This window comes from Prunus dulcis, chromosome 4 (genome assembly GCF_902201215.1).
Source record: "Prunus dulcis chromosome 4, ALMONDv2, whole genome shotgun sequence".
Taxonomy (NCBI): Eukaryota; Viridiplantae; Streptophyta; class Magnoliopsida; order Rosales; family Rosaceae; genus Prunus; species Prunus dulcis.
The window spans coordinates 16582390-16706486 of record NC_047653.1 but is presented as its reverse complement, the minus strand read 5'-3'; the positions used below and the strand labels follow the sequence as shown (position 1 = coordinate 16706486).

At 38.3% G+C, this 124097-nt stretch overlaps 14 protein-coding genes and 1 long non-coding RNA gene across 31 annotated transcripts in view; 3 read left to right on the top strand and 12 right to left on the bottom strand.

Moving 5' to 3' along the window:
- Nucleotides 1-9462: 9462 nt before the first annotated feature.
- Nucleotides 9463-23566, bottom strand: LOC117625830. 2 transcript variants are annotated; one of them, XR_004585447.1, is made up of 5 exons: nucleotides 23298-23566; nucleotides 23053-23224; nucleotides 22864-22980; nucleotides 22557-22774; nucleotides 9463-9897 (listed from the first exon to the last, which is right to left on the bottom strand). XR_004585447.1 is itself a non-coding variant. In XM_034357399.1 (2 exons), the coding sequence occupies exon 2, from the start codon at nucleotides 22616-22618 to the stop codon at nucleotides 22127-22129; it is 492 nt and encodes a 163-aa protein (XP_034213290.1). In that variant the 5' UTR covers nucleotides 22619-22774; nucleotides 22864-23001; the 3' UTR covers nucleotides 22006-22126. The 2 variants fall into 2 exon arrangements, 1 of the variants encoding a protein (XP_034213290.1); XM_034357399.1 differs by lacking the exons at nucleotides 9463-9897; nucleotides 23053-23224; nucleotides 23298-23566 and having other exon boundaries at nucleotides 22006-22774; nucleotides 22864-23001.
- On the top strand, nucleotides 12553-14234 carry LOC117625831. 2 transcript variants are annotated; one of them, XR_004585448.1, is made up of 3 exons: nucleotides 12553-12637; nucleotides 12853-12915; nucleotides 14134-14234. It is a non-coding gene; the product is annotated as an uncharacterized LOC117625831 (long non-coding RNA). The 2 variants fall into 2 exon arrangements; XR_004585449.1 differs by having other exon boundaries at nucleotides 12821-12915.
- A 298-nt stretch (nucleotides 23567-23864) lies between the features above and the next one.
- Nucleotides 23865-25554, bottom strand: LOC117626438. 4 transcript variants are annotated; one of them, XM_034358131.1, is made up of 5 exons: nucleotides 24740-25554; nucleotides 24527-24646; nucleotides 24326-24442; nucleotides 24140-24220; nucleotides 23865-24062 (listed from the first exon to the last, which is right to left on the bottom strand). In XM_034358131.1, the coding sequence occupies exons 2-5, from the start codon at nucleotides 24642-24644 to the stop codon at nucleotides 23905-23907; spliced, it is 474 nt and encodes a 157-aa protein (XP_034214022.1). In that variant the 5' UTR covers nucleotides 24645-24646; nucleotides 24740-25554; the 3' UTR covers nucleotides 23865-23904. The 4 variants fall into 4 exon arrangements, with proteins under 4 accessions (XP_034214022.1, XP_034214023.1, XP_034214026.1 ...); XM_034358132.1 differs by having other exon boundaries at nucleotides 24527-25554; XM_034358135.1 differs by lacking the exon at nucleotides 24140-24220.
- A 1185-nt stretch (nucleotides 25555-26739) lies between these two features.
- Nucleotides 26740-29864, bottom strand: LOC117624689 (DNA-binding protein RHL1-like). 2 transcript variants are annotated; one of them, XM_034356092.1, is made up of 4 exons: nucleotides 29316-29864; nucleotides 29120-29230; nucleotides 27249-27335; nucleotides 26740-27159 (listed from the first exon to the last, which is right to left on the bottom strand). In XM_034356092.1, the coding sequence occupies exons 1-4, from the start codon at nucleotides 29634-29636 to the stop codon at nucleotides 26860-26862; spliced, it is 819 nt and encodes a 272-aa protein (XP_034211983.1). In that variant the 5' UTR covers nucleotides 29637-29864; the 3' UTR covers nucleotides 26740-26859. The 2 variants fall into 2 exon arrangements, with proteins under 2 accessions (XP_034211983.1, XP_034211984.1); XM_034356093.1 differs by having other exon boundaries at nucleotides 26942-27176.
- A 112-nt stretch (nucleotides 29865-29976) lies between these two features.
- On the bottom strand, nucleotides 29977-33823 carry LOC117624688 (plastid division protein CDP1, chloroplastic-like). 4 transcript variants are annotated; one of them, XR_004585355.1, is made up of 10 exons: nucleotides 33409-33823; nucleotides 33157-33294; nucleotides 32669-32773; nucleotides 32450-32572; nucleotides 31726-32094; nucleotides 31457-31552; nucleotides 31132-31178; nucleotides 31051-31087; nucleotides 30527-30608; nucleotides 30359-30393 (listed from the first exon to the last, which is right to left on the bottom strand). XR_004585355.1 is itself a non-coding variant. In XM_034356091.1 (9 exons), the coding sequence occupies exons 2-9, from the start codon at nucleotides 33469-33471 to the stop codon at nucleotides 30254-30256; spliced, it is 1116 nt and encodes a 371-aa protein (XP_034211982.1). In that variant the 5' UTR covers nucleotides 33472-33522; nucleotides 33671-33823; the 3' UTR covers nucleotides 29977-30253. The 4 variants fall into 4 exon arrangements, 2 of the variants coding, with proteins under 2 accessions (XP_034211982.1, XP_034211980.1); XM_034356091.1 differs by lacking the exons at nucleotides 31051-31087; nucleotides 31132-31178 and having other exon boundaries at nucleotides 29977-30393; nucleotides 33409-33522; nucleotides 33671-33823; XR_004585356.1 differs by lacking the exon at nucleotides 31132-31178 and having other exon boundaries at nucleotides 31051-31112.
- A 119-nt stretch (nucleotides 33824-33942) lies between these two features.
- On the bottom strand, nucleotides 33943-36833 carry LOC117624690 (DNA-directed RNA polymerase II subunit RPB7). Its single transcript, XM_034356094.1, has 6 exons — nucleotides 36495-36833; nucleotides 35676-35841; nucleotides 35504-35554; nucleotides 34893-34958; nucleotides 34732-34800; nucleotides 33943-34315 (listed from the first exon to the last, which is right to left on the bottom strand). The coding sequence occupies exons 1-6, from the start codon at nucleotides 36608-36610 to the stop codon at nucleotides 34253-34255; spliced, it is 531 nt and encodes a 176-aa protein (XP_034211985.1). The 5' UTR covers nucleotides 36611-36833; the 3' UTR covers nucleotides 33943-34252.
- Nucleotides 36834-40808: 3975 nt separating this feature from the next.
- Nucleotides 40809-46955, bottom strand: LOC117626737 (E3 ubiquitin-protein ligase BIG BROTHER-like). The gene is made up of 9 exons (XM_034358556.1): nucleotides 46679-46955; nucleotides 45673-45759; nucleotides 45420-45586; nucleotides 44814-45057; nucleotides 43765-43799; nucleotides 43341-43385; nucleotides 42449-42576; nucleotides 41230-41338; nucleotides 40809-41140 (listed from the first exon to the last, which is right to left on the bottom strand). The coding sequence occupies exons 3-9, from the start codon at nucleotides 45558-45560 to the stop codon at nucleotides 41084-41086; spliced, it is 759 nt and encodes a 252-aa protein (XP_034214447.1). The 5' UTR covers nucleotides 45561-45586; nucleotides 45673-45759; nucleotides 46679-46955; the 3' UTR covers nucleotides 40809-41083.
- Nucleotides 46956-48642: 1687 nt separating this feature from the next.
- LOC117625756 (pentatricopeptide repeat-containing protein At2g22410, mitochondrial) lies at nucleotides 48643-51976 on the bottom strand. 2 transcript variants are annotated; one of them, XM_034357304.1, is made up of 4 exons: nucleotides 49655-51976; nucleotides 49309-49459; nucleotides 48836-49082; nucleotides 48643-48744 (listed from the first exon to the last, which is right to left on the bottom strand). In XM_034357304.1, the coding sequence occupies exon 1, from the start codon at nucleotides 51923-51925 to the stop codon at nucleotides 49844-49846; it is 2082 nt and encodes a 693-aa protein (XP_034213195.1). In that variant the 5' UTR covers nucleotides 51926-51976; the 3' UTR covers nucleotides 48643-48744; nucleotides 48836-49082; nucleotides 49309-49459; nucleotides 49655-49843. The 2 variants fall into 2 exon arrangements, with proteins under 2 accessions (XP_034213195.1, XP_034213194.1); XM_034357303.1 differs by having other exon boundaries at nucleotides 48683-49082.
- Nucleotides 51977-52695: 719 nt separating this feature from the next.
- On the bottom strand, nucleotides 52696-55548 carry LOC117626679 (ADP,ATP carrier protein, mitochondrial-like). 2 transcript variants are annotated; one of them, XM_034358483.1, is made up of 4 exons: nucleotides 55476-55548; nucleotides 53901-54426; nucleotides 53383-53754; nucleotides 52696-53261 (listed from the first exon to the last, which is right to left on the bottom strand). In XM_034358483.1, exons 2-4 carry the CDS (start codon nucleotides 54402-54404, stop codon nucleotides 52965-52967), a joined length of 1173 nt encoding a protein of 390 aa, XP_034214374.1. In that variant the 5' UTR covers nucleotides 54405-54426; nucleotides 55476-55548; the 3' UTR covers nucleotides 52696-52964. The 2 variants fall into 2 exon arrangements, with proteins under 2 accessions (XP_034214374.1, XP_034214373.1); XM_034358482.1 differs by lacking the exon at nucleotides 55476-55548 and adding an exon at nucleotides 55180-55416.
- A 1044-nt stretch (nucleotides 55549-56592) lies between these two features.
- On the bottom strand, nucleotides 56593-59191 carry LOC117623804. Of its 2 annotated transcripts, none has more exons than XM_034354790.1 (2): nucleotides 58953-59191; nucleotides 56593-58825 (listed from the first exon to the last, which is right to left on the bottom strand). In XM_034354790.1, the coding sequence occupies exon 2, from the start codon at nucleotides 58311-58313 to the stop codon at nucleotides 56961-56963; it is 1353 nt and encodes a 450-aa protein (XP_034210681.1). In that variant the 5' UTR covers nucleotides 58314-58825; nucleotides 58953-59191; the 3' UTR covers nucleotides 56593-56960. The 2 variants fall into 2 exon arrangements, with proteins under 2 accessions (XP_034210681.1, XP_034210683.1); XM_034354792.1 differs by having other exon boundaries at nucleotides 56593-58337; nucleotides 58953-59043.
- A 1303-nt stretch (nucleotides 59192-60494) lies between these two features.
- Nucleotides 60495-61414, top strand: LOC117625110 (protein TIC 20-v, chloroplastic). Its single transcript, XM_034356703.1, has 2 exons — nucleotides 60495-60832; nucleotides 60962-61414. Exons 1-2 carry the CDS (start codon nucleotides 60564-60566, stop codon nucleotides 61218-61220), a joined length of 528 nt encoding a protein of 175 aa, XP_034212594.1. The 5' UTR covers nucleotides 60495-60563; the 3' UTR covers nucleotides 61221-61414.
- Nucleotides 61415-69090: 7676 nt separating this feature from the next.
- On the top strand, nucleotides 69091-70785 carry LOC117626033 (fasciclin-like arabinogalactan protein 1). Its single transcript, XM_034357663.1, has one exon. It carries the CDS (start codon nucleotides 69277-69279, stop codon nucleotides 70507-70509), a length of 1233 nt encoding a protein of 410 aa, XP_034213554.1. The 5' UTR covers nucleotides 69091-69276; the 3' UTR covers nucleotides 70510-70785.
- Nucleotides 70786-81515: 10730 nt separating this feature from the next.
- LOC117626315 (formin-like protein 20) lies at nucleotides 81516-82507 on the bottom strand. Its single transcript, XM_034357983.1, has one exon. The coding sequence runs from the start codon at nucleotides 82135-82137 to the stop codon at nucleotides 81706-81708; it is 432 nt and encodes a 143-aa protein (XP_034213874.1). The 5' UTR covers nucleotides 82138-82507; the 3' UTR covers nucleotides 81516-81705.
- A 77-nt stretch (nucleotides 82508-82584) lies between these two features.
- On the bottom strand, nucleotides 82585-96964 carry LOC117624046 (nudix hydrolase 10-like). 5 transcript variants are annotated; one of them, XM_034355163.1, is made up of 9 exons: nucleotides 96756-96964; nucleotides 96088-96302; nucleotides 90257-90322; nucleotides 89792-89929; nucleotides 89403-89480; nucleotides 89257-89307; nucleotides 89080-89114; nucleotides 83230-83338; nucleotides 82585-83014 (listed from the first exon to the last, which is right to left on the bottom strand). In XM_034355163.1, the coding sequence occupies exons 2-9, from the start codon at nucleotides 96262-96264 to the stop codon at nucleotides 82802-82804; spliced, it is 867 nt and encodes a 288-aa protein (XP_034211054.1). In that variant the 5' UTR covers nucleotides 96265-96302; nucleotides 96756-96964; the 3' UTR covers nucleotides 82585-82801. The 5 variants fall into 5 exon arrangements, with proteins under 5 accessions (XP_034211054.1, XP_034211057.1, XP_034211058.1 ...); XM_034355166.1 differs by having other exon boundaries at nucleotides 96088-96273; XM_034355167.1 differs by having other exon boundaries at nucleotides 96088-96213.
- A 25886-nt stretch (nucleotides 96965-122850) lies between these two features.
- Nucleotides 122851-124097, bottom strand: part of LOC117625516 (disease resistance protein RUN1-like) — a gene marked incomplete at its 5' end in the record, with an annotated part of 4509 nt that continues 3262 nt past the window's right edge. Inside the window, 2 exons of the mRNA XM_034357059.1 lie at nucleotides 122851-123161; nucleotides 123373-123952. Coding sequence (XP_034212950.1) covers nucleotides 122983-123161; nucleotides 123373-123952 — 759 coding nt within the window. The remainder of the gene's footprint in view (nucleotides 123162-123372; nucleotides 123953-124097) is intronic.

The window sequence follows — 124097 nt, the reverse complement described above, 5'->3', positions numbered from 1 at the left end:
GGATAACCTACGCCACGTGGGACCTAGCTTTCACTTAATGGTACACGTAGTGAATCCAAAATCCGAGGAGGTACTTGAGGTAGTGCATATAGCACTCCCACTGACATTCTAGACTCTGTTGTATTCTTGTACAACCGTATAATTCTAATTCTATAAATATACAATTATTCTAATATTGCGTAAACACCAACAATAGTCTAGCACCAAATAATCCCCCTAGGAAGGTGAGATTACTCCGGAAGACTCACGGTCAACCAAGGGTCAAACTACCCTAACCCTGGTCAAACGGGCCCACGGGACCTACGACCTCCAAATTCCGATCCGGAAGTTCCTATGGGTTCTATAAGGTATAGGACACTCGTCCTGCAAGTTTGGTTCAGATCGGACGGTCGGATCGCTCACGATCGTACGATCTAACGATTAATATAAAATATAAACCTTAAATTATTGAATCGGAACATCCGGGGTTCCGATTCACGATCCGTGAATTCCTACACAATCATAGAATTACCCATATTAACATATCTTAAATTTGGGACCATCCGACGGTCCCAACCTATCGAACCCGGATAACGCCCGATAGGCGATATCCGTTCGATAGTCAAACGACGTCCGAATTGAGATCCGGGAAATCCTACGCGCTCATGACGGCACGAGGACCTCAAAACTGCCCAGAGACACGCCACCACCCTAGCCCACGCGCCGCCACACGCGCGGGCAGACCGGGTGTCCAAAGCGATTACGGTCCGTCGAAAAATCTTGGAACCGAGACTCCAAACTCCTCCCCTAGGTAAAACACCCTATTTGGAGCCACTTTTGTTCTTGGACCACCCCCAAAAAGTGGCCGGAAATGGCCGATTACGGCGGCCGAAGTTTGTCCGATTTTCAATTCGAAAATCGAATTGCCTACGCTACAAATCGATCAATTCCTACCCAACCATCAGCTAGAGCATGCAGAAGGGATGAATTTCCATACCTTGATCGCCAGAAATGGCAGCCGGAGGAGGGAGATCGGAGCCGGCAAAGTTCCGGGCGAAAATCGCCATTTTCCGGCGGCTGGAGCGGCGGCCGATGTCGAGGGAGGGCTGGGTCGTGACGCCGAGGCCGAGCCGGTTCTTTTGGCACCGGTCCCGACCGCAGCCGCGGCCGGTGGCCGGAGATGCGAGGAGAGAGAGAGAGAGAGAGAGCCGACGGGAGAGAGAGAGAGATCGCGGGAGAGAGAGAGAGAGAGAGAGAGAGAAAAACCAGATTTTTTATAAAAAATCCCATTTCGAAATATTTACGGTTGTGCCACTGGGTTTCTTTTGACCATATCTCTCTCGTTACAACTCCGATTCGAGCCCACTATGTGTCTATGAACTCATCTCGGTACGACCTATCCAAAAATACAAGTCACGGTCCCAAACTCTCTCCGGTTAAAAATATGACTAAAATACCCTTAAATAATTAAATAATTAAATAAGGGTTAAATTTGGGGAAATTTGGGGTCGGGGTGTTTCAGGGAGCATGTATATCAAAAGTTTCTGGAAAATGATTCGGGCATTAGTAGACCCGAGTGACGAACATATCAAGCCATTGCTTCTCGATTCAAGACTATCAACCAACAGTGTTCTCTTTGGAAGGAATGCTTGACTAAGGCCAATACGAACCCACGAAGTGGCTCAAATTTACATGATGTGGTAAGTAACCATTCTTATTAAAGCTTGAAATTTATATTTGTAATTTTATTCAACTCCAAACTTAAATTTATTTTTTCATGCATAGGACGTGTATGCAAAAACAGTATTTCTTAATGATAATAAGCCTCCAAATAGTCACTTTTTGAAGGGGGGAAATTTGAGTTTAGCCCCTCATGGGTTGAAGAAGGCCTTAGAGTGGTAGATTGGGTTTCCAAACTAGTACAATACCACTCCAAGTACATCCAAGCGCACACACTACCATTCCAACCACCAACACTTACCACTTTATATATGCACCAATTTACCACTCCAAGTATAGACATTACCATTGTTCCAATATAGCGCAATTATGAAGCACCAAAGAAAACTAGCAAAGAGTTTCCATGTTCCAGTTCTCACATTGCAAAATTTACCATGATAATTTTAGGTTTAGCAGGCCTAGAATGGAATATTCAAATGGAATTGCGTGTTGTGAGCTAATTTCATAAAAATATGGTATGATTGAGTGCCTAAAATAAGTTTTAGGGTTATTGATAGTTTAGTACCCTATGGTTGCACTCCGAAGGCATGTTAGTCCATGTCTTCTCGAATTTTGCAATTAGATACCCTGATCATTTCAATTTTTTTCAATGTGGTTCCACCGTTAAGGTTTCCATCAGATCTCCTCGTTAGTTGCATATGCGGCACTATGATTCTCACATTTTTACCTTTTTATTATTATTTTAAATTGATTAAAATTTGAAGACAAAAAAAATTTCATGGGACCCATAGACCCCTAGCCCCTCCTCCAACCCCTCACTTTTAGAACCAGAACCCAGCCCGCAACCCACCCCACCCCACCAGTAGAACCCAGAACCAACCACCCACCCACCCGAGGCTGGATTTCTTCTCCCCAATTTCCCAATGACCACCACCCACAGACCCCTCACCCCTCTCCCCATTCCCCAATGCCACTGCCAGATTCATCCTAAAAACCCTAAATGACACTGCAAACACTGTTTGAATTTTTTAGCTTTCAATTTGTTGGTTTTTGAATTTGCACAGAGAGAGAGAGAGAGAGAGAGAGAGAGAGAGAGAGAGAGGAGGCAGAGAAAAGGGTGAGGCTTGGTCACGGGTAAGGCTTGGGTTATGGATAGGGGTGGGAGTGGGGCCTGGATTGAAGCTAGGGGTGGTTTGGGTTGTTGGGGAGAAGAAAATACAGATGGAGAGGGCAAAGTAGAGAGAGAGAGAGAGAGAGGGAGACATATATATATATATATATATATATATTGTTTAAAAATATATGAATATTTTATTACACCTAAATAATAAGAAAACAAAAAATGTGGAACTCAAAAATGCCACGTAGGCAACTAACAGGAGATTTGACGGTAACCCAAATGGTAGAACCACATTGTAACAAATTTAACAGATAGAGGTATCTAAATCTAATTGCAAAAATCGAAAAAGCATGAACTAACATGCCTTACGAATGCAACCACATGATACTAAAATGTCATTAATCCTAAATTTTATTGTGCATACCTAACCCAAGTAATTAAGTTGTTATCCGACGAGATTTTGTTGGTCATTGCGTAGTGTTGCTGCTTTCCTATTCAAGAATAGTCTTGCCTTTTGGTTTTGATCGATGCATGCAGAAGCAGAAGAGCATTGGCCACAAGAAAAGAGACAAGAGAGGGGTTGCGCTGACCTCTATGAAATGAAGTTGCTTGCTGCATTTGATCTATTTGGGGTTGGTGGTTCAAGGCGTTGACAAGGCTCTAAAAGATACCTCATTATTGAGTCGCATATATAAATGAAAATATATATAAAATTCCCTAAGTGTTATAAAATAGATAAAGTATGAAAATACCACTGAATATTGGAGTGGGATTGCATTTGCTCTTATGGTATTACACTGATAGAATTTTCTCTCTTGGATAAAACTTACTAACTCTCAAATTTCTTTCTCACTTTTCTCTTTCGATTGGTGTGTGTCAAAGCCTGAAGATTGCTTCAATTTATAGACAGATGGTACAAGCCTCACAACCAAAACATTTACTCTACAACCACAATATTTACTTGTTACTATTTGAAAATAATGACTAAGTCTATAAGTCAACTCTATGTAAAACATGGTATTTCACTTCCAACATTGTTCTTCACTTTCAACTTATGGGTCATCCATCATTTACAACACTCCCCCTCGGATGCCCAAAAGTCTCTTAATTGGTTGCCTTATTAAAACCTTGCTATGAAAAACTCAGTGGGAAAAAACATAAGCGAAGAAAAAAGAGTACAACTTCGTTTGGGACTTGATACAATGTTGGACATGCTTATGTGGCCTCCTTAAAACCCTCATAGGAAAAACCCGTGGGAAAAATCCTGATTGAAGGGAAAAAAAAAGTACAACGTGCATATGTCCTGTGTTAGAGGACTCTTGAATGCTTCCCTTGATGAATATCTCCCCCTGATTTATGCATGCTTCAATTCTATTGCTTGTTGAGTCGACGTAATCCAATACCATGCACTAGCTTTTGAAATGTACATTTTGGTAAAGATTTGGTGAAGAGGTATGTCAGGTTATCGCTTGAACGGATTTGTCTGACTTATTGACTCTTCTGAAGCTCATTTGTGTGGAAAAACTTTGGTGATATGTCCTTGGTCCTGTCACCCTTGATGTATCCTCCTTTGATATGAGTAATGCAAGCTACATTGTTTTCATTCAGGATGGTTGAAGTGTCTGTTGTTGAGGGTCGTAGGGCACATGTTGTCACGACCCGATTCGAAAATAAGGAATATTCTTAAATTATGGTGTGAGTCATACCATAGTCATAAGAATAAAATCCTACAACCATGATATGATAAGAAATAGAGCCACAAATAAATACAAATTTACTTAACAACACAGAATCAGAATCGCAGTAGCTCGTAGTTAAAAACAAACTAAGATCTTTATCAAACGGTTGACTACTTACAAACATTAATTACACAAATCAACAACAAAAGCCTAGTAGCTTGGTTGAAACCCGCTCCCTCAAACTTCGCCTTGAATCCTGCACAATCTATTAGGGTCTGAGCATTCTAATGCCTAGTAGAGTACCGTCAAACCCCTCTCAAGGTCAGCTATCACAGTTAATCAAAGTGTCATGCATCAAACAACATAAGATATATAATAATTATGCAATCTGACCAGATAAATAAATTTGCATATGCAGTGATGCCATGAACTCACTCCCATTGAAAGGACCCGCCCCGAATTTTCCCAAAACCCGAGACAAATCCTTTGGAATTCCCGACATTATCCCGATGCCGGGCCCACTTACTAAGGACCGAGACTCTCTACCGAAATTTCGGCAGAGCCTCCCCTATAAATTGGACATTTCCCAAAATTTCAACCTGCATAAAAACACAATTTATATTCCCAACTGGCAGCATGCACAATATAATTTCATGCAATTTCCATAAATGGCCTTCGGCCTTCCAATAATTCTCAACCAACTACCCAGCAATTCAAGTACCTTTTTAAGACTAACATTTAGTCTACGGCTGCACCTAACAACCTTAGGCTGCCTACATACCCTCCTTGAGGGATCAAGCCACACGTAGTTCTCCCGTAAAACCTAATTCCACACTTAGGCGATATCTCATTTCATTTCTCTGTATTCCACATAATCTCCCCGTACACCGGTACAACCAACGCCACGTATGGGGTCTGTCTCAACGCCGGATAACCTACGCCACGTGAGACCTACACGTCATATCACATAACTCCCCATACGCCGGTACAACCAACGCCACGTATGGGGCCTGTCCCAACGCAGGATAACCTACGCCACGCGGGACCTCAACACAATACTACAATATCTCCCCATACGCCGGTACAACCAATGCCACGTATGGGGCCTATCCCAACGCCGGATAACCTACGCCACGCGGGACCTCAACACAATACTACAATATCTCCCCATACGCCGGTACAACCAACGCCACGTATGGGGCCTGTCTCAACGCCGGATAACCTACGCCACGTGAGACCTGACGTTCACTTGGTGGTGCTTGCGGTGAACCCAAGATCCAGGGAGGTACCTAAGGTAGTGCGTATAGCACTCCAATTAACATTCTAGACTCTGTTGTACCCTTGTACAACCATATAATTCTAATTCGATAAATATACAAATATTCTATTATTTCATAAACCCCAACAAGAGTCTAGCACCAGATAATCCCCTTAGGAAGGTGAGATTACTCCGGAAGACTCACGGTCAACCAAGGGTCAAACTACCCTAACCCTGGTCAAATGGGCCCACGGGACCTACGACCTCCAAATTCCGATCCGGAAGTTCCTATGGGTTCTATAAAGTATAGGACACTCGTCCCGCAAGTTTGGTTCAGATCGGACGGTCGGATCGCTCACGATCGCACGATCTAACGGTTAATATAAAATATAAACTTTAAATTATTAAATCGGAACATCCGGGGCTCCGATTCACGATCCGTGAATTCCTACACTATCCTAGAATTACCCAGATTAACATATATTAAATTTGGGACCATCCGACGGTCCCAACCTATCGAACCCGGATAACGCTCAATATGCGATCGTCCGTTCGATAGTCAAACGACGTCCGAATTGAGATCCGCGAAATCCTATGCGCTCGTGACAACCTAAGGATCTCATCGGAACGTAGCGACACTTTTCTACAGTGCCCACGTGCCGCAGCACGCGCCGGCAGCGCGTGGGTGCCCAAAGCGATATCGCATCACCGGAAAACCTTAAAACCACGGCTCCAAATTCCTACCCTAGGTATAACACCCTATTTGGAGCCACTTTTGTTCTTGGACAACCCCCAAAAAGTGGCCGAAAACGGCCGATTACGGCGGCCGAAGTTCGGCCGATTTTCAATTCGAAAATCGGATTGCCTACGCTACGAATCGATCAATTCCTACCCAACCATCAGCTAGAACATGCAGAAGGGATGAATTTCCATACCTTGATCGCCAGAAATGGCGGCCGGAGGAGGGAGATCGAGCTCCTTGAATTTTGGGTTAATTTCGGTCGGATTTTTGCATTTTCCGGTGAGCACAGGTAGTTCCGGTGGCTGGGATTGGTCGGGATGGAAAGAGGAGGATGGCACGGTTCTTTTGGGACCGGTGCCACCCCAAGTGGTGGCCGGATGCGGCGGCGGCGGCCCAAAAACCGCCGCTGTGAACAGTAACCAGGGGGGGCTGTTTCTGCGCAGGGAGAGAGAGAGAGAGAGAGGGAAAAATCTGATTTTTATAAAAAATCCCATTTCGAAATATTTACGATTGTGCCACTGGATTTCTTTTGACCATAACTCTCTCGTTACAACTCCGATTCGAGCCCACTACGTGTCTATGAACTCGTCTCAGCACGACCTATCCAAAAATACAAGTCACGGTCCCAAACTCTCTCCAGTTAAAAATGTGACTAAAATACCCTTAAATAATTAAATAATTAAATAAGGGTTAAATTTGGGGAAATTTGGGATCGGGGTGTTACACCCATCTAATCTCACTAATTCATACCTTAGGGTAACAAGCCTGCATGTCTCATACCATGCGTTTTACCACTGTGACTCCAAATACCCTAAAATATGAACGCGCCCATCTGTCCCTTAACCCATTTTTCTTTTGTTTATGAATTTCTCAACTTTCACTTTCCATTAGAGGCCCTGCTCCCATCACCTCAATATATTCAAGCCCTACTCTCATCACCTGAATATATTCCACTTTTTTTTTTACTCAGATATATCTAAGGCCTTCTCCCACCCTTTAGATATACCTCAAACGACACACACACCCTAAACATCAATGTATTTATGGTGCATATGTAATGCAGTGCAATCATCAATTATCTCTGCTGATTAATAATACGATAATCACAATAATATTTTAGATTTAATCACATGAATAATAATATTCACTCAACGTCAAATAATATCCACGAAGAAACATTAATAATAATATTTACATAACATCAAATAATATTCACCGAGCAACACAACAATAATATTCATATTTATAGTACTATATATAAGCACCAAGATTAAAAGTGACATAGCCCAATCATCGGGAAATTAGGAAACCCTCATGGCCAGCTAGTTAAAGTACCAAATTTACCCTTTGGAAGTTCTCGGAGTTGTCGAATCTACACTTTTGATCCAATTCCTAAACAAATTCAAATCCAAATTATTATTGAGCAGTCTTCACTCCATTTCACCTAAGACCAACCTCAACCTTATGCATTTCAAAGATTTTGCGTAAAAATGACAAAAATGCCCTAGGGACAACCCGGGGTCCAAAGCGGCCAAATCTCGTCCAAAATAATCTAAAAATCTGTCCTATGCCCCGTTAACACTGAAACAAGGACAAGGACACCCGTTATCCAAAAGTTATTATTTGGTTCCCATGGGCCCCACAACAACCCATACTTTGCAACACCTCATATTGACTCAAAACATATACCATCGGAGTCGGATCAAGAAATCAAGTCGAATGGACTAAAAATATGGCATTGGAGGCTGCCGAAACAATAGCCACACGCCGCCACTCGCTGCAGCCGCAAGTGGGCTTGTTTTCCAGTTATTGTTCACCATCTTCTATATAAAAAAAAAATATAAAAAAAAAAAAAGAAGAAAATTTCCCCTGTTTTTTTCAGACTAAAACCCTTGTGAGACGTTTTGACCAACCTAACATTAACGAAATTGGAAAAACTTGTAGTGATTTTAAAGCTTAATACTTCTAGTTTCTTACCCAATAAACCATACTGATAACGGAGCTAAAACGAAAGAGAAAACCAGCTCCAAAGTTGGGCTCGTGGCTGGTTTTCTACAGAAAAGAAATTTTTTTCCAAATTTTCCACATGTGTTTGACGTATCAAAACTCAACCAAACTCGACGAAACCAATTTGTTTTTGTTCCTTGCCAAGTCTAATTTAAACCCAACAAATGGATTCCTCAACAACGCAAAGAATTGGGAGAAAAAGAGAGCCAAATTGAAGCTCGCGGACAGCAAATTTCCAGATTTTGTTGTTGTAAGTTGTTTTCAACCATTCTATCACCCCCAGGTTGTTCCTAAGGCTTCTACAATAGTTCTAAACTTCATACTATCATTAGAACTCATCAAAAACTCAAAATGGAACCAAAATCATAAACACCCGCACTTGAAAAATTGCTCTATCCACCCAACCCGAAAATGGAAGTTCAAACTCTTCCAATTCAATTTCCCCATCACTCAAGTGACTCAAAATCCTCTTTAAGGGACTAGAAAAACACAAACACAAAGTTGAAAATCACAAATTCGAAATTTGACTCACCCTTCACTAGCTTTCAAGGAATGGAATATTATCAAGCACCCATCACTATATCTCTAATAGGTGAACAACTCACCCCTAATTGAGATCAAGATTAGATTTTGATGGGAATGTATGAGGAAAGGGGGGAAGAATGAAGGGAAAGGATGAGTTTGCCTCAACGTCGCAGATTCATCTCTCTCCTTTTTTTTCTTTTTCTTTTTTTTTTTTTGTTGTGTGCCTACAAGGGTATTTTGGTCATTTTAGCCCAAAATTCAGAAACGATTTCCTATGTGTTCGTTGAGTCGGCTAGTATCGTACTACCTAAGAATCATAATGGTCTCACCTCAATTTCTTAAATGTCCTTTTAAAAATTCACAAAATGTTACGTAAGGACATTTTTGTCCAACTTGAAATTAAACACACTTGATCCAATAATCTGAATCCAAAATCACTTGATAAAATACCCATAATTATTATTCACCCTATTATTATTATTATTTCACTGAAATACAAAAGTCCACTTTTAATTTTTTTCAGGGTATTACACATGTGCTCCGGATGTGATGGATCGCTGACCTTAACCAAACACATTCACGACTGGCTTCATGGAGAGCAAGTATTTCTAAGTGGTTGGAAGATGTAGCAATCAACGTTTATTTTGAGCGTCGGAGTGGCTTTTGCAGGTACTCCCCCCATTTCCATTGTTCATTTTTGGAGACGCAGTTCGGGGTTCTTTTCAATCAAGGAAGCGTGCGGACTTCAGTTAAGAACCTGTGAAAGCATTTCTTCTTGAAAGAAATCCTGCAACAACAGTACTAGAGCACTCCAAGGACCCCAAATCAATGAAGTTGTCGTCTCAAAAGCATGAGCCATTTCAACTCACCACCTCAATGCTCTACCCAGTGAATCCCAATGCTCTGCCTAGCAAACAAGGAAAAATAAAATGAAAAAGCAAAATCTGTCATGGGTGAGTAACCCGAAAAATCATTTGATATGAAATTCATTATTGAGTGAGAAACCCTGAAATTTATTTGGATGGGAAACCCCGAAATTTTATTTGGATAATGAATCCATTTTAGGAGGAAACCCTACAAATTTCCAATGGATGATGAATCCATGTTATGTCAAAAGTCCCCACAAATACCTTGCGAGTGTTCATAGGCACATGTGTGTTATTAAAAATTTTGTTTTTGCTTTTTTAAAAAACTCTAGTAATTAAAAATTGTGTTTTCCTTTTTTGTAAAACTCTTATTCAAACATTTAGATATAAATAATATATAAAATAAAGCTTTAACAGTAAAGTAAAAATAAATAAATAAATAAAATAAGTCAAAAGTAACGAAGCAAGCCTGGTATAGTGAAAGCATATTAAAGATGTTGTCCTAAAGCCTTTAGCCTCCCTATGTGCAGGTAATGACGGTCTACACGACTCCAAGATACGACCCCAATACCGTAGGTTGAAGGTCCGCTATAAGCACGTTCACAGTCGGATAGAAATCTCCAAGCCACAGAGCCGTTGCCCAATAATAATATGGAAAGTAAGGAATATATGAAAGTATAAGAATAGAGAAATCTGATTGTGGTATGTTCAAATGTGATGGATGAGTGGCCTTTTATAGATATCCAACACTCGTAACCTCCAGACACATTAAACCAAAAAATTTAGGCAATGAATAAAAAAATAAAAACTAAAAATTTAAACAATTGTAATTGCCATAATAAATAAAAGAAAACAGCCAAAATATTAAAACAAAATCAAAACGTCAAATTTTAAAAACCTCTCAAATAATAACAATCCCTCATGAAGGGTTTTAAAATTTGACAATAGCAAAAGAAAAGAAAATATCCATATGGGCAACATAATACTATGCAATAGGTGTAGGTGCCTTCTGGGCTTGAACCTTCACTTAGTGATGATAGTTTTCATTTGAGGAACTTGAGTGTACACAGTATTGAACTTGGCACCTTTGGCCAAACTTAAACATATCCTGCACATAGTATTGGTTGAAACTTGGAAGCGGGGTAGCGCTATTTATGGCCATGCGCTAATCTTGATTCTCATGAGAGTTACTAGAGAATATCTCAATTCTCATAGTCGTGGCCTCACGACATCTCTCAATTAGGTGAGTTCTCCAAGTGTACATATGACCTGCACCCTGCAGGAGATTGCCCTCTTCAAAACTCATTCAGGGATAACTCCCTTCCTAACGTCACATTATATAGCACTGATGTCATATGGATGAGCATGAGGACATCTCTGGGATGCCTCCACATGATATAAACAGTGCTCAATGAGTCACGCAGTATGGATTGTTTCTACCCATTGAACTTCCTTCATGGGATCGCCAATCACAGAAGTTGGGTTACCTCCCTAGGTGACTCCCTTATGGGCTTAAGCCCATCCCCCTCGACATTTCTAGGACTCTGCTCCTAGAAAGACCTTTAGTCAATTGGTCAGCAATGTTGTTCTCCGACTTCACATACTCCAAAGACACAATGTTCTTACTTAATAGACTCTTCATAGATTTATATCTCACATGTATGTGTCTGTTCATTTTCCTGTTTGTGTGAGATTGTTTCACCAAGTCTATTGTAGCCTTGCAGTCACAATGAATAGATAAAGCAGGCAATGGTTTCTCCACCATAGGCATATCCATTAATAAACTCTTAATCCATTCAGCCTTAGTGCAAGTAGTATCCAAAGCTATGAGTTCAGACTCCATAGTACTTCTAGAAATAATTGTTTGCTTCTTCGAACCCCATGAAATTGCAGCTCCACCTAATAAGAAAATGTAACCACTAGTAGACTTCACTTCTTCATTGTCAGTTATCCAATTTGCATCACTATATCCCTCTACTACATTTGGAAATCCTTTATAGCACAGTGAATAATCTATTGTTCCTCTTAGGTACTTGAAAACTCTTTCCAAAGCATTCCAATGTTCCTTGCTTGGATTATGTGTATACCTACTTAACCTTCCAACAGCATAAGCAATGTCTGGTCTAGTCTTATTTGCAATATACAACAAAGAACCTATCATCTGGGAGTACTTCAGCTGAGAAAATGGTTCACCTTGATTTTTCTTTAAATGAACATTGGGATCATAAGGTGTTGGTGTGGGCTTACACTCAAAGTAATTGAACTTCTTCAACATCTTCTCAATAGTACTAGATTGACTTAGAGAGATTCCTTGTGTCGTCTTCTCAATTTTCATTCCTAAGATTACATGTGCTTCTCCCATATCTTTCATGTCAAAATTCCTAGATAAGTATGACTTCACATCATTCACAATCTCTAAATTCGTCCCAAAGATCAAAATGTCATCAACATATAGGCACAAGATTACGTGTTCTCCATTATTCTCTTTATAGTAAACGCATTTATCATGACCATTAAACTTAAAATCATAATCTAGAATCACCTTGTCAAATTTCTCATGCCATTGCTTAGGAGCTTGCTTTAAGCCATATAAAGATTTAACCAACTTGCACACCTTGTGTTCTTGGCCCTTAACTATGAATCCTTCGGGTTGCTCCATATAGATCTCTTCATCTAAGTCTCCATTTAGAAACGTTGTCTTCACATCCATTTGATGAATCACTAAATTATGCACAGATGCTAAAGCTATCAAGGTCCTTATGGTGGTAATCCTAGAAACAGGTGAGTAAGTATCAAAATAATCTATCCCTTTCTTTTGTGTAAAACCCTTAGCTACCAATCTCGCTTTGTACTTATCAATACTTCCATCAGGTTTCAACTTTTTCCTAAACACCCACTTGCACCCTATCGCTTTATTTCCAGCAGGCAAATTCGTTAACATCCATGTGTTATTTTGAATTATAGATTGAAACTCATCATTTATAGCCTCTTTCCAGAATGGTGCATCCACAGACATAACGGCTTCCTTATAAGTTGTGGGATCTCCTTCTACTAGAAAGGTATAGAAATCATCTCCAAAGTTCTTCTCAATTCTCGCCCTTTTGCTTCTTCTAAGTTCTTGAGATTCTAAATTTTCAATCGTAGTTGAGCTAGAAGGCTTTTCACTTATTTGTACTTCCTTAGAAATTCTTGTCTTGTACGGAAAAATATCTTCAAAGAATGTAGCATCTCTTGCTTCCATAATTGTGTTGTTTGCAACCTCCTTTACTTCAGAGTTAATCACCAGGAATCTATTGGCACTACTATTTTTCGCATAACCGAGGAAAACTGCGTCTATAGTCTTAGGACCTATTTTCTTTCTCTTTGGATCGGGTATGAGTACCTTAGCTAAACACCCCCACACTTTTAGGATTCTAAGGTTAGGTGATCTTCTTTTCCATAACTCATAAGGAGTTTTCTCATTATCCTTCAATGTTATCCTATTAAGTATGAAACAAGCAGTTAACATTGCTTCCCCCCACAAATTTTCAGGTAGTCCACTACTAAGAAGCATAGAATTTACCATATCCATCAGGGTTCTATTTTTCCTTTCAGCCACTCCATTAGATTGGGGTGAATATGGTGGAGTAACTTCATGTATAATTCCATGTTCTTCACAAAACACTCCAAGCTCATTTGAGGTATACTCTCCCCTCTGTCAGATCTAAGTCTTTTAATCTTTTTCTCCAATTGGTTTTCTACCTCATTTTTATAAATCTTGAGTTTATTAAACACCTCATCTTTTGTCTTAATAAGATAAATATGACAATACCTAGAGAAGTCATCAATAAAAGTCACAAAGTACTTGTTTCCACCTCTAGTAGGAGACCTATTTGAATCACACACATCACTATGTATGAGCTCTAAGATTTGGGTGTGTCTCTCTACAGGTTTGAAAGAATTCCTAGTTTGTTTGGCTTGAACACACACTTCACATTTATGCTTAAGGTCTATGTTAGACTTAGGGATTAGCTCAAGATCCATTAACGTTTTGATTTTGCTCAAACTTACATGTCCTAACCTTCCATGCCATACATTACAAGACTCAACGTTAAAAACTTGAGGAGAAATTTTATTATCTTCAAAAACTACATTTATTTTGAACAATCCATCACAAACATATCCTTTTCCAATAAAGACATCGTTTCTAGTAATAACAATCCTATTCGACTCCATTACAATTTTGTATCCTTGTTTTACTAAGGACGATCCACTGATAAGATTTCTCCTCACTTCAGGAACATGTCGCACATCCTTGAGAGTTAGAGTCTTCCCAGATGTCATCTTCAATTCCACTTCTCCGATTCCACGTACTTGTGCGACGGTGTCATTTCCTAGGGTTACACTTCCTCCACTTGAGTTCTGGTAATTTTTGAAAAACCGTTTGTCAAAACATACATGTACGTTTGCCCCAGAATCTAACCACCAATCACTATTACTTAAATATGCGACATTAACTAGAGGCTTAAAACTATACCTTAGATTGGGTTCATCTTGATCCACCAACACATTCACTTGGGCTTTAGGACCACTTTGTCCTTTGTTCCACTTAGGCTTGGGCTTGTAGGGCTCGGTCTTCTTGTAATGACAGTCTTTGGCCCAATGATTTGTTCTTCCACAAACGAAGCATGGTTGATCCTTATTGCCATTGGAATTGTTATGGGGTCTATTATGCTGACGATTTTGGTTTCGGTTGAATTGATTATGGTTGGGTTGGCTATTTCTGTTTGTTCTCTTGAAAGATTTCCTTCCAGATTGGAAACGATTCCTATTGTTTGAAGTTTCCACTAGGTTCACATTTGTCTTTTCTTCCTTAGGCTTGTTACTTGATTTATGTTTCTCTTCAATCCTAAGGGAGTTTAAAACTTGGGTTAAGGTTAAAACTCCTTGTTTGTGCCTAAGGGTTTTTGCAAAGTCCAACTTGGGGGTAATTTATCTATGAGACAAGAGACTTTAAACTCTTCACTAAACTTAGTACCCTTAAGTTCTATTTTCCTTAAAAAATCTTGGTACTCATGAATTTGTTTACTTACAGTTTTATTCTCAACCATCATATAGTTATTAAAGTTCGAGATTGTAAAACGATCTATTCCAGCATCTTCTATCCCATATTCAGCTTCTAATTCATCCCACACAGTTTTTGCATTTTTGGTATCTTGATAAACATCATACAGATCATCAGAGAGAGCACTAAGGATTCTATTATGGCAATGATATTCTAATTCTTCTTTTGTCATCTTCTCCTTAGTTTTAGAAGTGTTTTCAATAGTTTTATTAGGTGTGGTTTGATCTTCTAAGGCAGAAACTAACCCTAAAACAGTTAACCAGTATTTAAGTCGTCTTTGCCACCTCTTAAAATGGTCCCATTAAATTTTCCAAGCTAACACTATTGGTCTCTACACTATCTATCTCAATTCCAATAAACAATAATGAAGCAACAAAATATGGTATATAAATGTAATACAAGTTGAATTTTAATAATAATCAAACAATTGGTAAACAAATAACTTAAAAAAAAATTAACGTGCCAAGTTTATTGTGTGAGCAAATATATTCATCTCCAATCATAGCACGCCATGTGAAAAAGAAGATTATCCCTTAAATTAATTAATTGAACCAATTCATTTGGCTAATTAATTAATATGGATAATATCTTAATTATATGATATTATCTTTATTTAATAACGTAATATCATTAATTCCGATATTATCCTAATAAGGTGATACAGTCATTATCAAATTAGGAGATTTGGATCCCAATCAAATCCCTAAGAGCAACTCCACCTATTTGCCCTTTGTCATGGCAAGAGGGGGACTAGAGCAGCTACTATTCACGTGAATAGTGGCTACCCTTGCAAAGAGAAATGTGTGCTTCCACCCGTTGCCATGGCAAAGGGCAAATGCTATTCATTTTTTTCTTTTTTTCACAAATTTGTTTACCTAAACAATTAATTTTGATATATTTTCGGATAAGATTTTTGGGTTTGTACGTGTCAATATTTATTATAAAATTCATATCTCAATCGAATAAAATTTTTAGATAAGATGATAAATAAAAATACAATCTAAAAGTGAATAAAATGTTGAGTAAAAAGTGAATAATAGTAGAAGTAGAAGAAAATGTATGAGGATTTAGTGTTGAAAGTGAAGACTATTGGTAGGTATTTACAGGAAAAAAATTCCATAATTTGTTGGTATTTTTAAAAAAAAATTTCTAATTTTTTTTCATAATTTTATAGCAAAAAAAAGCCCAGCCATTGGATTGGAGAAGTGCAGGCGATCAGAGCGCCCAGACGGCGACACATGAATTCTAGCTGTTGGTGGAGCCCGGGCAAAAGTGGCCCGCTGGAATTTGAATTTTTGCTTGGCCTCCCCCCAACCTCGGGCTTGGCCTGATCGCTGGAGTTGCTCTAATGGACTCAATCTTTACAATTTGGGTAAGGAATAAACTCCTCCTAAGAGTTTATTCTCTACGAAACCCTACCCCCGAGGCTCCTATAAATAGATGACTTCATTCATCATTCAAGGTACTTCAAAAACCTACTTCTAAACCCGAGAAAAATACCCGAAGCTCCCACTCCCTCTCCACTCCCCATATTTTCTCCACAAGGCTCCGGCCACCACATACGGCTCCGGCCGCCCAGTTCACACCACACATACATCTCCGTACCTTTTTGTTAGATATTGTTTCCTACAAACACTCAAACTAACTTAGGCATCAGAGGGCCTTTGGCCAACACTCCCCGGGTGTGGTCTATTTACTCCGGTCTTTTTCACAGGAATCGAGGAAGAGAGAGAAGGAAGATCAAAGGTTGAAGAATCACAAAGCGAATATTCTCCCGCGAATTGTTATTAAAAATATTGAATTGAATTTAGCTTTGAATATTGAATTTAATAAGATTTTAAATTTGGTTGAGAATACACTATTATTAATATTAAAAATATATATTCCAATTGTTATTAACTTTGGTTGCTTAATTAGCTTTGAATATTGAATTTAATAAGATTTTAAATTTTAAATGCCAAACGTTCATACCAAGATAGTTATTCAAAATTTAAAATTTGTTATTAAAAGTTGTGTAGACAAACGTTTAGATTGTTGTTAAAATTTTTATTAAAAATGTTTAGAAAACGTACACCAAATAAACTAGCCTTAAATGAATTTGTAATTAAATGGTTGGTGAATTTTGTAACTAAATGGTTGTAATTAAATGTTTTATTCTCTTCCAAAACAAACAAACTTGGCAGTGGTGTAATATTCTTAAAAATTTGTGGACTTTAATGTTGGTAAGCAAAATGTGTGGCAAGTAAAAAAAAAAAGAAGAATTAGGTTTTAGACATAATTAACTTTATTAATTAGTTTGTAAGATATTGGATATTTTGGTTTTAGTTTTAATACCTAGTAAAAAACTACTATTTTGGATTAGCCCAAAGAGAGGCCCAGATTCGTTGGGCCAGATAAAAAATAACAACTGATAAGAAATTCTACCCTTCTGATAAGACAATTCTACCCTTCTGATACAATTCTACAATGGCACATGTAGTAATTTTAGGGTTGTTGGATGTCCTTTTGGTAAAATTAGGTGGCTTTGGTTTTATATTAATTAAGCAAAATTAATTATCTTTCTTCCAAATTAGTTAAGTTTTTTATGGGTTAAAACTAAAGAGCCCTAAAAAAAAAAAGGCAGACAATACTTATGTGCTAAAAAAGACTGAATCAATTTAGACAAACTTTCCTCTCTTTTTTCCTTTTTTTTAAAAATAAAAATAAAATTCTAGTGTTTTTGTTCTTTTCTATATATATAATGAATTTCAAAACATATAGCTGTCTAATATTATTGAAAGTCTATTCGGAGGAGGTGGCGAACGTGTGGGTGACGCAGCCGGGAAATGGCCCAAATTATTTTTCAGATTTCAGATGGGCAACCATTTGGAAGAGCTCCAAGCCATTCAAAGGTTGGCCGACGGGAACCCCATCAAAATGGATTCCGCCACAACTAAAGAAGCCCAATCAAAGAAAGCGTCATCCGCTGTCGGAAAATCAGACCACTCAAGCTTGGCGGAAGGCAAATTTGATTGGTATCATTGGTTCAAGGCATTAGAACCAAAATTGAAAGGTCATGGGAAGAAAATCGGAATATATGATACGTTGCTCCTATGTACAGGAAGCCCATTTCCTTGCGACCGATCTCTCGTCATCGCGGCCCTATGCTTTTGGTCTTCCTCCACCAATTGCATGAGGCTTCGTTTTCAGATGATGACGCCCAACTTGCTAGACTTGGCCGCTATCGCCGGCGTTCGCCCTCATGAAGATGATTTCTCGGCCGCCAACCTTCCGGAAGCCAAGGTGGGCTTCGATTTTCACAAGTCGAACAAGACCTCTGGGAGTTGGATAAAGACGTATCTTGGCCATGACAGAGATCCCACCGACCCTCCTTCCATCAATGGCGTATCTTATACTGAGCATGTGGCTTTCCTTGTGATGTGGTTGTGCAAGTTCTTGGCATGCCCAATCTGGCAGGATTACTAAGGAATTCCAAGACTTGGCGGAGATACTTGTGGATAGCAATCAAGTGGCCATGGGCCCAATTTTTCTTGCCTATCTTTGTAGAGGGCTCAGCGAGGTAACTACTAAACCCATGGATTATCATGCTTCTGGCCCTATATGGATTTTTCAACTGTGGCTCCAACTCTATTTTCTGGAACTAAGTCCCACCATCGTTTGCCCCAACGATAAAGCTCTTAGGGGTCCGTCCTTGCTCAACGCCCTACGCCGGAAGCATTATGTTGAGGATTGCTTCCGATTTTTCTATGAGTGCCAGGAGAGAACTAGGGACCATCTCTCCATTTGCCTTGATCACCATTTTCCGGATTATCTAGCCCTGGATCTTTCCTCATATCATACGGCGGAGACAAAAGAGGAAAGACATTGTATGTGGGCGAGCATCCTCATCATCCAAGGTCTTCCATACGGCTTAATGGTGAACAAAGGTAATAACTATCATTGTGGTGGTGAGCTTTATTATCCCACCACCGTTGGCTACCAGCTTGGTTTTATACAAAGCATCCCGATACTACCTATGGATTCTGTCAACCTGCTTTCCTCTTGGCGGGTGGAATTTAAGGATGCAAAAGAAGTCATCACCTTGACGAATTTCAACCAAGACTTGGTGAAATCCTTCCGTATTCCAATTAGAGATCCCCGGTTTGGTGATCCTAACATTTTTATCCACTGGTGGAAAGAGATGTCAGCCAGTTAGTTTTCTCAACCATGCTCAGAGATTGAAGATAGGGTCTTTAGGCATTGCCCATGCTCATCTGTTTTTCAGCAAGAGAAAGAGAAGAAGAAGGCCCAAGCAAAAGGTAAAATATTTATACTTTTTCCTATTTTTATTTTGGCTATCTTTTTTTTTATAACCCTTCAAATCTCACAGCCGACACTGCCGAGAAGGAAAATCCTCCCTCCGGCATTATTGAGAGAGAGAGCTCGGCCAAATATGCCGATGCAAATTCTGGCGAGAAAAGGCCCAACGCCCCAATCTAAGGTAAGCTACTCTCTATGATTATTTTTGCCCTTTTAAAGATTTTCACTTTCAGCTTTTTGAATTCTTGATGGGCACCTCTAAAAGCTTAAAACTCCAACTTTTTAGGAGATACCCACCAGAAATATTATGCCCTTACAAACATTCCTTTGGCTCAGAAAAGTTCCGCGGAACCTTTCACCTCAAGGTTTGGTGCACCAAAGGGGGATTGAGATTGATGAAAATAAGACGAAGGCTATCATTGACGCGCCCCCTCCAAAAAACAAGAAAGGTGTGCAAAGTTTATTGGGCCAAATTAACTTTCTTCAAAGGTTTATAGCCAACTCCGCAGCAAAAGTTAAGCCCTTCTCATATTTGCTAAAACTCACAGATGAAGAGAAATTTCAGTAGGAAGAGACTCACCAAAAGGCATTCGACGCCATTAAAGAATATTTGGCCAAACCTCCGGTGCTCATTCTGCTAAAGCGGGGCTGACCCTTGAAATTATATATTTTGGCCACGGAGAACTCCATCGGAATTCTGCTAGCCCAAGACAATGATGAGAAGAAAGAGCAAGCAGTATACTACCTCAACCGAATTCTAACGGCCACCGAGAGGAAATACTCTCCGGTGGAGAAACTTTGTTTGGCCCTATATTTTATAGCAACCAAATTAAGGCATTACCTGTTGCCCTCCGTGGTGTATATAATCGCCAAGACTGATATGATAAATTACATGCTCACTCGGCCAATCATCAGAGGGCGGATAGGAAAATGGACGATGGCATTGGCGGAGTTCACTTTCCGATATGTGCCCTAGCAGGCCGTCAAGGGGCAAGCTTTGGCCGATTTCTTGGCGGCCCACCCTTGTGTTGAAATAAAGGAGATGGATTTCCTTGAGGTGGGCACGTTGAGTTTATTTCCATGGCGCTTTTATTTTGACGAGTCTCGAACATCTAACATGGGCGGGGCAGGTATCATCATTGAATCGCCCAAAGGATTCCGAACTCGTTATTCATTTCAATTAGACTTTGATTGTACCAACAATCAGGCTGAATACGAGGCCCTGATCATAGCGTTGGAAATTTTGAAGAAGCTTGGGGTAAATAGTGTGTCGGTTACGGGAGATTCAATGTTGGTCTTAAAACAATTATTCGACAACTATAAGGTGACTAGCCAAGCTTTGCTCGGATATCATGCCTTGGCCAGCCAGTTGATTGAGGATTTTGATGATGAGAGACTCGCCCACCTACCAAGAGAACATAACACTCAGGCCAACGCCATGGCCCAATTAGCATCCGAAGTGCAAATTTCTGAAGGGCTCTCTGAGGAGCTTTTTAAAGTTGAGAAATGATCTCTCCCCTCGGTCTTTGAAAGAGGGACTCCAATGGAAGTTAAGGTGTTAACCATAGCACCGGAGGATTGGAGGCATGACATCTTGCAATATTTGAAAGCTCCAAATAGGTCACATAGCCAACAAGTTCGGCAGAGGGCCCAATATTATGTGATAAGAGATGAAGTATTGTTCTGCATAGGTTCCGATGACTTGCTCATGAAATGTTTGGGCAAAAAAGAACAACTCGTAGCAATGACCGAGGTCCACGGAGGGATATGCGGTGCCCATCAAGCTGGCATCAAGATGAGGTGGCTTTTAAGGAGGCACGGTTATTATTGGTCGACCATCCTCAAAGATTGCATTGAATATGCCAAGGGTTGCAAAGATTGTCAAAAACATAGGCCGATCCAACATGTCCTGGCCTTACCAATGAATCCCATTGTTAAGGCTTGGCCTTTCAAAGGTTGGGCAATGGATGTGATTGGTCAAATCCATCCAAAATCATCCAAGGGTCATAAGTACATATTGGTGGCCACCGATTTTTTCACAAAGTGGGTGGAGGTTTTCCTACTCAAGCAAGTTACTTAGGTCAAGGTGATAGAATTCATTGAAAAGAATATCATCCACCGATTTGGTTTGCCATAGTCCATCATGACTGACCGAGGAATGGCGAATCAAAGAGGTCTGCCACTCGAACAACGCCATTTGCCCTCGCCTACGGCTACGATGTTGTCTTACCACTTGAGATTTTGGTTAAGTCTCTAAGGGTAGTTCGCCATGCCGAATGGAGTAAGGACGAATATGAGCAAGCCATAGCACAAGAGTTAGACGACCTCGATGAGGTTAGATTGGGCACTTTAGATAGATTGTGGCCCAAAAAGAGGCCGTGGCTCGAGCATACGACAAGAGAACCAAGGCCAAGAGTTTTGGGGTCGGAGATTTATTTTGGAAGACCATTCTTCTGGTGGGATCAAAAGATCCAAAATTCGGCAAGTGGTCTCCAACTTGGGAAGGCCTATTTCTCGTCCACCAAGTTTTGGGGAAGGGGGCTTACAAGTTAAGTGACCAAAATGGTCGGGGACATGATTCGCCGATCAATGGTCGATTTTTGGGAAATGGTAGAGAGATAGTCCGCCACAAAGAAAAATTTCATAATGAAACAATGATTTTTATTGGAAGAATGGGCATCATAAAAGGATCTCTTCCAAAAGACTATATATATATATGGGCAAAAGTTTACTACAAAAGGGGGCCAAGTAATGGCCTAAGCATCCACCAAAGGCTTAGAAACTAAGCTAGTTCTACCACATATAGTGACTAAATAAAAAGAAACTAGTTAAGTACAAAATGGGTCAACCAATGGCCAAGCATGAACCTAAGCATCAGGTAAAAAAGTGTGAAGGGTAGTCCTAAGGTTCTCCATCGCTGTATCTCCGGCAGACAAGGTAGACTGAAGCATCAACTTCCTCTCTCGATACGCTTTCACCGCTGCTGCATCCTGCCTAAGTTGAGCCTCGAGAGGCCTATTGCTCCGAACAATCTCGAAGACTTTGGCAACGATGCTAGCCTTCCTTTCTTGAAGCTGCCTCACCTGCTCATCGATATCCACAACCTCTTGTTGCATCTGGCAGGCAATCTCAATCTCCTTCCTCATGATGGCACTACATAAGGTAATTCGCTGCTTCAAGTCTTTGCCTATCCTTTGCTCCTCCAGAAAAGGACAAAGGTGAGGGGCAAAATTTTCCACCTGACCAAAGAGATAAGTGATCATAGCCACCGAGCGTGGATCGGGGAAAAAGCCAGACCTAGCCAAAGTCTCGATGGCAGCCTTGAGCTTGTTTCTCTCATCTTTGTCCTCCAAGGACATGAGATCTCCATCTATGTATGACCGAAGTAGGGCCTTAGCCCCGGAATCTGGTAGGGCCCCAGTTATGGTGGAAGAAGTGGCAAGGCAAGTGGAAGCCTCTGCCGAAGATATAGATGCATCCCACTAGTCGAGAAAGTAAAAAATGTCACCAAATGGCTGCAAGAAAAAATGGGCATTATATTTTTTCTTTTAAGTAGGGAAAATAAATAGCATATCTACATATGTATATATTTCTTATTTCATACCTAATCATGAGATGGTAGAGGGGCCTCTTTGTGAGGAACCATGGCCAAGCTTCTTCCATCCTCCGCTAATGGATTCATGGTGATCTCGACGGGAACAAAGGATGAAGACTCTCCAACCTAGCAAAAGGGTATAAGACTTAAAATACTGACCCGTACATTTGAAAAAAGGATGAAAACGTCGAGGCTTACCTCAAGTTGGAGTTCGGACGGAATATCGTCGATCACCAAAGCAGGAGCCCCCGAGGTCAACATAAAGACGGGCTCAGGTGGTGCACTTCCGTCTTTGGGAATAGTAGAAGATACACCATTGGTGACCATCACATGGTCGACTGTGATGGCGGTAGACTCCCACCACATCCGCCTAAAAAAATGAGGATATGAGTTATCTAACAAACATAAAGCTTTGAAAAAACATTAAGGGAGAGTAAGATTACCTGAAAAGTTGGGCCACTTCGCGGAGCCTCAAGAGGGCGATCGAGGGAGGGTATGAGCTTATGGCAAAATAGGGCTGAAATTCAACCTTAATTGGCATAGTGTCGGCCGAACAAAGTTCAGGGCCAAAAATGGCCCGTAAACATGTTCAAACATTGAAAATAAGGAATTGGGGGCAAGTGTGAAAGAAATTTTTGAAGATATAAAATTTCAATGAACCTGAGAATTCGGAATGTGTTGGAAGTCTTCCTCAATCAGCTGGGTCACAGGCTCCAGGGCGTGATCCTCGGGCATGGAAATAGTCTCGTATATGGAGACCTCATCTACAGTGGTATGGACCTCGGCCCTAAATTTGAAAATTTAGTAAGCATAAGAGAAGTAAAGGAAAATTCAAACGGCTAAGGAGATGAGGTTACCTCGTCCTCGCCCACTAAAGTGACTTGCACCCCAATTCCCTTCTCAAGTGCGGAAGGTTGACCTATATTTCGGCCAACTAAATTTGAAATTTTAGTAAGCATAAGAGAAGTAAAGGAAAATTCAAACGGCTAAGGAGATGAGGTTACCTCGTCCTCGCCCACTAAAGCCATGACTTGCACCCCAATTCCCTTCTCAAGTGCGGAAGGTTGAGTTTCCTATATTTTTGGGCATAAGGGTGAGTTTTGGCCCTTCAAAATATAAGCTTACTGGAGTGGCAGACGAAGTGGTGGCCAATTGCACGGCCCCGATCGAATGAGAAGAAGAGGGATGCTCTGTCGGCCTTGGGGCACCTGCAGCAAATTCGATTTAGTTCCAAAAACCAAAAAACAAAACCAAAAAAAAAAAAAAAAAGGGTGCACGGGCAAACCTTGAGGTGAAAGGTTCGGCGGAACTTTCCTGGGCTGAAGGAATATTTGTAAGGGCATAATATTTCCTGCGAGGGTATCTCCTAAAAAGTTGGAGTTTTAAGCTTTTAGAGGTGCCCATCAAGAATTTAGAGAGCTAGAAGTGCAAATCTTTAAAAAGGCAAAAATAATCATTTAGAGTAGCTTACCTTGGATGGGGGCGTTGGGCCTTCTCTCGGCCCGCCCAGTATTTGCATCGGCAGATTTGGCTGAGCTCTCTCTCTCAATAATGTCAAAGGGAGGATTTTCCTTCTCAGAAGTGTTTGCTGTGAGATTTGAAGGGTTAGAAAGAAAAAAAAAAAAAAAACAGATAGCCAAAATTAAAATAGGAAAAAGTATAAATATTTTACCTTTTGTTTGGGCCTTCTTCTTCTCTTTCTCTTGCTGAAAGACCGATGAGCATGGGCAATGCTTGAAGACCCTATCTTCCATCTCTGAGCATGGTTGAGAAAACCAACCGGCTGACATCTCTTTCCACCAGTGGATAAAAATATTAGAGTCACCAAATCGGGAATCTCTAATCGGAATACTAAAGGATGATAATCCATGGGTTTAGTGGTTACCTCGCGGAGCCCTCTATAAAGAAAGGCAGGAAAAATTGGGCCCATGGCCACTTGATCGCTATCCACAAGTACCTCCGCCAGGGCTTGGAATTCCTTAGTAACTTGCACAACCACATCACAAGGAAAGCCACATGCTCAGTATAGGATACACCATTTATGGAAGGAGGGTCGGTGGGATCTCCACCATGGCCAACATACGTCTTCATCCAACTCCCGGAGGTCTTGTTCGACATGTGAAAATCTAAGCCCACCTTGGCTTTTGGAAAATTGGCGGCCGAGAAATCATCTCCATGAGGGCGAAGGCCGGCGATAGCGGCCAAGTCTAGCAAGTTGGGCGTCATCATCCCAAAACGAAGCCTCATGCAATTGGTGGAGGAAGACCAAAAGCATAGGGCCGCAATGATGAGAGATCGGTCGCAAGGAAAGGGGCTTCCCGCATATAGGTGCAACGTATCATATATTCCGATTTTCTTCCAATGGCCCTTCAATTTTGGTTCCAATGCCTTGAACCAATGATACCAATCAAATTTGCCTTCCGCCGAGCTTGAGTGGTTTGATTTCCCAGGGACGGATGACACTTTCTTTGGTGGGGCTTCTTTAGTTGCAGCGGAATCCGTTTTGATGGGGGTTCCCGTCAGCCAACCTTTGAATGGCTTGGAGCTCTCCCAAACGGTTGCCCATGTGAAGTCTGAAAAATAAATTGGGCCATTTCTTGGCTGCGTCACCCACACCTTTGCCACTTCCTCCGGATAGGTGGAGAAAAATGGGCCGAGAATTTATTGGGCGGAGTTGTGAAAGGCATTGAGGAAGTAGGCGAATACTTGCTTGCCCAAGTCTCTGTCCATGGCCACTTTCATATCTTCAAAAAATTTAGCATTACCATTTGGAATATATTTCATCCTACAAATATAGAGTAAAATCGAATCCAAGGAAAATATAGTGAAGAAAGTGAGATTCGAATCAAGAACGCGAAGAAGATCATGGCAATATTCATACATTCAAAGTTTCAAGTCTACACTTTTCAAAGCTACAAATGCATCAAAATCATACCAAAATCAAACAAGAATTAGTGCAATGTACCTAGAAACTTGCAAATCTCAAGTTTGACGTTGATTCGGGTGAATGTGGTGTGCGAAATGATGAATTCGAAGGAGAAGAGGATATGGGTTTTGAGACAAAGCTTCCTAAAAACCTATAGCTATGGTGGAAGTGTTTATGTGAAAATGAAATAGCACACTTGGATATTTGTAATATCTAGGGTTTTTAACGAATAGGAAGTTCAAAAGTCCCTCCAGTTTAATTGTTGTCCTCCTAAATTCCAACCCGGTTCAAAATTTAAATAACGTGCCAGGCAAGCAAAGAGTTTCAAAATTCAGAAATTAAAAGGTTTTGGACTTCAATTTGCTTACCTCTACACCGAATCCGAGCCAAGCAAGTCGAGGGAGCAATGTTTGGGGGTGGCAAAAATCTACCAAGTTCAGGCACTTTTTCAAAGCACAAATCGACGGGGTGTATAGAATACGACCGGGATATTAAAGGTTGGCGGCCCGGGACTTTGAATTCAATGCGGCCGAATTTGGATTGACATAATATGTGGCCGGATTTAGATTGGCAGAGTTTCGGCCGGGATATAGTTGGAATGTGACTGGGGCTAGGAACTGAAAAATACGGACGGGCTTGGAGTTTGTTACGGTTGGGACAGCTGGAGGAGATCTTGGAAAATCTTGGCCAAATTTTCAAATGCGAGTTGCGGCAGAAATCTTGGAGTTTTCATGGCCGGGCTGCGCTGAAAGTTGCAGCTGGGTTTTTGTTCGAATAGGGCAAAAGTCACGACTGAGTGTTGTGATTGGGAGCTACAAGATGGAGCGAATGAGGTTTTTATCTAAGACTGGAATGTTGCGGCCAGATTTGCTGGGCCATGCTCGAATGTGGTTGGAGGCTTACTCATATGTATATCAGATAGGTCTGAAAAGGCAAATATGGTAATGCAGCACAAATGAAAAAAATATATTTTGTTTCCAATATTATCATTCAGAGATGGCCTCAGCACCTGTAAGGTACATTGTGTGGGTGCGTGTGTTTGTATGTTCCTGTACAAATATGTGTATGTATATATGTATCTACTTTGCATATTTAGTATGTGTGTACTTAATTCCCCCAGCTTCTGATCTCTTATGACAGTATCTAGTGAGTGCAATAAAATGTTCAGGCCAGTACTTGAATCGTTTTCCGGCAGTTCTTGCTGAATGTCGAACAGGTGTTGCTCTCATCAAATCCTTGTTTCCATCATCTGATACATTATCTTCAACCTTAACATTTGGGGAATGTTCTACATATGTAGTTTCATTTTTACGATCACTTTGCTTGTTTGCAGATGTTGAACCTGCACCACCTTTAAAGTCATATTCTGTGTGTTGTCCCTGAAACCAACAAATTCCTGAGAGTGGATCATCAAAAAATGATATGTACATTTTATCAACACGACGGACTTATATGAACAGAAACTAACCTCAGTAAGTTCCTTAGGGAAATCAAGTTGGGCTTCTTTGGGGTTCTCTGCTTGTGTCCCAATCCACCAAGCATCGGAAAATACGATCTGGGGCATGAAAAGCTAATGCTGAGATATATATGTGTAAAAAATGCTTTGAGAAACTCAGTTTCATATAACAAGCACAAGGCCATAGACAAACAAAACAAAAGATGTGGATTTTTCGGAAAGGGGCTGCAAAATGGCGTTACCACACTCTGTAAGAAGAACAAGAGGAAGATTCTTGGTGGAAGTTTTATGAAACAATAGCTCTGAAACATTATGTACACAAAGTATAAAAGCACACAAGGAGAGGAGTTGCAAGCATAGGGTAATTAGTAAGAATACAATGAAGACATGCTATTTCAATCAACCCAAAAGATACAAGAATAAAATTATGTAGTTCTTCTGCCTTGTGAGATGCAACTTTCAGAGTACAAGTTTCCACGAAATATCAGCTTTGCAGTTCTTTTGCCTCATTCTCGACCAACTAATACTTAGGGCTAGTTTGGCAATGATGTGCTTTTAAAAAAAAATGCTTCTGCTGTGCTGCGAGAATAGTCAGCTGTGAAAAAAATCAGTTAGGCGTTTGGTAAACTATATTTGAAAAAGTGTTGTGAGTAATCAAAGTGTTTGATAAAATTTTATCAAAATTGCTTTTAGTGTGTATAATGACAAAAAAGGACATGAATCATGATGAAATTATTTGTTGTTTTCTTATTTCTTTTTCTACTTAAATTTAAAATAAAAAATAAAAAAAAAACCTTTACGCTACATTTTTTTTTTCTTTTTTTAATTTACAATTTTTTTGAGTCAGAACATTTTCGTCTCTTTGAATCTTTTTTTTTCCAGATCTCTACATACCTTTCTGCTGCTCCTTTTTCATCTTCTTCTTCTCCTTCCTCCTGTCACCTGCTTCTTCTCCTTTCTCTCTGCAGATTTTTTTTCTTTTAAAAAATGTTCTCTTCTACTCCTTCTCCTTGTTCTATTTTTCTCCCTCTGCCCAGAGAAGTCGTCCTCCTTGCACAGTCATCATCGTCGTCTACAGTCCAAGCTGTGGAGTCTTCGTCGTCTGTCATCACTGTGATCGTCGTCGTCTACAGCCCATGGTCGGAGGTTGTGGTTGTGGTTGGAGCTTGGGTGGGGTTTGTTGCAGACGACGAATAGAAAAAGGGATGTGAGGTAGAACGAATAGGAAGAGGGATGGTTGTGAATGAACAGAACGAAGAAGAAAATGGGAGTTTGCAGAATGAAGAAGAAGAGGAGTTTGCGTCGCTCAATTTGTATTGGAGGGACAAGGATTGTCTATTTGAAAAATAAGTGAGGGCATTATGGGAAAGTAAAACATTCATCAAACCACCGGTTAAATTTTTTTTTAAGCAGTTTTTAAAAGCTGGGTTTTGCCTGCTTTGAAAAAACAGTGATGATTGACCGAAATTTTTTTTAAAAGCTCATTTCTGATGTTTACCAAACACCATGGTTTGGCAAAATTTTTATTAATGCAGCTTTTTTTAAAATTTAATCACTACCAAACGCTATCTTAGTTCTGTGAGTCTTAACTGAATCAGTTACCAGTTAAAAACAAGTAGCGATTCTAACTTATTCAGATATGCATGTATTGACTTCTAATAACCCTCAAAAGAAAATCATTAGAAAATAGAAAAGAATTCAAATGATATGATAAAAGGTCAAGTTGTCTTCAAATTTATATCATAATTTACAGTTCTGCACTGATCATCAACCAAACCTATGAACAAAATGGTATAAGATATGCATCTTTCTACGACCCCAAATATATTTGAAATAGAAACTTAACAATCAATGCGGCAAACAGACTGTAGAAAGTAGCTGACCATATTATCGAAGTAGTCCTCGCACATGACACTCTTCCCACCCCTAGGGAACTGCATAGTCAGATACCTGTTCTTGGGGAACACAATAGTCCCAAACAACTTCATCCGACCCTGAAAACCCCAAAATTAAAATTTTTCTCAGAAACCAAACAAGCAAAATGAAATTAGAAAAGGATGAAGGATGAAAGTAGTAGACCTGAGAGAAATCGAGGTATAACACGGGGTTTTTGGTGCCCAAATCCTTGAGCTCACCGATCTTACCGCCTCCAATGGGGGCAAGGAGGCCAGGGAAGGAGAAGAGGAACCTGTTCTTTCGCTGAGATTTCTTGAGAATGCCTTTGCCATGGTGCTTAACAACAGTGTTTGAGGTGGTGAAAGGCGCGTGGGGCTTAGCAGGGACCTCTGAGAGTAGGTTGTTGGAGAAGGCGAGGGCTTTGAGCCTCTTGCGCTGCGTCACCTCTGGGCTTGGATCCTCTTCGTCTTTGCGCTTCTTCTTCGATGACGAGGTTCGCGCCATTTGGATTCCACCGGACTTTTCTCTTTTTTCTGTTTGTTCCTCCGACTAAAACCTAAATTTACTTTTATTTTATTTGATAATTTAACGTTTAACGGTAGCAATCATTTGATAATATAAATTTTAACGGTAGGGAGGGAAGGAATCATTTGATAAATCAACCGAAAATAAAAAAATAAACAAAGGCATAGTGTGTATGGTATGGTTTTTTTAAGTGCAGGCAGCGCATCCATCGCCGCACACCCGCTGCCCCCCTTTTTTGGGGCTCTAATCAGATTGTTACAAAATTGCTGTTGGCTCCGTATTCAGCTTTAAACTTGTAAGTAAAAAAACGTGCATAATCTGTCAACCATGCCCTTAGCTTCTCTATTGCAAGAGCTTATATTTGTATTCTGGACACCCTTCAAAATCACTTCATCATGCATGAAAACAATCTCATAAACAAATTAATGGATCCCCAAACACCACCCAATGTGGCAAACGGCAGGGGAAAACTCTGAGCACTCAAATGCTCTACCACAGTTATAATCAGTGAAGAATTGGAGATAATCATGTTGTTTTGGGCATCTTGCCATAAACATTATAGGCAGGTGACCGCCAATGAACAGATATTGTCCAAGCTAATTCACAAGGCCCCTCTGTTTGAAGACATCAAGCATCGCAACCCCTATTTTTGCTGGAGACTCAACCACTGTCACCCCAGCTTCCCTAAGGGTCTTGATTTTGTCTTGTGCTGTACCCTTCCCTCCTGACACAATAGCTGCACAAGCAGATGCCACCAATGACATGTGTGATTATCATGCTATGAGAATCATATGAAACCACACTCCAACCATAGACAATGAGAGAGAGAGAGAGAGAGAGAGAGAGAGAGAGAGTAATGAATCATATACCTCCAGCATGACCCATACGAAGGCCAGGAGGAGCAGTTAGTCCAGCAATAAAAGCAACAATAGGCTTCTCAGTTCCACTTTCCTGTTTGATTGGTCAGATAATCAGTTGCCACCCATATACAGACAACAGATAAAGATGGTAGCAGTGAAGCTAACTGTGAGAATTTACGATGCTGGTCGTGTGTGTGTGTGTGTGTGTGTGTGTGTCTCTGTGTGTGTGTGGGGTTGGGACTCTTTCCTTAAATGGAAAGGGAAGAGACCATTTCTTTTACAACTAACTGAAAATAAATCAAGTATTTATCTTAAAATGTTCATCTAAAATTAAATATGTGGATCAATTGATTCTTCAAAAGGTAAGGGTCAACAAAAAGATAATTCTCTCCTGTTATCCCCCTAGCAAAACTCAATTCTTGACTCGTAGAGCATATTTACGAATACTATGTTATAAATAGAAATGCTAAAAGGGTTTATCAAACTTTCTACTCTGCTCAAAGGGTGGGGGTGAAAGATAGTGGGATTGTTACCTTTATCAATGCGGCAGCATCCTCTTCTGCAGTCCCACCTATCTCTCCAATAAGAATGATACCTGAAACACATACATCCTAGAATTACGTTCAAATCACATGTCCCCTACTTCACCACTTTTTTTTTTCTGTACATCTTGCCCAAAACATCCGCACAAATTAAAGGGTAAGAAACCTTACATCAAGTTAAAAGGGGCACGTAAAAATTGAAAAATTTTTAAAAAAAATTCATCACACAAGAGTTACTTCATTTGTTTTTCTTATATCCAAATAATTCTTTTCCAATCAATGAAGTTTAGCTAACATACAAAAAGGAAAAATAAATTCATAGTTTCTGCAAGATATCCATAACTATTCTAATGAAACAGCACCAGAAATAAAATTAGGAGGAAACTGAAAATTTTACCTGACCAAGAACGAACAAGCAAAAAGTTTCCTCAAGTTTCAGATCAGTACCCTCTGATGCAATCAGACACTCGCAAATAGTCTTTGCTTTGTCAATCTGCATAACCATATTATAAGGGCTGAAATTAACAAAATGGAACATGCAGCAACGCCCTCTGCCCCAAGTGAGAGAGAGAGAGAGAGAGAGAGAGAGAGAATTTGAAGATTACTATTTCAGCAGGCTTCATATTCAAAAATAATAATTTGGACGTAGGAGCAGAAAGAATTTACCAATTCCTTTTGCTTGCTTGAAAACCCCAGGGCAATATGAGCTATCAACACCATGTAGAAACAATTAAAATCAATAACAACCCTTTGATCTTGTGATTCAAGTGATTTCTTATTCTTCCGTGTAATAGCTAAGTCATCCCATGGAAGAAGATCAACTATCTCCAAAGCCATTAGTCTATTAAATGCTTGGCTCAAGAAGTATGGCCAGTCTTGAACTCGACACGACGTTTCCACACCAAGCCCCTGTCTGACCAATTCACGCAAGGCTGCAATTGCTCCTCTTCTTCTTTCAGCATTCTCAGGTGAGTGAGGCATGCCTAGCAATTCCAATGTGCAAGCAGGTGCAACCTCCTCCAAAGATTCTTCTATCTATAAAACATGACCAACACGTGCTTACTTTAGGGCAAGTACAGGCATGGAATAAAGTTAAATGCTGTCTAACAGAAATTTGTCACATTTTAGAATTTTCAACCACCAGGTCAATCTGACTAAGAACAACTTAACTTCTCAACATTTGGTCCACCATACTTTGTTTTCTTATGTAGATATATGTTCTTTACTTTGCAAAACAAACACTAAGATACAGTCAGATGATTTGAATTCTAATAGTTCCATTTCAGAGCGACAGACCAGATGCCAATTAGTGGATTGAACCAGTAAATGCCATGAGAAAATACCAGATAAAAAAATTGACACAAAAGCGCATGGAAGATGAGGAGATCACCTGAGATAACAATGTTATTTTCCCAAAAGACTTTTTACTCCTTAGAAGGCTCTGTGCACGAGCAAGAGCTTCAAATCCTTGGGACACCTTGTTCTTCTCAAAACCAATCTTTGCAGTTCCACACTTCAAGAAAGCACCTAGGATAAGAAAAGGAGGCATAACAATGCTGAAACAAAACGGACGGTACAATATCCTGACATCTTTGCTGATATGCCTTACCTCCGCTAGTGCCATAGAAAGAAGAAGATCATGAACATACGGCTTAGCATCTGGATGCTGAACAGCTACATGACCAATATCTTGCACAAGCTTAACTTCTCCAACCTAGAATGAAGAAATCCAATATCATTATACCCACCTTCCAAAACAAAATCCTTTCTTCCTTCTTTTAAAAAATTAAACAAGAAAAAACTATTCTAAAATATTACGAATAAGATAATGTTACACACTTAATAAATGCAATTAGGCAATGTGTATCTACAAGAGGAATCCACAACAAAAAGTATGGGTGAAAAAATGAGTTCCACGACAAACTGTAGCAATCAAATTCTGTAAAGAATTCAATCCCTCTTAAATTAGTGTTTAACAATATTTATTTTTCTTTAAAGAAGAAAAAAAGAGCCTGAAAGGCTGAAGGCTGAAGGCTAAACACTAAGCCACAAAAATCTATGTTAGACTAAGTAGATTGTACAAAGACAAATCTGTACCTCTTGAAGGAGGCAAAGAGCACCTGGCAACCAAGCCCAAGCGATTCGTAGGGAAGATTTAGGTGGGATCTTTTCCTTAATATTACCAGCATATTCTGGTTCAAAAAGAAGTTTATCTCTCACATCCATTAAAAGACCCTGCAAAGCAGCCCACAAGAGAAATAATTTAAAGATGCAATTAAACAACCTAGCAGAAAGCTCTTTCCACCTGGTATATCTACTACATATAATAAAAAACTTTAAAGTCTCAACCTGGCGAGATGCAAAAGCATCCATGGTGTAACCTTCTTCAATTTCAGCACTCTTCAAATCCATCACTGATTTAACAACCTCATCTTTTTCAGCTTGATCAGTAACGCCAATAAGCTGCAAATTCATTACGTTAGCATTAAGTTACTAAATGCAGAGTCAGACTAACAATAAAGTTCAGAAAATACGGATATGTTAGCGCAAGATTCACATAAACATCACACAAATTGTACAAACTAGACAAACTCTGATAACTTGATTATACCACTTCAAGTGTAAGGATGGCAGAGTTTGTTCAACAGTTGAAGCTCTTGAGGACAATGTTAAATATGGCACTATTGCAGATGATGCTACTAGCCCGCAAACTAAAGAGCGACTCAAGTGACTTGCAGGATCCAGAGCCAGAACAAAATGCAGAAGGCGGCGGAGGGAAAGCAATTTTATCCCCTTTCGATTTTCTCAGCTCCAAACCAGAATGAATACACATTTAACAAATAATCAAGATTTAACAAACACGAAGCCCACCAAGATTACACATTTAACAAATAAGTTGATAACTTATATCTTCTGTCATAGTTCATCCTTTAGAACACATATCAGACCAACAAAAAAAGAAACGTACAAATGAGATAAGAATGTTGTGAGGAGAAATAAGATGAAAATATAAGGACAGAATTATTATATTACACTCATGGAAATGTAGGATAGGATTACAAGCATGTGTAAAAGCTTCCCCAGTTAAAAACAAAAAATCCACGCTACTGAGCTATTCAACAGAACCACAAGGCAAACAGGCAAACAGGCAAACAGGCAAAAGCCCATCATGCGTGCAGAACTCCCAACTTCACTAAGCAGTCGCAGGATCGTTTATCACACCCAAGAAATCATCCTTTATTGTACCAATGCAGAACTGCAAAACAGAGGGAGAACTAGTATCAGAAGCAAACAAAATGAATCCAAATTGCCTTTTGTCAAAAACTGACTATGGCAAAAACTGGATTGCCTTTTGTACAAAAGAGCCTTTTGTCAGGCAGTTCTAAGAGACCAAGTGTGTCAAAAACTGACTATGGCAGCTAACCAGGATCAAACAAGTAAGAGATTCATGGAAATCCAGGATATGATCATCCCATCACTCCACCATTCAGTTTGATTTAGTGTTGAAAATTTAAAACATGGCACTGATTAATCAAGGAACAATTAAAAGGACCATTCCTTGGATGACTTTACTCCCTTTTCCAAAATCACATGGACAGCACAAGGAAAATGGAAACAACAAAGCCAAATTAAAGAATCACTAAGTGAAAAGAAAACAGAGTAACTGCATACAATTTCTGTAGCATCTACTCGGGTTCCAATTATCTTTAACCGAACTTCGCTATCTTTCTGAATCTTAACCTACAAAATAACAAAAGATCAATTTAACCGTATAAACTAAGCTAGAAAAGAAACAACTACTCTTTAGAGAATCAGGTGAAACTGAAGCATACTGATCCATCTGATGTTGTATAATTTGGCATATCTCCAGATTGGAACTCCATATCATCCGGTATCAACTACAACACAAGATGAAGACGTTAACATATACTCCATATGTAAGATATAACCATTATGATATGATATTTGAATCCATGACTCAGAAGGTACAAGAGAGGAGCACTTCAAACTCCAAAAACCAGTAACCTATAGTATAAGTTAAAGAAGTTGAAAAAGTATAACTCTCATTGAACTTCAACTTACATAGAAATTTTCTCATATATATGACTAGTAGACTACTTCTTATATACAATTAGGATATAACATTGACTATGTTAGCAAAAGACAAAATAATGACTATCTTATAAAGAAAGATGCAACATTTACTAACCTAAAGGCCAAAAGTATATGATTCTTTAGAGGTGGCACTTTATTAAAAAAGTTGAGTAGAAATCTTTTGAAGGAAGGGGGGAAAATAGAAGGCAAAGAGAAACACACACAATAGCAACAATGCAACCCACCTTAGTCCTTGCCAAAGCTTATAACTTCATACAATACAAAATTTGCTAACAAGATATGGATAAAAGCTTATCACTGCTCAGAATAAACAATGGCAGATACTTACATGGTTTGAAACAAAGATTTGAACAGGACCAGCCTCAGCAAAAAATCCCATCTATAAGAATTCAGATGCCATTACATATTTTCCGCATTTAGTATAAAGAATACAACTGCTTGAAAAAACAAAGTAAGAATATTGATGCCGTCACCTTGATAGGTAAATGAGGAAAGCATACCTTGTTCACCATAGTAACAACAGCTTCTAAGATCTCTCCTTTGAATGGTCTAAAAACAACACACTGGTACTTCACAGGGAATGAGACAAACCCTGTCCCATCGCGAATCAGCCCCTTCCCAATGTTTTCTATGCCCGTAATTGCAACCACAAACCCATGTTGACCACTGCACAAAAGATGAAAATATACCAACTGCTTTATCCATCCCACCATGTAGCAAAAACAGCGAAGAACATTTACCATATACTTGGTTTTTCAAAGCTATAGCACTTGAAAGTTAAACTTGAGCAGGAGAACTTGGTGAAATTCAATTATAAAGTGACTAAAAATGGAATTGGACTAGTATTAATTATACAAAAGGAGCCATACTAATGCAAAATACATGCCGTACTGGAGCTTATATTGGCCAAGGTCCGAGCTTTCACAAAGACAAAACTGAACAAGAACCAGTGCTGAGAGTCCCCCCTCAACAAACTCAATGTGATCTGGGATTTATCTATAAATTAATATCGGGTCAAACTTCAATGTATTTAACGTTACTGCGTCTACATAAGGACTGACAAGATTCAGTTTTCGGTTTGTTTTTGTTTACCCAAGTTTAGAGCATAATCGAACAGATAAGGGTTTCCGTTCCTAAATAAGCATGTAGCAAATAAAGTGAAAAGAAGAAAGAGAATCGAAAGGTTTAAGCTTTCCTCGGATTTAAATTTCGCAGGGCTACAAGGCAACCAAAAAAAAAAAAAAGCAAAAGAAAATCGCAAGGGTTATATTGTATTTAATAAGAAGAATAAGAGGAGGAGGAGGAGGAGGAGGGGGAACCTGCAAGTGCCTTCAACATCTTTCATGAGCTTGGCCACGAGATTTTCACGGAGATTGCGGCCAAAGTGACGAGGATGAAGCTGCATGTTTCTTTCCAACACTATATGGAAGAACATCTTCTTTGACAGCGTCAGGGAGGCAGTGGCAATCGCCGACTGTTGCTCAGCTGAGAGAGAATGAGAGAGAGAGAGAGAGAAAAAAAGAGGGACCGGTTGCAGGACAGATCGAGAGGGAGGGTGGGCTTTTTTGGACCAAAACCCACAGTGTAAACAAGAAGGCAGAAAATTTTCAACTATTGAATAAGAGTGAGAACCAGAGAACTTCGGAGGGAGAGAGAAACGGGGAGAAAAAGAGAGATGTGATTTGGGTGGGTTTAGGGGATTAGGTTAGGGTTGGGTTTTGGCATTTGGGCTGCTACGAAATGGGCTGGTATAAAAGTAATTGGGCTGCTGGCATATTAAATCTTTTTTATTTTCTATTTTTGTTAGAAATGTTATATAAATAGTAGTTTATGATTTTTTTTATGTAACTTTTATTCATTAAATCTTATTTCATATTTTTTAAAAAAAATTATGAAAATTTTAAAGGAAACATTCGTATAGTAGATAGCACCATTACTTATAATTATATGCATGTTTAATTTATATAGGGAGAGATAGTTTCTGTTTGATATAATTAAATGTATGTTTAATCTTGGTTTATGTAAATATAACTTGGGAAATATTTTATGTTTTATGTATACATATACATTGTAACAAAAAAAAAAAAAAGATATATATGTACATCTAAAACCAAATGAAAGTATTTCACGTGGTATTAGCTAATGACAATTTAATGGAAAAATAATTTGTGGTATGTATATTTGTTCATTCTTAAAAAAAAAACGTGTTAGTCTTGCTCTAGACAAGCACACATATACTCCTATCTTGATTCATAGGTAACAAGCACATATATGCATTTTTGTTATATAGTATAGTCAAAAATACATAATCTTAAAGTGACATATATTCTTATACATGTGCACATATATGTATATATTAAACCTTTAGTATATATAGGCATGTGTATAATTCTTATGTATACATGTATGTGTAAGCATGTTCATAGTTGCTGGAATTTCATTGTGCATATTTGCAACTTGCACAGAGGTGGAACTGGTGTGAAAATTGGAGTGTGGAAACACAACATTTTCATGTGTTGTTTTTTGGTTTGAAGAAGGAGCAAGGGATAAATTCATTTTTTCTCCATTCTTTCTTAAAGTTGAAAAATAAAAGAATTTTGAGAAAAAAAAAATGTGTCCAGTCGCAATTGAAATGTTAAAGAAAAAATAAAAGAAAAATAAATAAATAAATAAGACATGGGAAATTCTACTTTTTTAAAAAAACAGCTTGTAGAAACATTATAAATATCAAATTGTGTAGCTTATATTCACAAAGTTGTGTAGCAAGATGGATAAGGTGTTAGAGAAGAATGAAAGTGGTAAGGGTTCAAAACTCATTGTGTGCGTGTTAGAGTGTTAATTTTTTTTCATTTTTTAGCGGGTTGACAGATATTACATGGGTTGACACGACTCGCGACACGACCCATTTAATAAACGGGTTAAACATGTATTTTAGCGGGTTGGTTGGTTGACCCAAAATCCACTCGTTTATAAACGGGTCAATGGCGGGTTGACTCAAAAATGACCCATTTTTTAATCGTGCGGGTTCGTGTCGTGTTTTTTTCGTGCAAGTTTCGAGTCGTGTAACGGGTCGTATCGAAAATTGCCACCCCTAAGTAACTACAACTCGGTTGTAGCATAAAGAGAATGCCAAAAGTATATTGTTTGACCGATCGGACGTCTCTTAAGGGAACCCCGCACAGACACCCTCTTATAACTTACCCCGCACTATAGCCTGGCCTTTTGATTTTAAGGTTTTTTCTAATTTCCTAGTTTCACATTGGGCACAACCATAATTTTATAAAATGCTGAGATAATGAATGTGTATGGTTTCCGAAGTATTTGATTATGAATTTTATATAGATTTTTTTTACTTCAAAATAGTTTCAATCCTCATGATTTTAGTAGACACAGCAAAAATTAGGAACAATCCCCTCTAGCTTAGTAAATATGTCATAAATTAATTAAAACAGAGAGGGGTTATATTTTCTCTAATAAAAAGGGAAGGGATATTATTTTGCTTCAATTAAAATTGGAAAAAAGAAAGCTAGCTAGCAAGGCATGAAATTGAAAAGCAGCATATCAGTGTCTACATTTCCCTGTCTAGTGTCTGCTTATTGGAGTGGTGTCTTAGTCTCAGTCTTAGCATACTCTTATAGACCCAATCCAAATGACAAATCCCAAACTCTGAAAGTAAAACCCCCAAATCCATAACTCATTTTCCTCCTCTTCCTCAATTCTCAAAGGAAACATGGTCGGAAAACTTGAGCCGGTCAATGGCACAGCCACTGCGAAGACCGGCCCATCTCTATCCCCGGCCACCTCCATGTCAGGGCCAAAAGTATATGATTCTTTAGAGGTGGCACTTTATTAAAAAAGTTGAGTAGAAATGGTTCTTTTGAAGGATGTGGGGAAAATAGAAGGCAAAGAGAAACACACACAATAGCAACAATGCAACCCACCTTAGTCCTTGCCAAAGCTTATGACTTCATACAAGACAAAATTTTCTAACAAGATATGGATAAAAGCTTATCATTGCTCAGAATCAACAAGGGTTGATACTTACATGGTTTGAAACAAAGATTTGAACAGGACCAGCCTCAGCAAAAAAACCCATCTATGAGAATTCAGATGCCATTACATATTTTCCACAGTTAGCATAAAGAACACAAGTGCTTGAAAAAACAAAGAATATTGATGCCATCACCTTGATAGGTAAAAGAGGAAAGCATACCTTGTTCACCACAGTAACAACAACTTCTAAGATCTCTCCTTTGAATGGTCTAAAAACAACACACTGGTACTTCACAGGGAATGTGACAAACCCTGTCCCATCGCGAATTAGCCCCTTCCCAATGTTTTCTATGCCCGTAATTGCAACCACAAACCCATGTTGACCACTGCACAAAAGATGAAAATATACCAACTGCTTTATCCATCCCACCATGTAGCAAAAACAACGAAGAACATTTACCATATACTTGGTTCTTCAAAGCTAAAGCACTTGAAAGTTAAACTTGAGCAGGAGAACTTGGTGAAATTCAATTATAAAGTGACTAAAAATGAAATTGAACTAGTATTAATTATACAGAAGGAGCCATATTAATGTCCATTTGCAATAAATATAGTTCCACCAAAATTCAAAGCTGAGTCAATAAGGGACTATGGGCTTCATGGGTTCGTCCATGCAATAAGGCCTAGTGCCCAAGACATAGAGTCCTGGGCTATTCCCATTACAATATGTTGGGCTATCAAGTGCAAGTTCCAAGCCCAATGAACTTGTCCATTGAAAATTCAATTGGTTGAGTGGTGCAAAGTCTCAAATTCACAAATTATGAATTAATGAGCTTAAATCCAAAAATGTGTATTAGTTTCCAAATTGTCAAGTGAAAGCCCAAGTGGTACAAAACCACGTCAAAAGCCCCACTAAGAAATGTGGGAATCAATCATTGTGGCAAAGAAACTATTTAGAAAAGAGTGCCAAGTGACTCAACCATGTTGTGATGGTGACTCCAATCCAAATAAATAATTGGTCATGCACTGAGCATCAAGCTCACTCTCAAAAGATACGAAAGGAGCATCAATATGGATTAACGGGTTTGTCAACCACAATAGCCCATTAATCTTAAATCCTCCAAATCATGCATGGATACAAATGCATGTGTTCATGATTAAATTAAATCTCTCAAACACAAATTCTAAATTAGTGGGTCATATTTACCCATTAATTTCCAAACTTGGAACTACATCGGTTTGATCCCAACAAGGATATGTAGGCGAACATCTCAATAGACGCAATCGCAATCAAATTTTCGATCCCATCATGTGATTAAGAGACACATGATTTGTAATTGCAATCAAAATAAATAAAACTCCATTATTTAAGCGGTGATGATGAAATTATGTTAGGAGGTTTACATTTTTCTTCAACAGACCCAAAAAGTTTATTTTGTTTAGTTATGTATAAACCGATGTTCATAGAAAAATTCAGGAGTAGTAAAGTCGTTCATTTTTTTGGCAGGTGTTTGATGCAAATGATTGCGAGTTTGATATGATTATAGCCAAAGAGTGTTATTTTTCATGTTTATATTTTGCACTTATTATCCATGTTGACTTGTGAATCGTGATGGGAACGATCCTGGAATTTAGGAGCCTTTTGTGAAAACAAAAAATAGGGCCCTATATGATATAACAAACAAAGCATAATAATCCTAAGACAACAACACCATGCACCTCACAAATCCACGACACATCATCTACTTATCTGAATTCTTCACTTCGTAATATTTTCATTTTTCTTATAACAGCTAACACAATGCTTCTACAAATAACGTGGAAAAATGAAGCAAACATCTCTGTATAACCGCCACGTTTGAAGAAGAAAAATCATCGACTCTGAAGGCTCTCGTCTTTTTTAAGCTCATCAGGATTATTTCTCGCACTTTGACGCATCAGCAAACACCTCAGTGTAACATATTGGGCAAGCCTGAAAAATCAAATACTATCAGCTAAACTTAATCCAACAGATTCAAAACACCAACATATTCATATCGTAAAAAAACCAGAACAGCTTACCTTGTTGATGCTAAGCCATCTGGTCCCACAACCAGCATGATAGAGGTGTTTGCACGGTAGAGTAATCCGTCGGTCCCCTCGTTTATATTCCATCTGGCAAATCACACATCTACGTCCAACAAGGGAATACAAGTTAACGACGGGAAAAAAAAATAAAATAAAAAAAATTAGTATTTTGTTACAAAAGAGCACATAGTGGGAGGGGTAATTTGAACTCTGTCCTTGGTTGTGGAGATAAATACTCAGTACCATTGGAAGGCACCATGTAGTAGGCACAGACAGATCCTGAAAACTTCTAATATGGGATGGGAGCTAATTATATAAATCACTTACCAAGATGAAGCCCTAACCATTAAAAACTTTAGCAAAACTAAATCCAATCCGATACTTATACCGGTCTCTTTGTAGATTTTTCAATCCAAACCAATCTAATCCCATCTAAGGTTGGATGGATGATAAGCTTCTTGACATATATATTTAATTTTTCATTAGATGCAGATATGAGTTCTATGAGACATAAAATTGAAGTGACAAGAAAAGTGCAATATAACTACACATTATAATTTAGTCTTGCAGCATAAGGCCCAAAGACTTTGTTAGTGACTAGTAGCCAGTACCTTAAATAATAGGTCCTCATACAGGATTACAAACTTTCTCACCTCATACACCGAACAGTATCTATCCCAGTGAATGACCATGTTGGACATATATTTCTATCGAACATGTTGGACATATATTTCTATCACAGACAGCAAACGACATAATTGTCCTAGACAGTGAGCCACTGAAGCATGATGCAGCAGAAAATCAAGTTGTTACCTTTATGCTTGACAGTGAGCTACCTTGCTTATAATGCCCTATTTGCTACATTTATGTCATCATTCTATCGTAGAAACATTTTGGTCAAACAGCCTTGTGCAAAAGGGTACCTTCATTCTCCGATAAATTAGTGTTCTATATCTCTCCAGAATCCCATACAAAAGCAATCAAGAAAAACCAATTTTCTTTTCTTACTGTTTTCAGATAAATTGAAAGAAAAAAAAAAGTAGAACAAGGGAAAATGTTATTCTTGCAAACATTAGTAAATATTAAACTGTCTGGTGCTATAATAAACCATAAGCAATTCCATAAAGTAGGATTTTAGATTTCCAATTTTGATTTGAGGGGCTGTTGGAGAGAGAGAGAGAGAGAGAGAGAGAGAGAGAGAGAGAGAGAGTACCTCTCATCTCGTGATTTCTTTCTCGAGAAAAAGCTGCATTTGTACTTCGAGATTGGAAGCAAAGAAAGCTGATCTTGAGAAAGACCTCGACTTTGAGTTCCAACTGCCTCACCTAACTCAAGTAATTCCTGAACATGAAAAACATTGTCAGTAATATTTATTCAAAATATATGTAAAAACGCAAAAATATAAGGAACCAAATAAATGTTTTTAACAAGTACTAGATGTTTCCATACGACACAAGGTGTTAAAGACATACAACAGCTTAAACTAGAGAACATGGTTATGTTTCAGAGATTCACTCACTAACAATTATGGAGTCAGATCCCCACCAAGAATACAACTCTATGGCCAGAACCAAAAATCATATCCATCAGTAAAAGCTGATGAGGCTGATGAGACTAGCTAGGAATATAATATTCTACACTATTATGCAAGGAATGTAGCATTTCAGGGAAGCAAAAAACAAAAAACAAAAAAAAAAAAAAAAATCCACTTAAACTAATGACAACAAAGTATGAATTCAAGGTATGCCCAGTGCCCAGTAACAGGCAGACATTGTGCAGTTGAGAGATAAAAAAGAAAAGAACCAAAGTCTAACAAATTTGCAAGAATCACATCATTGAGAACGAACTGAAATTACAAAAAGAGTCATGAAATGAACTTTTTAGAGCACAAGTAACCTTCCTACCAATGAAGTAAATCTACACCATCAAGAAAAAAAATTCAGTATGAACTGCTAAAATATCCTTTCTGTTAGCATAACATCCTAATGAATAAATAATCTAGAGAAAAGTCAAAACTTTTCAATAGATAAGGCAGATTACTTAATGATAATAGAAATGTATTATCCAAATTCTGAGGAGGAGAAAGTATAAAACTAGTAGCAAACCTCGTAAGTCATGCTATCAGGATCAATGTTGTCTTGCCAAATAACCTGCAAGTAAGAAAATGCTTCAACTTTCAATATATTCAAATCATTATATTTCTCACACAAAGAGTTTGAATGTCGTAATTATCTACAGAAAAAATTCCAGGTACAAAATCTATGGTTAGGATATTTTAGGAAGAAAAATTATAAATGGAAATCAGGAAAAGGCCTGCCTAGGCTGTGATGACTTAATCATCTAAAGCTTCCATTTATGTTAAGGCAATCAATTCTACTCAGCCCCCAATATAGGTGCCTGTGTGCACATGTAGTGCATATATGTAAACGTGAACAGAAGCCTAATTGTATCGTATATCTAGATAGAGATATTTCAACACTTAAAAGCATTCAACTTGTTCTACACCGAAATCATGGAGAAGCTAAATACCTGATAATCCTGGGAATTTTGATTTCTCCGTGGGCCTGAAATGTAAAATATGATACTTCAATTGTTGGAAAAATAGGCAAATATCAAGTGTAAAGTAAATGAGTGGGAACAGAATTAACACCAAACGACATTAGGAGCCAAAAAGGATCAAAATAGAGGAGAAAACAAAATTAACATCACTTTTAGTCAAACTCAGAAGACACATGCAAGTACACAGTCCTTCAAAGATTTTAAGTTTACGATACACTGTCACAAGGTTACATCCGTGGAGTTTAATACATACAGTCCATGTTACCTATAAGGGCTCATTTAGCCGGCCATGTATTTTGAAGTTGTACTTTTAGGTTTCATCACACAATGGTTTTAAATTTTTAATTAACAGGGTGAACCATGGTGGCCACATGGAGAGATCAAGTAGCTCTAAACAGCAGAAAGTTTGAATTCAAAAGAATATGAAATGAAAAAGAGCAAGTAAAACAATATAAAAGCTTTTGTATAAGTAAAATGTATTATTAGAAAACTCCAAGAGGAAACAAACCAAGGACGAGTAAACATTATAACAGTGGGTCCTATCATTAAAATTCAGAAAAGGTGGTTGCCAAAAACCTACGTCCATGAATTTGACGCCTATGTATGAAGTAATAATCCTTGGAACTGGAATGAAACCATTATGCAAAATAACAAACTTTTTAACAATCAAACACCTAATCATTAACTTCTTCTTTTCAAGAGGAAAAATATATGTCAACTAACTCTATAAGTCACCACTAGGCCTCTATATCATCTATGTTACTGGTCCCTGCAGGCCCTATAATGTTTTAATCCATCCATAAAAAGAAGAACAACTAGAGAATGCTCTACGACTATCTTACCTTTGGAAACTTCATCACCAATGAACATAATAGTCACTAATTCATTGTTTTATTCTCTAAATAACATTTTTCCAGTCTTCAGGGCCTCTAATATAGGACCCAGAAAAGAGAAAACCAGAGCATAATCATGATACCTATCGCCACCCAAAAAAAAAAAGGAAAACACTTAGAACTTACATTCTATGGGGTTGTTGCGCGTAGAAGTGTTTGCATTTCCTTCCCATTCTGAATTCACTGCCACATTTTGTTCATTAGTCGTTGTTGAAGAGCTCTGCAAAAGCCTTCTTTGTTCACCACCTCTTGGGTCAGGATCATTCAACTCATAAGCATGACCAAAACCAAGATCATAATATGAAGTATTCCCAGGTTCAGATAACCCAAACTTGTAATAATTTGTATTCATTGTTGGGTAAGCACTCTCCTACACACATAAGAAGGAAAAATCTTATTGTACATGGAACAAGATGTAAAATCTGCAGTGATTTCCACTGCAAGCAAGAAATTGAAAGAAATGTACACTGATAGATACAATACAGACAAACAATCCAAGGTTCAAATATTTGCATTATCGATAGTAGAAACTTAAACAAGAACTCATTACGTATGAGTGATCCTACATTTTGGAAACAGGATAAAAGACAAGGAATAATACTATTGATTCATACTACACATTAGTATATTTTGAGCCTGGTTTCCATTTAATGCATGTAAAGACTCATTAAATGAATCAGCATCTATGGAAAGTTGAAAGAAACCTTTATGCTGATATTTAGTGGAAAGTACCTGAGCATGTGAATCGCCTGAAAAAATAAAGTTCACATGTTCATAGGTAAGACCTTCAAAATACTCCATAAAGCTACCCGCCGTGTTATAAGGACAGCCGGTGTAGGTGTAATGAACTTCCATGTGTGGGTTCCAACTCATTTTCAGCTACAAGACAGACGAGCAATCTAAAGGGCACAAAGACAAGAAATGAGTATTTACAGGGTGAAGAGACCATAAGGTCAACAAACAAAACTAATTGGCAGATGCAAACCTGATCCTTCGACAAATTCTAGCACCCAATATCATATAACAAAACTCAGGCCAAAAAGTGCAATCACTTTTGCACATCTAGAAATTCCTGCAAATCAAAACCAAGGATCAAAATTTCATCTTAGAGAAAATTCAAGAACTCATCAACAATCAAATTCATACACAGAGAAAATAAATCATGAGTTTTAGGATGGAAGATGGACGAAAAAAGGAAATCAAAATGCTTCCAGATTCATATAGTTTCCGATAATTTCATAATTCAACTGGCATTGGTAGATCTAAGCAGTTTTCTAAAATTATTCATCTCCACTTCTTCTATTTAAGGGAAGGATCAATTTCAATTAGTTATTAAAGGAAACTCATTTCCAAATTTTCTTATATTTATTCAGGAAGCCTCCACAATGAATTTCGCCTAAAATTTTCCTTCTGATCAACTCTCTAATGGAATAGTTTCCGTTCAACCAAACACAAAAGGAGAAAAAAATTCAAATTTAAAAAAAAAACTGATAATAAGAATACGAATCGCTGTTGAAACCACAGCATCATTATCACTACAATTAAACTTAAAATGCAAATTCCAGCCAGATTGTTTTAGTTTTTGGATTAGCTGGAGAGAAAATATAATGGTCTGAACTAGAAAGAAATTCATCACTAGGAAATAGAAACAACTTTAGAAAGAAAATCATTAATCATTTGATCCAAAACAAAACAAAAATTCCTCTCATTTCCTTTCCTTTCCTTTCCTTTCCTTTCAACTTTCTCCGCAACCAAACGCAAACAGAGTCCGCCAAATCTACCTAATTATACGGCATTGATCTCGAAGCGCTCTCTAATAACACCAAATCAACCAAACAAAATAGAAAAAGAAACTCCACAAGCAGAGAAAATACGACGGAAAATGAGAGAGAAAGTCTGAACGGATCAGAGCAAGTAAAACAAAGATATATAATCAGAAGATGAAGAAGATTGATTCCATAAGGATGAAAGTGAGGGATCAAAGAACCAACATTGCTGGCTTTTCTCCTCAGAAGCACTTCTTCCGCTTCTGTTTGAAGAAAAGGGCTTATCTTCTTCGGTCTCTGCCTCTCTCTCTCTTCTGCGTCTCTCTCTGTGTTGTATTTAGTATGTAATTGGAGAGAGATAGAGAATCCCGAGTGTCTGCGATGGCTTTATGCAGTGGTTTCAGTGACACGCGAAGTCCGTTTGATGAGGAGATTGGGATCCCCTGTCACGCGTCCTATGCTAAAGAATCATCGCATATCTCTACCTTTACCCGTTGCTTTTTGATCATAGCTATTAGCTACTAGGACATCATACATCTCAATTATTATCCGATGTGACAAATTTTACACTATATACTATAATATTAATAAATATACATGTGTTGTGGTACGGATATATTAGAATAAAACAATGGTAATACAAACTCACTGAAAAATATATTGTTTATCAATCGATTCAATTTAAGAAGCGGATCAATCGAGAGTTCAAGCGAGAGGAAATGAAGATGTTGCAATTTCAGTCCTTCAAATTACAAGACGTTACAATGTATATTTCTCCACTCATAGAATATGTGACTAGAGATCATGTGAATTTGGGAATGTATAATCATATCTACATTTTGCATGGATGTAAACTTATTTTTCCCTCGAGTAGCATTATGTAAATTTGAATTTGTATATTTTGAGCTTAGCTAAATTGGGAATGTATATATATGGGTTTAGTCAAATTGGCTAGAGTGAATGTGCTCCCAGCTATGTACCCGAGTTCAAATTCCTCTTTCCCTAATTTAAATTAATTTAAAACAAAATACTTTTATCCTCCATGTTCTTAATTTCTCATCTTTAAAATGGGGGAAATAAGAGATGCAATAATTTCTCAATAGTCATGCGCTGTAGAATGCGCTAGCTGAATCATTTGATTACCGGCTTGGGGTCCACAGCCATCGGAACAATGATTCCAAATACTAAGATTTGTGGTTGGGGGGTTGCAATGAGTGGTTGGCTTGCATATGGAAAAAGGGCAATCGCATGAATTTGGTTGAAAATAGATCACCAAAACCATCTGACTTCCGCCCCCAAAAGGAAGTTGGTGTCAGTTAAGGTTCGTTAGGACTCTCAACTCAACTTGCAAGCTATTTTTGCTTTAGAAGAAAAAGGTGCTCTAAACTAAACTAAAACAATAGGGAAATGACATATTAGAATTTAGCTAAGTTGGTTAAAGTAGATATGCTCATCACCCTATACATGAGTTCAAGTCTCCTCCTGTAATTTAAATTAGATTCAAGTAGAATAGCGTTAGAAAAACAACAGGAAAATGAGAATAACTTAGCTGTGTTTCTTTCTTCTCTATGACTTCATTAATAATGACGTGGATGGGAGGGGGGGGCCAACTATGTTTTAAAGTTTTGTTGGCGGGGGTGGTTCCCTTTTAACACATGACATGATTGGAACAAATAAACTATAATCCCGGGCATGCAAAAGTTTGTGATGAATGCCGATCCCACTTCTAGTTGGTACAATCTTCTCTCTTTTTTGTATGTGGGTGGCTGCGGTTCAACTAAAATCAAATTTATTTTCTACCGTCTCCAAATTTCAATGGAACGGACCAAAATGAACATCGACAGCTTCACGCGTTAGGGTATGGATTAATAGTTATGGATTTTTCTATGTTGTGTTGAATGCAAACGCAATTGTATCTGTTAGATCAATAATTCACTTTTTAGAATATTGAATTAATCGAAATTTGTTGAATTGTGTTATTGTGTTTGCATTAAGCACCAGGTATAATTACTGCATTTAAGTGATGCTAAGCCAAGGGATCACTAGTGATGGGAATCAAACCCCATCATAGCCATTGGAGGACCCAAAATAACCAATGAAAATGAAGTTGTGATGCTATCAACATTATTGCTACTTGCCCCAAATGTGGGAAACAATGAAAGGGAAGGAAAAAAAAAAAGGTATTCTCTCTCTCTCTCTCTCTCTCCACAAAAGTTTTTGATAGGCGACTTGAGCTTTTGGTGTGCCATGGGTGAGGACAAGAGCAGGTTGTCTGACCAAAATGGCAGAGGCTGTCAGGCATGTGAAGGAGAGAGGGAAAGCTTTAGGTGAATAAGAGCAGAGCAGACATGAAATGAGTGATGAGGAGGATGGAATAAAAACCTGGCGTGCAAGGGAAGTGAAGCACATATCATAAATATTCTCTGTTCTTTTTGTCTGCCGACGTGTCGCTTGCAATCAAAAATATGCTGGCTGCGTTTTGTCCCAATTGCTACCTGGGGTGGGGCCCCATTAATACGACTTTGCTTTCTTCTTTCTCATTGCAACTCCACAAGCCACATGCATTTTTAGACATGCTCTTTTTGACGCAAATCTACCCAAACACTTAACTTCAGATTCATTTCAAGCCCTGAAAAGAACACAAGAACTTATTCTTACAATCAGAGAAAGGAACCATTTTGCACACAGCATTGCTATCAGAAAATCAAAGGTGAAGTTGCCAAAGATTGTGTAAGTGAGAGAGATAATGGACCAACAGAAGAAGTGAAGCAATTGAAGAAACCAACAATGGATCAGGGGCAGCTCTGTATGCCTTTCCTGTCTAAACTCTGCTACCCTTAATTATATTCAGTTACCTCGTGCAGAAAATCTCTAATAAAGAGCAGATCACGAAAAGCACATCGAGAAATTTCCAACACCTTGGCATAAGATGGAACTGAGATGTACTTGGCTAGCAATCTTGAGAACATTTTGGTGCTCCTTAAGAACATTTTCCTTGTAAGAACCCTGGCGTTAGTGCAACAAGTATTGTCAGTCAGTAAGACAAACACAGAAACAAATTCATTCAGGAAACTTGTCATATTATTTTTTTTGCAAAAACTGTGTCGACCCGGAAGGAAGGGTGGACAAATTTGAAGAATCATACAAATTAGAAAGCAAAAGGAGAAAAAGAAACAAAAAGGCAGCTTTAAGAATTCATACCAAAGTAGAGGCACCAAGGATAAACAATTAATAGAGAAGTTCTTCAGTTGTTGCAATCATTTACTGTCCAAGTTTTGTTTTAGATAGACTTCGAAGCAAATTACAGTCTGAAAATGCACTCGTTGCACATTGTCTGACAGTTTGAAATGGAGGCCTTCTCATCTGCACTCTTCTCCTTCACCTGCTGACTCAAACTTGTTGCCTAAAATTCAGCACCAAGGTGGAATTTTCCCAAAATGCAGGAACTTCTGATATGCTACCAACAAGCTCCATTTGTCTTGTTAACTCAACCAAACAATCATATATCTCTTTCGACTGAGGGTGCGATTTGTCTCTAACAATAAACTCATGTACAGCGCCATTCACCTCAATTGAGCTACAACCAGGAGTCTTGTCAACTCCTCTCTCCTTCATCATACTTTGTGCCTTCTCTGCCTCCTCCCACATATGTGATTCCCTATACATTTTTGCAAGCAAAACATAAATTCCACTATCATGAGGGTCCAGCTCAAGAAGCTTGGAAGCGGCTCTTTCTCCTATCAAAACATTTTTATGAATATAACAAGCAAAGAATAATGCACCCCACACCACAGCATCTGCCTTGATTGGCATGCTATGGATAAGCTCTTCTGCTTCTTGCAAAAGACCAGCCCTGCCTAGAAGGTCCACCATGGAAGAGTAATGTTTAAGTTCAGGGCAAAGATTGAATTTAGAGGTCATTAAGGAAAAGTACTTACGACCATCTTCAACCAAACCTCCATGACAACAAGCTGATAAGACCCCAAGAAAAGTGATCTCATCTGGCACCAATCCTGTATTTATCATTTCCGCAAAGTAAGATATGGCAACATGTGCATGTCCATTAAGGGCTAACCCACAAATAATAGCTGTCCAAGTGAAAGAGTTTCTTCCTGGAATGTCCCAGAAGACCTTGAGAGCCTTTGTGATATTCCCACATTTAGCATACATGTCGACAAGGGCAGTCCCCACAGCAACATTTATAGAAAGACCTTGTTTTTCAATATAATGGTGAATCCATATCCCAACATCAAGTGCTCCAATCTGTGAGCATGCACATAAGCAGCCAACCATGGTTATTTCATCGGGATTAATATTACTAGCTTGCATTTCATGAAACAGAGCCAAAGCCTCCTTGCTATGCTTGGCTTGCACATAGCCACCAATCATTGCATTCCATGGCACAACATTCTTCTCTGGAATCTCATACAATAGCCTGTGAGCAATTTCCAGAAACCCATATTTGGCATATCCCACTATCATTATAGTCCATGAGACAATGGTTTTCTTTGTCATGTTGTCAAATAATGCTTGAGCGGCCTCAAGATTCCCACACTTCATATACATGTCCATAAGCGAATTAGCAAGAGGAACTGTCAAACTTAGTCCATTCTCTTCAATCAACCGATTAAATTTTCTCCCAAGTCTCAAATCCTCTAATTGGGCACACGAAGAAACCACTCCAATCATTGTAACTTCATCCGGCTTAAATCCCTTCAACTCCATTTCCTGATAAATCCTTAACGCCTCACACGCCAACCCACTTCGGACATAACCATTAATCAAAGAATTCCAAGAAACCAAATCTCTCACACAACCTTCATCAAACACCTTACGTGCGGCGTGTAATTCTCTGCATGAAACAAGCATATGAATCACAGCATTGTGAACAAACATATCCGAATATAAACCCAATCGCATTACATGCCCAAGAACCTCGCGACCCGTAAAATTCAACGTTAAATTAGCACAAACTTTCAACAATAACGGGTAAGTATAATTATCCGGTGTCGACCCACCATTTCTCAACATTTTCTTATACAACACAACTGCTTCTCTCGGATTCTCGCTCTCCGAATACCCTCTAATTACCACATTCCAAGAAAACACATTTGGGTTCTGCGTATTGTACAAAATCTTGTTACAATAATCAAGATTTCGCGACTCCGAAAGCGCACAAAAGGCGATTAGGCGACTCGTAGCAAACCCATCTAAGATTAGCCCCGTGAGGATCATTTGGGATTGGATCTGCTTCAGCTGGGACATGGATTTGCATGTTTCTAATAGGGAGAGAAGTGGGTTTGCTTGAACTGATTTGTGGGTTGTGTTCCAATTGATGGGCTTGTGTTTGTGGGGTGAGAGAGAGCGGGTGTGGAAGAGAGAAAGGAGAGGGTCTGAGACTGGCTTTGGAACGAAACGTTGAGGTCTGACTCTGAGGGTGGACATGGAGATAGAGAGGAGGATGATGAGCATTAGGTTTGAGTATCGGCATTGGTGTTTGATACTGGCGCGAAATGCTGTTGGTCAAACACTCAAAAACTTCTTCATTTGCAAAAACGAAAAAAAAAAAAAAAAAAAAGAAGCAGAACTTGAAGAAGAAAAGGAGAAATTATAGTGAAAACTTATGTACCCTACAGCGTGTTGTTAACTGTGACTGAATTGAATTATGAAGTAGAATTGGATCGTATTTGATTACAATGAATTGGAGATGATAACATGAATTCAATAATGTGCTTGGTACTACACATAATTAAGAAGCTAGATTAATTGAAATATGATATTATATGGCCTAGGAGGGTTAATCTCATCCAACGTAATCCTAATTTTTGGATAGGATTCATAATCCTACTACATTTTGGCCTAGTAGGATTGGACATAATCTCATTTAGGTTGTTTTCATACCACCAAAACATTTGATCAGAATTATGAATCTCATCCAGCCAGATAATCCAACTCACCAAACGGACCAATGAAGGTGATGTTCAATTTATTCGGGCATCTCCAACAACACACTCTATTTATTTGCTAATTTTGAGTTAAAAAGTGTTAGAAAGCTATTTTGGCTAATCAGTTTTATATGACTACTCTAGACTAAAATAAAGAGAAGGATGGGGAGATTTTCCTTCATCCACTCTCTATTCTAGCTAAGGATCTCCTTGAAGGAGTCTCATGGAGATGCTATTATTTCAATTGTTATGTATGTAGTTTTAGAAATAGTAAAAAATTAGGATGAACTGCCAAGATAAATATGTAAAGAGAAGAACCAGTATTTAAACATTAATTTAACAAAATGAGCTCTTAACAGCTCTTATAGCCAGGACAGTGAGAGCAAAACTCCTGGAATATGGAACAATGCTTAGGAGACAAAATCCTCTAACACTAGGTTATTGAGTGAAAATCCCCTGACAAAAAAAAATTAAAATATAACTCAAGATGAAAGTTTGTTGTTTCTTCATCAATATCTGTAGCTAAATGGGGGGTTGGGTTGTGGAATTGTCCATTCATTTTTAACTTAAGCCCCACCAGAACCATACTTCTTTCCAAACACTAGCACCTGAAGCTTGTCATAACCTGCAAGCACACCAGCACCAGCAACTGCACGAAGAATATTAGCACCGGCACCCTTGAAGAGAGATTTTGCACCCTCATTCTTCAGGATCTGAGAGAAAGCGTCGAGCGAGCTCTTGTACTTGACGGCTTCACCAGACGTCATCATCATCCTTCTACGGACAGTGTCAATTGGGTAAGAAGCAAGTCCAGCGCCGTTGGTGATAACCCAACCAAGACCAAAGCTAGCAAAGAAACTATCCTGGAATTGTCCAAAAAATTAAAAATAGAAAACATGTGAGATAATCGTCACAAGTTATTAAGAAACCATTCATACACAAACTGATTGTTGAGAGAAATGAAGAGAAATGACAGTCACTTACCTGCAGCTTTCCAGTGAGGATCACAGGCTTCAAAGAATCATACATTCCAAAGTACAGACCACGGTACACGATGATGCCAACACAAGAAATGTTGAAGCCACGGTAAAGGCCAGCGATGCCATCTGACTTGAGAGTCTTTTTGTAGACATCAACCAAGCCATTGAATTGCCTCTCTCCTCCCTTCTTTGCAGCCTTGGAGTCATTTGCAAGACGGGTACGAGCATAGTCCAACGAATAGACAAAGAATAAAGAAGAGGCACCAGCAGCACCACCAGATGCCAAGTTACCTGCAAACCATTTCCAGTAGCCATCCCTGTCCTTCTTGAAGTTGAACAGGCTCTTGAAGTAATCTTTAAACGCAAAGTTTAAGGCCTGGACAGGAGACAACAATATAAGCACATTGCAGTAAGACTAAGAGAGAGAGAGAGAGAGAGAGAGAGAGAGAGAGAGAGAGAGAGAGAGAGAGAGAGAGAGAGATGAGTGTAGTTAAAAAACTGGCAAAAATGGGAATGACAGACCTGAGTTGGGAAGTAACGGATGACATTTGCTGTGTTCCCTCTCCACAATGCTACCATTCCCTCGTCCTTCATAGTTCGGCTAAAACAGTCTCCGATTCCCTTGTAGGGTTCAGAAAGCCTACCAGCCTTGATCATCTCATCCTGATTCTGAATCAAGAGCTTTACGCGCTCAATTGGAGCAGCAGCAGTCTTGGACACAGCAGCAGAAACACCACCCATTAAGAAATCAATAGCGAAGCCCGAAAATCCTTTCTCTTTTGGGGCTTGGACACACACAGGTAAGACACCTGACGCCACCAGTGGATCATTAGCTCGACATGTGTGGTTCATTGGATACTCCAATGCTGCATTAGAATAATTTCCGTATGCGAAACGCCTTTGATTGAGAGCAGGCCTCTGGAAGCCCCCATAGTGGCTGTGGGAATCTTGAGAAAGGCTGGAACCCAGATGTAGCTGACCAGAAAACTTTTGCATAGCGGTTGGATCTTGGTGTCTATCAGCCATCACTTAGCAAAAAATCAAACACCTGCAAACTCGAAAACTTCTGTAATCAGAAAGGTAGCCAAGGAAAAATATCCACTATTGTTTAAACAGTTTGAAAATATCATGCAACATAGAACCAATCAATTGGAATAAATAGAACATAAGAATCGGAATTCATTGCTTAGGACCCCAAAAATCCAAAAGAACATAAGACTAATATGGGAAAATGGACCAATTGGAGTAAATAGCTGCCTCCAGACAACCTGACAGTTCCCCAACATACCCTTTATCAAACTCACAAAATTAAAAATTAAAAATTAAAAAAAATGGAGAACCATGAATCATGATGACTTTCTAAACATGATCTGAAAAGACTGGTTATAAGATAAAAAAAAATGAAAGCAAAACCTATCACTAAGAAAAAATAGATAGACAAATCCAAAAGTTTCACATAGAATGATAGATGTAATAGACTATGCGCAACACATCTATGTTAAAACTAAAAAGTAATAGCCAATGACTTTTCTCAAGTGTATTTTGTCTTTGCTATGTTGGAGAATATCCGGAATTCAAATTTCACGAACGACAGTTGTTGAATCAATCAAAAACACCTAACAAATGGTAATTAAAACCAAAAAAATCTTCAAATCCAATGAAAATGAGCGAGAAAACATATATCAGCAACAAGGTGAATCAAAACACTCAATGATCAAGATCCAAACTTTTCATGAACGCGTCAAATGATGTAAAAGAGAAGAACAATGTAACCACACAGAGATGCATGCAGCAACAATACCTTTGAAACAGATGGTGTATACGACAGAGAGAGAGAGAGAGAGAGAGAGAGAGAGAGAGAAAGCGAGTGAGAGATCTAAGAGAACCAAAGTAAAACAGGGATCTGAAAGACCCTTTTGCTTGTTTATAACAAAAATGCAAATACAACAATCTGTGAACTCCGAAACTTGAGCAAAATACAAGGTCAAAAACACCACATAAATAGAAATAAAAAAAGAACGCAAATTAATAGAAAGAGAGAGATGGGATCGCTGCAGTAAGATAAAGTCAGAGACAGAGAGAGACAAAGAGGGTTACCCTTTGAGCTTGGCACTCGGAATGTTAAAGGAGGAGAGCCTAACGAGGAGATAGATATGGTGGGAATGCCAAGTAGACTGCAGGGTTTGAAACCAAAATGGACACTCCCTCTTATAGCCTCAAGTTATCTCTTTTTTTTCTTTTTCTTTTTTTGGTTCGTCAAGAAAAGAATGGTTTTTTTTTTTTTAAAGCAAAAAATATATATAATATAGGTTTTTTTTGTTGGGGATGATTTTATTTTTTCGGTAATTAAAACATATATATTTGTGGGTGATTTTAGTAGGAAAGTTGTGCATTTGGCATGTGAATGTGAATGTGAATGATAATGTTTTCCTTACAAAATTGGCATGTCACATATGATTAAAAATGATTCTTCGAATTTGGTTTGGTTGATTAATTGGTATGGTTTGGTGGTTGTTGGTTGGATGGCCAAGTTTTGGTTTTTGACAATTAAGCCAGGTTCTTGGGGAAATGGGAAATATGCATTGGTGGCATTTTTCATGCTTCCATTCCACAGCATTTTCAAGGTTGCCATACCACTTGTGCTACTTTGTCTTATCATCCACTTGTTGTGTGACTCTGTACCCCCTCAAGTTTTTCTCCATTTACCCAGGGTGCAAAGCAATCAAGGGCCCTCGTAACTGTTCAGTGGCTGATTTATTAACCATAGTTGAGAGCTACTTGAAAATTACATTTAAACGTGAGATAAGTTAGTTAACCAATACAATGTACCAGTCCTCTTACATTTGATGTTGATCTCACTCCCGTAAATTAGAGTAATTTGGAATAAAATCGTTGTAAAAAAAAAAAACACACTTGAAAATTACATGTGAATGAATGGTTCTTTTGATGGAAAAAAGAAAACATCTGAGGTGAGCCCTAACTATATTCCTCAAATCAAATGAGATGCACTTGGAAAAAAAATTAAAATTAAAATTAAAAACAGGAAAGATCGGATGTAAAACTGCACCTTAGAGAACACAAAAATGCTTGAACCTTTTTCTAATCATTCATTTACAACATCAATAAAAACCAACAATTTCCTGAAATTCAATGCGAGAATGCCACCGAAGTTGAGAAAAAATGGTTGGAAACGAGAACTGGGGTTTTACAGCAATGGCTAAAAGGATCAGAGGACTGCATCATTCATTTTTATTTCCACAACCCATGTTGGCAAATGTTTTTGAAGACTAAACCATATACAAACAACACCTACTACAAACCTTCAAAAAATGGAAAAATACAGTACTAACTTACATGATGTTACATCCTTTTTCTTTTTTTGGTCGAAACACTAACTTGCATCTTTACAGTAAAGCATCCAACAATCAACAAAAGTCTCAACAATTTCTAAAACTAACTCGACAGTCGACAATAGGTGTTTGACCAAAAAAATAAAAAACAGTCGAGCGATGGCACTCACATAATGACTTCGTTATGTCAACCACGCTCCAGTATTGCACAGACAGTACTTGAGCTCAGAAGCTATTGATGCCTGCCCAAATCAATCTGATCTCTTCCTAGCCCAAGAGATGAAGGCTCTAAGGAAGATTCTGACCTCCTCAAATCTATTTCCAGTTCCTTCTGTCTCAGTTGCAGTACCTTTCTCTCATTCTCTAGCTTCATTCTCTCATTCTCCAGCCTCAACCTCTCCAGTTCCCTGTCTTTCTTGCTACAGTATCTTAGCCATTTATACCTCTGCTTTTCAAGCTCCAAAGCTTCGGCCTGGAAGCCGACTCTTTGCTCTTGGAGTTGCAACTTCTGTTTCTTGATCCAGTCTCTTCGCTCCCATAATGACTTTGTTGGGTCTTGAAAAATCTCACCCATTTCAACTTCAAAACTATCCAGAAGAACATATTGTGGCCAGAAATGACCATCCTCTTCACTAGCCTTCTTCCTGTCATCCATTCTTCTCATCCTCTCCCTATCATTATCTGCATCGTTATCATCTTCGTTGTCTAATTCATCATCCTCGGTATCATGGTTTTCTTCAGCCTCTTCTTCATCGGATCCATTATTGTCTTTTGAGCACCTCCCAAGAGGCAAAGAATAACCTTGGAGATCGAGATCATGGCAATCAGGTATCCTCTGTCCATTATGATAAGCACACATTTCTTTATAAAACAAGTGTTTTGAGCTCAATATCTTTCTCACGTCATCCTTTGCCTTGGCAGACAGGTGGGGCATTGAGTCCATAAGAGCAGGATTCTCCACCACTCTACAACTAGTTCCCCTCCCAAGAATATCATTCAACCTCTTGTACCTCTTGTTCAAGTCATTAAACTTGTCCTCACACTGCTGAGGAGACACATGACAACCTTTACTAATCATTATTTTCGATACAGTCTTCCACTTACCCTTCTTCTGTAAAATCCCAGATTTCCTCTTAAGCCCCTCACCACTTTCAAGCGTACCATCATCACCCACACAAGCAACAATAGCTATAAGAAGCCTAACCACATTATCAGTCCACTTCATTCGCTGCCATGGAGATCCCTTTTTGCCCTTGGCCCCTTCAAAGTTCTCGCCACCATCATCTGTATAACTTGGCTCGTCTTCATCACTCAAATTGTAACCATTATTGGCATTAAAAGGTGCCACTGCCTTCCCTTTGACAACAGTCGAACAAACTTTTGGGATTGACCCTTTCACTTCCACAAGCCCAATGGGATCATGATCACCTTTAACGCCACTCATCACATTCATGTGATGTTGATGATGTGCTAACAACGGATGACCCAATTGTATCTCTTGGCGTCTAGGAATGGACGATTCAAGGTCTAGTATCCCCCCACTGGGACCAGACAAAAAACCACCTCCCAAACCTGAACTATCCATCTTTCCACACTCAATCAGATTACCCTAAGGTTCAATTTGGTTTTTTAAAACCAAAAAAAAAAAAAAAAAAAGCAAGAACAGATCAGAAACTAAAAGCTTTCAATCCTGACACTCAACTAAAAGGCCATATATCTCAGCTGTGTTTTCCAATTAGCAACATCGAGACAACCAGTGTTTTTCAATCCTGATACAACTAGTTGAGAGAGGGATTTTCCACCACCAACACCAAAAACACTGGAAAGTTTTAACATTCATAATTTCTTTCATTTTCCTCCATTTCCTCACCAATCAAACAGATTGTATCTTGAGAATCCCATAATGCCCAAAAACATACTAGACCAACTAATGGGCAATCACTCAATGCCTCTTGCAGGGTATAAGCCTCAAACCCAAAACTTGCGACTGAATATTAACGTAGAGACAATTTGAAAACAAACCCAGAAACGCAAAAAGATCCAATCTGAAGATTAACAAGTTCTGGAAAATATTTGGACTTCGACCCACGAATTTTCCTAGAAATTTAAACAAAGAGTTATAACGGTAATTAATCCAATTTCCATATATATATTACAGTAATTAATCCAAATTACATATATAGAATCCATATGAAATAGAAAGCAAAGAGTTTTCGAAGCCTACCTTTTCTAGATCACGAAGACTTCATCCAATCTGTAGATAGATATTAAATTTTTGAGTCTCAGAGATTTCTGCACTAACTAGCTTTTGGAGACTGTTTGAGTTCAAAGGAAATGAGTTTACTTTTAAAAACTGCAAGGAACTCACTGCCGTTTTTACATCCACTGGATCGAAGTCAATGCTCTACACAGTAGTCGATGTCGTACAAACTATTTCTAGGACATCCCACCAAGTATAAAGTTTACAATGTGTTGCCAATAAATGGAAAATAAACCATGTGACGCCAATAAACCATAGTTTTTTCTATTATATATATATTGTAACGTTTCATTCAAAATCATTGATTGTGATGAACAGAATTAAACCTATAACGTTAGTGTCAAAATTTTCCAGTTTAATTGATTTGATATGTTTGTGATCCAATTATTTAAGGTAAGAATAATTGAGGTTGTTCTCGACATGGTATTCAGAACTTATGGCTAAGAGGATCTTCAACTTCGCATTATTGACTATAATGATTAACTGCATATCTTCTCGGTTTAGGATTTAGGGTTAGGAGGCCATGTGCTTTGAAGGAGAGGGTAATCATGATTTCTATGTGAGAAAAAGAGGCATGATAGGAGAGAAATAGGTGGAATGAGGAGGAGGAAATGGTGAACTTGGGAGGGGGAGAAGGGGCATGGGCCTATGTTGCACGGACACGGGTAGGAGGACACGAAAACAAGACATGGCGACATAACGACATGGAAAATTTTAAAAAATTAGGACACAAACACAGATAGGACACAGCAATTAAAATAATAATTCATTCTCAATATGGGCCCATACTAGGCCTAGGCATGATACAGGATGGCGAATGGTGAAATATAAACCAATCACCACCTCTTGGAGAAGGTAATTGTTAACTGAACTAAGAAACCTTAATTCTCTCCTTACAGTCAACTTACTTAAGCATCGGTGTGCTCAATGACCTACTAATGTCTTTATTTTTTCTGTTTTCATGGCACAAGCTCCTTTATGAAGAAATTCAAATTTATTCCCCACAAAGTATGTAATCAAAATGCATCCTCTAATCAAGTAAAATTTTTTCTTGTTCCGAGTTTATAATTCTGGATTTCAGATGGTCATAATGAGCTTGTATGATCATGATGTTTAATGTCTCTTTTTTTTATGAATGTCTTGTGTTGTTGACCTCAACCCGCAGGAACTCTTTGTCAGCGTGGGAGCTGGCCAAATGTAGGGTTAACCATCCCTTCGTTGCCTACAAGAAGCACCTCCAAGCCAAAGAACCAAATTCTCAAGGTAAATGTAACTTCTCATACATTGTGCTATATGTGTTTGAATTAACACAATGAAATTATGATAAATAAAATACTCTAAAAATATTTGCCTCGTAATGGTTAGTCTTGAACCAAAACTCAGATTAGAAAAAGAAAAAACGAAAACAAAATTTTGGATGTCAACGACATGTCGTATTTTGGTGTCTTCTCTCTTCCTATGCAAGAGATATTCTTTTGGGCCATGACCCAATCCCAGCAGCTGTCTTTCTCTAGACTTTCGGCTCACAAACTTTTCCCATTCACCCAAAAACCAAACCTTTCATTTCTCAAAGAGATGGCTATGTCCAGCCTTCTCTCTCCCATAACCCCTCTGCCCTTCTCTCACTGCAAACCCCTCCTTCACTCACCCTTCTTCTTCTCTCTCAAGCAACAATCTTTCCTCACTCTCACCAATATTTCAACCAAACCCACCAAGAAAATCAAACCCAGAAGACCAGTGACCACCCAATCCAAGGGTAGCGACGAGTCAGTGGATGTCCCTGACCGGTTGATCTCAGCCGTCTGTTACTTCTACCCCTTCTTTGATGGCATACAATATGGCAAGTATGTAATTACTCAGTTCACTGCCATTCAGATGTTCATCCAACCCTTGATACCAGCTATAAGGGTCTTCAAAAGCTTCCCTTTCAATGGGTTTTTGGTGTTTTTAACCCTTTACTTTGGTGTTGTTAGGAACTCCAATTTTAGTAGGTATGTGAGGTTCAATACTATGCAAGTTATTGTGCTTGATGTGCTGCTGATTTTCCCTGATCTTGTGGAGAGAAGCTTCAACCCAAAAGATGGGTTGGGATTGGATGCGCTGATGAGCTTGGATAGCACTGTGTTTCTCTTCCTCTTGGTGTGTTTGATTTATGGGTCTGCTTCTTGTTTTTTGGGTCAGGTGCCCAGATTGCCCATTGTAGCTGAAGCTGCTGAGAGGCAAGTTCCTTGAGCTGTTTTTTGTAGCCTATTGTTGTTTTTGTTATGCTGGGAAATGGCAACAGATAATTACATTTTGAGTCACAATTTATGTTTATGCTTTTAGCCAAAAGAGAAAGAAGCTCATATAGTAGTAGAATGTTGTTGTTGTTGTAAGGGACATTCTCCGCTAAGTATTTAAATTAAGCATTCGTTTCATACTTCTAATCTCGACCGATGGATTGCATCTAACTGACTAAATTAAGCATTCATTTCATACTTTTAATCTCGACCGATGGATTGCATCTAACTGACTACCAATATTTGATTGAAATTGTGATTTTACATTATTTAAGGTAATATAACAAATTAGAAGCTGACCCCTTGTTTTTATTTTCTTTGCTTATTTTCCTTTCTTTTTGTGGAAGGTGATCTAATTCAATTAGGAAAAGTTTACTATATATGGGAATTGCAGGAAAAGAAAAATCAAAATGTTAGCTCTGCAACTACAATCAACGACTATATCTGGATTTCTTCTTATGTGCAGGAACAAGGAAGCATAGAAAATATTGTTGTTAGTTTTAACAAAATTATGATATTATCTTGCTCGAATTATTCCATTTGTTACCTCATAATATACTGAGTACTCCACTAAAATAGCAACATTATGCACTATTCATCTCTAACCTTGTACAGCAAGAAAAACCCTTTAGATGTTGATTTGTGTGTTCCAAAAACAAAGCTTAAAACCACAAATGCTGGAAATAGTTTTCAATCATTACTTTTCTTTTTTCTTTTTTCTTTTTTTTTTCTTGCTAGTTTCCCGTAGAATATAATTGCCTCCTTCCCTACTTTCTTGCCAACCAAAGTTTAACATGTGTGCAGAATTTTTATTTATTTATATATTTTTGATAAATTATTTTTGCGTATGTGTTATGTTGTGCTCCGTAGGAAGGAGGAATGCCTTCTTCTATAGCAGTGTCGTTTTCTGTCACAATTCTATAATGGACTGGTTGTATGATATGGGTATGGAACAAAAGGGTAATTAATGGCTCTAATTTATCCACCACACTGGAACGCAACGCGGGTGCTGTAATTTGCCACATATTGCTAATGAACCTGAACTCTCTCATGTTTATGGGCCTTCCTCAATTCCACCAACATGGGATTCATTTACACATCGATGATTGGAAATCACACAAATCTCTTTCCCTTTAGCCATATTGAACTCAGGTTTGAAGATGCGACTTTAGAATGCAACCACACATAAGGACAAGTTATTTAATCGTTAGCATCACATAAAAACATTCTTCCTAGAGGAGCTGTTAATACGAATAACAAAAACTCTGTTATAGCCATTTGGAAAAGGGTGATGATTTTTCCACTTACGCTCTCTTTTATTTTTAAATACTTTTTACTATAACGTATAAGGGAGTGTAAGTGGACAAAAAAGGAGCGGGAACGGACAATTTTCAACAAAGGAAATGTAAGTAGACAAAAGAGGAGTGGAAAAATCAACTTCCTTGAAAAATGAAAAGATTTACACAAATTATATCTTTCGATTTGATGGGCTAAGCCCAATACATGACTTTGGCCCATATATATCGGAAAGATAAAAAAGAAACAGGTCTCTAGACAACCCATTTATTTGGACACCCTTCCACTATTCTTGAAAGTGCACCTACATATATTTTGAATTATAAAAACAAATATATTGTTGCAACCCTTTTCCCCAACTGCCTTCGCTTCGGTGTTGCCTCCATCCATGCTCCATGCAAGACTAAACCCCCCCTCTTCTCCTCTCTCTCTCTCTCTCTCTCTCTCTCTCTCTCTCTCAGCCTTTCCACCATGGTGTATGGATTTGAAGATGCCACAATTCTCTTAGAAATGTTGGCGTGAGTTGTGCATATTAATTAGGAGATTTCTTTTGTGTTTTGTGAAGATGACATTTTCTGATGTAATTAAAGAAGTAATTATTTTTCTTGTCTGACACACAATGTAACCTTACATATTTATTGCTAAGGAGAATAATAGGATATTTAGAAACTCCTTAATTTCATTGTTTGACAAAAAATAGCGCAATTCCACCTCTACTAAATAGGGCAGAAAATTCCCTAATTTCATTGTTTGATAAGAAATAGGGCACATAATATAATCTTATATATTTACCTCCATAAAAAGAAGAATAAGATATAAATAAATAAAAAAACTCCCCAATTTCAACTTTTATGCAAGTGCAATGTGCCATGTGAAACTAGAGGTCATGAGAACAATTTCTTAGGTGGAACCAAGAGTCACAAACGTTGGAATAAGCTACCTTGAGAGGTGACATTCACTTCTAGTCTCATTTATTCATTATTATTAAGATAGTAAACTCACCTCTCCAAAACCCTCTCCTCTTTCCCTCTATCTCCTTACCTGCTAATTTATTTCTTCTCTTCCCCAACTACTAGATTTGGGGTTTTAATTATGGAGAGGTTATTTGTACTTAGATATGTTTTGGATACCCATATCTACTTGGATATGTGATTTTTGTTGGTTAGTTTTTCGTTGTAAGGTGAGTGGCAATAATTTAAGTCGTGTTCTCTGCCTTCAAAAAGGCGATGACATTGTGGTGACGAAAACAACTACGGTGGTGGTGGCTCCATTGGTTTTTGGTTGTTGTTTGCTTGCATTTTTCATTTTTCTTTTTTTGTAATAATTGCATCAACAACCATGTGTGAGTTGGGTTTTTGATTGTTTATCTCTACTCGTATTTTGAGCTTGTGATAGTTTAAAAGTTGTAGTTTTTTTTTTTTTTTTGTGTGTGGAGAGAAAATGGTATTGCATTCAACCCAAAGAAAATATTACATGGTAAGAACAAACATGTTAATGGTGGCTTCGTTAAAACCATAAGGGATAAAACCCCGAGGTAGGAAAGAGCACCACTCATGTTAATGACTAAACAGAAGAGTCAACACCCCTATTACAAAGTCAAACAAAACAAGACCAATCCTCCCTAACGCCATCTAGAAGCTAGGGAGGTCCATCATCCAACCAATAACAAAGCTCCTCCGCTCAAAGACTATAACGTGCAATACGATGAGCCATACAGTTGGCAGTACGGAGGACAAAACTAACATCGGAGGATAACGCCAGAAGAAGACGCCGAATTTTAGTCACAAGCACACCCTCAGGAGCAAAACATTCTTCCTCCTTTGATAGCAACGGCATTGGTAGTTGTATTGGTAGATTTGGGCGTTGTGATTCATGTCTGGTTTGTTCAAGCATGTGGGTTTTATGTCGAAATTTCTTTGGCCTTTTGTGGCCTATATTTGGATTAATCTTGTATTGTTACTATGCTTTTATATTTGTATTACCCCTTTATGGGTATTTGTCCTTGTGATTGATAGTCTTTGTGCATAATTTATAAATATAACTATCGCTTTTCTCTTTTATATATATTTAAAATGAAAAGATAGTAAACTGTTCTCTCTCTAAAAAAAACAAAAACAAAAACAAAAAAACTCTTCAAATACTGTAGTTTAACCAGAGGCCATTTAGCTTAGTATTTTATTTTGTTCACCGAAAATTTATCTATACTTCGTATAAGAGTAAATTGAAATATAATATTCGGAGTCTAAATCACGTCAAAGAAATTCGCGTCCATCAAAACTAATAAGGGTTGAATTTTATAACAAAGTCCCTCCCACGATTCTCAAACCTAATTATTTGACTAGAAATTCATTTCTATTATAAAATAAAATTTATATGTTTATTTATTTATTTTTTTAAAGATAATAAATCTTAATTGTCAAAGGATTATCGTGATTCCAACCATGCAAATTGCAAATTGCAATTGTCGGTGGAGGATCCAGCCGATGTAAGATGGTAGATACATGCCGCCGCGTGGCCTTATCTTATGGGACTATGGCCAGCCTAGCAATGCTTTGGCCTGTGTAGCAGATCGGCCCTACATTGACCTGGAAGATCACTCATTCACACAACTTCCAGCGAAACCACCCTCTCATTTCCCTAAAACTACAAAACTACCCCACTGTTGCTTGCCGACACGTTCCTGCCATAGCCGTTGAAAATCAACGGTCATATGCACAGTCACTCAGACGATTATTGGTTGAGGTCAACGATTTGACGGGTATTGATGGATGATCACCACTTGAACTCTGTGGTCGTGCATGCAGCAAATGATTAGGGTGAGCTTGGGCCCCAAATATCTTTCTTGGTCCCACAAGTAGCAGACTTTGCAACGTGCTAGTAGCTGATTCTATGCGTGCGAGACGGTGTTTAGGGGTTAAGAGAGAGAGTGTGTGTGCCTTGATTTCTGATCAAGTAGATGCTAAAACCACGTGATCTGCTGCTAACGTCCTTCTTCTTTACATTATTCTTTAAAGTTCCGAACCTCTTTGTCGCTTCAAGCCTTCCGGTTATTGCCCAATTAAAATTTATATTATTAATTTTTTTCAATACAAGCGATAGTTTAAACTATGATGCTGTGAAAATTTAAACCTGAAACGTCTAGTCTGCAAATCAAAGCCCTTTTGCACTAAACTGGACCTTGTTGACAGCAATATTATATTATTAAGGAAAATAACCCAATACAACCCTTATATATGAGAGAGTTTGATCGTCGAGACTAATCAAGTAGCCTATTCTTTCTCACTGAGAGCAGGCAGTGAGAGGCAACCAAAACCCCTAATAGAACCTTCTATTATTTGGTCTATTATTTTGCCATCATAAATGTCACTCCTCTTTCTTTATCAATGAACATGTACAATACACGACGTTAATATGCAAACAGTTTCTTTTTCTTTTTCTTTTTGATATCAAGGAACCCCTTCAAGGCATGGCCACATTGGACTCGTCTGTGTCATGTAAACCAACGTGCTAGTAAATCAGAAACTCGCACAACAGCAGTAGGATTCGAACAGTTTACAGTTGGCCCCGGCTTGTTGCATAATGGCTGAGAAAAAGTTGGAGGCTTGAAATGGTAAGAGTTGAGGAAAAGTTAGTTGGTTGATGATTTAAAAAGAAAAAAGGGCTAACAATCATTGTTCACTTTGTAAAATTTTTGAATCTAAGAGATGCCCTAATTTCACCACATTTATCCAACACAAAATTAAACTGCAACATATAATTGCAACATGTTTAACTTTTTCCATTACTTGTTAATAGTGGAAGCTTCTAATTCATAATAGTTGGAGAAAGCTTTTGTTACTGATGCTTCATTCATTGGAAGGGAATCTTCCATGATATTATCCATCATCTTGCTACTCAAGTGTAGGCAACCACTTTCTCTTATGTTCTTCAAGCACGGAATCGGCGTGTTCATTTGATGGCATCTGACCCGACTCTGTACTCGAAACACCTGTGAAAAAATGACCACTTGAAAATTTCAAAAATACGTTTGGTTACATATGAAAACATGTTTTGAAGGAAAGCATGCTTGTTAGAGAATAGATCTTGTATTTGATTTTATTATAGAACCTCGACGATATGAGAGAAAACTTTATTCATCATATGATCTTATTATTTTTATGTATATAAGAACCAATTAGTCTTTGGTCTATTAATATTTGTCTCTACTTAATTGGATGAGGTCTCAAATATGTGATTAGTTCGATACCTAGTTAGTTGTGACTAACCTCATTGTGGTGGTGCTTCTATGTTGTGAGTATATTGGACCGTTGTAAAAGTCTCTTGTAAATATCTTATCGTTTATAAAAGAAAACTATATGAACACTTTTTTTTAAAGGGCAATAAATAACTTTTAAAAAAATAGAATTATTTTCGTCATAAATATAAGGGAAATTCACTATTATACCCAATATAGGAGCTTAAATTATAAAAAATACCCTATATGAAATGGACTTTAGAAATACACCCAAAATTCATTTACAATATAACAAAAAGGCTCTTAACTTCTTTTAAGTTATAAAACTGTCATTAATTTCTTAAAACAAGCCCAACCCAAAAACTCATAAAAAAGCCTAAAACACTCAATAGGGTATTAAAGTAATTTAATAATCAAAATTAAATTCAATAGGGCCAACTGTATCTTTTGGGGGTTTTTTGGGTATATTCATAAAAATTAAATAGTGTAGAGTTTATTTATAGTTTTAATGCTAGGGTATATGACTAAATATCTCTAAATGTAACCCCTCTTTGTTAATGAATATAGGCAACACTCTACATTGAGATACAATTAATTTCACTTATTCCAATGAGCTTGTAGATTTATCACAAATGTTTTTTTTTTTATTGGACCGTTGTAAAAGTCTCTTGTAAATATCTTATTGTTTATAAAATAATAAAAAAACTATATGAACACTTTCTTTTAAGGGCAACAAATAACTTTTTTAAAAAATAAAATTATTTTCGTCATAAACATAACCTCTCTTTGTTAATGAATATAGGCAACACTCTACATTAAGATACAATTAATTTCACTTATTCCAATGAGCGTTTAGATTTATCACAAATCTTTTTTTTTAAATTGCGGACAACAATTTAAATTTTTTTTTTTTCCCAAATCCCAAATCTCCAATCTATAAGTTTATCTTTTATGCCTAATAACTGCTCTCTAAGAAAATTCTAAAGAAAAATCCCTTGCCAAAGGGGTTGACGGCCACCCTTCTTACTCCATTCCTTTTCTTCTCATTCCCTTTCTTTTCCTTTTAAATTCTTTGTTTTTTTGTTTTGTGATGTGGTCTCTATGATATAGTTGTCGTCTTTTGGCCCAAGCATGAAAGAATTTGGCTCAAGTTGTTAGTCTTCGATATAAATTTGGAGCTACAAAGCAGGGATGATGTCAAGTTACGTTGGGTTTGGGTTTAGCCGGTGCGATACTATGGGTTTAACCAGTGTGGCGTTATGGCTCTCTTCAGGTTGCTCAAGAGGATGTGGAGTGGTGATCTTGTTTCTTAGTTTGTTTTAATCTATAAATTCTCATGAACTATTTAGGAGTTTGATATGGTTTGTTTTTTTGTTTTGGATATTCTATTTCCTTTTGGCTTTTGGCTTTCAATACAAATTTGTTGTTTCTGCCATTGCGTGGCAAATCTTTATTGCAAGTTTGAGTACATGTGCTTATGGTTGCTAATTTAGGGATTAGATTTTAATCATTTTTTGGGTTGTGCGTATTCTCCCGACATCAATTCAACTTGTTGTTGTGTTTGGTTACTGAATAAGTTGTATCCATATTCGGCATCTTAATTATTTTGTACTTGTTTTTGTTTACGTTATTAATAAAATACTATCACTCTTTTATACTAATAATAAAAAAAAAGGTTAATCATTTTATTAGTCCCTGAATTTAGATCTGATTTGCATTTGAATACCTCAATTTCTAAAATAGTTCCCGTAGTCTTTTAACTTTAGTTTTGTTAGGACAAATGGTCTTGCTGTCAATTTTGTTAACTTTTCTATTAAGTACAGGGGCAAAAAGGTATTTTTATATTAAAATTGGTTAAAATATGAATAAAAAATTAAAAAATTAAAAAATCAAAATTTGTCTTTTATATTTTCCAAAAAAAAAAAAAAAGGTTCCTCTTTTATAGATAATACTTGAAAACTTGAATGACCAGTGACCACCCGCCAATTGTTTTGAAATGGTAAATAGTTGAACAAAAAGTTGATTTGATGTTATTAACAAAGGCTAATTACTGCCCACTTTATATAACTCGAAATCTTTAGAGATACCCGAAACATCGCCAAACCCCAAAATCTCCAGTGAATTAAACAAAACCCGCAACCAAACAAATTCCCCCAAAATCCTCCGCATAAGAAAAGAACAAAACCAACAAAACACAAAGAAAGAAAAGGGACCCACACACAGGCCCTTGATGCTTCACTCAACTCAAACAACAAAAGACACCAAAGACCAAACCCAGGTGGCTTCACCTGTAATTTTCCTCACATCTAAGTCCCATTCTTATAAACCTCCCCCTCCCTATACTTTCCTCCACTCTCACTCTCACTGTCACTCTCACTTTACACCAAGCAAACCCAAGCCTCTCCCGCTCTCTCTCTAAAGCCCATCCCACACTTTCTCTTTCTAAACCCAAAATCTCCAGATCCAAAACCCACTCACAATGCAGCTCCGCCGGGCTACCGCCGCCGGCGCCCTCCTCCTAACCCTAACCCTCCTCACCACCCTCGCCCAAGCCCACAACATCACGCGCATCCTGGCCAAGCACCCGGAGTTCTCGACCTTCAACCACTACCTTACCCTGACCCACCTGGCCGCCGAAATCAACCAGCACACCACCATCACCGTCTGCGCCGTAGACAACTCCGCCATGTCAGCCCTCCTCGCCAAGAAGCCCTCCATCTACACCATCAAAAACATCCTCTCCCTCCATATCCTCCTCGACTACTTCGGCGCCAAGAAGCTCCACCAGATCACCAACGGCACCGCCCTCGCCGCCACCATGTTCCAGGCCACCGGCGCCGCCCCCGGTTCTGCCGGCTTCGTTAACATCACCGACCTCAAGGGCGGAAAGGTCGGATTTACCCCCCAGGACAACGACGGCACCTTCCCCGCCCATTTCGTCAAATCCGTTGAAGAGCTTCCGTACAACATTTCCGTCATCCACATCAGCTCCATCCTCCCCAGCCAGGCCGCGGAGGCCCCGGCACCGGGCCCCGCCGAGCTGAACATCACCAGCATCATGTCCGCCCACGGCTGCAAGGTCTTCGCCGACACGCTGCTCGCCAACCCGGACGCCTTCAAGACCTACGAGGACAATGTCGGCGGCGGGCTGACCGTGTTCTGCCCGATGGACGACGCCTTCAAGGCTTTCCTGCCAAAGTTCAAGAACTTAACCAGGGGCGGGAAGGCGGCGCTGCTCGAGTACCACGGGGTTCCGGTGTACCAGTCTATGGCCACGTTGAAGTCCAACAATGGGCTGCAGAACACTCTGGCCACTGACGGCGCTAGCAAGTTTGACTTCACCGTCCAAAACGACGGCCAGGAGGTCACTCTGAAGACGAAGATCGTGACGGCGAAGATCACGGGGACTCTGATCGACGAGCAGCCTGTGGCTATTTACACCATTGACAAGGTTCTGCAGCCCAAGGAGCTTTTCAAGGGTGCTTTGACTCCAGCGCCGGCGCCGGCTCCTGAGAAACCGGCCCACGCGCCGAAGAGTTCGAAGAAGAAGACAAAGGACGCGCCTTCGCCAGACTCCGAATCGCCCGCTGACTCGCCCGCTGACGACCCCGCGGATCAGACTGCGGATGATAATAATGGAGCCGTTGGGGTTGGAAGGTTGGGATTTGGGGGATTGGTTCTCAGCATGTGGGTAGGCTTTTTACTGCTGTAAGTTTTTATTTTAATTTGTTTTCACTGGGCAATAAGTGAGATGAATTTGAGGTATTTTTTCTTTATAGTTCTGTGCGTAGGTGTGTTGGGTTTTTATTTTACTTTTATTTTATTTTATTTTAAATTTATGGGGGAATTTGTAAGGTGGTTATTTTTGTTTGTGGAGTACTTGGTATAGATTCATGGATCTATATATACACTTAGGATGTTTTCAGTTATTTTCATTTGGGATGTTTTTAATTATTATTTATTGAATTTTTGGACAATGTCTTTATAATGTTTCTGTATAGCTAATGTGAATGATTTCTAATTTGTTACATTGTTATGCATTCAACAATTTCTAATTTGTGGCAGAAAAAAAAAAAAAAAAAAAGCTTTTATTTTGCATATGCTTAAAATTGTAAGGGTTTCTTCATTTGAATTGTGAAAGACAAGTTTGAAATAGAGAAGCATGTGTGAAATGGAAGTGTCTGTTGGAGATATTCTGAAATGCAAGTAAATGCACGAATGCTAAATGTAGAGACTCGGGTTTAGTCCTATATCCTGTCCTTGAGATGCGATTTATATACTTATGTCCTTGTTCTTTGCGATCGATCTTACCTTTATTTGTCCCTAAATTCCTTTTGATTATGTATAAATATGCTTGATTCGGTAGCTACCAATGTAACAAATCTAAGTTCAAGAGGGTTTATCCTGGCATCCAAAGTTTTGTGTTCAAATTACTATTTTTCAATTTCGCTTGTATTTTTTTAACACAAACAATCAATCAACGCATAACAAATAAAAAATAAATATATGGAGTCAAGTATTTTCCAAAGTTAAAACCCTAACTTATAATAGCTTGATGAGAGAATTGGACAAGCAAGCAAGAAATAAGAAAGAATATTATTTTATTTTCAGGATGAAAAGAAAAAGAAGTTTGTACAAAGGAAAGTGGGTGATCATCTTTCATTGATTTGAATTCTAGTATGCTCGATAGTGACAGTGAGATAAAGAAACATGGAAAGCTCATGGAGGATGAGCTGCCTTCCAATTCTTGTGTCAACCTCAATGGCCTCATCACATCCCCATTCCCTTTAAAATGGTTCACATGATCCCAACCACAAAACCTACTAGTCTATGTGAGGTAGTTTCCATAAAAACACAACGAAAGGTGTCTGTCCAAGGCCAATATCAACTAGTAACATTATTTACTGGTTGCAAAACAACTAGAAACAGTTGTCCAAATGCAAAAGATGATTTGGATGTTTAGAGGTCGAATTCTGTATCAACGTAGAAAACGTAGTCAAAGAGTCACCCAATCGTTTAACAAATTTTTACCTTCTACAAAAGAAAAATGATTATCTGCTCGACTTCATTTTTAGTTCGAGTATTTTGTTTTGGATTTTGAGTTTGGTATTTGGACTTTTTCACCTCTTTTATGTGAGAGTTTTATTTGTATTATTATGGCTTGCTTTTTTTTTTTTTTTTTTTTTTCAAGCTTTATCTTTTTTTGGTTGTTCTGAGTTGCACTCTAAGTTTAGGCCCAAAAACATTCAAAGCTGGGCCCTTATTTAAGCAACATGCCACGCTACAAGCTTAAGTGGGCCCAAGTCACTCTAATGCCTGGGGCTTGTTAAGCGGATTGTGGTATGAATGGTTACGAGCATTCACTAGGCCCATTGATGGGCTAAGAAGTGGAAGTTTTAGGCTGCTTGGGAGCACCAAAACTCGAGCCCATTTCTTGAGCCCAAATATATGGGTAAGCATGAGAGAGAATGAGTAGCCTAATAGCTTAGGAAAATATTCAATGGCTTGCAAACACTTGGAAAAATCCCACAACAGCCAAAATATCCAGCACCTTGATCAAATAGGCTGTTTCTAGCAGCTTGCGCAAACTCACAGGCCGCTGGAAACAAGATACCAATAGCCCAGCCCAGCATCGTGGAAAATATCCAGCATATCTGTCAAAACTATCAAAACCAAGCAAACCCATGTACTAATCACCTTTTGACTAGAACCCATACCCATTCTTTCCTCTTCAAGCTTTGGTGAGAAAACAAGAAGCAAAAGTGGGTGGCGCCTCACCTACATGGAGGAGTCTAGTTGCTTGAGGACCTTGGAACCCTAAAAAGCTGCCTGCCTATGGGTTCAGGCTAAGGAAATTTTACCAAACAAGATAAATGGAAGAAAGTGAAGAAAAGTGGGAGGAAGGCTTGACAAAATTAAGGTTTCTAGCTCCTATAAAAGAAGCCACCTTCTACCCAGCAAAGAACCCACTTTGGTGGCACGCACCAAACTCACCTTGGTTGCTGCAAGCCTCCCAGCAACCATGGAATCTGATCAAAGGCAAGCATCCCCTCTGGAACCCTTAAATTTCATGCTTTGTTCTTCCATCTTCTTCCTCTCTCTCTCTCTCTCTCTCTCTCAAGACACATCTGGAGAGCAAGCTTTATCTCTCACATCTGAAACCTCTGAAATTTCAAGCCCCATCCTTCCATCTATCCCCATTTTCCCTTTAGGTAAACTGTTCCAAAGCTTGACAGAGTTTTCGGTCAGCTGCCGAAAACTGCTTAACACACACAATATACCCCCATCTCTCTCTCTCTCTCTCTCTCTCTCTCTCTCTCTCTCTTCAACAAACCTTCTTAGAATCCTTTCCCCTTGCTTTGAACCTCTGTTTCTCATAGGAAATCACAGCTCTCTCTCTCTCTCTCTCTCTCTCTCTCTCTCTCATGCTAAACTCGTGAGTGCTTAGCTCCTATGCCACAAGCTTCTCATGCCAAGCCCAAGAATTTATCTGTAAGCGACTGTTGGTTTCATTGGTGAAGAAGACCAAAGTGTTTCCTAAGGCTCAGCTACCCTTTCGAAACACTATTGGGGCTTGATCCTTGAACTCAAACTCAAGGGCCAATTTCATACATTTGGCTCTTTACAGCAGCCCAGGCTCGCAGTAGCTACTGGAACGAAAAAGCCCCCACAAAGGGGTCCTATTTATTTCCTTTTGTGTGATGAGCTTAGAGTGTTAGTCAAGTAGGCCCTTGGTAATGAGTAGAGACAACTTAACCTACCCCTATATAAGCTTAAGACCCTACTCTTATCAGACACATTCTCTAACCCTAATCTCATCATAAAGAGAGAGTTGAAACAGTTTCTGAGAGAGAGTAGAAGTCTTAAGCCATTGTGTCTTTTGCTCATTTTGCTGCTGGTGCGATTGAATGAGTTTTGAGATCTTGTACTCAAGAAAGATGACGCCACGTATGTCTTCTATGTATTTCAGGTTGTGTGAAAGATCATGAACACTTATATAGAAATCCAACCGTTGGTACCAGAGCACATGGTTATTCACACACAAGCATGCCTATTGCAATTTCTTTTTCGTTGATGCCATGACTGCTTTGGTTATGTTTAAAATTTTGATGACAGTTTAAACATGTTTTCTAAATACTATAAATATTAAAGAATCTAGAATAGGCATGTTTAAATTGATTTTTCATATCTTCAAAACTTTAAACTTGTTTTTGACCTACTAGATGACCTTAAAACCCTAAAAATGGCCTTATTTCACAACCAAGTAGCGAGTTTTTGTTCGTTATGACATTCCCTATTCGGAAAGGTATAATGGGTTGAAAATGGACACCGAGAACCCCTAAAACACTATTCACAGCAATTTTAGGGTTTTCTCTTAGATTGTGTTTTGTTTGGTTATTTTTTGTGCTAGATAGGAACTGGTTTTTGTTCTGAGAATCAACAAATTTTTCATAACAAAACCAAAGCAAAATACTCAAACCCTAAAGAAATAACCAAAATACCTAAATTACTTGATAAGTTTCTTCAACAAATAGAATTGATCCTGTAATCTATTTATGATGACACAAAATAAAATGTAATTTGTTTGTAAGCTATAAGTAATCTCTTACCACAAAGGTGTGATGCTTAATTAAGGAAGCTTGCATATGTTATTTGTTAATTTTGTGGATTATAGTTAAATTGAAAAACTGTTTTCTCTTAACAAATTGAGAATTGGTTTCTTGGAAAATACTTATGCTTCCTATTGCAAATATTTACAGCTTTGAACACTACCTCAATCAATTTCTCGCAAATTGAAACTCTCATAGGATTGAACTTCAAAAGATCGAAATTTGATATTGAAGTTGCTCATGACATGAATGATATCGATTATGCTATTACCCAAGACGAGCCAACCAGACCTGTTGCGAATTCCCCTACTGAAGTGAAAAAGGTGCATGAAGCTTAGAGGATGGCGAATAAGAAGTGTCTTTTGCTTATGAAGAAGACAATTTCGGAAGCCGTTTTTGGTGGAGTTGAAGAAACAAAAGGTGCCAAGCAGTTTATGGAATCAATTGAAAGGAAGTTTAAGGAATCTAACAAGGCTGAAACGAAGAACCTCATGTCTAGGCTGGCTAATACGAAGTATGAAGGAGGGAGTGTGAGAGAACATCTCATGGGACTCGTGGATATTGCTACCAAACTGAACATGTTGAAAGTACCTATTGATCCGACTTATCTAGTGCACAATGCACTGGATTCTCTACCTTATGATCAGATGAAATCCACCTATAACACCCTGACGGAGGATTGGACAATGGATGACTTGATTACAATCGTTATTCTTGAGAATAGGACACAAGCTTATAGTGGTGTTGTTAACATGGTCACTACCAAGAAGTATGAGAATAAGGATGTTGCAAAATGGAAAGTAAAGAAACTACTAGACCAACTTCGTCTAGTCACTTCTCTTCATGACATGCTCACGAGAACAGAGCAGATATTTCTGCATGACTAGAATAGAGCAGATTTTTATTCTTCTTCATTCCAGCACTAGATTTTTTATACATCCAATAACAAGTTTTCCCATAAAACTCAACCAATCTTTAGAGTTAATTCTCAGATGGCTTCTCTTCACGACAGTCCAGCTTCCACAGCCCATTTCTTCAAGATCATTCTAGATAAGACTTCTAAAAACTCCAAAATTGTAAGCACCTCTCTCTCTCTCTCTCTCTCTCTCTCTCTCTCTCTATATATATATATATAAATATATTACTATGCTAAGAATGTTTTCTTTTAACATGTTCTGTTTTGCAGAAAATTCTAGTGAAGTTTTGGGTGGAGTTGAAGAAACAAAAAGTGCCAAGTAGTTTATGGAATCCATTGAAAGGAAGTTTAAGGAATCTAACAAGGCTAAAAAGAAGAACCTCATGTCTAGGCTGGCTAATACGAAGTATGAAGAAGGGAGTGTGAGAGAACATCTCATGGGACTCGTGGAAATTGCCACCAAATTGAACAGGTTGAAAGTACCTATTGATCCGACTTATCTAGTGCACAGTGAACTGGATTCTCTTCCTTATGATTAGATGAAATCAAACTATAACACCCTGAAGGAGGATTGGACAATGGATGACCTGATTACAATCATTATTCTTGAGAATAGGACACAAGCTTATGGTTGTGTTGTTAACATGGTCATTACCAAGAAGTATGAGAATAAGGGTGTTGCAAAATGGGAATTAAAGAAACTACTAGACCAACTCCGTCTAGTCACTTCTCTTCACGACATGCTCACGAGAACAGAGCAGATATTTCTGTACAATTAGAACATAGCAGATTTTTATTCTTCTTCATTCCAGCACTAGAGTTTTTATACATCCAATAACAAGCTTTCCCATAAAACTCAACCAATCTTTAGAGTTAATTTAGACATGGCTTCTCTTCACGACAGTCCAGCTTCCACACCCTATTGCTTCAGGATCATTCCAGATAAGACTTCTAAAAACACCAAAATTGTAAGCACCTCTCTCTCTCTCTCTCTCTCTCTCTCTCTCTATTACTATGCTAAGAATGTTTTCTTTTAACATGTTCTGTTCTGCAGAAAATTCCAATGAAGTTTTTGGTGGAGTTGAAGAAACAAAAAGTGCCAAGCAATTTATGGAATCCATTGAAAGGAAGTTTAAGGAATCTAACAAGGCTGAAACGAAGAACCTCATGTCTAGGCTGGCTAATACGAAGTATGAAGGAGGGAGTGTGAGAGAACATCTCATGGGACTCGTGGATATTGCTACCAAACTAAACAGGCTGAAAGTACCTATTGATCCGACTTATCTAGTGCACACTGCATTGGATTCTCTACCTTATGATAAGATGAAATCCACCTATAACACCCTGAAGGAGGATTGGACAATGGATGGCCTGATTACGATCGTTATTCTTGAGAATAGGACATGAGCTTATAGTGGTGTTGTTAATATGGTCACTACAAGAAGTATGAGAATAAGGGTGTTGCAAAATGGGAAGTAAAGAAGCATAATCAGTCTCAAAAGAACAGGCCACTTGGCGTGACCCCTACTACTGAATTAAAGTGCTATTTTTGCAAAAAAAATGGTCACATGAAGGAACTACAACTGTTACAAGAAGTGGTTCAAGAAGAATAAAGGTAATAAAGAATTGGTTTTAGTGAGTTGTGAATCTAATTTAGTGGATGTTCCTTCTAATTCTTGGTGGTTAGATACGGGTGCCTCGATTCATATAGCTCATAATGTGCAGGAATTCACAAGATGGAGGGAGCCAAGAAAGTGTGAAGTTAAAGTGTCCGTGAGGAATGGAAAGCAAGTAGATGTGGAAGCCATTGGAGTTGTTAACCTGAAGTTGGATTCATGATTTATTTTAGAGTTGGATGATGTAGTTTTAGTACCCTTAATGAAGAGGAATTTAATTTTTGTTTCAAGATTATCAAGACTTGATTTTTTTTTCTTTGAATTTAATAAAGATGGCTTCGCAATATCTCAAAATTCCAATGTTCTTGCTACTGGCTTTTGGATTATATTGTCTCAACTACAATAAAGATGGTGAAGTTTTAGTGGTTGAATCAAGTGAGAAAAGGATTAGAAGTGAGGGAACCTCTACTAGGTTAGGGCACATTTCAAAAGAAAGAATGAAAATTCTTGTTAAAGAACAAGTTTTGCCACTACAGTGATGACGATATTTGTATTGAATGTGTTAAAGAAAAACTCACTAAAACTAAAAAGAAAGGTGCAACTTGCAGTAATGATCTTTTAGAGATCATCCATATAGATATTTGTGGACCATTCCCTCATCAAACAATTGATGGAAATTGATATTTCATCACATTTATAAATGAACATTCTCGTTTTGGTTATCTATACCTCATAGTAGAAAAATCTCAAGCTTTTGAGATGTTCAAAATTTTTCAAACTGAAGTTAAAATGCAACTTGAGAAAAGATCAAAATTGTGGTCAGACATAGAGATGAATATTATGGATGTTTTGATGAAGGAGGCCGACGTGCTGGACCTTTTGCTAGGTATCTACAAGATAATGGAATAGCTGCTTAGTACACAATACCAGGAACTCCGTAACAAAATGGTGTGGCTAGGAGAGGAAATCGAATTTTGAAGGATATGGTTCGTAACATGATTTCCAAAACTGATTTGCCTATGCATCTATGGGTAGAGGCGATCAAAACAGCAAACTACATACTTAATAGAGTGCCCAGCAAGTCCGTGCCTAAGACACCTTTTAAAATTTGGACTACCAGAAAGCGTAGCTTGCGACATCTTCATATATGGAGTTGCAAGGCTAAAGCTAGAATCTATAACCCTCAAGAAAAGAAGCTTGATCCTAAAATGATTAGCTGCTAATTTATTGGTTATTGTGCCAGGTCAAAGGGTTTTAAATTCGATTGTCCAAATTATGGTACCCGAATTGTTGAGACTAGTTGTGCTAAGTTTATAAAGCATGAGGAGAATACTATTGGGAATGAAGATTTTATTTTTGAAGAAGAATGGAATGTAGCTGTGATTGAGAATGATGAACAAGAAGTTACAACCTTGATTCCTTTAAGTGAAACTGTATTGGAACCTCCTCAGTTTGAAGAACCAGTTGATAAATAACAACAAGAACAAGCTGTTGAAAATCCTGAGCCAGATAATCAATAAAAACCAATGCAACTGAGGAGATCTGACAGGCCAAGAAAATCTACAGCAAAATCAGATTATGTGTATTTACAAGAAGCAGATTTTGACATTGGAGATGAAGCTGATCTAATGAGTTTTAAAAAAGCTATGGAGAGTCAAAATGCAGACACATGGAGGGAAGCAATGTTAAATGAAATCGAAAGCATGAAGAATAATCAAGTATGAGAATTAGTTGAACCTTACAAGAGCCAGAAATTGGTAGGCTCAAAATGGGTGTTTAAAACAAAGAAGGATAAGGATGGAAAAATCGAAAGATTTAAGGCTACATTGGTAACAAAAGGATTCACTTAAAAGGAGGGAATTGACTACATTGAGACGTTTTATCCAGTTTCCACCAAAGATTCTTTCCGCATACTTATGGTATTGGTGGCCTATTATGACTTGCTTTTACATCAAATGGATGTAAAAACTGCCTTCCTAAATGGTGAACTTGAAGAAGCAAATGTGGCAACCTGAGGGGTTTGTAGGAGGGGAAACAACATATGGTTTGCAAACTTTGGCTAGGCGATTTATGGTTTGAAGCAAGCAAGCATGATGTGGTATTTAAAATTCCATCAAACTGTCTCATCCTATGGTTTTGAAGAGAACCTAGCCGATCAATGTATTTATTTGAAGAAGTGTGGAAGCCGTTTTATTTTTCTAGTGTTGTATGTCGATGATATACTTTTGGCTACAAATGATCACAATTTATTGAAGGACACCAAGGAGCAACTTTCAAACAATTTTGAGATGAAGGATTTCAGAGAAGCTACTTTTGTGTTAGGCATTGAAATTCAGAGAGACAGAGCTTGAGGTCTAATAGGCTTGTCGCAGAAAACATACATTGAAAGGGTATTCGAGCATTTTGGCATAAGTATGTGTTCTGGACAGAAAGGTTCCATTAGCTAAGGGAGATTTGAAGAAGGAGCACTGCCCCAAGAATAAAGAAGAAGAAGCTGAGATGAGGAACAAGCCGTATGCTTCTCTAATTAGAAGCATTATGTACTCACAAGTATGTGCAAGGCTAGACATAGCCTTGTGCATCCGCAAAATGTGGAAATTTCAATCAAAACTGGGAATGCAACATTGGATAGCTGGAAAGAAGATTCTAGGGTACCTACAGAGAACAAAGGCTTACATGTTGATTTGCAGACGCACAGAGAATTTGGAGCTTGTTGGTTATGTTGATGCGAATCTTGGAAAAGCAAAGGATGATTACATCTCTACTTCAAGTTTTCTTTTCAAGATGGCAAGAGCAGCTACCTTGGTTATGAATGGATGGAAATTACACGCACTAGAAAACCTAAATGAGTTGATTAAGGCATGTTGCTTGGAAGAGTGCTAAACAATCTGGTGTTTTGTGTTCAACTATGTTTTCAGAATACATAGCTTGCTATGAAGCCACTTCTCATGCAGTATGGCTAAGGAATTTTATCAAAGACATTAAGGTGGTGGACTCGATTTCAAGACTAGTGTAGATATATAATGACAATGCATCAGTTGTCATTCACTGCATGAACAACAAGATGTCGTCTGGACTTCAGCACATTGACATAAAGTGTTTAATAGTCATGGAGAAGGTAGCATATAAACTAGTCAGGTTTGATCATATCAAAACTCAAGATATGATTGCAGATCCGTTTACAAAGTTTCTGCCTTTAGAACCTTTTGTGTATGCATGTGTATGCAAGTTTGATCATAATGTGTACTGAAAAGCATAAAGATTCACATTATGGATCAATACATGTTAAGGTTCGAATTAGTAGGTGCTTCATGTGTTTTGAGATTGCATTATGTGATTATAGGTGGCCTGTTTTTAATAAAGGAGAGCAGTGCTTGTCTATAGTTCGCTGTGTCTAATCAGTTTTCACTATAGCTTGAAGGGAAGGACTTAACTGTTTTAAACTCATGTCCAATAAAGATTATCAAACTTTTGCAATACAGAAGCTTAGTGCTCTAATGCTTGATCTAGTGGGAGAATGTTGTATTCCTATTTTAGATTGATGCACTAGATACCAAATTATATCAGGTTTGATAAGAGTTTAAATTAGGTTATACCTTGAGGCGCAAAACCTTGTGAAATAAGGAAAGTTTTGAAGCCAATTAAAGGGGTCCTATTTATTTCCTTTTGCGTGAACTGTTGCTTGATGAGCTTAGAGTGTTAGTCAAGTCGGCCCTTGGTGATGGCTAGGGACGACTTGACCTAACCCTATATAAGCTTAAGACCCTGCTCTCATCAAACACGTTCTCTAACCCTAATCTCTTCATAAAGAGAGAACTAAAACAGTTATGAGAGAGAGAGACCTGGATTCTTAAGCTGTTCGTATCTTTTGCTCGTGTTGCTGATGCTGTGATTGAATGAGTTCTGAGATCGTGTACTCAAGGAAGATGGCGCCAGATATGTCTTATATGTATTTGTGGTTATGTTAAAGATCATGAACACTTGCATAGAAATCTAACATTTTGATGAATAATGAGGTTTGGAGTCTCAAAATTTGGTTTGGTTCGAGACTCATAAGATTGGGAATGGTCAAGTTGATGCTTCTATTTCTACTCTAAAACTTATTTCTTACGCACAAGAACATGAATATCAGCTCAGCACAAAAAATATGAGAGAATGTGAATTGGATAAGTATGAGAGTTATAGCTGCTCACGTCTTGTGTACCGCTTAGCAGAGCAATTCAAATTCGCCAGCAATTGATACATGTTTTGGCATGTTTTGGCATTCGTCAAATTCGCCAGATACAAACACAAGGTGGATAAGTTCATTTCAAAGAACGTCACAAGTTTGTCACTAGCCATACATCAATCCAGAAAGATCAAGCTCTTTCTGCTACTTGGCAGCGGCACAGACAGACAAACCGACCTCTGTCTCAAAGCCCACCGATCTCTCTCTCTCTCTCTCTCTCTGTGTAACACTCATGCAGTTCATGTTGAGAGTATTTACCCGACACAGGAAATGAAAGCTTTTTGCCTTAGTTGCTCATAGCGTCGCGGATTTCTCCACCCATTACCAATTGATTTCGATCCATTTCGGAAAAGTGAGAAGATTACATTAATTAAGTACATTTTACATGAACCCAAGTTGCAGAACTCATAAACAAATTAATAATAATAAAAGTAGAACCTACCTTTGACAATATTAAAAAGGGTTTATTGCCTACATACATGAGATTTAGAAAATTGATGTACTCCTACACAAAAAGACCAGAAAATAGCATGTAGACTTAAAAGAAAACAGCTGAGAAGGACAACAACAGCATCATAACTGAAAGGAAGATTGGCAAAGCAGATGAAGCTGCACCTGCATGGGTGCCATCAGGGTAAGGAACAAATCCTCCTGAGGCACCTGGTGGAGAGAGATATTGAGGGTACTGGCAGCACTGAGCAGGCTGAGTTGGGGGGCATTTTCCTTGACCATGCTGTTGAGGCGGCGGCGGCGGGTAGCTAGGAATTGATGGTGGGGGTGGTCCTGGTGGAGGAGGGCCATATAAAGGGTACCCTGGATTTGGAATGGAAGGAGGGCACTGACATGTAGGGCAATTGGCACAATCTGTAGGAGAAGATATGGAATCTCTAGTGATATCCCCAGTGAAAACAAGGTTGAAGAAGACAGAGAAACAGAGTGCTGTGACAAAAACAAGTTTTGCAGGAAACATTGCTTCCTCCTTCTCTATCCTCTGGCTAGAAAGAAAAGTTGAAAAGAAATATAGGAAGGAAAGATGGGAAATGAATTATGAGTGAGGAAGCTATATTGGATTAATTCATTTTGTAGAATTCCACCACCAGCTTCCAACTGTGGGTTTCTGAATCCCGGATTTGGTGCCGCATGGCAGACCATTTGTCATAACAATGTACAGGTAGCATACAAGCTTTAACTTACATGCATGCTTCTACAATATATGGACAACTCAAAAAAATAAAAAAATTGTTTTGTTTTTGGAATGGGAGAGTCTAATAACAACAATCTATGTGTGGGTCCACATACCTTAAATTTGATGACAGTCGCTTCACATCAAATATTTTTTGTTTTAGTTTTTACCAATTAGGTCTTAATTAATTTAGTGGTTTTTTTTTTTTTTTTTTCCCTCTAATGTTAGAAGAGATCTCAAATTTGGTCCTTGTTTGTTCCCCATTGGTCACAAAAGCAAATGCACTGTTCTCCCTTGGAATCACAAGTGATCAGTTATGACTCTATTCGTTATACTCTCAACCTACTACTTACTACATCAACCAGTGCAACATTACAGAAAACACAGATAAATGGAGGAAGTATAAATTGAAAAACATTGTAGGGTTAAAGAAAAAAAATGATAAAAGCATCTAGGATGATTGATCAGGAGAACTTAAGCACTGCATCTGCTGCCTATTCAAATATAAAAAACTCAACTCATCGTCAAAAACTGATGTTATATGCAGTGGAGAAAACCCAGCATAGTCTCTGTCTAATTTCAACGAGCCCAGTTCAAGAATGTACTTGAAGAGTGCATGCGCCTGGGTGACTGGTTGAGCTGCATACTCCTCAAGTGGCATCCACTAGAAATAAAACAATGCCATAAAATTTTAGTCAATTGGTGTATGCATTTGACTGAATTCTCATTTTTGAAAGAATCTGAATTTTGGCATGTATGAGAGAAGCAATGATTGCTTAAGTTCACAGAGAATTTTTTATTTTTTATTGTTTGAAACATTATGATCTACCAAAATTAAATTTGAGCAGCATGTCAAACACATTATCAACCAAGAAGTACCTTGGCTGCCTCAATCTCCAGTTCTTGCTTTTCGATGTCAAAGGTTCTAGGATGCAGCATACACACAAAAAATAGATCTGACTTCTCAAAGAATGTATTGTGTGATTGCCTGAAGGTAACACGAAACCATGACTATTTCACAATATTATGTTTATATATCATACTATATATAAAGAAGAAGAAAAGAAAAGATTTGAAGTTCCACAAATTTGGTATTTATGAGAAGCAAAGCCTTTGATGGACCCCAAAAGCAGTAAAAGAAACACCAACAAATTACATGATTGATGCCAGAGTCTCCTGCACAGCACTCTAGTAGGATTTATGTTCATCAGAAACATGGCTTGAGATATGTGATTAAAGTAGTGGAGTCAGAGATAGAATTGGAGCTGGACCAGATTAGAGAAAGAACCATTGGCTTAATCTTAAGCCTGCTTTTGATTCAGTTAGAATTTAGTATCTCCTATTTTTTTCTAACTGCAGAACTATTTCCATTTTATCATTTTCTAGGAAAGCACAATATAAAAAGAGTTTAGCATCTAAATGACCCAAATGACAAAAGAACTTTGTGTGAGGTTGGTTTTCCTAAGAGTGAACCCCCCTTTCAGTTACCCAAATTACGCAATCTTCAAGGTGACCCCCCCTTTCAGTGACATCCTTGAAATATAATTTAGATAGCCAAAAATACCAGGAGAACTTGGGTCGACTTTCTTTTCTGACATGTATAACTTGGTTTTTCCCACTCCAATCAAATTCGATATAATATTAATGGGTTTCCTCGTTAGTGGAGCAAAGAAAAAGAAGGAAATAAATATTAAATAAAATAAAAGAAAGAACGGAAAATTTTGAAGAAAACGAACGGAAGAGAAAATGAAAAACTCTCTCGTATGCAAGGCCATCAATTTGTTAGGAACGTTGGCTATAAAAGCAGCTGCCTTCTTTCAGTTCAAATCATCCCTTAGAAAACTAAAACTCAGACAGTTTTGAGAGATACGAAAACCTCACTTGTGTGAGAAAGAAAATCCTCTTGAGAGAAAAATCAGGAGAGAGTTTAGCCACCGGTGTTTGGTGAGATTATTATTGTATTCTCATTATTTTTCTTAGTGGAAGATAGAGTGTTATTTTTTGCCCATTTTATTTACACAAGGCTGGGAGAAGTCAAATCCTGGGAGTGCCATATTTATTTATTGGCTCTTTGATTTTTCGCAATCTTTCCCAACAAGTGGTATCAGAGCTTCGGCTCAAAAATTATATTCTTGTGTAATTTAAGATGGAGGAGTCATCGTCATCATCATCAGCAACAATGTTAAAATTGACTGCATCCAATTACTCCATTTGGAATCCAAGAATGGAGGACATCCTTTACTGCAAGGATTTGTATGAGCCCCTTCAATTGCTGGGACAAAAACCAGCAGGGAAGTCAGACGATGCGTGGAGCATTCTGAATAGAAAAGTTGTCGGACAAATCCGACAATGGGTGGATCAAAGTGTGTTCCACCATGTGTCACAAGAGACGGATGCATACAAATTATGGACAAAATTGTCGTCCATGTACGAGCGGAAGACCGCTCAAAATAAAGCATCGGTTATCCGACGGTTGGTAAACCTTAAGTACAGAGATGGTCGAAGTGTTACCGAGCATCTCAGTGACTTCCAAGGTTTGATCAACCTGTTGACGAATATGAAGATGGTGCTTGATGATGAGTTACAAGCACTAGTGTTACTCAGCTCTTTGCCTGATAGCTGGGATACACTAGTAGTATCCTTAAGCAATTCAGCTCCTCAAGGTGTTCTTACATTGGACATAGTTAAAGATAGCATGTTCAATGAAGAAGCAAGGAGGAAAGAACAAGGTGTAGTAGCCGAGTCAGAAGCCCTCGTCTCAGAGTATCGTGGAAGAACTAACAATAGAAAATTCCACAGGCGAGACAAGTCAAAGGGCAGGTCAAGAGATGGCTCGAGAGGAAGGTCCAAGACAAGAAAGGACCTAGAATGTTACCATTGTGGCGGGATAGGCCACATGAAAAGAGAGTGCAGGTTGTTTAAACGAGAGCAAGATAGAGGTAACGAAAAGAGTGATGCCAGGCACACGACCGCAACTACCTCTGATGGAAATGAGGTAATTATTCTATGTGGTGATGGCTTCGTTAATTTGTCCTCTCAAGATACATGCTGGATAGTGGACTCTGGTGCATCATTTCATGTCACCTCACGGAGGGACTTCTTTACATCTTACACCAATGGAGATTTTGGTAATGTGAGGATGGGAAATGACAAATTGTCCAAGATCGTGGGAAGATGAGATATTTCCCTTGAAACCAACACAAGTTGTCACTTGGTCCTCAAGGATGTGAGACATGTTCCAGACATGCGTCTTAATCTAATCTCCACTGGATTACTTGACGATGAAGGATACACCAATGTCTTTGTTGAAGGGAAATGGAAACTCAGCAAGAACTCTCTTGTCCTAGCACGAGGGAAGAAGGAGAACACCTTATACATGACACATGCAAAAGTCAGTAATGGGTACGTAAATGCTCTCGCAAAAGACTCAATCGAGCTATGGCATAAATGGCCCGGTCACATGAGTGAGAAAGGGCTACAAATTCTAGCCAAAAAAGAGGCACTGACTGGGATGAAGAAAGGCATGCCTCTAAAATCATGCACGCATTGCTTGGCTGGAAAGCAGCATAGAGCTTCGTTTCAACATGGTCATGCACAAAGAAAACCCAATGTATTGGATGTTGTGTACTCTGATGTTTGTGGTCCTATGACCACTAGTACTCTTGGTGGTGCAAGATATTTTGTTACCTTCATTGACGATCATTCCAGGAAGGTATGGGCTTACGCACTTAGAACAAAAAATCAAGTGTATGAAGTTTTCAAGCAGTTTCATGCTAGCGTTGAACGAGAGACTGGTAGAAGCTTCAAATGTATTCGCACCGATAATGGAGGAGAATATATGGGGGCGTTTAGAAACTACTGTAGAAGTAACGGAATCAGGCATGAAAGATCTGTTCGAAGACTCCTCAGCATAATGGCATAGCTGAGAGAATGAACAGAACAATTGTTGAAAGAATAAGAACAATGTTATCTCATGCCAAGCTGCCCAAAAGTTTTTGGGGTGAAGCCCTGATGACTGCGGTTGATCTAATCAACCTTTCTCCTTCAGCACCTTTGAATGGTGATGTCCCGAACAAGTTCTGGTCGGGAAAAGACGTTTCCTACAATCATCTGAAAGTTTTTGGTTGTAGAGCTTTTGTTCATATTCCTAAAGACGAGAGATCCAAGCTCGACGCAAAGTCGAAAGAATGTATCTTCGTGGGATATGGGAATGAAGAATTCGGTTACAGGTTATGGGATCCTGTAGCTAGAAAGATTATTAGAAGTAGAGATGTTGTCTTCTTTGAAGATCAGAACATTGAAGACATTCGAAGAGGTGATAAACCTAATAATCCTAGAGAATATCCAGCTAACTTGGATCCAGTTCCTTCTCCATTGGAGCACAATGACGGGCGAGATGAATTCAATGATACTGATGATCTAGCTAGTGATCCTATTATAAATGAACCAGTTGATGATGACATGAGTGATGATTATACAACTGATGGTATAGTAGATGACGAAGCTGATGAGGGGCTAGAAGTACAAGCCGATGAAGAGCCAGCGGCCGAATTACAACCAAGAAGATCGACCAGGGTACGGAGACCTCCGAGTAGGTATTCTCCAGATGATTACGTTCTCCTAACAGACGGGGGAGAACCAGAATGCTATAAAGAAGCATTGACTCATGATCAACAAGATGAGTGGTTGAAAGCCATGCATGAAGAGATGCAATCTCTGCATGAGAACCACACATATGATCTAGTGAACCTACCAAAAGGTAGAAGAGCACTCAAGAACAAATGGGTGTATCGACTGAAGACGGAAGAAAACAACTCTAAGCCCAGGTTTAAGGCAAGGCTAGTTGTGAAAGGTTTCAGTCAGAAGAAAGGAATTGACTTTGAAGAGATTTTCTCACCCGTAGTGAAGATGTCATCCATACGGGTTGTACTCGGTTTGGCTGCAAGCCTGAATCTCGAGATCGAACAGCTAGATGTGAAGACAACTTTTCTTCACGGAGATCTTGAAGAAGAAATCTACATGGAGCAGCCAGAAGGATTCAAAGTCAAAGGAAAAGAAGATTTGGTATGTCGGTTGAAAAAGAGCTTATATGGACTCAAGCAGGCGCCTCGACAATGGTACAAGAAGTTTGATTCCTTCATGATTGAACACAGATATCGAAGGACTACTTCAGACCATTGTGTATTTGTGAAAAGATTTGATGATGGTGAATTCATCATACTTCTTCTCTATGTCGATGACATGTTGATCGTAGGACAAAACAGTGACAAGATTAGCAAGCTGAAGAAAGAGTTGAGCAAGTCTTTTGCTATGAAAGACTTAGGACCCGCAAAACGAATCCTCGGTATGAGTATATCCCGTGATAGAAAAAATCGGAAGTTGAGGTTATCACAAGAAAGTTATATCGAGAAGGTACTAAAGCGGTTTAACATGGATAAAGCAAAACCAGTTTCTACTCCATTTCCTAGTCACTTCAAGCTTAGTTCAAAGCAGAGTCCCACATGTGAGAAAGAAAAAGAAAACATGGCTATGGTGCCATATTCCTCAGCTGTTGGTAGTCTGATGTATGCAATGATTTGCACGAGGCCAGACATAACGCACGCAGTTGGCGTTGTAAGCAGATTCCTGTCTAAACCAGGCAGAGAGCATTGGAATGCTGTGAAGTGGATTCTCAGATATCTCAGGGGTACTTCCAAAATGAGTTTGTGCTTTGGAGGTGGAAAACCTGAATTGATTGGCTACACAGATGCAGACATGGCAGGAGATCTTGATTCCAGAAAATCTACTTCAGGATACCTGATTACATTTTCAGGGGGAGCAGTTTCATGGCAATCAAAGTTACAGAAATGTGTTGCTCTATCAACTACAGAGGCAGAGTTTATTGCAGCTACTGAAGCATGCAAAGAAATGCTTTGGATGAAGCGATTCCTACAAGAATTAGGGCAAGAGCAGCACAAATACATTTTGCATTGCGATAGTCAGAGTGCGATCCACTTGAGCAAGAATCCGAGTTTTCACTCGAGGTCGAAGCACATTGATGTGCGATATCACTAGATACGTGATGTGTTGGAGTCAAAGCAATTACAGCTTGAGAAAATCCATACTGATGACAATAGTTCAGATATGATGACCAAGTCCTTACCTAAGGACAAGTACGAATTTTGCAGAAGAGCAGTTGGACTACTGGAGCCCTCCACCTAAGTCGAGAGGGGGAGATTGATGGGTTTCCCTCGTTAGTTGAGGAGAGAAAAAGAAGGAAATAAATATTAAATAAAATAAAAGAAAGGACAGGAAAATTTGAAGAAAACGAACGGAAGAGAAAATGAGAAAAACTCTCTCGCATGCAAGGCCACCAATTTGTTAGGAACGTTGGCTATAAAAGCAGCTGCCTTCTTTCAGTTCAAATCATCCCTTAGAAAACTAAAGCTCAGACAGTTTTGAGAGATACGAAAACCTTATTTGTGTGAGAGAGAAAATCCTCTCGAGAGAAAAATCAGGAGAGAGTTTAGCCACCTGTGTTTGGTGAGATTATTATTGTATTCTCATTATTTTTCTTAGTGGAAGATAGAGTGTTATTTTTTGCCCATTTTATTTATACAAAGCTGGGAGAAGTCAGATCCTGAGAGTGCCATATTTATTTATTGGCTCTTTGATTTTTCGCAATCTTTTCCAACAAATATAACAATTCCATCAAAACATACAGTGATTCAAGACTGTGCAAACTTGTACCTGAATGCTAATACCTCCAAAAAGTCTGCATCAATCTGAATCAGTTAAAACCAGTGGTCTTCATCACACCAAAATATTGGTAACATAAACTACAAGGTATGAAAGGAACAATATATATATAACAATATATATATATATATATATATATATATATATTGATAGACATTGAGAACTTACCCCCGTCTCTTCTTTAACTTCTCTTACAGCTGCCTTAAAAATATCCTCGCCCTATATTGAAGAGCTCATTTAATGTCCAAAAGTAACAAGCATCATAGTTTTGAATAATTAAAAATCTTCTTAGTCCAGGACCTTAAGGTAAATACCTCGTCAACAACTCCAGTTGGGATTTTCCACACACCTTTCCCTTGGAACCTGCCACACTTCTCCTGGACTACAAGCATCTACGCAGAAGAAATCAAATTTCAAAACCAACAACAGATGACGACAAGGTTGACAAACTGAAGACAAAAGATAAGACTACTGTATCAGAAACACAGATGAACAAGGGTGATGAACAAAGTCAAAAACTTGACTATATGCACAAGGGCTGAATTAGAAGACTGCGACATTCCATTTAACTAAACCAGTAAATGCATTCTTGTACTACCTTTGTCCAGTGGATAAGCAATAGTAGACAACAAAAGTGCCAGCAGCTACTCAGTGTTTTACATTTATCCAAAACAATTAAGCAACGGTAGATAAGAGCAAGCACCTCTTTTTTATCATTCACAACAATGGCCCCAACACCTACTCGGTGTGAAGCATTTGCAGGTAGAGTATTAGTAGTTTCAGGAATCCAATAAACAAGCATGAGGTAGTGTGGCTCAGCATGATGATATCGAAACCCCTCCTGGCATCAACATAATAGATGTAAGCCAAGACAACAGATTTATCAAGATTAATGGGCAGAACATGACATTAAGCAGTCATCAAATCATAACTGCATTGTACCTTAACTGCCTGATTTTTTATTTATTAAAAAAAAGAAGATGAAAGAAAAATAAATAAAACTAATTTTTATGTTGAAATTTAGTTTCTTCAAGTTAAAACCTATTGTGCCAGAAGCTATGTAGAGTATTAGCTCGTTGCCTTCTCTTTCATGGTACATATACGTATTTACTAAAATGTACATGGAGATAGTTACGGTGCAAATGTATTAATACTGCAGAGTAATTACCTTAACTGTCGTTTCGACAAGATTTACAAGCTCAATGGGCAATTTTATCCACACACCCTTCTTGCCCTGAATATGAAAAATGATTGAATAGAAGGAAGAAACAATCAGAACATCCACCAAGAAAAAGATAAACCATGTTGCCAAATTCATTAATCACACACATACACAAACATAAATACATACATACATACATACATACATATTAGTAGATTTACGTATATTTCAAACGGCTGGCATGCTGAATTATTAGATAAAGATCATACCATATGATGGTACATTGTAAACAAAGAAAGATTTTACCTACTACCACGTACCTCAACTTCGTATCTCAGTTACACTATTAAATATTAATCAACCCCGACAGAAATCTTGAGAGATGACTTGGGTTCAAGTCGACACCTAAGGATTTATTAAAAGTTGGTTTCAAACCAATGTCAAATTTTGAGACTGAGCAGTTTCTCCAAAACTGAAAGCCATTTTTCAACAATAAACATGAATATCATTTGGAATCCTCTCAAACGAAAGATGGTAAGTAAGAATAGAACTGAAATGAGTACACAGTCATTATATAAAAGTGATGTATAAATCATGGTTATTATCTTATTGAAATGGATCAAAGTACACCATATTCTGACACACTGCGTGATGCAGAACACACAGAGAGAGAAAGAGAGAGAGAGAGAGACAGACAGAGAAGAAGTAAGAAATGAAAAGAAAAGAAAAAAGAACAATAGACAGGCAAAGAATATAAATATTTTTAAAAAGGATTTTTATCACAAAACGTCCCTGATGTTTGCGAAACTATCAGATTGCATCCTTAAAGTTTTTTTCTATCACTCTTGGTCCCTAACGTTAATATAGGTGCTCTTAAATAGTTAATCTGTCAAAAAAACTGTTAAATTCAGGGATATAATCGTCAAATCAATTCAAATTAAAAAATATATATATATTTTTTAATTTCCTTTCCTTCTCTCTCTCTTTCTTCTTCTGCTTCTTTCTCTCTTTCTTTTCTTCTTCTTTCTCTCCGCTAGATTCGTTATAGCAAACACATCCAAATTTCTCTGCCACCATCCGAAAGAATGAGCTTATAGCGGACCCCATGACCATCTGAAAGCTACCACGAAGAGGCAGATCACTGCCACCACCAATACTGAGAATCCTTTTGATAGCTCTTGATTCTCACCGAACTTGACCCCCAAGATTATGGCGACTATGACTCGTTTCACATTCAAGAGGAGAGAATATTAAGTGTTCAGAAAGCCTTCTAGAAATCCAAAGGAAAGAAGGAATTTTAATCTGTTGTTTGTGTTTATGAAGAAAGAGAGATCAATTTTACCTGGCATATAATCATTATTATTCCATCACTAATAAGCAAAACTCTTCGACTGAGCTTGTCAACTATTGCAGTAGATATCAGTGTAGACGAAACAAGAACTGCTCCAGTTAAAGCAGAGGAGTAGAGAGCGGCATTTCCCCCAAACCCCATAATTTGAAACAACACTGGAGCATAGAAGAGAATTGAATTTATGCATGTGAGGATCTGAAATGTTGGCATGAAGATTTCCATAACCAGTTGAGGCCTGTTCCTTCTCTCCAGGATGTTTCTGAAAGGGTGCTTTATTGCACTAGCAAACTCACTTGCATCTAACATGTCCTGAAACTCTGCATTGACATTTTCAATTCCTCTGATTCTCTCCAGAAGTTTTCGTCCTTCTTCTTTACTTCCTCGTTCAATTAAGCTATTTGGTGTCTCAGGAAGAAATATTCCTCCCACTGTCATTACTATAGCAGGTACTATAGCGAGGCCAAGAGAGAGCCTCCAACCCCATGGTTCGAGCTTTTGTGTTCCATAGTTTACCATGTTTGCTATGAAGATTCCTAGCGTAGTTGCCAACTGAAACATCATGTTTAAGCCTCCTCGAAGATGAGTCGGCGCCATCTCTGATGGATATAGTGGAATAGCCTTTTAAGATATAGTGCAGTAGTTTTTTTCATGCACAAGCATTTTTTGTTTGTACACCGTTTTGAAGAATTTATGAAGAAATCCATCCATTGAGGTAACCCCACCTATTGATTGTTTACCAACATTTTAAATGAAATCTTCAGGAATCTGGCGGAGAGAAAGAAGAAGAAGAAAAGAAAGAGAGAAAGAAGAAGAAGAAAGAAAGAGTATATATATTTTATAATTTTTGATTGATTTGACGATTATATCCCTAGATTTAACAGTTTTTTTAACAGAGGGACTATTTAAGAGCACCTATATTAACGTTAGGGATCATAAGTGATAGAAAAAAACTTTAAGGATGTAATCTGATAGTTTCGCAAACGTCAGGGACTTTTTGTGATAAAAAGCCTTTTAAAAAAGTCTATTTGTAAAATCTAATATATAGAGCTAATCCAAAACCAACTAAAACTAAAATCTGCATTCAAAATTCCCCAATAAAAATCCCTGAAATTATGATTTTCATCGTTCTCCATTACTCTCACCTGATTTTAAGAAAATCAATCTCAAATTTTGTAATATCACAGTACTCGTTTGCAAACTTTGGAACTTCGACCAATTTTTTTCATCTAGCGCCGGAAATAGCAACTAGTAAGATCAACAGATGAATTCTTTTCAGCCATACAAGTGGATTGACCAGGAAACATAAAATCAATAGTTATAACCATTTCCTTGACAGGCTCACTAAATGGCATGACTCCTAACTTAGTGTTTTCCATGTTTTGTGAGCTTCATAGTCTCCCTTGCCTTGCTTGATGTCTACAATATATAATTCTTGTTCCAAAAGTTTCATGTTATCCTTGACTATTGCAATCCACAACCTCTAATTTTTTCATACTTTTCTTTATGCTCTTCATGATGATGCGGAATGAGAGGAGAAGAAATTTACTCTACAACCTTTCCTTTAATATCCTTAAAATATTGATTAAAGACTCCATCAAAGGTTTGGCCAAGGGTGTGACAGAGCTGAGTAACAGTTTCCGAGCTAATGTTACCAGATTGAGAAAATCTTCCTTTTCTTTCTCAAGATAAACTGAAATTTGTAAACCTATTTGAACACTTGTTATAAAATTGGATGCCCATCATAAATATGTCCCTGCAACATAGTTGTAGCTGAAACAAGACTCTGATATGATTGATACTCGATAGCAACTTGGTATTACTTCAAAAACGTGTCAATCCCAGCACACATCCATAAAGCGAGAATAGTTTCTTTCTTGTATAGGAATAAAGGCAGCATGCTTGACAATTCACATCAACCTACCAGGGTATACACAGTGATGAACTGTGACCAGAACAGTTAGATTTAGCCTACCTTCAATCAGTGAATTCAAATCCCTAATTATGATTTCTATCATCAGCTTGGCAACTAAAAACCAATACTTAAAGGACACGTATCACTAGGCCTGGGCACAGTCTAGTTTGGTTCGGTTCTCGCTTAAAATTGAAACCGAAACTGCACTATTCATCCGGTCCAGTTCGGTCCGGTTTATAATCAAAATGAGCGACAAAACCAAACCAATCCGGATCTATAAAGATTGGTTCGGTTCTCCCGGTTCCCGGTTTCAAACTGTTTTTTTTTTTCTTCCTTACACTCATATCTAATCACTTCCCCTACAACCCAAAACCATATAAGAATAATCTCAAACATAAACAAAGGAATACAAATAAACCAAGCTAAAAACATATTCAACAATAACAGATCTAAACTGCTAGACATATTCAACAAACAAATGCCCACATATCTAATTTTAGATCTAAAGGTGGGGGAGAGAGAGAGATAAATAAACCAAATACCAGAGAAAGAGAAGAAAATCGCAGAGAAAGAAGGAGAAAAACCAGAGCAAGAAAACTGCGCCAGAGAAAGAGAGAGGAAAAAGAGAGGGAAAAAAAAAGGGACGAAGAGAAGGAGAGAGAAAGGGAGAGAAAAAGAAGAGGAAGAAGAGACGGAGAGAGAGGGAAAAAAAGAGAAAAGGAAGAAGATGAGATGGATAGACAAAAAAAATTAAATGAAAGAAGACGAAGAAGAAAATGTGGCAACGTTTCCAGGATCCCAATATTTTCTCGGATCCCTATATTCTCTTTTCCATATTCCAAGACTTCACGCAGCCTCCATCAAGGTCCGTCGGCATTTTAAAGGTTTCAAGGATTATTTTCGTCAAAACCGATCTTGCTTTGCGGATCTCACGGAGTTACTTTTTCAAAAGCATCTTGATAGCCTCTCAAATTTCTGTGAATAATCGCTACCATTTTGTCAATTGGGGCTGTTATTTCGTTCTCATTTGGTTAGGAAATCCAGTTTGCTGAGAAAAAGATGCATATTTGAGGTTTAACTCAGTGTTATCTTTTCCTTTTCTCTTTGGGTGTTTTCCTTTAGGTATTTTTGGGCTTGTGACTTCTTTTTTGGTTGGAACGATGTCAATTTCCGTAAATTCATCCGACCGGATTTGTGAAAATGGAATCCAGCTTGTTGAACTACTTCTTGCAACCAATGATGTCCATGGAGGAGTTATTGTAGACATGAAGGATGCTATGGACGCTCAGCACTTTCTTATTCTGCTTAGGGCTTCAATCTCACAATGGAGGAGAGAGGTGCTATTATCTATTATATATTTTATTGGATGTCAACTTGTCCATTAGACAATTTTTGTTTAAATGTTTGATTGCTTTATTTTTTAAATCTAGTATACATCTAAGTGATACATAGGGGTGGACATAAGAACCAGAGAACCGAAAAAACCGAGTTGACTAAAAAGTCAACAAAAAATTCAAAAACCAAATCGGACCAGTTCAGACCGGTTCTGAATCCAATTTTATCTCTCTCAAAATTGCAATAAACCGAACCAGACCGAATTAAATATAAATATAATTATTTACTGAGATATATATATACTTGAGCCATCTCCAAGCCCAACTTCAACAAACTCCAGGCCCAATTTTTTGTTTACTTTATACCATAAAAAACAAAAAACAAATATTTTTCTTTTACTTTCCCAAAACTGACGACAAGACAAGACATGCTATCATATCATCTTTTCATTTCCCTCATTTTTCTCCCTCACTCTAAAAGTCTCTTCTTCGTCTTCTTTCATTTAATTTAATTTTTTTTTCTATCCATCTCATCTTCCTTTTCTCTTTTTTCCCTGACTCTTTGTCTCTTCTTCCTCTTCTTTTTCTCTCCCTTTCTCTCTCCTTCTCTTCTTCCTTTTTTTTTAATCCCTATCTTTTTCCTCTCTTTCTCTGGCGCAGTTTTCTTGCTCTGGTTTTTCTCCTTCTTTCTCTGCAATTTTCTTCTCTTTCTCTGGTATTTGGTTTATTTATGTCTCTCTCTCTCTCTCTCTCTCTCTCTCTCTCTCTCTCTTTGTAGATCTAAAATTAGATATGTGGACATTTGTTTGTTGAATATGTTTAGCAGTTTAGATCTGTTAATTGTTGAATATGTTTTTAGCTTGGTTTATTTGCATTCCTTTGTTTATGTTTGAGATTATTCTTATATGGTTTTGGGTTGTAGGGGAAGTGATTAGATATGAGTGTAAGGAAGGAAAAAAAAAACAGTTTGAAACCGGGAACTGGGAGAACCGAACCGATCTTTATAGATCCGGATTGGTTCGATTTTGCCACTCATTGTAATTATAAACCGGACCGAATTGGACCGGATGAATAGTGCGATTTCGGTTTCAATTTTAAACGAGAATTTGTCCAAACCGGACCGTGCCCAGACCTACTTAGATGTATACTAGATTGAAAAAATAAAGGAATCAAACTATTAAACAAAAATTGTCTAATGAACAAGTTGACATCTAATAAAATATATAATAGATAATAGCACCTTTCTCCTCCATTGTGAGATTGAAGCCCTAAGCAGAGTAAGAAAGTGCTGAGCTTCCATAGCATCCTTCATGTCTACAATAACTCCTCCATGGGCATCATTGGTTGCAGGAAGTAGTTCGACGGGCTGGATTCCATTTTCACAAACCCGGTCGGATGAATTTACAGAAATTGACATCGTTCCAACCAAAAACGAAGTCACAAGCCCAAAAATACCTAAAGGAAAACACCCAAAGAGAAAAGGAGAAGATAACACTGAGTTACACCTCAAATATGCATCTTTTTCTCAGCAAACTGGATTTCCTAACCAAATAACAGTCCCAATTGACAAAATGGTAGCGATTATTCATGAAATCACTATGGTTGGCAGCTATACTTCACTCGTTAAAATCCAAAATTCTTTTGTAACATTCATACAAATCCATTATCATTTTCTTAGAATATCACATTGCACACAGATAATAAAACAGTGGATAGGTCAAAACCATTCAAGTGCAACAATAAGAACCATTATTACAAATTCTATCAATTCCATCAAACAGATAATGAAAAAAAAAATCAAAATCAAAATCAAAATCACATTTCAGAGAAGAACAACAACAGATACAAGAAGCTTGAAATATTATTATTGACACAAGCAAATATATAGGAAAACTATAAAAGATGAACCTGAAGTGAGCACCGAAACAGACCCTAAGACAGATTTGAATTCGTGAAGAAATGCTGCGAGTTCCACAAGTCTTTGATTTTTCACTCTGTTCAGCTCCCCTATCCGAAAGTCCCAACTCTCGACAGTCCACCCTTATAAATAATAATTGTAAGGGTGGGGATGGGAAAAACCTACTCTATGGCGAAATGGGGGTTGACGTAGTTCCACCCATTCGCATAACCAATAGGATCGCTCATTGAGTCATCTGGGTCCGCTTTTGAATAGCCGCCAATGTTGTTTGGGCTTGCGTGGAGGAGTATTAGTGGGTGGGGACCGCCATTAGTGATGGAGTGCAGCGGAGAAACGTACGTTAAGGGTTCGGGCCATAGTCCATATAATTGTGCTCCTTTTGCTGTTTCAAAGTTGGGTCTTACCCAACTTCGGATAGAGTGTGCTTTTCACCTGTTTCAACTCGTAAGTGCTTTTATTAGAAAGTATGTTATCTTTATCAAAAGTTCAAGCGTTTTTCTGAAGAATTGTTTGGGAGTAATTTTAGATAGACTAATAATTATTTATTTATATAATTATTTTAAAATAATTTTATGTAAAAGTATATAAGAGTATGTGGGAGGTGTTTTTTCTTATAATTGCTTAAAATTATTTAAAGTGATCATAAGGAGAAGAATGTGGGAGATGCTTCTACATATATGTGATTTTGGCTCTCTTAGAATTACTCTCAAACGAGTCCTAAAAAAGCACTTAACAGTGCTTCTTCAAAAACATTTTTATAATTCATAAGCTCTTTCAAATTTTATGACAAACGATGTTAGAGGCCCTTTTCATTGTGTGTAATCGTAAAGGGTCACAAATCTCCTAGCTTCAGAAATAGGCAAGAGCTTGTGTTTAATTGCGAGTGTGCTACTATTAGCCGTTTAAAACCCTAATAGACTTGAATGAAATTAAAGTAACTTGCGCACCAAGAAACCTAACTTCTAACCAAACAATTGTGTATTGAATAGGAAACTGATTCACTGTTGATTATTTTCTGTACCTCAAGACAAATTAGGAATTTTGTTATGAAACTAAAGGAATTGTGGAGAGAATTGAGGTATAGAGAAAACATAGAAATATGATATTTTCATTGAGACTTTCTTCTGTGTTTTGCAAATGAGAAGGAAGCCTTCTTTTATATGCAAAGGCCTTGGCTGGAGAAAGGAAAGCTTTGGGCTCCACTTATTAGTTACAACACTTCCCCTTGGAGACCACAATGTATGTGATGTTTCGTTAAAAACCTTGCCAGTAAAACCCAGTGGGACAAAAACTAGTCGAAGGGAAAAAGAGTACATAACCATATGTAACTTAAAATTCTATGTATATTGACACGCGTGCGATACTGTCTCGTTAAAACCTTGCCAGGAAAAACTTAGTGGGATAAAAACCTGGACGAAGGAAAAAGAGTGCAATGTGTGAAGATCTTTATTGACAGCACGCTCCCTTGATGCTTGGCAAAATATCTTTTAAGCCACACTTTGATCATCTTTCTGAATGTCATAGTTGACACTGTTTCTGTGAGTCAATCTTGTAATATTGTTGAATGCTCTCCCTGAAGAATATCTCCCCCTGATATCTTCATGACTATCTTTCTAGAGGGAAGATCTTTGGGACTGAGTGAATGATGTAGCCATCAATAATTCATGTAGTTGTGTAAGCAAATATATTTCCAGTGAGCTATTTCTATGTAAACTAGAGAAATTTCTAGAGTTCGCGAATCAAACAAAACCTGGGCTATTTGTAAGTTCACTTGAAAAGAATATGTCCATATATGGTTTTATGCAGAGATAGCATCAAATATGTCTCACATCATCCCAAAATGGTGGTGATGGAGTTGAGCTCTATCTGAAAAATATAATGTCCGGTCCAGTATACTTCTGGAAAATCATTTAAGTGCCTAATGGATAACCCACATAAAAATGCTTCAATACTTTCTTAATATAAACAAGAATCTCGTTGGCATAATTCTCGATCTTCAGGCTGAAACAAATATTTCTTGAACTCTTCAGGAGTTTTAATCAATTATCAACTCTTCAGGAGTTGTAATGTATTGTAACCATATTATAATTAATGTACTCACCGAGACAATTTATACATATTAATATTGAGTACAAAATTTGTGCTCCAGGCACGTCCTTCAAAGACCTGCTTCATGCAAACAATCCTTCAGGGATTTTATTTAAGGGATTACACTTCATGACACATTATATAGCTTTATATCTAGCCATTTGTTCTGCTTGTACATCTTTAGGGAATCGCTTCTGGCGATATGCTCCGTGCATTTAATAACCCTTAAAGATAACATGTTGGTCTCCATAAATGTGCAATAAGAAGGCACGATTGTATTTGTAAATAAGGAGAACCTCAACATTCCTTGTTTCTATCAGAAACATTGTGTCATATAAATTGAGTATATTCCTTTTTTATTCCGAACACCCAGGTATAACTTTCAGGGTTAACATCTTTTAGGGTTCCTACTATGGGTTTGTTCCTTCACGTTCATTCTCATATGTAATGGAATTGCCTCTTTTCCATTTTTGGCCAATGATATTGTCGACATTTAATAATAGAATGTGGTTCCAATCAACGCATCCCATTGATGATTTGAGTAGCTACTCCAAATCAAAAAATTTCATTCATCAATTCGTGACCCCACTATTCTCATGTGCATGTGCATGCATCAATTATAAGCATTTCTTTGCTTCTGGGTACCCAAGACACTCAAGGGGCTCTTATTGTCTCTTTCTAAACAGACATCTCTTATAGGATGAATTATGTGAGAATGTGGATCTTAACCTCCAATGGAGCCTTTTTTTATAGTAGGGCGTGGATAATCTCCATTCAGGGAGTTGGAATATTTAGAACTCATATATCTGTCATGTTGCAAGCATGCCACAGATTAATACATACATGTCAATTAATTGTCCTTCTAGGACTTTAAACCATATAATTTGCTACGCATTAGGCATGCACCGTATTAATATTGACATGTTAATGGATTGTCCCTTCGGGACTTCAATCCATATCATTTGCTACGCAACAGGCGTGCATCATATTGATCACTGCTATACCCACGTATGTTCTATTCTTATGGGACTTTAATCTATGCAGTGTATTATCAATGTATTCAACTTGCAATCTATGAAATTTGCATAATAATTCATGAATACATATTAGAATGATACAAGCCATTCTTCTGGAATGGGCATAATACAAGTTGTTCTTCTGGAACGATCTATAATGCAAGTCATTCTTATGGAACGATCTATAATACAAGTTGGTTACCTTTAAGGATGTCATACAAAATACCAAAATAAGAGTACAAGCATGAAATAACACAAGTATTGCTTACATCCTTAGGTGGGAGAAACTTTGCTCAAATATCATTCAAGCTCATATCGGCTTAGCAAATACAATGTAATGTTTGATGATCTAGTTATATCCTGGAAGAGAAAAACTCACAATTCTTTTGTCTCTGTCAAAAAATAACCCTCAGTGTTAGGATCACTATATGGATTCTTTCTTCAGATGTTCGTTCTAAAGAAATAAAATCCCTAATGAACAGAGAGTTATAAAAGAAAGAAAAGATACAAAGAATTGTGATATTGATTGCAAGGTAGGTAAGTAATCAGGGAAGGAAACTGGTGAGGTAACAGACAACAAACTCTTATTTCTCCTAGCATAGAAGACCTTCAGGAGATTAGAGCATGTGGTCGTCCTAAAAGCTTCCTGACATCACCGAAACGTGATTAGGGATAGTCTCGCTTCCTGAGTGGATGATGAGAGATAGTCTTGCTTCTCAAGCACACCGAGCGCTCACTGATAGGAAAAACAAGTGAATATTACATCATTGGATATGGAGAAAATTAGAGAAAACTGGGTGTATTATGTAAAGAAAATTCCATTAGTAACATATTTATACACAAATTAGAGGAATAGGTAGATCCGATGAATTTCAAATTAACCACATAAATTTGTGAGGTTATCGATATGCTTTTGAAAAAGTAACTTCGTGAAATCCGCAAAGCAAGATCAGCTTTGACGAAAATAATCCTTGAAACCCTTAAAGTGCCGACGGACCTTTATGGAGGCCGCGTGAAGTCTTGGAATATGGAAAAGAAAAAGAGACTATGGGAATCCAAGAAAATATTGGGATCCTGGAAACATTGCCACATTTTCGTCTATAGATATTGCCTTAGTAATGCCTGATTGGAGTAACTGCGTTTCAACTCAACTTCCTTCCATTTTCTGAAAATTCAATTTTTCTAAGACTTTCCTTGAAACTCTTTTAAAATGGCTTCCTCTTCTTCTCCCCCAAATCATTTAGATTTAAATGTTGCTCCCAAAATAACCCGTGACGCTAAAGTCTGGCATCCATCCTTTATATCCCAAAATTGTTATCTCACTGTTAATGATTATGTGATGATGAATGATACGCCTACTGTCATAGTAGCTAGGAATTTCCTTACTCCTATGGATGAAATACTGTTAACGGGAAGGTCTGACAAAGAGGCTATTGACGACTCAATGAATTTTAGCATTCAGAGTGTTGTTTCTGTTTCTAACATGGTTGATCGTTTGCATGCCAGAGCAAACGAGATTCGGGAGTAGAACACTGAAAATTCGTCTCTTCAGAGAATGCTTCATGTGTCATAGCAAGAGGTTGAAAAACTTAAAGAGGAAAATAAGGCCTTATTAAAACTGGTGAGTTCATACTCCATTGATACACAAATAAGGCTTGACATGCTGCAGATTTCCAATGAAAAGATTCTGGGAGACCACGAAAGGCTCATGGCTAAGCCTAAGAGGCGCCATCCTCTTCCTTCAAAGGCTTCCAGAACGTAATGGAATTTTATAGATTTTACAGAGCCCGCTCCTTCCTTGCAGGTGAAGCGAATATATCTGTTGTATGCTCCTTTCCTGTTATAATAATTGGGTAAATTCTTAAATTTAAACTTGATTTTTACATCTTTTCAAAATGACAGTTTGGAATCTTGTGCCTTATAGGTTCAAATAACCACATCAAATCTCTCAAATTACATATTTCAATGCATGTGAGTCCGGAATTTTTTGCCCGGACTAAACACGACCTCAGAATTTATTTGCCCTTTTCAAATGGGCATGAGATATAAATTGAGTAAAAGCCATGATAATATTGCAATATAGTTGTGAAGAGCATTAACTACTATATACCCAAAACTTCAGGTTCAGGACCTCTCATATATTTGGATCCATGGGCTTCCAGCCCAGATCATATAATATAACAAAATATGTGGGGAGCCTCAATTCATCCTTTGAGGTTTATCTTGATATTATCCATTTCACGGTGTATTCTTAACAACCGGAATCCACAAAATATATTTCTTCATTGAGGTGTTGATTATAACATAATTGAACTTTATTGAATTCATCATTTTCTTATGCCAAAGAAATATGTGGTGTACCACAATTTGCAATAATACCTCAAGAGTTGTCCATTTAACTACTGGAACTTCAGGTTCTCAATATTGTCAGATATCGCATATTTTCATGGTATGGACATTTTTATAATTTTCCGTACATATTTCGGGACTTTAGGCCCTTACATAATTGTCCATGTTTTGAGGAGCTTCTGGCTTCTCATTTAATTGCTCATCCATGAGTTTAAGGAATTGCAGGTTCTCTTTTGCAGATAGTGACAGTTTACCCAAAATGGTTAATTTTTATGCATACGTCACTATTCATGTATATGATACTATTCATCATCAAGGAACTCCAGGTCCTTATTTACATGTCAAGGATCAAAGATCTTCAGGTCCGATCACTTGTTTACAAATATAGTATCGGAGAGATTGCCAGCTCTCATATTATTATCATCATCAAGGATCTTCAAGTTCTGATCTAGTTGTATAATGAGGATTAAGAAACTTCTGGTCTTGATCTCTGTATGCTATAAAACTCATCATACTGCACAATTAATTCATAAAATAAATTGCTTGTAAATAAATTGCTGGTATGGACGATAAACTCACACCATACTTTAAATAAAGGTAAATGTGCGGTAAAATAAATTCATTAATTAAATTCCTTCATGTATGGACGTTAATCCCGCACCATACTTTAAATAATAAAGTCAATGTGTGATAAAGTAAACGTGCTTGTATGGGCACTAAATCTACTCCATACTTTTAAATAAAAAGTAAAGGCAATTGTGTGGATGATAAACCCGCGCCACACCTTAAACAAATATAGTTATATAGGTAATAAAACTTCACCAAACAATAAGTAAAATAAATATGCGATAAAATAAATGTGGAGATAAAACCACCACTAAAAATATAAGAAGTAAAACCGTCCCTTAAAAGTACAATAATAGAATTACAATATATATATATATAATCAGACAAACAAAGAAACTAGTGCATGATGGATATGACGCTCTCCCTTTCCACCTGCCATTAGCTCACCCGCACTAATAGTCATATTAAAAACAAAATAATGGAAAAGATAAAAGGAAAGCTTATCTTTTTTTGTTTTTGTTTTTGTTTTTGTTTTTGTTTTTTTTCCAGCATTTGCTAACTTTCTTCATTTGTCATACAGGGACAAAAGGCTAGGGACAAAAGATGGAGTGGGAGCCAGGACACCTAAAGCAATTTGGAATCCAACTTGGTGGGCTGTGATTAGAAAGAGAGAGGCTTGAGTGGGAATGCTCCAAACACTGAAGCAAACCCAATTCGAATCTGAAAGGGGAAAGAAAGCAAAGATATTTTATTTTATTTTATTTTATTTTATTTCCCATAGATGCCAAAGCCTCTGCCTTTGGATGAAAAGGGACGGCGACTTTTCTGGTTTTCTTTGTGAAAAAGCCTTGGGCATCTACACCCACTAACATTATATTCTTCCGCTGTTTCCATGGCTACAGCGTTCTCATTTGTTAGGATTGGTGCAATGCTTGAAAATGGACTCAACCATGGCAGCGACCTCATCTTCCCTAATGGGTCTGCCTCTGAGAGCCTCGATCCACTTGGGAGAGAAAAGCTCCAGAGTGCACACCTTCCTCACGTACGTTAACATCATTAAACATAGCATAATCCGTACGTTGAACTCATACAGTGGGCCGGAGAGCACTTAGACCTACAGAAACACTACAAGTAGAAGACCATCAATTGAATGGACCTTTAAAGTGAAGGTAAAACAAAAAGGAAGCAATCCAGATTTAACCAGAGTGCAGAGACAGATTAAATATTGTTCTTATCTGGGTCAATCTTCTCAGGAGATTCCTCCTCTTGTATTAATCCCACCTCACCATTCTCATACCCTCCTCTAGCATGAGCCACCACCACTTCTCATCTACACTTGTGACTTCCAAATTTTGGGTATTCATCCCGAGGCAGAGCCAAAACTGAAGTATTACTTCTGGTTTTGTTAGTTGGCTGATCAAAGAAACCGACTTTGTACTTTGGAAATGACTCAACCACAGAAGAGTTGCAATTGTAGAGCAAAAAGAAGTCAGCTTGATTTGAAGCCAACTTCTACTGATCATTGGGAAATTGGTAAGTTTTGAAGATGTCCAGTAACCGAAAAAGAAAAACCCTGATGGGGGCTGACTGGTCTGGTCTTCCTCAAGAACTTGTTTTGTTGGGTTTTTGTTTTGAAGCTATAGAGAGTGACAGAGAGAGAGAGAGAGAGTAAAGATCTGAGACAGTGGGAACAAAGCTTCACAGAAGCTATATTGCTACATAGAAGAGCATGAGCAACTCAACCAAACCTAATAAAGAAAAGCAATGACGCAGAGTGCTTTGATCGAATATCCCAGCTGGTATTTTAGAGATATTCGTACTCATAATGTGTTATGAAACTAGAGGAATTGTATAGAGAATTGAGGTATAGAGAAAACATAGAAATCTGATATTTTCATTGAGACTTTCTCCTGTGTTTTACAAATGAGAAGGAAGCCTTCTTTTTTAGGCAAAGGCATGAAGGAAATTAGGAACGTTATGTAATTGTTATTTAGTTTCCTTTTATTAGTTGATTGTAATTGATTTGGAGTAGTCTCCAAGTAACCTAGTATTCCTAGTTAAGCTTGTAATATCTCTATAAATACTTAGCCTTTTGGCTCTATCAATAACAATCGAGAATTATTCTTCTCAACACCGTCTCCAATTTGCTCCTTTTTTATTTATTTTTATAATCTCTCTTTCATCATTATTTTTCATTCTCTCCTCTTTTTCCAAATCTCGACCCTCTACAAGCTTCGGATTTGAGGGGCAGATATGGGAGATAGATACATTGTCACACATCAACTGCACATGAGCAGCTGCACACCATCATTAATAGCTTCCTGTTTGGGCCAAAAATCTGCACGCCCAGCCCACTGCTGGAGGCCTAGGAAAGACTAAGCAATCTCAGGATCCAAACAATTTGGGCTTTTTGTTCAATTGGAATCGAGAGCCCAAAATAAAAAAAATCCATGTCAAATTTTGGGCAGCCACCAAAATGTTTCTTAAGATTTGGCGAATTTCCAACACACCCAGCCCATTTCTTTTTCAGAGAAGGGCCATGAGACAAAATATTTGGGGCTTTTTATCCACTAAGAAAAGAGACTAGCCCAGCCTTTTTACCAATTAATCTCTACCACAGAAGATTGACAAAATCAGAAGATCTTTTCTAAACAACCCCACGTGATTACATGGCTTTGAAAAGTCAAAATTTTCAACTCTTACAGAGAGGTTGATAGGAAATTAATGAAGGCAGGTCTTACAGAAGGACTTCTCTATTTTTTCAGCCAAAAGTAGAAGATCAGAATCTTTTTATATACATATATATAGAGAAGCTCTGCATCAAAACAGCTGCCTTTCCAAGAGATAAGCATGCTATATTTTCTAAAGAGATAAGTAGGGTACAGATAGTTGTTCATCTGAAAAATCAAACTAACCATCATGACAAATTGAACTCCTACAAAGAGCAGTTAGGAGTTGAAAAAGGATTAAACTTTCTTTCGAAAAACAGAGAAAGGACTGACTGTTGATAGTTTCTTGACAGAATAGATAAAAATCCCATTTTCTTTGATACTTTAAATAAAAAGATCTTGCCTTTAGGAAATCTGCCGCCCATTATTAAAAGACTAAATCCCACTCCAGCATTTCCTATAAAAATGAGAGAAGGTGAACAGATGAAAGACAGCCAAAAAATCAATCAAACACAAAAAACTCAAAATGATCACTTGATCTCAAAAGCCTTCAAAACACTAAAGCAACTAAAAACTCATCGAGCCACAAGAAACAAGTCAGCTGTAATCCAAAATCTCCAACCTCAGTTCAGTTTCAGAGAAATAGTCATTCAAAGCGAGACTTCTCTTGTTACAAATTTGGTTCAACATAAGCCAAATCAAGCAGAGTTTGGGTTTTACAAATATGAAAACCTCAACAAATTTATGGGGAGCCCTGATCAAGCAAAACAGGTACCACAGTGCAGTTTCAGCTCAGTAATCATCAAAACCAGCCACTTCTACCCTTTCCAGATTGAAGAAGTCCCAATTCTGCCAGTTCAAAAAGCCTTCCAAGGCTTGAAATAGATTAAAGCTCTGCCACACTCGAATGTTGGTATCGTTTTATAGCCGAAACTTGACAGCTGAAGGTGTTGATAGTTCAATCCAGCATAGACATATCTAGTCCAGCCCGGATCAGAAGCATCTATTCAGGCAGAAATTGAAGTCCAGCTTTTTTTTTGTTCTTTTAGAGTTGGCCTTTCCTTTTTGAGCTTTGTAAGAAGGCAGTTCTATTTAAAAACAGTCACTTTTTTATAATTTATTTTGGCAAGAGCTACCAGTTTTTGTACTGTGAAAAATTGTGAAGTCCTCACTAGTCTGAGGCAAGAAAAGAACTTACTTGGGAAAGATTCATCACCCAAATTCACAATCGCTTGTTTAGAAATCAGTAACTTGGAGCGCAAGTTATCTATTTTAAAGAAGTCTGCTAGGATTTTCATTGCTTGCAGTGGCATGCTCGCACAAAAAGAAAATTAACTTATTGACCAGTCAATGGTTTTCGAGACAATGGGGAACTTTACCCTACCATCACAGGAACAAATATAAAACGGGTGAACACTTCTGCACAACTGCACCAGCAACATTATCAATCAGTTGCACCAGCAACATCATCAATCAATTACACCAGCAACATCATCAATTAGTTGCACCAGCAACAAAATCACCATCGTTGCACATCAACAACATCAACAACATCAACAACAGCCTCCATACATGCAACATACACTGAACATCAACATAACTTTATTCTGGTGCTGCTTCCTTCAACTCACGACTCTCATACATCGTCGGATTTGAGAGGAGTAACAATCCCCTATACAGCAGCACATCGCTACCCCATTTGCCTCTACATTTGCCCTTGCATTTGCACATACACACGAACTAGTCACACATAAAATACATAATAGGGCTACAACTTTAGTATTTACAATATGTATGCTCACTGAATTTTTCTCTCTAGGAGAATTTCTCTTTGCTCTCTTTCTCTTCACACACTCACCCTCTTTCTTCCTTCCCTTCATCTTCTCTCATTTCATCTTACATTACAAGCAAATATAATGCCTATTTATAGGCAAAGCAAATGGCTTGGTTTGGTGGGTGTGTGATTTGGTTTAGTAGGTGTGTGGTTTGGTTTGATGGGTGTGTGGTTTGATTTGGTGTTGAACTTGAATGTTAGAGCATGTGGGCTTCACCCACTCTTCTTTCTTTACAACACTCCCCCTTGGAGACCACATGTCCCTAGATTGGTTGTCTCATTAAAACCTTGCTTGGAGAAAACCTAGTGAGGTAGAAAACTGATGGAAGGAAGAAAGAAGAGTATAACAATCTGTATAGCATACTTCTGGATGCTCCCCTGATTAATATCTCCCCCTGATGTCTTCATGACTATCTTTTGGAGTGAGAATCTTTCGGAGTGAGTGGAGGATGTAGCCATTAATAATTCTCGTAGTTGAGTAAGTAAATATATTTCAAGTGAGCTATCTCTATGTAAATCATAAAATTTTTCAGAGTCCGCGTTTCCAACAAAACTTGGGCTATTTGTAAGTTCACTTGAAAGAATATGCCCGTACATGGTGTTATGCGGAAATAGCATCAAATATACCTCACATCATCCCAAAATGATGGTGATGGAGTTGAGCCTTATCTGGAAAATATGATGTCCGGTCCAATATACTTCCGGAAAATCCTTAAAGTGTCCAACGGATAATCCTCATAAAAATGCTTCAATACTTTCTTAGTATAAGCAAGAATCTCGTTGGCATAATGCTCGATCTTTAAGTCGAGACAAATATTTCTGGAACTCTTGAGAAGCTTTAATGTGTTGCAAACACATTATAATCAATATACTCATTGAGGCAATTTATGTACATTAACATTGAGTACAGATTTTGTGCTTCAGGCACATGTCATTCAGGGACTTGCTTCATGCAATTTCAATCCTTTCAATGATTTTGTTTAAAGGGATTAAACTTTATGACACATTATATAGCTTTAACCTAGCTATTTATACATCTTTAGGGAATCGCTTCTGGCAATATGCTCCGTGCATTTAATAACCCTTAAAGATAACATGTTGGTCTCCGTAAATGTGCAATAAAGGGGCACAATTGAATCTATAAATATGGAGAAAACCCAACAGTCCTTATTTATGCCAAAAACATTGTGTCATACAAAGTAGGTATATTTCCTTCTATTCCGAACACCCAAGTATAACTTTCAGTATTAACAAATTTTGGGGTTCGTACTGTGGGTTTGTTCTTTCACGTTCATTCTCATCTATAATGGAATTGCCTCATTCCATTTTGGCTAATGATATTGTCGACATTTAATAATTGAACGTGGTTCCAATCAACACAGCCCATTGATGATTTGAGTAGCTACTCAAAAATCAAAATTTGTCATTCATCAATTCATGATCCCACCATTCTCATGTGCATGCGCATACATCAATTATAAGCATTTCTTTGCTTTTGGGTACCCAAGCCACTGCAGGGGGCTTTTATTATGTGAGAATGTGGATTATATCCTCCAATGGAGCGTTATTTTATAGTAGGGCGTGGATAATCTCCATTTAGGGAGTTGGAACATTTAGAACCATATATCTGTCATGCTGCAGGCATGCCACAGATTAATACATACATGTCAATTAATTTCTGGGACTTTAACCCATACAATTTTCTACGCATTAGGCGTGCACAATATCAATATTGACATGTCAAAGGATTGTCCTTTTGGGACTTCAATCCACATCATTTGCTACGCAACAGGCGTGCATCATATTGATCACTGCTATACCCATATTTTGTTCTTATGAGACTTTAATATGTGCAGTGTATTATCAATGTATCCAACTTGCAATCTGTAAAATTTGCGTTAATAATTCATGGATACATACAAGCCATTCTTTTGGAACGGACTTATCTCCCCATTTGGTTACCTTTCAAGATAAAATATCAAATAAGTATATAAGCATAAAATAACACAAGTATTGCTTACATCCTTAGGTGGGAGAAACTTTTCTCAAGTATCATTCAAGCTTGTATCGGCCCAATAAATATAATGTAGTGCTTGATGATCTAGTTATATCCTACAAAAGCAAAAATCACAATTCTTCTCTCTGTCAAAAACAAATAACCCTTAGAGTTAGGATCACTGCATGGATTCTTTCTTCGGATGTTCATTCTAAAGAAATAAAATCCCTTATGAACAGAGAGTTATAAAAAGAAAGAAAAGATACAAAAATTGTGATATTGATTGCAAGGTAAGGTAAGCAATCAAGGAAGGAAGCTGGTGGGAGCAGACAACAAGCTCTCATTTCTCCTAGTCTAGAAGGACCTCATGAGATTAGAGCATAAGGTCACCTTCACAGTTCCCTGATGTAGTGGAAACGTGATCAGGGATAGTCTCGCTTCCTGAATGGATGATCAGAGATAGTCTTGCTTCTCGGGCATATTGAGTGCTTACTGATAAGAAAAACAAGTAGATATCGCATCACTAGGTATGGAGAAAATTGGATGTCTTCTGCAAAGAAAATTTCGTTAGTAACACATTTATACACAAATACAATGAATAGGTAGAAACGGTGAATTTCAAATTAACCATAGGAAAATTGCGAGATTCTCGGGATACTTTTGAAAAAGTAGCTCCGTGAAATCCGTAAAGCAAGATCGGCTTTGACGAAAATAATACTTGAAAATGCCGAAAGTGCCGACAGGCATTATTAGAGGCCGCGTGAAGTTTTGGAATCTGGGAAAGAAAAAGATAATATGGGGATCCGAGAAGATATTGGGATCCTGGAAATGTTGCCACATTTTCGTCTATAGATATTGCCTTTGCAAAACTTGATTGGAGCAACTGCGTTTCAACTCAACTTCCTTCATTTTCTGAAACTTTAGTTTTTGTAAGACTTTCTTCGAAACCTTCTTAAAATGGCTTCCTCTTCTTCCTGCCCAAATTATTTCAATTTAAATGATGCTCCCACAACAACCAGTGACGCCAAAGTTTGGCGTCCATCCTTTGTATCCCAAAATCGTCATCTCACAGTTAATGATTCTGTGATGATGAATGATGCTACTGCTGTCATAGTAGCTAGGAATTTCATTACTCCAATGGATGAAATACTGTTAACAGGGAGGTCTGAGGAAGAGGCTATTGATGACTCAATGGCTTCTAGCATTCAGAGTGCTGCTTCTGTTTCTAACATGGCTGATCGTTTGCGTGCTAGAGCAAACGAGGTTCAGAAACTAACAACTGAAAATTCGTCTCTTCAAAGAATGCTTCATGAGTCTCAACAGGAGGTTGAGAAACTTAAAGGAGAGAATAATGCCTTGTTGAAACTGGTGAGTTCGTACTCCGTTGATACACTGAGAAGGCTAGACATGCTGCAGGTCTCAAATGAAAGAATTTTGGGAGACCACGAGAGGCTCATGGCTAAGCTTAAGAGGCGCCGTCCTCTTCCTTCAGAGGCTTCCAGAACATAATGTAATTTTATAGATTTTACAGGGCCTGCACCTTCATTGCAGGTGGAAAAATCTATCTGTTATATGTTCCTTTCTGTTATAATAATTGCGCACATTCTTAAACTTGTACATGTGGTTTTTACGTCTTTTCAAAATGACGGTTTGGAACCTTGTGCCTTATAGGTTCAAATAACCACATCGACTCTCCCAAATTTCATATTTCAATGCATGTGAGCCCGTAACTTCTGGCCCGGGCTAAACACAAACTCAGAATTTATTCGCCCTTTTCAAATGGACATGAAATATGGATTGAGTAAAAGCCACGCTAATATCACAATATAGTAGTGAAGAGCATTAACTACTATATACCCACAACTTCAAGTTCAGGATCTCTCATATATTTGGATCCATGGGCTTCCGGCCCAGATATAACAAAATATGTGGGGAGCCTCAATTCATTATTTGAGGTTTATACTGATATTATCCATTTCACGGTGTATTTTTAACAACCGGAATTCACAAAATATATTTCTTCCTTGAGGTGTCGATTATAACAAAATCGAACTTTATTAAATTCATCATTCTCTTATGCCAAAGAAATATGTGGTGTACCACAATTTGCAATAATACCTCAAGGGTTGTCCATTTAATTGTTGGAACTTTAGGTTCTCAACACTGTTAGATTTTGAACTTCAGGCCAAAATCACATATTCTCATGGTATGGACATTCAATCCCCTTAGATTTTGAACTTCGGGCCAAAATCACATATTCTCATGGTATGGACATTTTTACAATTTTCTGTACATATTTCGGGACTTCAAGTCCTTACATAATTGTCCATATTTTGAGAAACTTCTGGCATCTCATTTAATTGCTCATCCATGAGTTTAAGGAACTGCAGGTTCCCTTTTGTATATAGTGACGGTTTACCCAAAATGGTTAATATTTATGCATACGTCACTATTCATGTGAATAGTACTATTCATCAAGTCATGAATACATATCTATTTATGTGTGCAGTACATTTGCCAGTACAGTTATTATTCATGTGTACGGCACTTTTAACCAATACGGTACTGTTACATCATCAAGGAACTCTAGGTCCTTATTTACATGTCAAGGATCAAGGATCAAGGATCTTCAAGTCCGATCTCTTGTTTACAAGTATAGTACCGGAGAGACTGCCAGCTCTCATATCATTATCATCATCAAGGATCTTCAGGTCCTGATGTAATTGTATGATGAGGATCAAGGAACTTCTGGTCCTGATTTGCATACTATAAAAACTCATCATACCACACAATTAATCCATAAAATAAATTGCTTGTAAATAAATTACTGGTAAATAAATTACTGGTATGGACGATAAACCCGCACCATACTTTAAATAAATGTAAATGTGCGGTAAAATAAATTCATAAATTAAATTGCTTGTTGTATGGACGTTAATCCCGCACTATACCTTAAATAAAATTAAATGTGCGGTAAAGTAAATTCATAAATTAAATTGCTTGTTGTATGGACGTTAATCCCGCACCATACCTTAAATAAAATTAAATGTGCGGGAAAGTAAATTCATAAATTAAATTGCTTGCTGTATGGACGTTAATCCCGCACCATACCTTAAATAAAATTAAATATGCGGTAAAGTAAATTCATAAAGTATGAGGGTTAATTCCACATCATACTTTAAGTAAAAGTAAATGTGCGATAAAGTAAACGTGCTTGTATGGGCGCTAATTCTGCTCCATACATTTAAATAAAAATAAAGGCATGGACGATACACCCGCGCCACCCTTTTAAATAGATACTGTTGTATGGGTAATAAACTTAAACCATACAGTAAATAAATTGTATGGGTAATGAACTTACACCATACAGAAAATAAAATAGTTGTGGGGATAAAAACCACCACTAAAAATATAGAAAGTAAAACCGTCCGTTAAAGCTAATAATAGAATTACTGTATATATATATATATATATATATATATGAATATAATATATTAGTATGGTCAGAAGACCTTGGGCAATAATTCTAAAAGTTGCAGGAAGCTTTTCCAACCTTTTTTTTTTCTTCGTTGGAATCTTATCAACACCATGATTCATTAGTTTGAAAGCTAGACAAATTATGTTGGCTTTTCTTCTTTTCACTTGCAAACTTCACTAGCTTTGGATGTTAGTATGAGTATTAAATTGTGTGGAGAAATAATAAAATAATAGAAAAAGTAAGAGGCAGGGAGCTTATCCTTCCAGTTGGTTTGCTCGTATATCTCTCTAGCAGACCACAACTCCTCCACTACTTTTCTTCCTTACATCAACATAATGGTTAGTAGTATAAATAATAGTGTAGCACAAAAAATTATACCTGAGAGCTTCTCGTGCTGATAACGTGTTATAAAATGAACGGAATATGTGCTAAAATATTGAGCTGCACGTAAAGTAGATGGCAAAAGCAAATTACTTTTAAGGGAGACATAATGATTTCTCCCCAACATAATTATCCCATCTTTTGACTAATACCTTCTAGCTTTATCTCCATCTTTTGACTAATTGCCATCTAGTTTTACCTATGTGGGCTTCATTTCTTTATAACAGATAAGAACATAAAAATATTTACAGAAAACGGCGAGTCTTTGTTAGCTAGCCATGTGCCATCACCAACCGAATAATTAAAATCCCCTTTGTAAATTAATCTATTGTCATCACCATCCGAAGAAGTCAAAAAATGTCTAAAATTCAGCTTTAGTTAATATGATGGTTATGACAGAGAGATACGGTGTGGATGTTGGGTCAGCATGAGCACAATTTTTAACTTGGTAAACATAAATACGATCAGAAACCCACAAATTCCAATTGGAATAATTTTGAAATTAAAAATGACATCATAAAGTTGTACGTATTCTTTAATTTCTTATTAGATGATATTATGTTTTTTTTGGGGTCGAAATCTGATGTCATTGAACAACCCAAATGAGAAGGGGATAAAAACAGAGACAAAAGCAAAGGAATATAAACAGAGTTAAGTTAGATTCAATGCGCTAAAACCTTTGACAATTTAAAATACCCAACTTAGACCCCTTTGGCGGATCTAGTGAGGCGCAAGGAGGTGCAGTTGCACCTCCCCTCGCCGGAAAAATTATTATATTGCTCAACTGGTGTACAGATTACCTTATTTCAATTTTCAACATTTAAGTAAATGTCTTTATCCTTTTACTTTTATTTATTTTTATACTACTCAATTTACTTAAGTTTACAATGTAAATAAAGAAGTACCCCCCATTTGGATTCAAATAAAAATACTAGAAAATCAAATTCCCACCAAATCAAAATATGAAAATTCAGTTTTAGTGTAAAATAAGATTTAGACTAAAAATTATGGCTCATTAAGTCAATATATATTTCATACTAAAATCCCAAAAAATCAAGTTTTTTTATTTGATGTGTAAGGAATAAAAGCCGCCAAAAATTATCTTGAGAAAATAATTATTCTGCAAAACCATTTTTCATACTTGGTCAATATTGCACCTCCGCTAAAAAAATTATGGATCCGCCAACATATTATATCTCCTTCATTTTCATAATTTAAAAAAAAAAAATCACAAAATATATCAACAGAGCAGATGCAGATGCTAATCTCACAATCTGGGTTGGGCCACTTCAGTTTTCCACACCAAAGATATGTTAAAACTGAACAAATGGGGTCAATAAAAACATCTCCGAAGAAGATGCATTTGATGCTACGAAATGACATTGGATGTATGCAAAAACAAATAGTCTGTTGTTGAGATGTACAAAAAATTCATCCGGGGCTTGTGGACGGTCGCTTCTTTCTGCCTGAGAGAGAAGACAGCTACATTTTCATACCAACAGGACAACAGAAACAAGCTGCGAGCACCTTCCAGCCACGGAGGCCGCTGGAGTTATTGCTGCCTGTAGTGGTTGCAACTGTGATATCATCCTGTTGCTCTTCTTCTTCGTCTGGTAAACGTACAAAACGAGAGAAAACCTCCCCTGGAAAACATACATACAAGACAAGTGAAAATCCCAACAAATTAGAGAGGAAACTTGTCTTTCAAATGAATAGGGACTGACCTGTGAATAGGTAGGGACTATCAAAATATAGATTCATTTATTATTTTGTTTTATATTTGGAAATAGTTGGAGTAAAATTATGAAATGATTCAATAAAACATCACACCCCTCGTATCTTCTTCATCAGAGTCCCCAAGACGCTATACCATATTCGATCATCATAAGAAGAATCTGTGGAAATACTCATCATATTATGATTCTCTTCTTGTTGCATCTGCACAAGTCGGATGTCCAACTTGTTTGTGTGACTTGTGGATATCGACTTACTTTCCTTACACAACAAGAATTCCTATTATAATTGTAATTGATTTACTTTAATTTCTGATTTCCTATTGTAAATGGATTTAGGAATTTATTATTTACTTGCCCATTCAGGTTTTGTTGTATTATAAATATGACCTCCTACAAGGAGAAGAATACACAGAAAATTCCCACAAACAAATATTCTCTCATAGTTTTCATATTTTAGCATGGTATCAGAGCGGCGATCTTGGGATTGCTGACTCTAGTTTCTAAACCCTAGCCGCCACCATGGGGGAGGATGACTCTTCTAATCCTCATGGCGGTAGCACCACTGTTTCCTCCTCTCCTTCTCAACCAACCATAGCCGAGTTGAGTGCCCAGGTGGCTCAACTAATGCAGATGCAGACTCAGACCTCGAAATTGATCCTAAATCAGGATCCTACCAAGACGACCCCGACCTCGACTCAGACGACAACCCCGACCTTGAATTAGACGACAACCTTGAACCCGAATCAGACAACGATTCCGACGACAATTACCTATGAAGCTTCCGCTGCACAGATTGGCATAAAGTTGGATGGCACCAACTATGCCCTATGGTCCCAAGTTGTAGAGTTGTATATCTCCGGCAAAGACAAATTGGGATATATTAATGGCGATCTTCCACAACCTCCTTCGACCGCTCCAACGTTTCCTCGCTAGCGTACCGAGAACTCTATTGTGAAGGGATGGCTCATCAATTCTCTGGAGCAGAGCTTGATTGGCAATTTCATTCGATTTTCGACGGCAAAAGTGGTGTGGGATGCAATTGCCACAACTTACTATGATGGCACTGACACCTCTGAGGTTTATGATCTGAAACGACGAGTCTCTCGTATGCGACAAGCTGGTGGCTCCATTGAAACCTATTACAATACTCTCCAAAGCTTATGGAGAGAAATTGATTTTCGTCGTCCAAATATGATGGAGTATGAAAGTGATATCAAGCGCTATAATGATATTCTGCAGGAAGATCGAGTTTACATATTTTTGGATGGCCTTGATGATCGTCTTGATAAGGCCCGAAGTGATGTTCTTCACATGACTCCATTCCCTACTGTTGACCAAGCTTATGCCTATGTTCACTGTGAAGATGTTCGACAAGCAGTGATGATGGGTTCATCCGATCGAGCCACTGGTGCTAGCTTAGCAGCCAAGAGTGCGCCTCGATCAGGTCCCCTTACTCGTGCCGGATAGCCCCATAATTCCTCTACTGCGGCCCACCTTCAGATCCAGTCATATGCTATTGCTGTTGGTGCGCCACTTCCTAAAACCATCCCACCTTCCCGTCCTAAGGCTCCTACTAATGGAAGTGGTTGCACGCACTGTGGCAACCCCAAACATACCCGTGACACCTGTTTTAAGCTGAATGGTTATCCTGATTGGTGGGAGGACCTCTGCGCTCGCAAGCTCAGAGAAACTGCTAGTAATTCCGGCCGTGCTGCTCTTGTCTCTACCGAACCCCCATTAGCCTTGTTCCCGCAGGTAGATCTTGCTGATATCCCGCGTTTCCGGATGTCTCAGGTAACTGTGGTTATGCATTTCATACTTCTGATCTACGAGATACTACTGGTTGGATAATTGATTCTGGCGCCACTGATCATATGACCTTTGATCCGAATGATTTTTTGCACACCACTACACCCCGCCGCACAAGTATTGCCAATGCAAATGGAGTTACCTATCCTGTGATAGGGGCCGGCACTGTTGCCCTTTCACCTTCTCTGTCCCTTTCTAATACTCTACTTGTTCCATCTTTGTCCAATAAATTAATGTCTGTAAGTCAGGCCACTGAACAACTAAATTATTGTGCACTAATTTATCCCAATTTTTGTTTACTACAGGATATTCTCACCAAGGAGATCATTGGGCGTGGTACTAAAAGAGGGGGGCTGTACTATGTGGATGACTTCAGTATGGGACGTGCCAATAGTGTAAAGCATCCATCTGATGACAAGCACCAACAAATTTGGCTCTGGCACCGACGTTTGGGGCATCCATCTTTTGGTTATATGAGACACTTATTGCCCGAATTGTTTTCTGTATTTAAGGATTCATATTTTAAATGTGACACTTGCATTCTAGCCAAGAGTCATAGAGCATCCTATCCTTTAAGTATGAATAAAAGTACTATTCCTTTTGCTTTAATTCATTTTGATGTTTGGGGACCCTCACCTATTTCTACTCATTCCGGTATTCGTTGGTTTGTCACATTCATAGATGATTGTACACGGATGACATGGCTTTATTTGATGAAAAATAAGAATGAAGTGTTTTCCCTATTCCAATCCTTTCACAACCAGATGGAAACACAGTTCAATGCTCGAATACAGATTCTTCGCTCTGACAACGGTGGAGAATTTGTTAATCATGATTTTCAGACTTACTTCCAGACACATGACATTATTCATGAGACAACTTGCCCCCAGACACCACAACAAAATGGTGTTGCCGAACGGAAGAATCGTCATCTCCTTGAAATAGCCCGTGCTCTTCTCATTGATGGCCATGTTCCTCGTCATCACTGGGATGATGCTGTCGTCACTGTTGTCCACCTTATCAACCGCATGCCATCTGGGGTCTTGAACTTCAAAACTCCATTACAAGTGCTCGCGCAACACGGGCCTCTGCCCTCTATTTTTGGTGCTTACCCCTCGCATTTTTGGCTGTGTGGCCTTCGTTCATCTCCACAAAAATCAACGAAGCAAACTTGATCCATGTGCGCTTCGTTGTGTTTTTTTGGGTTATGCCACTCATCAGAAAGGCTACCGATGTTATCACCCTCCTACCCGGCAAACCTATGTCACTTTGGATGTCACCTTTCTAGAATCAGATATGTTCTTCTATGACCCAGCATCCAATTCTACTCTTCAGGGGGAGATACCGAGTGAAGAGCTCAATTGGAGCAGCTTGGAACATGAGGATATTCATCTATGCACGAAGATTGCTCTCGGCCAAGAAACAATAACAATCGATCGTCCCGAGTCTAGCACGTGCGAATGCTCTTTGCCAAACAACGATCGATCGCCTAACCCTTGCGAAGATGTTTTTGATTCGAGTCATACTCTTACAGACAACTCAGAACAACAAGATGAAGACCCCCCTCTCATTCAACAGTACCAACGGACCAATCTCCTGAGAATATCTTTGAGGTAAATACTCCTACTAGACTTGTGCATTTAGAGGATAAAACTATTGGATATCAATTACCTTTCAGGCAAAATCGTGGGAAGCCACCAAACCGTTATTCACCTGATATTGGCAAGACATCCAAGTATCCAATTGCAAATCATGTATCCACTTAGAAGCTGTCTGAACCACTCAAGGCTTTTGTGCATCAGTTGTCTGCTATCCATATTCCAACCAAGGTCTCTGAAGCATTTAAAGATCCTAAGTGGGTCCAAGCTATAAAAGAGGAGATGAAAGCTCTTGAGAAAAATCAGACTTGGACATTGGAGACTATACCACGAGGAAAAAAGACTATCGGATGTAGATGGGTGTTTACTATAAAACATAATGCATATGGATCTATCGAGCGATACAAGGCAAGACTTGTGGCAAAAGGGTACACACAGACCTATGGTATAGACTATGAAGAAACTTTTGCACCAGTTGCAAAGTTAAACACCGTCAGAGTCTTATTGTCCCTTGCAGCTAATTTGGATTGGCCACTACACCAGTTTGATGTAAAGAATGCTTTTCTACATGGCAAACTCACGGAGGAGGTGTACATGGACATTCCTCCTGGATATAATACTACTCAGACTGGAATAGTTTGCAGGTTAAGAAAAGCATTGTATGGATTGAAACAGTCACCGCGTGCATGGTTTGGACGGTTCACCATGGCAATGAAGAACAATGGTTTCAAACAGTGCAACTCAGATCATACTCTGTTCTTGAAACATCGAAAAGGGAAGGTAACAACATTAATAATCTATGTTGATGATATGATTATTACTGGGAATGATAAACAAGAAATATCACAGCTACAAGACTATTTGGCTACTGAGTTTGAGATGAAGGATCTAGGTGGACTCAAGTATTTCTTGGGAATTGAGGTGGCTCGATCGCAGCAAGGCATATTTCTATCTCAAAGGAAATATGTCTTGGACTTGTTGACGGACATAGGAATGCTAGATTGCAAACCTGCGGACACTCCTATTGTTCAGAATCATCATCTTGGAGAATATCCGGATCAAGTTCCAACTAACAAAGAAAGATACCAAAGGTTAGTGGGAAGATTGATCTATTTGTCACATACTTGACCAGACATTGCTTATGCGGTGAGAGTTGTCAGTCAATTTATGCACTCTCCAAGTGAAGACCACATGAATGCAGTTCTTCGGATACTTAGATATTTGAAGTCTGCACCTGGAAAAGGACTTATGTTCTCAAAGCATGGTCATCTAAATATTGATGGTTATTCAGATGCAGATTGGGCAGGTAATGTAACAGATAGAAAATCCACATCGGGTTACTTCACATTCGTGGGAGGTAATTTGGTGACATGGAGGAGCAAGAAACAGAATGTAGTAGCTTTATCCAGTGCAGAAGCCGAGTTCAAAGGCATGACTAAAGGGATTTGTGAACTTCTTTGGTTAAGAAAGTTGCTTACTGAACTTGGGTATAAACCTACATCCACAATGAATCTCTTTTGTGACAACAAGGCTGCTATAGCCATTGCACAGAATCCGGTTCAGCATGATCGTACTAAACATGTTGAGGTGGATCGACACTTCATCAAAAAAAAGCTTGAGGCTAAAGTGTTTCAGTTTCCTTTTGTGAAATCCGAGGATCAATTGGCGGATATTTTGACAAAGGCAATTTCCAGTAAAGCATTCCACAATTCACTGGATCAGTTGGGCATTGGCGACATCTATGCACCAACGTGAGGGGGAGTGTTGGCGTGACTTGTGGATATTAACTTACTTTCCTTACACACCAAGAATTCCTATTATAATTGTAATTGATTTACTTTAATTCCTGATTTCCTACTGTAAATGGATTTAGGAATTTATTATTTACTTGCCCATTAGGTTTTGTTGTATTATACTCATTTACTAGAAGCCCTAGATTTCATAATTACAGAAACAACCACTTCATCGCCACCTTGTAAATGATCATCCAAATTCCAGTGACCACAGGTGCTGCTGCTATTAAAAGCAAGCTGCATGCTTTTAATCAGGTTGGCCCTATGATTGAACTTTGTAATTAAGCCCCAACCTATGAGTGGACTTATAGCCATGCTTCGCCAGATATTCAACATGAATGAATTTTCCTTTCCAAAATTGCAGAATATCAGTGAACAAGTTGCTTCTTATATGAGAGATCCATGCAGAATGGTTAAGCAGATAAAGATAAAGCGATCAACAGTTGGTGTATTTGGCACAGTAAGATATTAAATCTTCCCTCTAACTTGAGTTCCCAAGGTTGCTTGGTGTCACGGGATGAGCGAGCGGCGCGGCGCGGCTGAAGCGAAACACACATTTCGCCACTCAAAGCACACCCGTGCGGCTCAGGATCCCTTCGGATCCCAGTCAGCCTTCTCTCACTTCATGATATTCATGACTCTCACAACTCCGCGAGAGGTTTACCTTCAAGTGTCGTCTCTTACTAGACAACGAGTCACACTACCATGTGACTATATAATCACTCCGCATCCGACAACGAACCCTCGACGCCCATACATCAAGCGTTGCATAAGACACGTCAACTGCATCGACCACGTCGCATGCTTTCCTCATGTCTCGCTCATGCCCAAGTCAAGACATAGCGATCTAACACACCATCGGTTTACCCACACTTCTGTCGGTCATTCCTTTAGCGTTCACGATAGCCCACATCCTCAAGCTATACACGCAAGCTGTTATACTTGCATGTCGCCCAAGCCTTGGCGACATATGTATTCCGAATGTCCCACATAACCGTCTATGCATTGCATGGGGTCGCAACCCATGCGTACCGACATTCGAATATCTTCCTTCAATATTAGACAAGGCCGAACCCAAGCCAAGTCCATTGAGTATTGTCAAATGTCTCGCAAGCCGATGGCATAGCGAATGCCATATGCTGACCTCACTCTTTCCGTTGATGCACAATACGAACGGCCCTGGGTGTTCGTACTATCCTTGGGAATTCCTTTCCCTCGGAGGCACAGATTATCCTTCAACAATCTTATGTTCGCCCTTATGACTATCTCCAATGTCATAAGGATGCTCGCTTAGTGCCACAAGGGTGTAAGCACTAGGGGTGGTGGAGAGCATGAAACCATGTCACCCCCTATATAGCATTTTATGCATTTAGCCTTCTGTCAGGAGGGAACATCACCTATGCACGATGAGTCATAATTGGGCATAACTCCTTCATACCAACTTCGAATGGCGAACCGTCAGTTGCGTTTCCTGCGTCTCGACATCACGAACATTTCGGTATTCTTGGTTCCCTCAGGTTCCTCTCGTAACCTTCGAAAATACCCAAAATACCCTTCACAAGTGCAACTTGGCCAACACCAACCATTCTAGCTCTTAAGCTATCGCCTGTCCACACTTAGACTACCTCATAAGCGCATAGATGTCCCAACGGAGTCACGGTAGCACTTGTCTAAGTGCGACCCGTGACATACTCCGAATGGTGAACCGTCAGTTGCGTTTCCTGCGTCTCGACATCACGAACATTTCGGTATTCTTGGTTCCCTCAGGTTCCTCCCATAACCTTCAGAAATACCCAAAATACCATTATAGCTCTTAAGCTATCGCCTGTCCACACTTAGACTACCTCATAAGCGCATAGATGTCCCAACGGAGTCACGGTAGCACTTGTCTAAGTGCGACCCGTGACATTTGGGCATGCTCAGACTGAATTGTGCTTCATTGATAACATCATAAAGATAGTTTTTTCTTACCTCTGTACATCTAGTAATTAATACTCATCATGTGTCATTAGCTTTAATTTTATCTTTTAATTAATATTTTGGTTTATTTCCCGGTTTTATGTGCTTGTGAGGCTTGCTTTAATTTGCTTCTTGATCTGTCATGAAAGTTATGTTTCTATTTGCACAAATTGATTAATTTTATTCCTTTACTCTGATAGGAGACACAACGCGAATCTGTTGAGCTGATGGCGACCCAACATCTTCTGGTAAACTTGGTTGATCCTGAACTCTATGATTTCAAGTTTCTATAATAGAGTTCAAAATAGAGCACTCTGTCATAGTTGTTCCAGTTAATCAAGACCTATACTGCCAGCATATTATTTAGTGATTCTGATTTTCCACTATTTGATTAATCACAGAGACGGCCTTTTATTCTCTGAAAAAGTTGCATACTAAGAAGAGGAATATTCTTGACAGACGAGCCTCTAAGAGTCGCAAGATAAGGTTCAATATAGATTCTTTGCTTCCGTATGTGACTGCTATGATGTTGTTTTGGAATTCTTTTGGAGAATCTGTTATTAGGCCAGAATTAATGTTGAAGGTTCCTGCATTAATGAATATGTTTTTGCAGGTATAATGTTCATGAGAAGATCGTAAATTTCATGGCCCCGGAGCCTATGACTATGACCCAACTATGGTTCCTCCTGACCCCAATAATTTGTATGGGTTGAACCAGAAACGAGCTTCTGTAGCATAGGCCTTTGGATCAGGCTCTTAAATTTTGTAATTGATTAGATCAGTAGAAGATGTATTTGATGCTATGAAACGAATTGGTCTTAGGAAGACATTGGATATATATAATTATATATGCAAAGACAAAAGTTTGATGCTAATTTATATGAAGGGAGAAAGCCACTCTGTCAGGCAATTAACCAGCTGTTGAGTTGAGATGTACAAAAAATTCAGCCACGGCTTGTGGACTGTCGCTTCTTTCTTTGAGAGAGAGAAGAGCGAGTGATTAGAGAAAGAGTGAGAAAGAAGCAAGCTGCGGTGATGAGCACCTTCCAGCCACGGAGGCCGCCGGATTTATTGCTGCCTGTAGTAGCTGCAATAGCGTGATCATCCTGCTCTTCTTCTTTGTCTGGAAAACACAGAAAATCCCAACAAATTAGAGGAGGAAGCTTGCTTTTCAAATGAATAGGGACTGGCCTGTAACGAGCGTATATGATCATCCGATCCTAACAACATAGATTTGTTATTCTAATTTAATATATTAGGGGCCTCATTTTTTATTATTTAGTTTATTTTAGAAATAGTTGGGGTAAGATCAAATGCGTCAATAAGCAACACACCTGTTGTATCTTCATCAGAGTCCTCATCATTGAAGAATTCGTCCATTGAGTGTTCATCATGAGTAGAATAATTTGCAAGAAGTGGAATGGTTTTGTGTTGGGGACTCATCATAGTATTATGATTCTCCTCTTGTTCCTGCACAATCTGGATGCCTAACTCCTTTACTGGAAAACAAGAGGGCGTAAAAACTGAAACAACCACTCGATCGCCGCCTTCTAACTGATCATTCTGAAACTTCCAGTGGCTTAACCATATCATGTCTTCTCCTTCACCTGGAATACCGTACTGTGATGGGCCATAGTACCACTTCTGACCCTTGCTCTTATTTCTGACTCTAGCCATGATCTCTGCACCAAAACCACAAAAAAAATGCTCCGAATACCAAGGACGATCAGAGACGGCCGAATACCAAGGACGATCAGAGACGGTATTCTCATAGGCAGCGAAGATGACCAAGGCTTGAATTCTGTGTGAAGTCATAGTAAAAGATATGGAGGACCTTCTACTTTTATGGCTGAATCGGCCCGGAACCTCATTCCCGGCAAAAAATGTGCTGAATATACCACGTTCGTACAGTCCCTATATATATGCAATGGAAATGACCATATTAGTTAACTCTTTCCTTTGAGAGCATTTCCAGCAGTGCAACCAAGGGGAGGGCTGGGGGGTGTTTGGGCCAAAAAGCTGTTTCCAGCAACAAAATAAAGCCCGGGCACAAGGTGGG

Coding starts and splice junctions, on each gene's coding strand:
- LOC117624690 (XM_034356094.1), bottom strand. CDS start 36,610: ATGTTCTTCCATATAGTGTTGGAAAGAAACATGCAGCTTCATCCTCGT. Junction 35,555..35,675: donor TTGTTACTATGGTGAACAAG/GTATGCTTTCCT, acceptor GAATTCTTATAG/ATGGGATTTTTTGCTGAGGC. Junction 34,316..34,731: donor GAGTAGATGCTACAGAAATT/GTATGCAGTTAC, acceptor TCTGTTTTGCAG/TTCTGCATTGGTACAATAAA.
- LOC117626679 (XM_034358483.1), bottom strand. CDS start 54,404: ATGGCTGATAGACACCAAGATCCAACCGCTATGCAAAAGTTTTCTGGT. Junction 53,755..53,900: donor TCCGTTACTTCCCAACTCAG/GTCTGTCATTCC, acceptor TCTCCTGTCCAG/GCCTTAAACTTTGCGTTTAA. Junction 53,262..53,382: donor TCCTCACTGGAAAGCTGCAG/GTAAGTGACTGT, acceptor GGACAATTCCAG/GATAGTTTCTTTGCTAGCTT.
- LOC117626033 (XM_034357663.1), top strand. CDS start 69,277: ATGCAGCTCCGCCGGGCTACCGCCGCCGGCGCCCTCCTCCTAACCCTA.
- LOC117626737 (XM_034358556.1), bottom strand. CDS start 45,560: ATGAGTTGGAACCCACACATGGAAGTTCATTACACCTACACCGGCTGT. Junction 43,800..44,813: donor GCGCAACAACCCCATAGAAT/GTAAGTTCTAAG, acceptor TTTACATTTCAG/GCCCACGGAGAAATCAAAAT. Junction 43,386..43,764: donor AAAATTCCCAGGATTATCAG/GTATTTAGCTTC, acceptor TCTTACTTGCAG/GTTATTTGGCAAGACAACAT.
- LOC117626315 (XM_034357983.1), bottom strand. CDS start 82,137: ATGTTTCCTGCAAAACTTGTTTTTGTCACAGCACTCTGTTTCTCTGTC.
- LOC117623804 (XM_034354790.1), bottom strand. CDS start 58,313: ATGGATAGTTCAGGTTTGGGAGGTGGTTTTTTGTCTGGTCCCAGTGGG.
- LOC117625830 (XM_034357399.1), bottom strand. CDS start 22,618: ATGTCCTTGGAGGACAAAGATGAGAGAAACAAGCTCAAGGCTGCCATC.
- LOC117626438 (XM_034358132.1), bottom strand. CDS start 24,644: ATGTCAGCCGGTTGGTTTTCTCAACCATGCTCAGAGATGGAAGATAGG. Junction 24,443..24,526: donor GAAGAAGGCCCAAACAAAAG/GTAAAATATTTA, acceptor CAAATCTCACAG/CAAACACTTCTGAGAAGGAA. Junction 24,063..24,139: donor GCCGAACCTTTCACCTCAAG/GTTTGCCCGTGC, acceptor AATTTGCTGCAG/GTGCCCCAAGGCCGACAGAG.
- LOC117624688 (XM_034356089.1), bottom strand. CDS start 33,534: ATGAATTTGCAGCTTATTGGCGTTACTGATCAAGCTGAAAAAGATGAG. Junction 33,295..33,408: donor ATGCTTTTGCATCTCGCCAG/GTTGAGACTTTA, acceptor GCTGCTTTGCAG/GGTCTTTTAATGGATGTGAG. Junction 31,553..31,725: donor CAAGCAAGCAAAAGGAATTG/GTAAATTCTTTC, acceptor ATGGTTATGCAG/ATTGACAAAGCAAAGACTAT.
- LOC117625756 (XM_034357304.1), bottom strand. CDS start 51,925: ATGCTCATCATCCTCCTCTCTATCTCCATGTCCACCCTCAGAGTCAGA.
- LOC117624689 (XM_034356092.1), bottom strand. CDS start 29,636: ATGGCGCGAACCTCGTCATCGAAGAAGAAGCGCAAAGACGAAGAGGAT. Junction 27,336..29,119: donor AGGACTACTTCGATAATATG/GTCAGCTACTTT, acceptor TTCATGCCCCAG/ATCGTATTTTCCGATGCTTG. Junction 27,160..27,248: donor TCCCTAAGGAACTTACTGAG/GTTAGTTTCTGT, acceptor TGTTGGTTTCAG/GGACAACACACAGAATATGA.
- LOC117624046 (XM_034355163.1), bottom strand. CDS start 96,264: ATGTCAATTTCTGTAAATTCATCCGACCGGGTTTGTGAAAATGGAATC. Junction 89,930..90,256: donor TTGTCGAAACGACAGTTAAG/GTAATTACTCTG, acceptor TGTTGATGCCAG/GAGGGGTTTCGATATCATCA. Junction 83,339..89,079: donor TTGGAGGTATTAGCATTCAG/GTACAAGTTTGC, acceptor TGTTACCTTCAG/GCAATCACACAATACATTCT.
- LOC117625110 (XM_034356703.1), top strand. CDS start 60,564: ATGGCTATGTCCAGCCTTCTCTCTCCCATAACCCCTCTGCCCTTCTCT. Junction 60,833..60,961: donor GATGGCATACAATATGGCAA/GTATGTAATTAC, acceptor TGGTGTTGTTAG/GAACTCCAATTTTAGTAGGT.